The sequence below is a fragment of the Nelumbo nucifera genome, chromosome 2 (genome assembly GCF_055504915.1).
Source record: "Nelumbo nucifera cultivar China Antique chromosome 2, China Antique-T2T, whole genome shotgun sequence".
NCBI classification, from domain to species: Eukaryota; Viridiplantae; Streptophyta; class Magnoliopsida; order Proteales; family Nelumbonaceae; genus Nelumbo; species Nelumbo nucifera.
This window is the reverse complement of record NC_142650.1, coordinates 32900717-33044895: the sequence shown is the minus strand read 5'-3', so window position 1 is coordinate 33044895 and position 144179 is coordinate 32900717. Positions and strand designations below refer to the sequence as shown.

At 36.2% G+C, this 144179-nt stretch overlaps 5 protein-coding genes and 1 pseudogene across 9 annotated transcripts; 4 read left to right on the top strand and 2 right to left on the bottom strand.

The window, feature by feature from the left end:
* The first annotated feature begins 20956 nt into the window (after nucleotides 1–20956).
* Nucleotides 20957–22978, top strand: LOC104603274 (putative N-acetyltransferase HLS1-like). The gene is made up of 3 exons (XM_010267269.3): nucleotides 20957–21160; nucleotides 21253–21401; nucleotides 21727–22978. The coding sequence occupies exons 1-3, from the start codon at nucleotides 20981–20983 to the stop codon at nucleotides 22595–22597; spliced, it is 1200 nt and encodes a 399-aa protein (XP_010265571.1). The 5' UTR covers nucleotides 20957–20980; the 3' UTR covers nucleotides 22598–22978.
* Nucleotides 22979–29767: 6789 nt separating this feature from the next.
* On the bottom strand, nucleotides 29768–38079 carry PNSB1 (NDH-dependent cyclic electron flow 1). The gene is made up of 6 exons (XM_010267271.3): nucleotides 37432–38079; nucleotides 34731–34921; nucleotides 34377–34634; nucleotides 30868–30973; nucleotides 30620–30705; nucleotides 29768–30156 (listed from the first exon to the last, which is right to left on the bottom strand). Exons 1-6 carry the CDS (start codon nucleotides 38011–38013, stop codon nucleotides 29991–29993), a joined length of 1389 nt encoding a protein of 462 aa, XP_010265573.1. The 5' UTR covers nucleotides 38014–38079; the 3' UTR covers nucleotides 29768–29990.
* Nucleotides 38080–52574: 14495 nt separating this feature from the next.
* LOC104603276 (uncharacterized) lies at nucleotides 52575–75286 on the top strand. Of its 2 annotated transcripts, none has more exons than XM_088899157.1 (7): nucleotides 52575–52968; nucleotides 53086–53290; nucleotides 62048–62249; nucleotides 67381–67571; nucleotides 71172–71325; nucleotides 73848–74012; nucleotides 74615–75286. In XM_088899157.1, exons 1-7 carry the CDS (start codon nucleotides 52788–52790, stop codon nucleotides 75074–75076), a joined length of 1560 nt encoding a protein of 519 aa, XP_088755283.1. In that variant the 5' UTR covers nucleotides 52575–52787; the 3' UTR covers nucleotides 75077–75286. The 2 variants fall into 2 exon arrangements, with proteins under 2 accessions (XP_088755283.1, XP_010265574.1); XM_010267272.3 differs by having other exon boundaries at nucleotides 52652–52968; nucleotides 53185–53290.
* Nucleotides 75287–82052: 6766 nt separating this feature from the next.
* LOC104603277 (Pentatricopeptide repeat (PPR) superfamily protein) lies at nucleotides 82053–99831 on the top strand. The gene is made up of 13 exons (XM_010267273.3): nucleotides 82053–82497; nucleotides 82598–82733; nucleotides 82862–83024; nucleotides 83937–84002; nucleotides 84133–84230; nucleotides 84833–84950; nucleotides 85060–85266; nucleotides 86399–86475; nucleotides 92667–92760; nucleotides 95262–95327; nucleotides 95412–95489; nucleotides 95634–95735; nucleotides 99527–99831. The coding sequence occupies exons 1-13, from the start codon at nucleotides 82473–82475 to the stop codon at nucleotides 99620–99622; spliced, it is 1326 nt and encodes a 441-aa protein (XP_010265575.1). The 5' UTR covers nucleotides 82053–82472; the 3' UTR covers nucleotides 99623–99831.
* An 11463-nt stretch (nucleotides 99832–111294) lies between these two features.
* On the bottom strand, nucleotides 111295–135427 carry LOC104603278 (Zinc finger (CCCH-type/C3HC4-type RING finger) family protein). Of its 4 annotated transcripts, XM_088898008.1 has the most exons (6): nucleotides 135163–135422; nucleotides 134959–135037; nucleotides 134101–134198; nucleotides 133178–134001; nucleotides 130516–130627; nucleotides 111295–111434 (listed from the first exon to the last, which is right to left on the bottom strand). In XM_088898008.1, exons 3-5 carry the CDS (start codon nucleotides 134135–134137, stop codon nucleotides 130523–130525), a joined length of 966 nt encoding a protein of 321 aa, XP_088754134.1. In that variant the 5' UTR covers nucleotides 134138–134198; nucleotides 134959–135037; nucleotides 135163–135422; the 3' UTR covers nucleotides 111295–111434; nucleotides 130516–130522. The 4 variants fall into 4 exon arrangements, with proteins under 4 accessions (XP_088754134.1, XP_010265576.1, XP_019054276.1 ...); XM_010267274.3 differs by lacking the exon at nucleotides 111295–111434 and having other exon boundaries at nucleotides 130305–130627; nucleotides 135163–135427; XM_019198731.2 differs by lacking the exons at nucleotides 111295–111434; nucleotides 134959–135037 and having other exon boundaries at nucleotides 130305–130627; nucleotides 135163–135413.
* Nucleotides 135428–141383: 5956 nt separating this feature from the next.
* LOC148802077 (UDP-glycosyltransferase 71K2 pseudogene) lies at nucleotides 141384–143468 on the top strand (annotated as a pseudogene).
* The last annotated feature ends 711 nt before the right edge of the window (nucleotides 143469–144179 follow it).

Genomic DNA, 144179 nt, shown 5'->3' with positions numbered 1-144179 from the left:
TCCAAAATAGCCAACCTTTGCACTTTCTTTGGCTTCCCATTGTACTCTACCAAAACAAAGTAAAACTTGAAGCAGAAGTTAACAGAATTTGCACTCAAGCATAATTGCACCAGTGAAATGTGCATTTAGCACTGCAAATAAATGAAGACTAAAAGACTGCCACCGTCCAGGGAAGGCACGTCATCATTATTTTCACTTTGTCGATTGACAAATGTAACATAATAAAGAATTCTAGAAAAGCATTCAAGGTCCACCACCACCACCACCATTCTCTTTAAAAGGGAACACATATCATGTCATTTGCACTTTTACATATATGCACAATCGCACCAGTGCAAATAAAATTTACATTTTGTACTACAAAGAAACAGAACCTAGAAGGACTGGTGCTATTTCTCCGAGAAGACCAGTCATCATCCATTAATGTCAAAATTATGGATGGACTAACATAAGATGACAAGGATGGAGTACAAAATCAATTTGGACAGATTAGAGGGATCAACAAGACATATTGGATTGGACCTATTCACTCCAAAATATTTATTAGATTGGATTGGATTGGACCTGATCTGTCTGTAACAATGGTTGGGTTAAGTCAGATATCTGGTCCATTGATATAAGGTAAGAATATATGTGTCAATGGATCGGGTTTGGATTGAAACCAATCTAAATCAAAATGAATTTGAACAGATTGGACGGTCCAGACATTGAATTGGACCGGTCTAAATTGGCCCAAAACATTTATTTGATTGGATTGGACCTGATCCATTTATAATAGATTGGGTTGGACTAGACCAAATCCAGTTCAACTGACACCCCTAGCTACAACGAATACTCAAGAGGACAATTGTCAACTTTGGAAGTTGCATATTCTTGGTCTTATCCATCCACGTTTCGATGTCTAAAATAAAAGAATTAGTTTATTCTTGATGACTTGGAACAAGTTGTGAACCTGAAGCGTCTCCCAATGACCCAGAGTCCCAGACAATGATAATAGAACTTCTCCTAACCATGCTTTGTCTTTCCCACAAATCTCTCTCTTCCTAACCACTGTGGCACGGACCGATCACATCACACCACAGTCCATAACTGTTCCGAATTGTGAACAGATAATGTAGATTGGTTCAGTCCACACCCACAGTGGTGTTCTGTCTAGTGTGGACATCAAACATTTTGATTCCATGCATCTTACATACTATTTATGAAATGATCTATATAGTTGATCATAAACGACTAATTTTTACACTTTTAATCCAAAATAAATTGAAAAAATCATTGATAAATTAACATTAACCAATAATTATTTATTTTAACAGAATATTAGTAAAATAAAAATTATTGTTTTATTGATAAAGACATTAAAATATTAATATATAAGTAAACAAAATAACAAAGCCACTATTGTGAGACAAGCATAACATCAAAATATTAGTCCAATGAAGTGGATCGAAATGGTAGAAGAGAGTTTCCCTTGCGGTGGTGAAGAGCCTATAACGGTAAAATGATATGGGAAAGAATGAGAAGGGTGATGTACCATATCAATAAAAAAATGTCAAATAGGTGTGGACCAAGTGCATCCACAAGAAAATAGTGTTGAAGAGAATATGGGGTGTAGACAAGGCTGACCCACGATATATTGGATACCAGTCCTGTCTACACTAAATTAAATGCCATCTTCATCCCATAGAGTGGACTGAAATGGTCCATCCACAAGATAAAAACAGTTTCGAAGTCTCCTAAGTTGCAAGGTTGCTACCTATATGTTAACTGGTTTGTTCCAGCGAGATACTGATTCGAGTCCTGCACTCCCACTAGTGTAAGAGCACACATTATACAAATGTGCAAGTAAATATTAATCATATATGATATTTAGGGGGGCATTCTTTTTTTTTTTTGGGGGGGGGGGAAGGGGGGAGGGGGGAAGTTGGCCAATGGGATTTTAATTCCCATTGACCAAGACTCATGTTCTTTCTTTAGATTTGTGTGGGGACCAATGAAAGTTTATTTTCCTGAGTATCATTTACCTAGGTGGGTAAGTAACTTTCCCACTTGTAGAAAAAGTTGTCAACACTTAAATGGGACAAAAAACCCTTTTTAATAATTGATTTTTATGGCTAAAATAATTATTATCTTATTTACATGAGAAATAAAAGAGCATGGGTAAATACGCTTTCCCACATAAGTATTTTCTGGGAAACACTTAGGTAAATATATTAGCCCGAGTAAATAACTTACCAAAAAATAAACGATGCCTTAGATTTAACTTTTATAAACTATAAAGAACCCAAGATAAATATCTACCCATAAAGCACAAACTGTTCTCAGGAGGCCTGTATACTGATGTGGGAACAGTAACTTGCGGGTATTCAAGTCAGACGCATAACGTATTTATGCTTATGACTATTATATGACAAAAGGGCATTACCCGATTGATTTTTACCACTGCACCAAGCAATTATCCATTTAGTGAATAAATATGAGATAATAAGAGAAGAAGTTTTACTTGGTGTGAAGACAAATTCTTGATAAATATACAAGGATGGGATTATGTTGCAAAGTTATCACAGTATATGAGCTGAGATAGTTTGACTCTTTAGTGGGCTTGAATGACATGAATTCAATTTGAACTTGTTTGGCTGGAAGAGCTTTCTTTAGCTTAGCTGATTTAGATATTATAATATATTTTGTATATTTGGTGCATTGCATTTAATAAATACAAATAATAACATAACATAAAATTTTTATTTTTGGTTTTAAGGATTCAATGGGTTTAATATCAAAATATTAAATTAAATGAGACAATAAGAGTCCAAACATGCAAAAAAAAAAAAAAAAAAATCCGAGCTCAACCATTAGTTTACAAGCCCAATCTCAGCTCATCTTTGATGGTTAAAAGTCCTAGTAACATAGAAAGAGATGCATGTTTCCTAATGACAGTTGAGAATTCAAATCCAAATAAAAAGTAAAATAAAATAAAGGAGGAAGAAATGCATAGTGATGCTTATATAGTTCACAAACATCACAATTGAAAGCATTTTAAGATAATTTTATCCCTGCCACAAAATCCTTTTCTTGTCTAAATATGAATAAAATGCTAGACAACAATGAGGACCCACATAGTTGGCTTTGTTCTAACAAGCATCAACACTGCCATCTGGCAAGACATAGTTGGCTCCATCCCTTGGGTTAATATAAAGCCACTACTGGTTTGTTTTGGGAGTTTGAGTAGAAATGCTATTTGTTCAAATATAATGCTGATTAAGGTATATATGATACACTAAAAGTTGGGTCTATAAAAGAGATTTTTCTGGACTCCCCACCCTTTCATGTAATTAACCATTGTATACTTAATACTTGGTCTGTGGTATATTCAAGTAATGATGAAGTTGTGCATACAAGTTTCTTAATAAAGATTATTAATACCAATAATATTTTGGGCCAGGTGATATGGTGACAATGTTATTAATCTAGATTCAGTTCTTAATACAAAGAGACAGAAGTGCATAAACATATTTAGCGCTTTTTAAATGCACAATAGAAAGTTTGCATATTGACTGTAATCCCCACGAAACAATTGATCAGTATGAGAAATATTTTTATATATGTTCTTTATGATAGACACCTAAGAATCCTATCAGATCTTAGCAGCAAGCAGACAACTTTTTTTTACCACATAGAAATGAAGATGTGTATCACTGTATTATGACAACTTTTTTGTCAGGTTCTATAAAATTATCACTAGAAATCTTCTTAGAACTTAGAAAACACTTGTATGAAATAACCCTGCTAATGAGAGCAATCTATCTGGAAACAACAGAGTTTACCTCCTTTCCCATCCCAAAGTAAATATAGAACTATGGTTTAAACAAGGCAAAAATGATGGATGGAGAGGGAACAATTGAATCATCCATTACAAAATTAGGGAAAAATAAACCTTTTCAAGCGCTAGTTATCAAGACTTGTATATATAAAAAAAGGGTTTGAACTATGAGTAGTCTCTATGAAATCTCTGTTGCTTCACAGCATTGATAAATATTAATTGATAGTAGTATAAATTCTATTGAAGCTTCTGTTGCTGAACACTCATGCCCAACTGTTTGAATATTCCTAAATGATCCAAGGGATCCCATGAATTTACAATTAGTGATATTGTCAGCAATTCTTGAGTTTGGTGCAAGGCAAAGGAATAACTTCTTGTGTGAAGCCAAGGTTTTTAAAATCGAATCGGACAGGAACCCGTTATGGGTTAGATTTCTGGTTCGAATGGTCCGATTGTTTAAATTGAATGGACGGTCCGTTTTGACAAAAAATAAAAAACAATAAAAAAAAATAAAAAACAGCTAAAAACCGTTGTCCAGATTGACGGGTCGATGGTTTGACCACCTGAATCAGCGGTTCATTGACCAAATCAACGGTTTTTCGTCAAAAAGCAGTTATAGACTGAAACGGAACCGGTCAGATGACCAATTCCCGATTTTCCGGTCTGGTTTTGAAAACATTGTATGAAGCCCCCCTAACTGCTGCACTGGGGCATTGTATCCCCAATTTGGATTGGCCTAAGTTAGCATTTTATATTTTTTAGAAAATGAACTTTCAGATTGGCTTGAGTTAACATTTTACAGTACTACTTCGAATTTGGGCTTTCAGACTGGACCCTTCAAATTTTGACAAATACCCTACCAAGCTGCTCAAATTGCACTCCTAGTCACAGTGCCTTAGTGAATGGCTGGTTCTGGTCTCTGGGTCCTCTTTATTGGTATTAGAGTCTCTAGTAATACAATTAATATGCTGACGACCAAGGGCCTGATTGGGAGGGCTGAGCTAAAGATTCAACCAAACTGGTTTATCTTTTTTGAAGCATTCTAGAAAAAACTATTCAAGGAGGTTGAAGCAGACAACACTTCAAACAACTGACTGACTGCTGATTTGGGTTGTTTGGATTTTTCATCAAAGAAAAGATAATTTATGGGCTGTCTGTGTGGGGCCCACTTCAGAAAGCTAGAAGACATTGTGCTTTAATGCCCGTTTGGGAGGGCTTCCATGCACTGCCTTCAAGAATTGCAAGATAGACCCCACTTGAAAGGCCTCAACCCAGGTTTGGCGTAAAATGTAAAAACTAAAAAATTGGAAAGCCAAAAATACATATTCAGGAGCTAAAAAATCAACTGTCTGGTAAAGCTATTTTTGATAGCGTTTTCAAAGCGGCTCAATCAATGGAATCAATTAACGCTGAAGCACTTCCAAACGGGCTCTTAACCCTTTCAAACTGGTACTCACAATCAAGGTTTTTAAAACCAATTCGGAGAATGAACCGGTCAGGGGTCTGGTTCCCGGGTCAAATGGTCCAATTATTCGGTTCAAACGATTGGACCATTCTGACATAATTTAAAAAAAATAAAAAATATTCAAAACCGTTGAAACGATTCAAACGATTAATCACCCGGGTCAACGATTTACTTATCGAAATCAACAGTTTTGGAGAAAAATCTAGTTTTCAAGAAAAACTGAGAACGATTAAGATGGTCACTCAATTGAGAACCATGCTCACAATTGAGATGGTCACTCAATGCAACTCCAAAAATGGATGTATGGGATCAAATCCATGGAACTGCAGGCTCTTCGCCGGATGGTTAGTGGGCCTGCTCTGTCCCCACTTCGCTACCCCAATAATGTGTATAAGATTTGGATGCTGTGGTGTAATGGTCTGGCTCATCCTAATCCAGGTGGTCCAATATGAAATATAAGCCCATTTGATGGTACAGTTTTCTTGTACCTGCACTAAAAATTTTGCCAATGGCAACAAGATGTCGCATTTCACTGGTTCCCTCAAGTACAATTATCCAAAGCAAATAGTGCAACACCCTACCTTCACTACCATAGAATTTGCCTTCTGATTTTATAACATCCAACAAAAAAAGAAATTAATAACAACTCTAATTAGCAGCAGTGTAGTTGGGTCGTGACTTAGTTGTATGAGGGGATGTTTGCAATTTTTTCAGTTGGAGAATTACTTGGCAAAAAATAAAACAAGTGTTAAGAAGGGAAAGGGAAACGTAATTTTTTATTAACTAATCAAAGAAATTTTTTCTTCGTTTCGTTTTCAGAAGTAAGAAGAGGTGAGGATAAATGAGCTTTGGAGAATCAAGGTGGGTCTTAAACTCTTAATCTGAATGATTCTTTGGCATCAAATCAATCTTTAGATAAGTCTACTTTTCCCTTGAGTTTTTGTTTTTTGTTTTCTTCCATATCAAAGCTAAAGCTAGAATTAGGGTTTTTTTTTTTTTCGGATCTGTAAAATGATAGTTACATTACATTTTAGATTGCTATAGAGTGGACGTAGCCAACTTTAAGGCCACCGGAAACTGGTCTTCCGGCAAAGTTTTGACTAGATTTTGATTTTTAATTATAGTTGTCCAAGAGATCTTCAAAATGGTAAGTAAAAGTTGTCATTTGAATTTCTATAGCGCAAGTAATGATTTTTGGAAGTGGGTATCCTAAAATGTTTTGTAACATTTTTTACTAGGATTATATTTTAATTTGTAAATGTTGTGAGAGATTTATATTGGAATAACAATTTCTTATTTTAGGTGGCTAGAGGGAAGCTTACATGTGCTGAAATTTTGTCTCATGAACATGAACATGCAAGTTGAAAACTGAGAATTTAAGAATCTCATAAGATTAAACTAGTAAATTAGCTTAGATTTAGGTAGAGTGGTACAATAAGCAGGAATCATATGCATCATGAATTCAACAACACTGATATAGTGGAATTAGTGGTAACAATTATTTATTGGTTTATAGGCTTTTGGATACACTGTGACTCATTTTTTATGCAATTATGTGTGTATACTGTGTAGGGACGGATTTGAGCCTAATTGAGCTGAATATTTAGCTATTTGAGCATTGGCTCGTCAGAAAGTCATGAGACTAGATCTTGAGTTCAAGCTTGGTTCAACCTAGAGAGTTGAGCTCGAGTTTGACTTGACTAAAAGGCTTATAAGCTTGAACTCGGCTGTGAGTCAAGCTTCCTATAAAATTAAAAAATATATATATAAATAATTTTTTTAAATATAAAAAAATATATTATATATTATAAAAACTAGTTATTATTATACATATAAAAACTAAAATATTATACCTATAATATTTTTATCTTTTATTTATATATATATTATTTTTATATGTATATAGGCCCACGAGCCTTATGAATCAAGCTATAATAGGCTCAAGCTCAGCTCAATTAGAAAATGAACCTATATATTGGGCCATGAATTCGACTCAAAGCTGGATTTAGACAAAGCCAAATCAAACTTTTCATGAACGGAGATCAAATAGCTAGTAAAAGGCTCAATTCGTTTCCACCTGTGTGTGTGTAAGCTGAGTGGATAGTTAGGGAAACCTAGGCCCAAGTGGGGGTAGGGGAAAAATACGGGATGGTAGGAACTCGTATGTGGTGACATTTCAAAGTTGGTTTGGACAGATAACCAACCTTCACGCCAAAGCCCTTGCCTTGTTAAAGGGCGTAGAGCTAGCTCGTTAGATGGGAATTACCAAATTAGTGGTGGATACTGGAGACTAATTTTAAAGTTCTTCATGACATTATTCTCAGGAAATGCAATCATCCATCCCCCTTGGCAACTTGGTACTGGCTAGATTTGATTGAGAACCTTCAAACTTTGGTGGATCTTCATGTTGTACATGTGTACAGAGAAGCAAATCAGGTGGCAGATAGTCCGCTTGAAATTGGGAACTGGCTCTCATGAGCACCTCATTTACAATTCATTGGCTGACCTTTTACGAGGAGTTCAAATCAGCCCTCACAAGATTGCCCCCCACAACATCTTACAGTACATCCCCGCCATGTATTGGGAACATCTCCCGATGATAATACCAGTAATGATGATGTCATCATCGAGAAATGTTCCCAATACACGGCAGGAATGTGCTGTGGGACATTGTGGGGGGCTGATTTGATCTCTTCCACGAGCAACCCATTTTGTTAAATATTTTTTTCTTTTTTTTTTGCATTTCAGCTAACATTTTACTTTCTTTATAATTACAATAAAATTTTATGTGGCCACAGCTCCACTACTAGTAAACTTTGGGATTAAAAAAAGTTTATGTGTGTGTTATGTTTATTTGAATTAGGATTCAAGCATGTGAAAACTTATGATATTATGAAATTAGAATATGAATAAATTTTTTAACTATTATGGTACATTGATAATTATTTCAAAAACTTATTTGACACTTGTTATTCCTTAAAATAACCAATGGCCTTTTATTATTTGAACTTGTTATATATTTGGTTATATTATTGTTGTTGTTAAATTCATTTTGGAATCTCGCCATAGAACATGTATGTAGTCTGTTATCACTGGGGTGCAAGTGGTCATAGTATACATTTATTAATTTGCTATGTGACTCTGAGTGAATTTTAATATATCAATGTCAACCTACGACAAATGTTCCATACCTCTTAAATTTGTGAGCTATATTAAAAATGATCTTTGAATTATATGACTATTTTTGTGTAGAACATATTAATTTATTTTGAAATCTATCTTGTGAATTTTGGGAATTACATGGGTTATATAAATTATTTCAGTAAATGATACATACCAACCAAACTTATCAATTAAGGGGGTGTTCAAAAACATGGTTACGTCTGCCACATCAGAAAAAAACAATGTGGTAGATGTTTTTGTTTTCAAAAGAGAAAACCAATTATGCTGCGACCAACCCCCTAAACTGTGGGATAACTTTGGCTGTTGGGGGTCAGCAGATGCTGTTGAGATCATTTTTGGATTAGATATGTTAATCCATTCACACCCATGTCTACCTTTTTAGTAAAAAAAGGGGCAATTATTATTTTATTCCACTCTCATGGTAACGTGGCATTCCCAAGAATGTTGGTACCCAACAGTCAAAGTTTTTCCCTAAGCTGTTGGTACCTTCAGGGTATTTTTTGTTTATAACAATTTTGTTAAGACCTTTCCTTCATTTTTTTCTCTTAGTTTTTGTTGACATAGATGGTTCATTTTCCTCTCTCTCTCTCTCTCCTGTACTACGGCTGCAACTTGGGTGGGCTCAGGTTGATCATTTGTTAAAATTTGAATGGGACTTGAGATATGAAAAAACTTCAACTCAGGTGCCTGGCTTTTGATAAAATACTGATCAGCTAAACATTATGTCTTCTTTATGCAACTTTCTTTGATGGCATTTCATTGAAGAATTTCCATGAATGAGTTTCTTAATTAAAGGCTTTTCTTTTAAAGTTGAATCAAACTAACCCTTGACCCTAAATCTCATCATGTATGTTAATTGTAAGTCTCAAGTTTTAACTTGAAAGTTTTATGTTAGTATTTTTTTTTTTTCTGTTTTGAATGGGTTTGCTAGTGTGATCTTTGAATTCCTCTCCTAGAAATTAATGAATTGAAACCAATTTTATTACCTAAGTGCATCACTTCACTTAATAAACATTTGATATGGGTTTAAGTAAAACTAGACTTTATTTAAAAAACTCAGTTACACAATTAAAACTAAGGTTGTGTCTGGATAAGCTTCAGGAATTGTGCTTTCAAAGATTAAAAGCACAAAAAACTTTGATTCGGGCTTTGTATTTTGGGGGTTAAAAGTATTTTGGCTTCAGATTATAATGTTTTTAAAAGAAGTGCTTACCAAACACTAAAAATACTTTTTTGGCTCAATTTTATTTTCCACAGTCCAAACCTAAAAAACTAAACGTTTATCCAAACAGAGCCTTCTCGGGTCCACTTTATAGATCATAGGTTCCAATATTCTCCTACTTTTTTGAATGGGCAATATTCTCCTAGTTAGATGTCACGGTTTATTAGATCAACTTCAATTTTGCTTTGGAAATACAGACCGGGCTAAGGCTTAATGACCTTTTAAAAATGATTATGGAGCATACAGTCTTTGGAAAATTAAACCCCATGATTGTTTTTCTTGTTGCTGGTTTCAAAAACAAATCGAAACCATTTTATTTGAAAAGAGACTATTTTTCAAAACAAAAACAGAAAATATGTTTTTGGTTGTGTATTTGTTTATTGTTTTCAAAACTGAAACATGTTCTTGAATTCCTAATTTTAAAATATGTTTTCTTCCAGTTATTTAATATCATGTTCCGTAAATTATATAATTTCTACATTACAAAATTTGTTTTTATTTAGGACAATTATTTTGATAGTTCTAAAAACATATATTGTTTTTTTATACAAATTCAACTTGTTTTTTTTTTTAAAAAAATAAAGTTCATAACATGTTTTGTTTTGTTTTGTTTTTCTGATTTAGCAATTTAGAAAACAAATGAAAATAAAATCATTTATGTCCTAAGGGGCATCCTATATTGTAAATTGTTTTCCTTGTTGTCAGTTTCATTTGAGAATAGATTATTTCTCGAAACAAAAACATGAAAAAAACTCTCCTTCCTTCAGGTGTGTGTGTATGTGCCTTTTCAGTGTGCTATGTTCATATAATGTGTGGATTGATGTGCTTGCTTCAGTGTAATGGCCCAGTGCTGATCTAGGGCCGCGTTGAGCTTTCAAGCTATTAGATCCGGACTCCTCCTAATGTCGTTGAGTGCTGCACAAGCATCATATTTACGTGGGTGGTTATTATGGTACAGAGTTGGGCTTTGATGGAGGCCCAAATGGCATGTGATATAGGCTCCATGTTTGCTTTTCATGCCAAAGCTTTTGGTTTGGTTTCACTTTTCTTCGTCCAGAGCTAGGTGCCTACCTCAAATTCAGTTCCTTGGATCTTGGCGGGGCTTAAGTTGATCCGGGTATAGCAAAGGCTGAACCCATTTGCCCTCTTTGCCATTGGAGCGCAATTGTGTAAAAATGGTGATCATTGCTGGCTAATAAACAGAAAAGGCCCAGAACTCATTTTTTTAACTTATTACAATTAACAATTGGGATAATCAGGTCTGACCTAATAAGCTCAATTATACTTATTATTTTGTTAATAATAAGCCCAATCATACTGATTATATAACATTAATAAAATTATTTTTTTCATAATATAACATTAATAAAAATGATAGTAAAGTGGTAAATTATTTATATGTTAATAAATCAAGTGTTTTAATTAAAATTATCTTATATATTATCTATAAAGTTTGCCCTTTTAGACGTAAAATATAATAAAAATTATAAAAAGTTAGAAAACCTTTATATATTATTAACAGAAGTAATTGAGCAAGGTGCCAACCGGCTGGTTGGTATGGTCTCCTGCTGGTTGTAGCGGAGACTTGAGATTAAATTCAGCCTGCACCTGGGTTGGGGGATGGGCTACCACCCGTTATATAGCCCTCGGAGTGAAAAAAAAAAGAGGATTTAGAATAAGAAAATACCAGAACTGGCTCAATTATTAAATGGGACAAAATCCTAGAACTAGAACAGACTTAATTGGTTCAATTCTATTGGATAGACCCGACCCATTAACAACCCTAAACTTATTTTATATTAATACACACATGGGTTCAATTATGGTACCAGATATATATAATACCAGCAAAACTTGAAACCAATCAACCAAAGTGGTAACCAATATGCGTAGACAGATCAAAGGAATGTCTTTTTTACAGTTGAAGGGGCTAAATTGAAAAGCTTGCTGGCTTGTATTTTAGTGAATAAGGGGGTGTTTGGTAGTATGGCCTCTATAAGGTGTGAGGCGTTTGAATCTATAGGCCCACTGTGGTGTGGTATAGTTGAAATCACATGGTTTGTAACACACCATACTCCACAAAGGTGTTTTCCATGCACTACGGTGTTGATGTATTCTTAGCAAAATTTTAAACAAGATTTTACTGTGAAAAATAATTGCAATGTTTTGTGTTTTAAAATTCATATATGGTTTTAAACATGTCACACCCTTAGGCTATGTTTGGTTTGAAAAAAAAAGTAGGAAAAGGAAGAAAAATATAGGAAAATCTTTGCAAACCTTGGATAGGTTTTCCTATGTTTCCCTTCCTTTACGTTCAAACATAGCCTTAAAGAACACCTAATGGATATGGTGTTTTCTGTTTTAGAACATAACAATCCCTAGAATGTCAACAGTATAGAACACTCTTTAATTAAGATTATTTAAGGAAGTTGTGGATTCCTTAATGATTGAAGCTGGAGTAATTGGATAGATTATCATATACCCTTGAATTTAATTATCATATTAACCAAGACAAAGCAATAAGTTGTTCATTTTAGCAGCTTCAATCTTTTATCCAACCACGAAGGTTGAAAGCATTAATACTTTTGGTATACAAATTAAAGCTTGTTTTAAGTAAAAGTCTTGTTAGTTTTTTTGGGTGAATGACGGTTCATCCCAAGGTCAGAATTTATAGGCCCAAAAAATTATTGGTGTAGATGTCAATTCGGAATTGATATCAATTTATGGACGAGCGTTGATGCATAGTGTGAATTGTTTATATTTTAAATATTTATAACTATGCAGTGAAAATAAAAAAATCTGAATCGAAACTGTCCATACTTTTCCATAGTTTTTTAACCTTCTTCATTTGATACTTCCACAGCGGGCATGTCACATCAGTAACTAATAGTTACAATAATTAAACTCACCCAATTATTGTTATAGTATAATCAAATGATTGAGAAAAGGGGGTTATTATTAGTGTGTGGCACTAAATGCCAAAAACAAAAAAAATGTCTTGTTATAGTATCAATGACCCTGAAAACCAATAGTCCGATACACATCTATATTCTCAACCTTCCAAATGACATCTTAGTCTAAAGAATTGCTTTGAATAAGATTTTACAAGGGTTGTGGGATCCTTGATTTTTTTTATTGATTATTAAAAGACAAAACATAAGTAATTTAGTTCAACAACTTCAGCTGTTATCAAACCACGACCTCTTTAATATATGTATTCACCTCACAATATTTGGACAAATGTAGTTAGAAAAAAAAAAAAACAAAACAAAAAAGGAACGCCTATCAAAATTCTCTTTGAAGACTACACGCATGAATAATTTTTATTGCAAAGGAACGGGCTATTTGGTTGCCTGATCTTTAGATAATCTGAATCTGCTACACATTATGAATATCTTCTTATGAATGACAATATACAAGTATGAAAGATGTTGCTAATGACTTTGAGGGCATTCAGAATTCAAAGGAATTTTTTGGGCTTGGAGTGGCATATTAGTGATTTTCTTTTTGAAAGCAATTAACTTTTCTATTATATACTGCATTTCAGGTGGCAATGGGAGCTTGCCCATGGGGATTTTCTTTATGATCAAGGATATATGGGTGAAGTTCAAGTCTTGATTGTTTCTTTTTGATTTGTCAAGAGACAAGTAGGGGTGTCAATGGACCAGTTTTGGATTGAAGCTCATCCAAATCAAAATCAATTTGGACGGATTGGATGGACCAACAAGATATATTGAATTGGACCAGTCCAGACTTAATGGTCCAAAGTATTTATTGGATTGGATTGTATTAGGTCCATCCATAATGAATTTATATTGGATTGGGTTGGATTGATCTAATATCTGGTCCATTGATAGAAGATTATAGGTGTCAATAGACTATGTTTAGATTAGAATTAATCTCAATTAAAATAAATTTGAACAGATTAGACAGTCCAGACATTGAATTGTATTAATCTAAAGTGATACAAAATATTCATTGAATTGGATTGGATTGGACCTAGTCCATTTATAATGGACTCACATTGGACTGGATCGGATTGGACCAAATCCAGTCCAACCCAATTAACACCCCTATAGAAAAGCAAACCAGGCGGTTGTTCATGCTTTAGCTCGTAGAGGTCTTAGGAAGGCTGCTTATTTCTTGTTCATCTGCCCAAATTAGATTATTAATCTTGTAAACCAGGACTCTATGTATTCTTCTTGCTTGATTGGGTTTTCTTTTTTTTCTCTTTTCAGTAACAGATCATCTTTTCTAAAAAAGGATTAAGATATGGACTATAGGAAGAGGAGACATTGTAAAGTTTTGGCAAGACAGGTATATAACCAACCATTGGTTTTACAAATCCCCCTCCCCACAGAATACAAAATAATTACCTAAAAACGGAAAGATTTGGGAATATGAACATAATATATAATCAGTGGAACTTGGCCAAACTTCTATCTATGGCTACCTCTTGATGTGGTGAAGTTAATAATTAGATCAATCCACACACCAAACACAAATTAAGCAGATACATTGTGAAGGGAAAATGTGAAGGGGTGACAGTTCCATGGAAAGGTTTATATTCAAATAACTCAAACTATGAATCAGTAGAATCTCCAACCAAGTTAAAAATCGCTGCTTGGGTAGGGGATTCACATTTGTGCCCCACAAGTGCCCCACAGCACATCCCAACCGTGTATTAGAAGCATCTCCCAATTACACGGTTGGGATGTACTGTGGGGCGCAGATGTGAACTCAAGTTAAGGGTTCTTCCATTCTCCATTTACTGTTGCGTTTTGGTTGGCGATGAGCCCAATTAGCAAGGTCGAGCCACATGTGGTTCACCATTTCCGGGTAAACCCATCTTGTGTTTGTTTTGAAGGATGATAAGTTCCAGCCAATCCATCTGAACTGATAACTAACAAAATTTCTTGAGAACTTTCGCTCGACGTTCTGTTTCTCTCTTATTTGGAAATATTTGGCTCCTATCTAATTCAAAGACATGCACCCAACCAACTGTATTTTATATATATAAATTTTAGGATTTAGGGTTTAATGAAAACCAAAAGGTGATTAGTTGGACACTTTAATCCAAACATGACAAGAGGAAAATACAGCCCAAACCAAACATGCACGTAAGCAAGAAACATGTGGGATAGCTTAGCTAAGCCTAAGACACCTAAAATCCCAGTCACTGGTGCCTGCCATGAACTGGCAACTTTTCAAGAAAATGGCACCTCCAGGTTACTGGGGCTCTGGTTTTTCTATCAACCTTAGACAAAATTGACACCTAAAATCCCATTTTCTGGGCCTGCACTTGCCTCATCCCTTATTCCCTTGACTGAGAAAGACACTGGCAGCTGCCTCATGTTAGCCTAATAAGGACAATGCAACCCTATAAAACCCCTAAAACTCCTCCATGAACTCAACAAGTAATGTCTTGATCTCCATTTGAAACATATAAAGAAAAGTGGGTCCCCCTTATCTTGTTCCTTCTTTACTTCTTCCTGTTTAAGGAATCAAATCCCTATATTTTAAACTAATATTTAATCAGAATCATTTTTCAAATCAAAAACTTCTTTGATTGCTTCAGACAAAAATCAAGGAATTAAACGATTGATTATATTCAAATCTCACAGAATATTGGATGTTGATTTTGATCAGAAATAGTTTAATACAATTCTACAAATCATACATATGTGATCTTTATTAGATCACACTTTCAACTTCTTATTACATTATCATTTTTGGCCATTTAAGGTGTCAGTCTTAATCACTCTTCATCGAATCAAAAGCTTAAACCAAATTTATTTATACATGCACATGTTAAAGAATTTGCATCAAATTCGTCCAACTCTTCTTTCTTTTCTTCCACAAATGGTCCCAACATATCATTTCATTCCATTCCATCTAATCTTAATAATGAGACAAGTAACTTTAGAATCCCTTTCAAATCTACTTTTCCCCTTTTTCTACATTGGTCTACAAAGGAGATTTTTTGCTTTCTAAAAGAATATGAACTTCATTAAGGAACAGTATCAGTTTTGTGATTATCTTGATTTGATAATAATAATAATAATAATAATAATAATAATAATAATAATAATAATAATAATAATAATAATAATAATAATAATAATAATAATAACAATAATAATATTCTAAATGGCATATAATATTACGTGATATAAAATGTCACCAACTGCTATAAGAACAGATGATATAGATGCTTGTGTTATATGACAAGTTAAGCTCTCTTCATACATAAAATACCATTACCCATATTGATCTCCAACTATTTGGGGTCTTGGGAGGAGTAGACTTGATATCAAACTAGCGTTTTTTTTTTCCTTTTTTTTTCCTCAAAGTGGCTTCTCTAGACTTGAACCCATGTTTTAACCTGAGATTTTACCATTGCACAAAGCAAATGTAAGCGTTGTAGATTCTCAGACATGTGAACAATTTTCTTTTTTTTTTTCTTACACATTTATTAATTGTGTTTTGATGGTTTCAATAATGTAATGAGATTCAAGTATGCACATGTTTAGAAATGTTAGTTAAGTGAATTAACCATTAATGAATCCTTTTCTCACATTAATTGGTACATGTTTTTAAGTTGTATGTTTTCATCTTTTATTGCCTTGAGCAATATCTCTTTTCTAACTTCTTTTGACATTCTGGTACAGTAGAAGCTTGTGAGTGTGTGAAAGAGATTTTTTTTTTTTTTTTGGGGGGGGGGACAGTAAATGTATTTTTAATTATTAACTACCAAATTAATTTTTATGGACAGCTAAATATGGAATTTTCAATAATTCCATTTATATCTTATCTGTTAATCCTTGGATTTTGCATAATAATAACAATATTTTTTTTTGTAACCAATAATTACAATAATTTGAGATATGCATGCAAATACTATTCACCATTTCCATAAATAGATGCCAGTTTGTTCATTTCTAACTTGAAAACAACAACATAAGTTCAACTCAGATAACACCTAAAGAATAAAATACTCTTAAATAATTTTTTATTCAAAGAAAACAACAAAATTTTGTTCATTTATATTGTAATTACCAAGAAAAAATGTTATTACATAATTCTTGATTCAAATTAGTTTTTACATTTCTTATATGTACTTATATATACTTTTATTCAGTAGACTTATATTTTTTATATTGATGAGATCCACCTTGGAGTTCTTTCTATATGCAATTTCTTTAGGATATAAAAGATGGTTAATTTGCCTTGATTATTTTTCATATGTACATGTTTTAGGAGTTCCTTTACAATGAACACACCTTAGTTTGGTAGTTAGTAATGGGCAAATCAAATCAAATCAAACCAAACTTTAATTTGAGAACTTGATGGGACCATGATCATTGAATTTCATCAGTGTCACTGTAAATATTTTGATAGGGTTTTGGCAATGATCTCCTTGTCTGAATCATCTTTGAAGGTTACTAGGCTTGCTTTTCTGGGTGCCCACTTGCTTCAGTGGCTACATGGGGCTACTTAGTTATAAATGCATTACTAAATTTCAAATGGAAACTTTGGCATAGACCCACTTTTTACTAACCAGGCCTACCTATCTTAGGGTTATGTGCTTTTGATAAGGCTTACTCCTTTGGTTGTATTTTTAAAATTCAATTGGAAACTTTTGATTTCTCTATTTAACAAGCATTGAAAACTATGTACCTTAAGACTTAATATGAATTGCTTTTGATGAAATTAATAGGATTTAGATGCTAATAATTATGTTAAAAGCAGCTTTCTAGAAATAAATCTATCAATCTCCAATATTCTTTTGGTTTTTAAAGCTTAATTTATTTCTTAAAAGGTGTATAAGTTCTTTATTAATGTAGTCAACTAAGACAAGTTGGAGGAAACTATGTTGTAGACAAAAAATGTTGGTTACGTTACATCTGCTGTCCTTGTGATAACTGGTTGAAGCTTTTTGAATTTTTTTTTTCTTGTTTGGCATTTTTCTTTTGGTCTTGCTGCTTTCAAATGAGTCAATTATTCTGATACTGGCACCTTTTATTTCACAAACCTTTTGAATTGGTGTATTCTTTTGATTAATGTTTGTGAAGTGGAACAAGAGATTGACTGGGTCAGCATTGCATCAGTTCAAACTGGTTCAACCATGACTAGGTTAGCTAGAGCTATTAATGGGCTGGGTAGTAGACCAGGAGCAATATTAGTTCTTCTAAGTCTAAGAAAAGTTTTGAAAATCAAACAGGACATCAGGTTGGAGTAGGGGGAGTTCTTGATTTTTATGATTCAACCCATGGTTAAAGTATCAATACCTACCGCACTGTATCATATGATATGTATTGGTTTTCAGGGCCACTAATAAAGCTAATCGAGTGTATCAATACTTTGAATCATGGTTCAACTTCAGAACTTCCAAATGTTCCTTAATTTATTGAACCCGAAAGGGGTCATTCCCAAGCTTCTTATTCAATAGGATGATCTGATCTGCTATTCAATATGGATACAACTCGGGTACCCGGTCGATCTGAACATTTCCCTCAAATCGGACCTGGTCCCGAGTTTAAAATTTAACAAATGCTCAACCCAAGCTGGTCCAAAGTTGCAGTCCTACTTTTCCCTAAAATGCTTTGTGGAAGTTAAAGAATATTTAGGACCACAAAGCATCTTCTTACAGTTGAAATGCTTGTGGGAGCTCAATTTTTAGAATCAGCCTTTCAGTTCCAATCCTCAAACCAACCTCTTTAGATTCTAACTCCCAAGGGTGACAGTGGTCAATGATATCTTCAATGGCCAAAAGGCATCTCTCCCACAAAAAAGGTATGATGGGGACCTTGTATGAGTATGAGTCTCTTTAGAATGGTCCCAGATTGGCCTTGGCCCAAGCCTCCAGGATGGACCACCAGACCAGGCGACTAACCGAGCATTTCTCTTCTCATTTGCATTTTGGAGACCAAGAACAACCAATGTTTTAATTAAAACCAGGCCCCTAGGTTGACCTTGGCCAAGAACAACCCATGTTTCAATGGACAAGAAGCACCACTCCCACAAAAAGGGCTGATGGGGGCCCTGTATGTATCGCTTTACAATGGTCCCAGGTTGAACCTGGTCTAAGCCCCCAAAGATGGACCACCAGACTAGGTGACTACTGACTTCTGACTAGCCCAGCATTTCTCTTCTCATTTTCATTTTGGAGGCCAACAACAACCAATGTTTTAAAACCAGGCCCCCTGATTGGCCTTGGCCAAGAGCAACCAATGTTTCAATGGCCAAGAAGCATCTCTCCCACAAGAAGGGCTGATGGGGGCCTTGTATGAATCGCTTTACAATTGTCCCAGGTTGATCCTGGCCTAAGCCCCCAGGATGTGGACCACCAGACTAGTGACTTGCCCAGCATTTCTCTTCTCTTTTGCATTTTGGAGAAACCGGGCCCAAAGTCTTGAACTGCTTTTCCCTCTGGATCAACAGAACCTGTTAGTTATGATACAATATGATTTATAAAAATGTTCAAAATTTAAAAATATAATACAAAAAACCAACCCCAAGCAGTGGTTCTTTTCTTTGGGGGGGGGGGGGATAGAGGGTAGCCCATCCCCTTACCGATAATAGTAGGATTTGATCCCAAAAGTCTCCAATCTCCATTACAACGACCAACCAAAACCTTACCAATTGAGTTAATTGGTAATGGTTCAACCATATGAGCCAGCATATCATTGACCCGGATAACTAAGTCATTGGTCTTTTATAATACAGTTATAATATAAAAGGTTAGAGGTTGAATTAAACCTGCGTTCTTACCAATTCAGTAATCTGATGACCAGCGAAGTCAATGACGGGTTAAAAGTTATTTTGTTTACTGTACTTAAATCATTTCTTATAATTTTGTGATGCATATATGTATAAATATAAGAGAAATAGATGAATGAAATGGAGAAAGAAGAAATAGATGAACTAAAAACATTGAGATGAATGAAAACATAAACATCTATATTATATAGTAAGGATTAATTAAATTGTTAAAAAACAATTAGTGTTTTTATATTAATAAAAAGCTTTTTTTTTTCTTGTGAAAGTTCCGAGGTGAACATGAATGTGCACAAGTTGGTTGTTTAACGTCTGTTAAAGAAGAGACAATGAAAGAAAATTGGAAGATAATCCCTAAAAGTAAATGAAAAGAAACCCTAATCGAATCATATTTGCCACAACTCATAGTCTATGTGATTACTTCACCTGTCTTGGGAAGGATTCCTAACTCCTAAGGACTGCCATCTTTTCTTTTCTCCAGTGCTGATGATCACAACCGCACAAAACTTAAAATCCAACGATTGCTACTGCCCTTAGATCTCTTGAACGGGACCCATCCAGCATTACAAGTTGGATGTTTTTTCACTTGGTTTTTAGACCATCTTATCCATGAAAACTTCTATTTGTGGAGACACAAGTTGTGGTACGGGGGCATTTTTGTCTTTCTAAGGATAAGAATTTCCCAAAATAGATGCATTTCAGGAACCTAGAGTTATCTACTTTAAACCCTTTGATGTTCAAAGATATCGATGGACAAAATCTGACAGCATAAACAGGTGAGACAGCATTTTTCGGTGAGAAAAGTTTCATCTCTCCTCCCCCTGCCCGCCACGTGTCGTCACCCCATCCGTTCATTTCAAAGGAGGACATGTCTGTACAGCTTGGCTTTGCATGGTCACATCGTGACATGGGAATGGTCACGATACAGGACGAACACATGCCCATCACTGCCTTCAGACAAAACATGGTGGACCAGGGGTTGTAGATCCATCCCCAGATAAAACCCAAGATCTAAGCACGTGTTTGATAAGGTCCACCAGCAGGTGGGTCCCCCTACAATACTGATTTTGGACCAACTGATCAGCCTTCGTACATTACAATTATTAGAATCTGCAACCACCCAATCAAGCATTCTACTGTTGCATGCTTGATATCATACTACTGGATCTACTGTAATTTTAGCTGGCAAAATCATGACCACCATCACATTCCATCGTGATCAAAACCATGGATCAGCTTACATGGCTTTGGAAAACACTGTTGACAAACCGGAGGCTCCACGTCAGCACCACTCCAGTTTCTCGATATATAAAGAGAGATTGGACAGGATTTTAGAAGCTAGAGAGCAGCGAGAAGTCGAGAACTTCTTGATTGTTTTAAGAGGTTTCAGTTGAATAAATCAGATCTATCTCCATTTTCTAGACGACCCAATTGGATTTCTAGCTTAATTTCCTTCCTGTCTTCTGCCACGCGTAAATTGACTCTATAGATAGCGGAAGCATCGCTAAAGATGGAGGAGGAGAGAGTACTGGTTGCAGTGAGGGAGTATGAGGAGAAGAGAGACAGGGTGGCGGTAGAAGAGATGGAGAGGCGGTGCGAGCTGGGGCCAGGAGGCAAGCCCTCGCTCTTCACCGACGACATGGGCGACCCTATCTGCCGCATCCGCCACTCTCCGGCTTATCTCATGCTGGTAAGTAGATTTCCACTGTCGCAGCTGCTGTGATTACAAGCTTCTTTCTCATCAATGGCGCCCTCATTCTTATTCAGCTTTCTTCTGAACAGGTTGCAGAGTTTGGGAAAGCAAGAGAGATTGTTGGGGTTATAAGAGGTTGTATAAAGACTGTGACGAGAGGGAAGAAAGCCATGAGCGACTGTAGTATCTACGTGAAGGTTGCTTATATTCTTGGGCTTCGAGTATTGCCCACTCACAGGTTCTAATTTCTTCTGTTTTCCTGCTATTCGATCGATTCTCTGTGCTAGTTTGGATGATGAATCTTAGCCAATCCACCTGAGAAGAGAAACCAAACTGAGTTACTGAGATCTCTTCCGGCATTCTTTCTTCTGTTCAGACATTATTGCTTTGACCCTTCAAAGAAGTCCCACTTTTCTGGCCTTTGTTTTTATCTAGTTAGAGATCCTTATCATGAAGAAAACAATTCCTACCTACGTCATAAACAGAGCTGACGACGCAGACAAAATGCGCACGTTAGTTCACTGAACGACCATTTACTAACTTGCGCAAGTTTGCTCTCTCAGGCGGTTAGGCATCGGGACCAAGCTAGTGGAGAAGCTGGAGGAGTGGTGTAAGCAGAAGGGTGCGGAGTACGCATACATGGCCACGGACTGCACCAACGAGGCTTCCATCAACCTCTTCACTCTAAAATGCGCTTACATGATGTTCCGCACCCCTACCGTCTTGGTCCAACCGGTGCACGCGCATTACAGGCCTTTGGGATCCGGGGTAGCAGTGGTACAGCTCTCGCCACATCTCGCCGAGTTAATCTACCGCCGAGTCTTCGCCAACTCTGAGTTCTTTCCCAAGGACATAGACGTAATTTTGTCCAACAAACTCAACCTAGGCACCTTCATGGCCCTACCCAAGAAGGCTCTTGCCAAGTGGGATCCGAAGACTGGCCATCTCCCGCCGTGTTATGCTATCATGAGCGTGTGGAACACGAAAGAAGTGTTTAAGCTTCAAATGAAGGGGGTGTCCAGGCTAACGTATGCCTGCTGCGTAACGAGTCGGTTGCTGGACTCCTGGATGCCTTGGCTACGAATACCGTCCATCCCGGACGTGTTTCGGCAGTTCGGAGTGTATTTCCTGTACGGGCTGCACATGGAGGGAAAGGGTGCATCGCGGCTCATGAAGGGTCTATGCGCCTTCGCACATAACATGGGAAGGGATGACTCCGGATGTGGGGCCGTGGTTGCTGAGGTGGGACGGCGGGACCCAGTTAGAGAAGTAATCCCACATTGGAGAAGGTTTTCATGGGCGGAGGACTTGTGGTGTATAAAGAAACTAACGTCCGCGAAGCAGGATATCGATGAGGAAAATGGCGGCACGCTGGATTGGATTAGATCTCGGCCGTCCACACCAGTCGTTTTCGTTGACCCTCGTGAATTTTGACATTTCGGGCCTTGTATTGGTGCCAGCCTCACGCGATCAAAATGTCCATTGATTTTGTAGCAAATTTTGATCGTTGGATTAATTAATGTAATGAACTTGATAGATAGTCATAGACCATTTGATTTACTTAAGCTGGAGGTTATGGTGAGCCCATTCGTAAGTTTGTAGCAAATTTTGATCGTTAGATTTAACTAATGTAATGAAATTGATCTCGTGCAAGTCACCCATTAAGCTCAATTTGGAAGGAGTATAAAATACAAATATATACACCGCAAATACATATAGAATACAAATATGTACACCAAAAATATTTGTACAGTGTAACATACAAAATAATACAAAATACAAGATTTTGTATTTTGCATATTTGTATTTGTATTCCTTCCAAATGAAGCCTAACGTTTCACACTCTATATATTAGTATTTGTACTCTTTTCAAATTGAGTTAAGTTCAGTTTAGGAAGAGTATAAATACAAATATGTTGAATGTAAAATCTTGTATTTTGTATGTATTTAAGTTAAGTTTGAAAAAAAATATAAATACAAATATATACAGTGTAAAAACTAGTATTTTGTATTTTAAAATTTGTATTTGTATTTGTATGTATATCCTTTCTAAATTAATTGAGTCTTAGGCTTAGTTTGAAAAGAGTATAAAAATGTAGAGTGCAAAATCTTGTATTTTGTATTATTTTGAATGTATATACACTGTATATTTTTATATTTATACTCCTTCCAAACTAAGCCTTAGAACATCTCTCCATGAATTTAACATACATATACAGCCTAATGTGCAACTGGATGCTATGTGCGCAATGGGCTGCAAGAAGATAAGGTTTAGCTAGTGTAGATTTTGGACTTGAGCAGCTGATAAAGACCTAAGTTGTCTTTGGTACCAACACTATTTGAGACAGTGAACCAAGCATAGTTACAGCCTTACAGGATGGTTTTCTGATATCACACAATCAAAATCTAGGGTTTCTCAAATATAAAAGATTGAGGCAAGTTTATACATGATCAGAGTGACGTCAAGGTTGTGTTTGGTATACTTATTGTTTTTATTGAAATGATTGATCAATATAAATTGGTGTCGCATTACACATATGAAAAGGACTTAGTTAGAAAACTTAGGGGTGCAACTTGGGCAGGCCCAGCCCGAGCTCAAACTGGTCCAGTCCAGAATTTTACATGGGCTGAGTTTGGATTTTTGGCCCTTGGGCTGGGCTTTTTTATTTTTTTGGGCCAGGCTCAGGCTTAGCCCTTAGGTAGCCCAAACCTGAACTGAACCCCGTGCAGTACATTCATATATATTTACAAACATACATAAATATATGTATATATATTTACATAAATACATTTATATATGTATAATATTAGAATGAATTTATTGACCAAACCAAATGCTTCAAATTACAGTGCAAGGTAGATTTGGGTTGGGAAAATCAGGCTCGAAACTTAAGCCTAAGTTTTATGGTCAGGCCTGGGTTGACCATAAACCCGGCCCAATCCACCCAACTTGCACCACTAGAAAAAATATGATCATTAAAATTTATAATTGAAACGTCAAATCAGCGCGTAGGTAAATCTGTAAAAACAACAAATTGTGTTGATCATCTCAAAACATTTAAGGTAGAAACAGCAATTGCATGAAACACGAGTTACATGTAAAACCCATATCTGACATCAACATTTGCTGCTAATATTGGCTAGCGACTAACAAAAGTGTTCAATAGGCATCATTAATCTTGAACAGTATGCTGCACCCTTGACGGTTTGTTCAAAGTTGCAAGTGACAAAGAATATAAGAAAGATAATTTTAAGAAATATAACGAGATATATATTCATAAAATTCTTGGATATGATGGAATGACTAGGACAAGCATTAATACATCATACAATTTGTATAAATTTCACAAATATATCAATGACGCTAAGCTCAAGGCTAAAATCATGACTTTGAAAAATAATAATTTTAATGATCTGGTTTTCTTCTTTTTTCTTTAATTTTCTGATTGATAAGGAATGGATCGAGTATCAATCTATGTCGATCAATATTCATCGATACTTTAGTATTCCACTTACACCATATGTATTGATTATATTGTATCAATATTTTGAATTTTATTCATCTACAAGTGAATGTCACACACCTGTTAGCAGCAAATCCAAAGCCAATTAGACTCTAGTAGGTACAGATAACCCTAAAAAGGATCAAATATAGGGACTATTCTTAAATCTAGTCGGATCTTTAATAGGTATAGGCGACTTAAAAAAATAAAAGAAAATCAACCATGAATATAAACATGATTTGAATCTTTTATTGGTACAAGAAATATATATATATATATATATATATATATATATATATATATATATATATAATGACAAAGGGATCAGGACTCTAAGTTGTGATCATCGTTAATTAACAACAGCATGATTATGTGAATCTGGTCACCTGGTCATGAGCAATTGAATAGTGTGCGATTCAAATTATTTAGACCATGCACTTAGAATACTGTGCAATTCAAATTACCAAATTGTCTAATGTATGAAGCCATGTAAATGGTTACATGCATTCAAAAGGTCACCAAGTGAAGCACATGTTGGCCACTAATAATCACATTTTACTAGAGAGAGAGAGAGTCCCTTTGCCTTGTTTTGGTTCATTCATATAAATATACAATATATATAGAGAGGTTTACTTTTATCTGTTTTGGATCATTCATACAAATATACAATACAATCTAGAGAGAGAGAGAGTCCCCTTTCTTTGTTTTGGATCATTCAGTCCATAGAAGTCTACTTTTATCTGTTTTGGATCACTCATACAAATATATAATCTAGTATAAAGGCAGAAGCAGCCAAACTAACCTTATTTATTCAAACAAGCAACAACTCCCCATCTACACGGAAAATGTCTGAGACCTTTTGGGGCAATATCAAATCTGCAGAGCCAACATCAGACTTCAGAGTTCCGTCAGTGTCATGCATAGAATGTAAGATGCTTTCATGCGTTATTTTTAGAGAAAGAATTAGATGAATTTGATAGCTGTTTTATGGGATTTTGCTCCACATGAGCCATATTGTATCATTTCGTCTATACCCACATACACTAAATACTTTGTATTTTCAGCTTTTGTTGTTTTAAGAGGATAGGCGTTGCTAAGAGAAATTAGGATCTGTTCTTCACACTGACCTCACAACTATTTTCCATTGTGTATTGGAAACATCTTCACATGAATAATAAATACAAATAGAAGAGATGTTCTAAATATGCGGTCAGAATATACTGTGATGTCAGTGTAAAGAACGCTTTGTGAAGAGCAAGATCCAAACTCAGCTAAGACTGACCCCTGTAAAATTTTGAAAAAAAAAACTTAAAAAATATGGGCACTTAACCTGAAATATCAGGTGTCTTGATGCTTGGAAACTTGCACCCATAAAGTGCATATAGCCATAATTACTCAATCTCTCACTTGCATCTATGACTGGTTTGGAGCAAAACGATTGCTCACAATCAATAAAACAGCTATCAAATTCAATCAATCCACTCTCTTATTTCCAGGCTTGGAAATCTGGAAGCTGTTTAATGGACTTTTTTTTACCAAACTTTAGAGATGGTGTGTTAACATTGTGTCGTTTTTGGGATGCAATTTGGGTGAGCTCAGGTTCCCAATTTGCTAAAACTATAATTGGCCCGACCCAAAAGCTCAGGGTTGATGCAATGTAAATTCTTCAAATTAGGCACCTAAATTGCATCTTACATGTGTTTCTGCTTTATATTGTTTCTATCATTGTAGTGGTCATTCCACAATTGCATTTGAGCATAATCAAGTTTCAAATTATTGACCCGCATGATACAAAAGAAGCGTGTATTATGTGTATCAATTGGTTGATACTCTTTTTCTCTTTTTAATTAATCTTTTAAATTTGTTATTTAAAAATGGGTTTGTTGGATGGATATTAACAGTTGAACCCTTTTACCTCTCAATATTTTGCATTTCAGTAGGGCTTCGATACCAATATGATACACACAATACAATTCGATACGCATCTATACTTTAAACCTTGAGCATAATCAACAACCACACAACTCTCACACACTATTCTTACTGAATTATCAGTTCATCACTCTTAAAGAACACAAAATCCCCGAATCAACATTGTTCTTGTATTTGTCAGTTTTGTCTTGACCGTCTAACATATTATTCAAACGGATTCTAGTCTTGTATGGCTTAACCTTCTTTAGGCATAACAATGTAATCCACCAGATCTTTCATCCTTTGACTATTAGAAGAATAAGATAAATGTGATCCGATCTATATTAATGAGAATTTAACAGTTTGGAAGGAGTGCAAATATAAATATGTAGAGTGCAAAATCGTGTATTTTTGTATTATTTTGTATGCATTTATATTATACATGTTTATATTTATACTCTTTTCAAACTGAGACAAAGGCCCAAATAATGGTTCAAACCATCGATCCATATCATACTGTATTATGCGATACTTAGAAAGTTAGAATATGGCCATTACGTGAAATACTAGGAGTTGGGGAATATGGCCATTTTCAAAGCTTAATACCATTCCTAAATATTATATTTTGGAATAGATTGATACTTGGAACTCTAAGAATCGGCACATATGTACCACCCCTTTAAAATCAGGTGATACATGATTTTGCGGTATCGAATGTATCAATACTTCGAACCATGGCTATGGCTATACTTAGAAGGTTCACTTATTTTCCTTTGGTTTTTTTTTTTTTTGTGGTTATTTTGCTGCATTTGTAAGCTATTTGTGCATTGGATTATTACACTGGAATATAAATTCAAGTTAAGAGGATATATCAGTTGTTTGGTGAGGTTGAGGTTGGTACTTAAAGCATGGTGTACCTTCTGGAAAGGACATCTTCTTGGGTAACATAATTCCCTTTTGGGTACATGAAGGTTGTACTTAGTTTGATACAAAAGAAGTTTAGGAACCCTCAACTTTCTTTTTCTCTCTTCTCTTCTACAAAACCAAATATAGCCAAAGGCCAGAGGGATCCACAGTAAGTAGGAACTAGGAAGCACCATCTTCTTGCATGGTAATGCTGATGAGGCCCCAATCCTTCTATGGAACCACTCTCTTGATTTTGCCACTTCCAAAGATTCTAATGAGTATTGCTTTTTTTTTTTTGTTTTACTACTTTCTGGGTTGAGAAAATTCATGCCAAAGAGCAAACTACTCCTTGTTATCATGTACTCAATTTTTTTTCTCAGCAAAAATATTCAGTTCCAATTCCAACAGTGAAATGTTATCTTTAGGTTCACAAACCTTTATTGATGACTTGGAAGTTTGAAAACAGGTAGTATTTCAAATGGAGATTGTTTGATATGGTCTACTGTCATAATGGTTTCACCAATACATGGCTGGAATATGATGGAGTTCCCACCATGTAACCAACATATATAGTGAGGACTCCAAAATTGATTGGGTTTCACATATATGAGGTCGGGCCTATCCTAAACTGAATAAATCTTCAACCCAACCCAAACCAAGTGCACTCCTATCATTGCTCATATTTAGCAGAAATTCAAATATCCAATGGTCAAAAGAATCTCCTCATATTGATCCCTTACTGAGTCAAAGTGCTAAAAGGAAATGTTAAAGAAAAATGAGGTTTATATAAGAAATAAATATGATTAATATGTAATTATGCTTCCACATAACTAATACATATATATAGAAAAAGACCTCAGACAAGAGGGCTTCTCCTTCAAACACAAAGGCTAGCCTCCTGTTCAGAAAACATATGATAATATGTAATTACTCTTGTTCTTTTTCTTTTTCATATTAGAGTTGGTCCCATTTTTTTACATAAAGTGGGTTTTTTATTTAGTCTCCTAAATTAAATAAAAAACTAACCCAAATTTACCAAGTGGATAGTGGATCCCAACAGCCTTGGCCCAATGGTTGGGTTGCTCCATTGTGACCAGGGTTCAAATCTTGGAAACATCCTCTCTGTGCATCTCCAGGGCAGACCCCGTATTGGCAGGAGCTTCTTGTGCATTGGGCATAGTGGGTCCCAACAAAATAAGTAGGAAACTAGGAATAGTTGCACCATACCCAGTACAAGTACCAGGTGGTTAGTAACTAGTTAGATTAATAAGGTGTAAGCGCCATCATCTTCTCCTGTAGCTGAGACTTTAAACAACTCAAGGTGTCAAAAATTCAGCATTCTTTTATGAATTATGATGTAGGAAAAGAAGCTGCCAAGAGGAAGGGAAAAAAAGGCATACTTTTCTTGAGCTTCCAAGTGACTCTTACTATAGGCTAGCAATTGGACCTTCACAGATCCATGTGAATTTGATGTAATACCATATATCAAAAAGTCTACAACCATAGAAACAAAAATAAGAAATCACTGAATTAATCTCAAAACTCATGAGGCCATGAACTAGAAAACCCAACTTGTGGGCATTCACAACAATTGTTCAACTCAAATAGGACCAAAGTGGCATGCCCAAGATCTCCTCAAACAAATATGAAACATTTTCCATCAAGATTTGATGAGTCCTCAAGGCATGGTACATAATGGGAGGATATTCAAGAGCTGGATACGTTTTAACAGATTTCTTTGTTAAGAACAAAATTTCTTTGCTCTACACCCTTTTAACACGCTTAACAAATGAAAAAAAAAAATTAAAGGTTTTCCATTATTCACGTGCACTCTTAGAGAAGCTACTGTTGGTAATTCCCATAGCTCTATCGTTTAGTCAGTTCTTCTCCTTCTAATCTTCTCTAATCCTTCCATGTACTATTAAATAGAATTCAGCTAATTTAAACCTACATGAATTCCCAACTTGCTTTCACATTGAGTAGAGAATTTTTCTTCCACAAGGTCCATTCAACCAAACCCATTAAGCCTATGTTTTGGCAATTATATGGACTGTGGTGACAGTTCATTGTTTTTTCCAATGGCTGTTCCTTAAATGCTATATTTAACCCCCATGAACACCCTATTTTCCCTTTTAGTTACCCTTAGCTCTGCCCTTTTAGGACTGGTTTGACTACATCAGCTTTCTGTAACAACTTCATCCGTTTAAACCATGTATTGTTGATAGCCCATAATATGTATCAAAACCTGACCTTTAATTTCTATAGCATATTTCAGACATTTGCCTTATGGTCCCTCACAATGTTCTTAGCACTGATACTGGGTATTTTAATGGAATCATATACTAGTTTTGAACTGAGCACTTGGTAAAAATATATGCTAGAGCTATCCAGAGAAATGGATGAACAGGTTCTCCTTTTATACACCTTTGATCTTAACTCTTAAGACAAGAGTAACAAATTTCCAAATGTACACCTGAAGGAAAATGGACAACAAAGTGAAGCATCTTCTATGCCAGAACCAAGGGTGCTTCAAAGATCTGGGTTGCCTTTTTTACAGCTTCAACGTCAATGTCTATCAACTTCCCTGTCTTGGATGAGACAACCACACATTTCTTTTCTTCTGCATTGGGAACAAATAGCTTTCCCTTCTCCTCAGAAGAAAATAATGCAACACTGCAAGGCAACAGTAGTAGTATAGAAATACATAAAAATTAAGGTTCAAGTATAGAACTATAAGAGACAATTGCACATTCTCTTTTCTTCTGCATTAGGAACAAATAGTCTCCCCTTCTCAGAAAACAATGCAATACAGAAAGACAACAGTAGTAGTATAGAAATTAAGATTCGCATATAGAATTATAAGAGCGCTTGCAGTGGCACTACACTAACCATATAACTGATTTTTCTTGATGGTATTTAATGGTATGATAAGGAACACGATGTTAACCCTAGACTTTTTAATAGTGTTAATAATTTTCTAATATATGTATGGGTTGTCTGCTTTGTCAGTTACCCTAATTTCTCCTAAGGATCCAGAATCTCATATTGAAGAACATTACCTATGTATGGCTTGTCTGCTTTGTCAGTTACCCTTATTTCTCCTAAAGGTCCAGAATCTCATATCGAAGAACATTACCTGGGTTTATCTCGTGCATTAGCAAGTTGGATAGCTGCTGTGTTTGTGGCTATTACTCCAATTGAATCATTAATAAGAGCTGCCATCTGGAGCAGACAGAAGTATAGAGTAATGTAAATATCATAGTTGGACATAATTCTTCATTAATTGTTACAAAAATTATATTTATTTTAAAAGCTTCCACTTTAATTGGGGTGTGGACATGTTTCATATATTTGAAACTAGAATATGCATGAATGAAGAGATACCTGTCCAGGAGTGGTGATGAACACAATACTAGCATCTTCTCCAACAATTTCTTCCACATCCTCCCTTTCCTTCTCATGTGGAATGACAAAAATAGGCTTCACATCCCTGGTGTAAGATATTGAAGAGTGAAGACCAATCAGATACAACTTTACTCATTGGCTTTGATTAGATATATCAAATAATACAACCCAACTCAACTAAACCTTGTTCCCAACTATAATGGGGTAGGCTAGATTGATAAATCCTGTTCTGCCATTCCACTCTATTCAGTGCCAAATCCCTTGTTAAGTTTTGGCTAAACCTATCAAATAAGTGGTTGACATAAATATAAAAATAGAAAACGTTTGAAAAAGGAATGTATTTCAACATTGAACCATCATTTGAAAGCTGTCCTAAAAGCAATTAATTTTCTATTGGCCCATACTCAACATAAAACTTAGGCTCAGTTTGGAAGAAGTACAAATACAAATTTGTAGAGTGCAAAACCTTGTATTTTGTATGTATTTGCACAGTATATATTTGTATTTGTACTCCTACCAAATTGAGCCTTAAGGAACATCCTGCAGGAACTAACAGACAACTTAATATGATGCATTTAAGGCACAAAAGGATAGAGGAATGAAGAATGGAAATAAATTTGGCAGCTTCCCCAATCTCAGAATATCTGGACATTTGCTTTCTTTCTCACGATGGAATTTGGGTTGGAAACCATAGTAAAGGTTGTTGTAGAGAAACCCAAGAAAACAGATTCGAAATGGCACTCAAATGAAAATAAAATAGAGATAAAGAGAAAGCAAACACAGAGAACACACAGATTTACGTGGTTCAGCTTATAGCCTACGTCCACGGGCGAAGGAGGAACAGAAATCCACTATGTAGTAGGTAATGGAGAAGAAATACAGAGTTGTGCTCTCACAGAAAACCCTAAGCCCCAAAATACACCCAATATCTCTCAAGACTCCGCCTTCTGTATACAAGAGAGAAAACCCCCGAAAAATACATGACTCTTCGTATTCGGTTCGGACCTATAAGATGAATATGGGTCAGGTCCATACTGCCGCGGGGGCTGCGCCCCCGCACCCCCAATAGTGATTTCACAAACCACTATGAAATTTTGCCTTCAGGTTTTTCTCAAATTAATTCGGAGCAGATTCATGAAGCGGGTCGCCACAAAGAATTCAAGGCACAAACATAACAAAGGTATATCATGATGATCCTATGCACAATGACATATGTGTTCATGTAACCCTTAAGCTAGCATGATTTATCTTTCAAATGTTCATATGCGCAAGAATTTCAGCAAAAAATCATATCAACTAAGTTCCTTTTACCTTGTCCCAGCTTACATCAGCTCCCAGACTCTCTTATCTTTCAATAATAACTCTACTAAGTCCTAACTAACAGAGAGGATATCCTTGACTGCCCACCTATGACAACCAGATATCTGTGAATTCCCATTCAACCTAAAAGCTTAAGCTCTTTGGTGATGTCCCTCAATAGGTTTTTATTCTCTAACATGCCCTTCATGCGAAAGCCTATCAGGCTTGAAGCGTGAACAAGCACAGGCCTAGCCATACCTTGTGCTGAAATTTAATTAATTATAATGGGGGCGACAAGGACCGAATATTAGATCATTTGGTCAAAGAGGCCTTGATACCATCTCAAGGAAACGTTCAACCTAAAATATTAAGTTGTCAAGTGAGGTCCCTGAATAGGTTTTTGTTCTCTAACACCTTATAAGGTTAAAACTCTTAAAATATGTAAATTAGTATATTTTAAGAAGCCATACTATAAACCTGTATATTTTAGAAAATTAATTAAACATGGCAAGCTATTAGTATTTACTACTGAAAAATGACAATTAGCTTCAAAAACTTGGTAAAAAACATAATATATAAGATGTTAAATGAGATGCCTCTACCTTTATCCAAGACCAACCCTAGGAAATGGAGTCATACCTCTGTTCCTTGTAGAAATGTCTGTGTCCATAATCCATATTTGTAATACACACCCATATATGCTGGCAGAGGTGGAAAACCATAAAGCATATATGTTTTAGAACCAGAATCTGGACAGCACTAAGGTATTTGGTATAGCCTGGGAAAATCCATGGGATTCATTTTTAGAACTAATTAAGTCAAGCATGGACAAATCAAAACAGCACCAATCAAACAAATTTGAAACCCCTCTATGATGGGTCAAATTAACATTGATGGATCAGCAAACTAAGGCAGCAATTTTTTTACATTCCAATAAAAGTTTGTGTTATTCTGGGACACTAATTTCCTTTTTCAGAATACCAGATTCGCCATGTTGGAACATTACTAAATGCCACCTAAGTCTACCTCCATAGCACTTATTGGCAGGCATTTTATAGATTTTCAAGGTTATTTTGTCGTTCATGGGGAAGAGCCTAATACAAAGGCAAAAATCATGTGTGATATGGGAGAGATTCAACAAAATTGCTCTTTCCAAAATAGAAACTAAAAGCTGAATGCAACCACAATACTGCAAGAAACTTTTAGAAGAAAAAAACTAGTTAAAAGAGTGATATTTAGTTCTTACTTTCTAGAAAAATTTAGGTTATAATCGTGTCATTTTTCTTCCCAACAAAGTTTGACTTGATCTTGATGTCATCATATAGTTTTCCAGTTACCTATCCAAACAGAACAAGGATTTGTTGTTCTGATTGATTTGGAAAAGTTACAGTCATTTTATTGGAAGGAGAAATGATGCTAGTCGGTGAGGAAATTGTGCCTTAATAATTGGAATTTTAGGAAATATTTTATTTGTTGTGTTCACCAGTTCACAGAACAACCCTATCCCAAAAACAAGTCAAAGCCATGGGGTGTTGAGCCTAGTAATGTGGGAGCTGTCTCCTGGTGGCTACATATATTCTCATTGGGAGTGAACTTAGGATTAATAAGAAGAAACTCTTCTTCAGAAACTCACAGGAGGAAGCTAGATTTGTAATGCCAATAGAGATTATAGTGAAATTTGCAGGGGTCCATCCATGGATATGGGCAACCATCCAACTACATTAAATCTTCTTTTCTCTCTATGCTGTTGCTTTCTTTCTGTGGTTTTCTCTGGATTTTTTTTTTTTTTGAAAAGAGATTAAGTATTGTATTAATAACAAAAAATTACACCCCCAAACCTACACAACAAGGATCTGTGCCAAAAAAACCTCCATCTCTGGTTCTCTGGCTTGTGCTATATATCTACACTGCTTCTCTTTTCTCTTTAAGTATATTTTTCAAATGAGACCAGCAATTAGATTATCAAGTTAGAATAGCTTCTTCTAGTGTTTCAGAACTTGGAGCCTTATCAGTTTCTCTTACTACTTCCTATCTCAGATATAAACCTTGTTTCACTCCGTGCTCAGCAGAGGTCTAATGTCAACAGACCCCATATCTATCCATATCATGGTTCCTATTTCTCTTGAAGATTTTCAGGGAGAAATGTCATACAACATTTAACAGAATATTCTGTGAATACAGCATTATACCTTATGGCTTTTGCTATTTCAGCCCATATTTGGATGGGTAGCAAGCTATCAGGATCTCCCCTGGACTGCATTGAAGCCTGTGAATCAGACTGTATACCATGGATGACAATATATTTTCCTTTCTCGGCGCCTGCACTCTTGTACTTAGCCTCCACAACTTCCTTCAGCTTCCTTGAGATTGATACTTTTAGTGGAGGAATAGGCTGCCTTGGAACATTTCGCGCTGGTCTCCCTAACCAGTCAAGCATCTGACGATACCTACATTAGCAAACTCATGTCAGTCTACCTCAGATTCAATTCTGACAGAAAAGAAAATGATTCAGGAGATAAATGATAAACTTGTTTTCAACTGACATGTTGTATCCACCCTCAGACAAATTCAATCCGTCTGGTGTAAATGTCTCTGATAACAGAAGCCCTGCTCCTGCTGCATTAACATTCGGGTAGATGTAGCTTACTCTATCTCGGGCTGTCGTCATAAACAAGAATGATGCATGCCCAAGTCCAGCCAGTTTGGTTGATAACACCATGTCATAGTACCTACCCTGTCAATAAGCCCAAAGCCACCTGCATTTAGGTCTACCTCAAAGAAATAAGCCCTGTGAACTCACACACTAATTCAAGGATCTTTTCTTATCTACTTGAAAAGGACAACAGCCAATTCATGTTTAATTCAGAAAAAAGAGGAAAATCACAATTTACTAATATAGCTGTCTTTTATATGTAGAAAACAAAGAAGAAATACATGGTGGACAAAGAGCTCATGCATCCGAATGAACATAAATATGAAAAAGGAACTCGTGTAAGTGAAAAGCTCATAGAAAGAAGTGGCATTTCTATATGGCAACCTCACAGTCTAACATGAAAAGAAAAAGGTTTAAAGCCAATCAGTATTCTTTCGGAATGTTATCAAGTAGAACTGTAGAAGAACAAAAATTATCAGGAGATACCTGTTAGACAGTTTTGTATGCCCTTAGCTTCAATCCGATTTGATGTACTTTTGTTATTTAGTGGAAACAAATAAAGTGCATGTTTGATTCATGTTGATTGGTTTAATTCTGTGCAAAACCCTAAAACTGGACTTTTATAGAGATTCGTGCTAGTTTTAAATGTTCACAGCCGTTGGATAAGTCTGGGGAGATTTATCCTGCCAAGGCTGATACTAGTGTGCCACCAAGTGTTGGGATAGCCTATCTCAGCCACCAGGGTAAGACCCAAGGCACATGCAGTATGGGATTACTTGAATCCTTGAACCGGACCAGATTTCCGGTGTTGCCCTGGACCTTGGAGACAGATGGGCAAAACTGGAAAGTTACACCTGACCCCTAGACTCGATTATGACACTTCACTAGGTGTCGGATCAGGCTGTCTTTGATATGCCAATCAGTGAGATCCTTAGATGGGGATCAAAACCTGGGTATGTTGGGACAGTCTGAGAATTCATCTGAGTGGGTGATCATAGTGACAGAATCAGCCACTTTGTCGAACAAAGGGTAATGATCGGGAATGCACTCTCTCTGATGGAAACCAAACTGCCGGCAGTTGATTTCAATCGTTGGAATTTTGTTTTGCAAAATTAATATATTTATATATATATATATATATACGGTTTCAAATTGTTTGCAAATGGTTTTAATTCCCGGGATCCATGTGAGAGGAGAGTGTGGCACTGTTCCTTGCAGCCGAGGAAGAGGTCCTCTCTTGTCGGGCAGTGCTTGATCATTAAGGGCTGAGAGGTTAAGTGTAAGACCATTTAGGATAATACCTGATGGGCTAATCCTGCACCTGCCCACAGTCCCTGGGTTTTTATAAGATGGATTGGCCCAGGGACCACTTAATGTAAGTGTTGGGCCCATAGGGTCCATGTGATGGACTCAAGGGGTTCATTGAGTTTTTCAGTGAATTCGGCTGGGCCTTGTATTAAAGGCTGGGCCAAACCCATGTGGCTGGTGTGTAGATCAATGCTTGGGTCCCACGCCATACAAAGAAACCCAACTGGGCAGCAGATTGGAAAGTATTTAGACACTGAACACTTAATGGGCCAAAAGCCCATTTCGAGGTGGGCTGATATGATCACCCATCCATGGGGCGAATCTGAGATTAATGTTAGTAAAAGGATTGGGCCTTTAGCCTTATCCACTCTTGGAGACCAAATTCAAATTAGATTTGAATCTGGTAACCTCCTGATAAGATTAAGAGTAAGCTAACTTTATCTGCAGATAGGATTAAGATAATCCCCTATCCAAATACTGATTTGGATTGGGATAACTCCTCATTAGGAGGTTTCTTAATCAAGAAGAAAGGAGGAGAAACCCTAAGAGAGAGAAATCATCAGATTTCGAACCACCTTTTGAAGAGATATAGGATATCTCCTGCGATTTGAGATAGGATCTCATTCATACTCCAGAAAAGGAAGAAGAAGCAGTTCAGCCCTTTTTTTCGCTCTTGGAGTTCTCCTCCTGCCGCCGCCATCTACCCTTCCAAGATTTGATCTTTGCAAAAAAAGAAAGTCAAGAAATCTGTTCTTGACATTAGTCTTGCAACAAAGACTAAAAGGATTCAGTGTTTAGTATTTCCAGAGGATTCTTGTGAATGATCTAGTGTGTAGGACGCACCCTGCTGGTTCTGTTCCATCCACAGCTGTGTCATCTTCAGCAGGAACGGTTCTTGGTGCATTCTTTGGGCGTGAACACCAACTTTGGGAGATACTGCTTCTCCAGATCAGGTATATTCCTCCCATTTGTCTTTTGGTACAGATCTAATTTGATTATAGTTCAAGTAGGATCCTTGAATATTGTATTCTAAATTTAGGGAATATGATTCCCAGTTGGGAGAAGGTAGGAAAATTTTTGAAATTCGCCCACCCATTCCGCAACCTTTGTGGCATCCATTAGATGGATCCTACCATTCTTTCATAGAAAGAAGTGGCATTTCTATATGGCAACCTCACAGTCTAACATGAAAAGAAAAAGGCTTAAAGCTAATCAGTATTCTTTCGGAATGTTATCAAGTAGAACTGTAGAAGAACAAAAATTATCAGGAGATACCAACCAACCTTTAGAACTCCGATCATGTCAGTATACTCTGCTGGCTCAGGGAAATCATCATCCAGGTCATATGCATTCGCCCATCTCACATTCTTATTCAACTCATACGTCTGTTTCCCCCTTGGAGATGCAACCACATCTACTTGAACACCAGGATATCTGTCCTTGATCAATTGAATTGCAGGGAAGAAGAGCAAATTTTCATAAACACCACCCGATACAAAGCAGCAACACCGTCTCACATCCCCTCGCACCTTCAAACCCAATGAAGCAATTTCGACATTGAACCCAAAAGGGAACTTGAGGAAACCATATGGGTTGTTGGGATTATCGGGAGGCCTCGGATCTTCTTCCTGTTTCCCTTCAGAGAACAATGAACCATACTCCATTTCTGGGTCATCTCCGTAGTCGAAGGGATCGAGCCATGGATTCTTTTTCTTGGCATTTGTTGTAAGTAGTCTTCTACAAGACGGAGGCTTCTCTGTTGGACATAAGAAAATTGACAGATGGGCGAAGTGGGTTGATGAAATTGAATGCGGGTTTGTAAGACAAGGTGAGATGGATTTGTGTAGCAGGGATGTTGTAGCCATGGGAGCGAGTGAGTGAGTTTTGTTCCTTCACTTTTCTGGTTCTGAAGTTGTTGGGAAAAGTGGACGTTGGATTTTGAATGTGTGGAAGAGAGTTGGATAACTACTTCCACTCATTCCCGCCTCACGTTTTCCGCGTAAAAAAACAAAATTCTCTTCTGTTTGGACACAAGATCAAGTACGGTCGGACTAGAGAGCAATGCGGAAAGATTCGGCCCGACCGGACAGTCGGATCGTGAAAACCGGAATCGATGGCCTTTCCGGATCCCGGTTAAATGACGGTTTTATCCGCCCGGTTAACCGAAAAAACTGGGACCCATGAAGCATTCCAGGCTTCCAGCTATTATTCCGGCTCGAGTGTTACAACATTGCTAGAGACCTAGAGTTAATTGATGGAATGAGTTTATGAAGGGAGCTTTTTCTGTTTGGCCGGAAGTTGCTAATAAATGGGACCCGATGGACAATGTTGCAAGACTTGTATCGGACTTAAAACCGGAATACTATAACAGTCTTATTGGTTAACCGGACAGTTAGCCTGTTCAACCCGTGAAAACCATCGTTTAACAGGGACCCAGAAAACGTCACTGGGTCACCAGGTAATTGGCTCGACCATCTAGTCTGATCCAAGTGTTAAAACATTGCCGATTCAACCTAGTTTTAACATGACTTTTGATATAGAAATATTTTTAAACTTTTAAAACATTTCATGTCTATTCCAATTAAATAGAAAAGTTAAAAGATAAAAAAAAAAATGAATATTAGTCATATCGATATGTGTTGTCCAATTTCCACCTATTATTTCTGTGCATTTACTTGGTCTGTGATGATAAAATTTTGGGTTGGCAAGGGTAATAAGATGAATTTGAGTTCGAAAGTTAGTCGATACATCACACTGTATCATATATATTTGAGGATTCTGGTAACCATAACCATATATGAGGAATTTGGCTTAATGAATATTTTCAAGCATTAATACATACTCTAATGCCTTATTCTGCATTTAATTAACATGTGAAACCTTTTCTTGAGGGGAGTGTAGATGCTTTGAAAAGTTCGATATATAAAAAATATGTATTGAGCATGTTGATACTTTGAACCATGGATCATACCCAATCTACCCCTTTCAAAACCTCAGATAGTTGGGACGTAATGACCTTTTATTTGTATTTTGTTAATTGTTGTGTAGTGACAGAGAACATGTCTGTAAATGTGTCTCCTCCCTCCTCCATCTCCATTCAACATCCTAAGAATTTTTTCGTCTTGGTCACAACAAGGAAATGAGGACTTCGAATTTCATGCTCCCAAGTGAGTTTGAGTATGTGATCTGTTTTAACATTTTTCTTACTAGTAAGTGTGCATGTGTTTTGCATGTGGTAATTCTAGATTTTGATAATGATAGTAATAATATATCAAAAAATTTTTATAAATTTTATATATTTTTATATTTTCATATTTTATTATTAATTAGATGCAAATTGCAAAATCCAAATCTAATTACATAAACACCCCATCAAAAGATAATCAGATCAAATTGTGAAGTTTCAAATATCATTGACACGCCTACTTGCTTGACTAGACTTTTCTTTTTGTAGTGCTTTATCTTTTTTTTATGTATCTTTTTTCTTTTGTTCATTTATCAAAAAATATAAGATTTAAATAGAGAAAATTGAATGAGGTGAAAAGTAGTAGTTCAATTTACAATTTAAACCTTACAATTAAATAGGAACTAAATTCAAAAATGAGTATTTTAATCAAAAGAAAGTTCTACAATCTTATTCATATTTAATAGTATTGTAAATATAGAATTATAAATGTGTTCATTTTTTTTGTATTTTTTTGTATCAAATTCATACATGTGCATGAATGCTTTTTTTTTGCAAAAATTATTTTTTTTTTTTGTATTTTTACATTTTATTAATTTTTATTCTTTATTTATGACATTACAGGTTAACATATTTAACCCGGAAGTTGAACTATTTATTATTAATTTTTATATTTCATTTTTGTTCAGTTCTAAATTATGTACTTCATTTTCATTATCAATAAAAACAATTCGTGTTTATTTCACTTATTTTTTTTTTTAAATTTGATTAATAAAAATATCATAAGTGTGTCTAATTTTTTTATTTCTTTGTAATTTTCTATATCTATTTTTATTTTAAAAATTTTATTACATAACTATGACTTTGTAGGTTGACCAATTTGGTTCGGATGGTTGAATTTCTTAGCCACCACTTGGATAAAAAATGGTTTTGTTTTTGAGTAAGTTTTAAATTATATGAATTTATATTGTTAAAAATATTGACATAAATCTAATTAGTAGCATTTACTAGTGAAGAATAATTTAAAAATATAGGATTTAATAAGGAAAATTTGGATTTAATACCTTAAGTATAAGACTTAATGAGAAGGGATTAAATGAGGTGGAAAGTAATAATTGAAGTCACATTTTCAACCCTTACAATTAGAGATGTATTAAATATACAAATATAGACATTTTAGTAGCCATTAAAATTGACATTAAAGCTGTAATAAAATAACTTTTATATCCTTTTTCAAACAAATAAATAGAGAATAATTTTGGTCAAAAAAATTTTTGCATTGCATCCACACTTATATCTATCTATCTATCTATCTATCTATCTATATATACATAGAGAGAGAGGTTTGCTGAATTCCAAAATATTTTGCAAAAATTATATGGAATTTTTTTAGTGTAAATGATAAGATTTCATATATTGACAAATCAAGTGAGTTCATTTGGTAAATAGGAAAAATTGCTTTTTTGAAGTGATTTAAGCTTTTGGAGACAGCCTAGAGGCGCAACATGGGTCAAGTTGAATTGAGGATTTATTAAATAGTCAATGGCCTGAACCCTAACCCAAACCCAATATAACCGAGCTTCAAATCAAGCAACCTGATTTGCAGCCTTAATCCAAACCCAGACCAAACAAAGCTTGAGCCAGCCAAGCTTTTTGTACAGGTTGAGTTGTGATTTGGGGCTGCAGGATGGAACTAGGCCTGATAAGTAAGCCCATTTCAAGGTTGGTTGGTTGGGCTTAGTTTGAGGCCTCTTGATAGCTCCTTTTTTTTTTCTTGGCTAAATAGAGAAGTTCGGCTTCGGTCAGTGCAAGTCCATGTCGTTCAAACAGCCTCTTGCAACCTTGCATTGGGAATGGGAATATCCTATCATAAAATAAAGCAAATAAGTACGAAGATATTCCCAATACAAGACTGTTGAAACGGGCTTTGCACTGACCAAAGCGGAACTCTAACTAAAGGCCTCTTGATAGCTCAAACAAGCTCATAAACACCCCACACAAACATTTTATTGCTGGGAGACATGGACCACATGGCCTTCTTTATGATTTTTCATATTTTTTTTTCAAAAAAAAAAAGTACAGTTAAATTCAAATGTAGGATTAGATGTGTGATCTCTCTCTTATTCTTTTTATACATTTTGTTTTCGCCATTCATCTTTTTTTCTAAGATATAATCAATTACTACAGTCCACCTCTCTTTCAAACTTTTCCAATTCCTTAAACTCCTCCCCATATATCTCTTCCACTCCAAAACCATTTTTCGTTAACCTTTTCTGTCCTATACTTTCTCCCACTCTTTATTCATTTAACTTATTCTTGCCTGTGCACTCAAGGTAAAGTATCGACTGTGTACCAAAGAATTTTGAATCATCAAAATTCTCATTTTATTTGTTTGTTTTGAAAATTTAACAGTATATATCCTAAATTCATCATTAACGATTAACGATTGATACTTTTAAAATGTCGCAACTTTTAAGATAATGCATATTCGTGCCATATGATATTCACGACTACGCATGCACTCTCATTGTTAATGTTTGATACCTTTAAAATTAATGTGAAAATTCTTAAAATAATGCATATAAGTGACCCTGAAAATTGATACATATTATACGATATTCACGGGTGCATATCAATACTTTGAACCTTGTATTAACCCGTATAGATGCATAGTTTTACCTTTAGGCTGTATTTGGTTTGAAGGAAAATATAGAAAAACCTTTACAAACATTGTATGAGCTTTCCTTCCTTTCTCTACCTTTTCCTTCAAACCAAACATAACCTAGTGGAAACTAGTCATACCATTTATGCTGTGTTAAATTTGATAGAAAAAATACAAGAAACAGAAAGCATTCATCAATTGTCTACTAGCGAGGGAAGCAGCTGGTGGTGGCGGAAACTGGAAACTAAAAGAAATTGTCCATCAACAAAAAAACAATTGTCCTATAGGATGGTTCTAATTCTAAGTTTCCTACCTGGAGTGGAGCCAAAGATGTCCGAATAGCTTGATCACAATTCCTTTAGCATTCATCTCAGCAACCAAAGTTGCAGTTGTTGAGCAGAATCACAAGTCAGTACAGTGCATTAACTTCAATTTCCCTGCTTGAATCTTCATACAGGAGCTCTCTGCTAATGCAGCTAACCCTAAAAAAAGCCTTAATTCCTTTGGAGCATCCATCGTCCTGTGTGATGATCTGAGATTAGTAGGATTCTTTCAGACTCAACTGCCCAGGATCACCTTATTGGCCTCCTGCCAGAAGCCATTAATTGTGAACTTGTGATTCTTTGCTCTTGTAAGTTCCAAACTACTTTGCAGAGAATTAGTTTTGGTATGAATAAATTCATAGTGGACTACTCTTTTATGTAAAGTGAAGACACCGGTTTAAGTCTCGAGTCCGGCCACTTCATGCTAAACATGCTGAGGTTAAGAGTAGGGGTGTCAATCGTCCGGTTTTGGATTGGACCCCATCCAAATCAAAATCAAATTTGATAGATTGGAATCATTGGATGGACCAATAAGACATATTGAAATGGACCAGTCCAGACTTAATGGTCCAAAGTATTTATTGGATTGTATTAGACCTGGTCCATCCATAATGGATTTACACTGAATTGGGTTGGATTGAACTATTATCTGGTCCATTGATGGAAGATAATAATACAGGCGTCAATGGACCAGGCTTGGGTTGGAACCAATTTGAACATATTGGACGGTGTAGACATTGAATTGGACTGCTTCAAAATGGTCCAAATTATCCATCAAAGTATATTGGACCTGGTCCATCTGTAATGGACTCATGTTGGATTGGACCAAATCTGGTCCAATTGACACCCTTAATTAAGGCATGTTTCATGTCTTAGATTGTGTTTAAGAAATTAAGAGGGCTTTAGCTTTGATTGAGCTGTGTTGATTAAGGCACTTCGAAGAAGTTCTTCAAACTAGCTCTGAAAAGTAACTAGTTGGACCAATATCTACCCTAACTTCTTGGGTTTTTCAGAATCCAAATCACTTGCCAACAAAACATGTTCCAACCCTCTACCAAAATGATTTCACACTGCATATCTCATACATGGCAGATCCCACTTTTATGACGAGTCTCAGTCTCATGGTAAGAGTGTGGTGTTAGATCAAATTGGTAGAGGGTTAGGGTTGGAACGTATTTTCTTGGCAGAAAATTCCAATTTGATTTTCACCGCTATAGCTTCTAGGCTTTCTGTATAGGGCGCACCTTGCAATGCTAGAGCACTTCTTGAAAACCTCCAAGGGCTTCAGCTTTGATTAAGCTTCTTTGAAAAAGCTACCAAAACTAGCTTTACTAGAATGTTGTGTTTGGGCTGAATAAAAGCATATTGTGGCTTTCTGGGTTTTTGACCAAGAATAGCTTCAAAACTTCCCATGTGGGGTCCACCCTACAAAGCCATAAACCGTGGTATGAAAGCTCATTAAGCTTTAATTTTTATGGAGTTGCTTTGAATGAGCTACCAAAAAAGAACTTGGAATAACTACTTAACTGACTGAATGATAATCAATTTTGGGTTTCAGGAAGATCTTACCTTGAAAAGCCAAAAAAACACCATTGAAAAGGCAATTTAGGTGATGTTTAGAACAAATGCCGTCTCCTTAGAGGTATTTTTGAGAAAATGATGATGCATTGGCATGCTATTTTTCTCAGAAAATACTTTTTTTTTTTTTCTATTTGCATGGTGCCATTGCTACTGCTGCCACATAGGCGCTTTTCAGTGCCTAATTAATCAGCATACTATTGTTAACAACGGTAAAAAAAAAATGAAATAACACCAAAAATGATGTTTTATTCAGATTATACCTTTCCTGATTTCCAAGTCGTGGCCTAGGATAAAGTTTTCAAAAAAATACATAATCAAACATCAGGCAATATCTGAAAGGGATTTCAGACATGACGCTGATGTGGCATCATTTTTTAAAAAAATGATATCGATTCCAAACACCTACCCAGTAACCTTAATGGGAGCCAAAGCAAAGAGCACGGTAGGACATATTCCAGCTTTATTTGCTCTGATTCAAGGGGTGTTTAAGCTCATAGTTGTGTTTGTGTTTCTACAAATGGTTCAAGATGGAGATTTGTGCACCTGGTACTAGTTTTTTAACTAACAAATAATACATGGTTTGCTGATGCAAATATGACATAGTAGTTATATGATGTATCTCGTACGCCTACATGGTTTTCAAAATTGGACCGGACCAGATGGTTGGACCAGAAAAATCGGTAACCGGTCAGCTCCCTGGGTCTGATTTTTAAGATAAAAAACGTTGAAAAGGTCAAAAAAATGCTGACTCGGGGGGTCGGACCGCTAAACTGTTCGACCCTGACAGCGGTTTGCAAGTTAGTTTTTTCTATTTTTAATGTTTTAAATAAAAAAACAAAAAAATAAAATTCCTATTATATCCCAACTCGGTTTGAATCCCTTATTCCCTTTAGCTTTAGGGTTAGAATTCTAACCCTTCCCGAGTTCCATCCTCAGTCCTCTCAACCCTCACACCCTACCAACCGACCACTTGCGGCAGCCATCATCTCCGACAATTGACGGTGACACACACCAACGGCAACCGACAAGCTTTCAGCGGCAAAAAGTCACCCTCACCAGCACTTGCAGCGGTGTCCGACAGCAAAAAGATTCACTAGCACTTGCAGCGGTGGACGGCAAGCTTGCAGCGGCACTCGGTACTCGGCATTGGGCATTGGCGAGCAAACCCACTATCAACTTTTTGGATTTTTTCTGTATTTTATTATTTTTTATTTTTTTCATATGTTGTTCTTTTTCCTGTATTTTTTGTATTTTATTTAAATTTTTATGATATTTTTTATTATATATAAATATTTTTTATTTTTATTTATTTATGATATCACGGGTCAAACTGTTCAACCCAGACGGTTGAACAGCCGAACTGGAAAACGGTGCCTAGAACGGTTCCGCTTCCAGGTCGGTTTTAAAAACCATGCGCCCACATAATTCCACCATTAATGTTCATATAAATGATGATGGGAAAATCTATGATATGGAAAAAGTATCTTTTCCATATCATATCGGATGAGATGGACCAATCACCTTCGACTTTCTGTTTCGATGAATACTGGGTATCGCAGGTAACCGGTTTCAACAACAATTAAAATCACATTTGAAAAAAAGAAATTCATTTCAAATAATAAAGACGTTAACGTCTTTCCATTCGTTCTTCCTCCTCGGATGAATCTCTCCCACAGTCGTCTCTTTCTCTCTCTTACCATCACCGGCGAGGACGGAACCAGCGGCGGCATCTAACCACCGGTAAATCTCATTCTCCTCTTTCTCTGTCTTTCTCTCCTTCTCTCTCTGTATTCGATATCATATTTGATTTTCTTTATGTTCTCCATGGACAACACCAACCGGCAACGGCAAACACATTTCTAGGCGTTATCTCATTCGCTAGACACTGTTATTAGATCCCTCTTCTCTACATTTGTGTATATGTTGGAGTGGGAATGACGAGTCTTGTTCTCTTGTAGGTGACTTGCGGGTCATATTGACATACCATAATAAGTGTTGGAGTGACAGAACTTGCAGCAGGGATCTACACAACGAGGTATTGGTGGAATTAATGAAAAAGAAACTTGGGATACATGTATATTTGTAGGTTGATTCTTGATTCTTAGGGTTGCTTTTTGGCAGCTTGGAAATGAATTCCATTGCTCGTTTAATGTCAATTTCATGCAGTTGTCAAACTTCAATTCATACTTTGTTAATGTGTAGTAAGTTTACAGAATAGAAATTCATTAGTACCTATACCCTTCAGGATGAAACTTGTCATGATCAAATACTGAACAATTTTAAGTGCCCATTTATTCAGCTAAAAATGTTTGAACCTGATATCAAAGGGCAAAACTTCTTAAGAATGAATTAGCCATTGATCTTTAGGCCAAAAAACGTATTGTAAATTTTTTTCAGAGAAAATTTGTTCCCTTGAAGTTCGACCAGAAGAGGGAACTCGAAGGAGAAGTTCGACCAAAAGAGGGAGCTCGAAGAAGTTGACCAAAAGAGGGAACTCGAAGGATATAAGAATGGGTAACGGAAGATTAGAGATTAACGGATAGGTTAAAGTGTTAAATTTTAATTAACATATAAAAAATAGGTTAGAGATTACTAGTTACTTACATAACTCAGGTAATTGTTGTATACGAGGCAGTAGCAGAGGTTTTAGATATGATATGGTTTTCCATAGCATAGTCGAACCCAGTGATGATTATGCAATTACAAATAAATAGTTAAAGTACATATACACATATATTAATCGAACAATTTAACTTGCATTCTCTACTTCAAGAAAAGGATATGGTTCTTTAACTATACCACCCTTTTGAGAACCACAAACCGAATACTCCGGATCTGTTATTCATAAATTGTTCCCACATTTATACCTATAAAGTATCACCACCATGTATTAGGAACATTTCCTCATGAATGATAAGAGAGATATTTCCAATGTGCAGCTGTATTGTCCCGTGGGTAGGGATGCGAGAACAACTGGTGGATAGCAAATCCAAACCCCAAAATGAACACTGCCTCAATGATTCAATAGGGTCAAAAATTTTATTTCCTTGCCATAAAATCAATATTTTGAAAATTAAATTGGATATCAATTTGGAAAGCTGGCCAAGTGGCACATTTGGCAGTTCAACTAGGAAGCTCACCTGGTGAAATGAATCAAAACCATAGAAACCCACGATCCAGTTGGCCATCCAGTTCATTGGTTTGAGTCATTTGACCACTCGGTTCAACCAGAGATTGATCATTACATAAAAGAGGTGATGCAAGTAGGGTTGTCAATAGATTTCGAAAGACCGCCTTTAACATCTGATTGGATGCAGATTTAACTGAATCCTATCTCATTAAAAATTACTACTACTAATATTATTATTATTACTAGCAGGGACCCGTGCGATGCACGGGAAAAATCTAAAAGATTTAATAATTTTATTTTCCATTTAATGATGATTTATAAAAAATAATAATTGTTAATTGAATATGAATAAATATTTTTTAATAAATTTAGTTTTATTAATAATTTGTAGTAATTTTAATAAATTTTATTCTTTTTATTATTTTTAAATGAAATTTTGATTACTTTTAAAATAAATAAAAATAATTATAAAAGCTAACATTTTTTATTAATTCTACTAATAATTAACAAGTATATAAAAATGACAATGGGGTGGATTCAAGGCAGGGCACCCCATCCCTGCCCCGTCCCCAGTGTCAAGCGGGTTCAGGGCAAGGTAACCACTCCTCAATGTCAAGTGAGTTCAGGGGCAAAGCACCCCACTCCTCATCAAGGATGGTGAATCCTCGAATTTCCCTGCCTCATCCCCAATATTGGGCAGGTTCAAGTAAAGGAGTAAATTGAGTCGTGCTGAGTCGGCACAACACAAGATGAGGCGTCCCAAGCCGTGCCTCCCTCCTCTAGGATAATTTGGGGGGTCAGTTCGGCATGACCCACGGCTTGAGACCACACGGGCCCATGCCATGCCGTGGGTCGGGCTGGTCCATTGGCCAGGCCTTGGGCCCATGCCGCACACTCAAGGCAAGGCACCCACTCCCCATCCAAGGTTTTTAAAATTGGACCGGATAGGGAATCATTCTGGGGTTGAATGGTCTGCTTGTCAAACGGATGACCCGCTCAGACAAAAAAAAGTTAGAAAAACAAAAAGGGCCAAAAACGGTTGTTCGGGTTGACGGTTCAACCGCCCAGGTCAGCGGTTCGCTAGCCAAATAAACGATTTTTGGACAAAAAGAGGTTTTGAGGAGAAATGGTGTTCGGATCCCAATTTTTCGATCTAACCATCTGGTTTGATCTAGTTTTGAAAACACTATCCCCGTCAACCCAATATTCAATTTGATAATAGAAATGATCAAAAGGATATTGAGTATCAACCACATGGTAAATTTCTAAAAGTACACTAAATTGTCTTTAATATTCAAAAATGTAATTTATGAAAATTTTGGAAAATTTATTATACTTGTGTAATTTTGAAAGTTTAATCAAATTTATTTAAATTTTTATTAAATAAATTATTTTATTTTTAAATGGTTTACTTACAGAATTATACTAATTTATCTTATAATTTCTAATATAAACTAATCAGTAATTTCCTTTTTCCAATATTATACTAATTTATCTTAATAATTTGTGTAATTATTTGTTCAAATTATAGTTTTCCATTTCCCATAGTCATTTATCTTTAATAACTTTCAATAATTTGCAATAAAAATTACATACTTTTTCAATGATTTTCCAAAATCTATCAAATGTAATAAAATTTCCAAAATATTCTAATAATTTTTAATAATTATTCAATGCATTTTAAATAAACTTTCAAATACTTTATATCTTTTAATTTTAAAAATGTTATTTTATGAAAATATAGTTTTATGACAATTTTTGAAATATTTATTACATTTGTGTAACTATGGGGATTTATTGATTTTTTTTTAAAATTGTTATTAAATATATATTTTTATTTGGTAGTTTACTAACAAAATTATACTAATTTATCTTTTATTTTTCAATATAAATTAATTAATAGTTTCGTTTTCTAACATTATAATATTTTGTTCCCCCATTTGTATTTGGTTATTAATTATAATAATAACAATAACTAAAATTTTATACTTTTTTATAATTGTTAAATATAATTCTCAATTTTATAGAAATTAATTAAAGAGTTTTCAATTTCTATAAAATGTTGTTAATGAGTTAATTAATAACAATATTTATTAATTTATTAATCGTATTTATTAACTTTTGATAATAACACTATTTAATACTCATTGAATATGGATGGGATCAAATATTAACCGTATTTAACTATTTATTAATTAATATGAATATTTTAAATGAGGGAGTGTGGATATAGATTGGGGGGATGCATTTTAGGAATTCATTAGGGAGTGGGGCACCATGATACTTTCCTATTGGTTTAAATGAGATATCTTAGGAGAGATATTATAGGAATACTTTTAGGTAGTTGGGTGACGTGGCTTAATGGGAGTGGTGGGAAGGGGAGAGGAGAGAAAGTCAAAGAGAATGCAGGGGGTAATGGAGAAGGAGAGGCATGGCGACGGGACCCGTGCTTTTTTAAGCGAAAGTTAAATATATTAATATTTTAGTCGGTTTTCTAGTATTTTAGATCGGATTTGGTTTAATAAATATATTAATATTTTATATTTTAAATTTAATTTTGTAATACGGGGAAGTAGGAAAATTTCCATATTTGTTAGTCTAAAATATTTTATATCATAGATTTAATTTTTGTAATTTATTTTTTTACAATATCATTGTAATTTATGAAATTTAAAGTTAATTTTTTTAAGTTTAAATCTTTTGAACAAACAAACTAAATCGAAAATAGACCCAAATTGATACAACCCGAGTTGGTGGGTTTCCGCTATTGGTCAATCAGTTTCGAGTGACAAACTATGGACTTGATCTGATCGATTTGGTTGGCAAAACAGCCTGCAATTGAACCAAACCAATCATTGAACACTCCTAATTTCAACTAAATTTATGGTATAATCTCTAATAAATAACAATAGTTTAATCTCTAATAATTATTGAAAAATTATAACAAACGTACACAATCATTGAAAATAAGTTTATAAATGAAAATATAATAGATATATAATAAAAATACAATAATTACAAAAATATAATAAATACTGAAAATATACTAAATAAGTCAATAAATAGTGTAATATAAAATAATAGTTTAATCTCTAATAAGTATTAATCTATAAATTATAAAATTTATAATTACTAAAAATAAATTTATAACAAAAATACAATAAATAGGATAAATTAAATTTCAAAAGTTAAATAATAGTTTTTTAATCTCCAATAATTATTGATAATTTTTTATTAAATAACAAAATAAAAATACATTTAAAAATAATTATTGAAAGCATATTTATTAAAAGCAATAAATAATTACTAAAAATAAAATAAATATTAACTATAGTAAATATATAATGAATATACACTATTATTGTAATATTGTTACTAATAAATATATTTTCATTGATAGTTATTTTCTATAATTATTAATTGATATAAGTGAAATTAATTATTTACAATATTATTTACTTATTTAAATAATATTGTTATTTAAGTTCTTAAAATATTAATTATTTATTGAATTTAAGAATCCATAAAATTATAATTGTACTATTATTACATAATATGAATATTATGAATTCATAATTCTATTCTAATTATGAATATTATGAATTCTATTATAATATGAATATAATTAATTTTGTAAAATATTAAATTATTATCCATAATTCGTTATTATGAATTCTATTAAAATATTAAATTTATGTTATTTTAACTATTTAAAATTTTGTCATGTTAAATATTTTTTTATTTAAATATTTAAATAATATGTAAAATATTTAAAAAAATAATTTTTTGAATTTTATTTATTTTAATGTTATTACGTATTATTAAATATTTTGTTATATTATTTAGCTATTTTTAATATTTTTTATTTAAGATTTGTAGTTATTGAAATATTTAAATAATGTTTTTTAATGTTAAATTCTTATTATTTGAAAAAAAAATTTAAATTGAATTATTCGTAAAATTATAATTTTTATTGTTATTACATAATTTTATGATGAATTTTGTAAAAAATATTGAATTATTAATAATATGAATATTATTAAATCTATTAATTTTTTGTGTTTTGAATAAATATTTTAAATTTAGTATATAATTTCATTATAACATTTAAGTAGTTCTGAATTTTTTTAATTGAAACTTTCTTTAGATAGATATAGATAAAAAGTGGGGGAGAGGATAAATAGGAATTAGAGATAGTTTAAGATAGAATCTCTCTACTAAATTAGAGATAATTTAAGAGATAAATAGGAGTTAGAGATAATTAAGGAGATAAATAGGAATTAGAGACAATTTAGGAGGAAGTGGTGCAAAGTGGTGCCACTTGGCTAAACATTAGAAAAGCTTTATGGTTGTTAGAAATAGTTAGGTATATGTGATTTCCTTATTGATTTAATGGGTAATTATGTAGAATTAAAAAAATTAAAATTAAAAAAAACAGAAAATTAGGAAGGGGTTTTCTGCAAGGAGAGCTATGCTGACATGGCAGGACCACTTTTAATATATATATATAGATTATTATTATTATTATTATTATTATTATTATTATTATGTATATATAATTATAATAAGTTTATGACTAATAAAATTAATATTTATATTTATTTATTTCATATGTATAAGTTAAAAATAATTAGTTTTATCAAAAACATATTTTAAGAGAGGATAGGGAAGGGATTTAATCAATCACCCCACTTGATTGGTTATCACCAAGGTTCAAAGTATTGATACAATACGAGTTTCGGCCATATCGTAACGACACTTAGAAATGGCCGAAACTCTATTTTTTTTTTCAAATTTTGTTTTTTTTTGGAAGCTTTTAGCCTGCTTTTTATTATTAAAAAAAATTGGGGTCTGAAACAGGCATATCATTTTCAAAAGATACGATATGATACACCCGATCATATCAATACTTTAAACCATGGTTATCACTTTTATGATATCACTTGATTGGTTACAAGTTTTTTTAATATTATGTCTTTTCGATATCACGGTTAAACCCTTTTGTCAATTTAAGCACAATAAAATTGATGTAAAATAAATTGGAACTTGAAATATCTGATTTCGAATTAACTTTAGATCCAAATATTTAATAATCGAATCAAATGCGGATGTAGCTATCTAATATGATTATAACCCTAGATGCAAGTAAGGTTCTTCCCTCTGGGTGTACGCCCAATACTAGGAAAGTAGGAAGTAGGAAACACTAACGAAGGTGGACGAGTTTCCCTGGCATTTGCCCCTCCATCTTAGTAGTTTTATTTGTGGCCCCGAGTATCCCCTTCGCAAATCGCAATGCAAGATACCGCCACAGGCCGAGATGGATGGGCTGTGGAAAGGAAGCTTCGCATTGCAATCCAAATTGGATTACGGGGCCCATAATGGGGCCCATGTAACGCACTTGTGGGCCGTGGCTCTCCTGAGTTCTGTCCTGGAATCGGGCTCTTGGGTGAGTTACCTCGACTCGTCTACGCAACGCCTCAGCCCGAGCTGGAGCGGGTCAAGACAGGCCCCCCGTGCCTATAAAAGCTCCCTCTGTTTCAGACCACGCGCGATCCTTACATGTTCGACGGTCCATTTGACTTTCGAATTTCGAAATCTTTCGTTTCTTCACTCCACACGTTACTGTTTCGACTCTAGGCTTCATCCATCTCCATCTCTCAATTCAAGTCTCAAGCAAGCTTGCAGAGACGCAGAGAGAGAGAGAGGGAGGGAGAGAGAGAGAGAGAGAGAGAGAGAGAGAGAGAGAGAGAGAGAGAGAGATGAAGATTACAGTGCCAACCACGATCGTTTCTTTGCTTCTTCTCGTATCCAATCTCTGCTTCGTCTCATTTGCTCGACCGCTCCACTCTGTTCCTGCTTCTCAGTGCAAAGCATGGCTCGTCCAGTCAATCCCCACAGACATGCCTGACCTCCCTCGCATCAATGGTGTTCTCTCCACCGGTAATGAACCTTCATCAATATCAAGCTAATTTGTCTTTGCTCTTCTTTTCTTTCTTTATTTCCCATCTGATTAGCTAATTTCATTTTCGCCGGTACCTCACTGAAAAACGTTATTAGCTGATGTTTTCCGGTGGTTGGCCGGAAATTCTACTAAGGGACTAAACATAATCGCACAATATTGGCAATTCTTAGCGCATCCTGATGATCCTTGGTCAGGAGATTTTGGCTACTCTAAGTCCCGTATGAAGCGCTTTGGAGCCAACGAGGGTTTCACCGTTTATAGCGCTATCGAAAGTGCAGCTGACCGTAACGTCAGCATCAGGTATAATTACGAGTTTATTGGATAATTGTGTTATTGTTACCATTGTTTTTTTTAACTTCTTTATTGGTATTGCATCTGATTTATATGGTTTTAAATATTGATATGAGACTTTTCTTTTATAGAACATGACACTTGCTAATTCTCTGTGTTTCTTCTCATTCATACTTTCATTTCTATTAGTTTTGTTAGTTGCTGTTTAATTATGGTTAGAAAGACGAATTGACATCATGGAGAATCTGCATACAGAAATCTTCAATCCGCTGATGATACAATAGTATTAGAGTCGGGTGAAAATGCCAGAATATTAAGTTTCACATAATTATGAATTACTGGGTCTAAAGTATTACATGACTCTCCTAAATGGCGGACGTGTCTGTGTCGGGAACATGTCGGAGTCCAACACTCAATGGATTCTTGAGTATACTTCTAAGTAACATTTCCTTTTTATCTCCTAGCTTATTTGATATAAATGAATAGCTAATGTAAAAGATGAATGTCCATGTTTCCCCATATTGCCAAGTCAAACTTTTAGACATGCATAAGATTCTGACTCCTATGTCCATGCAAAACGGGTCTAATTGAGGAGGCATATTACACTCTTCTTGAAGATAGTCAAAGCTTCCCAATCTGTGCAAGGGATTTATGGCAGCACAGTTCCTGAGATTCACCTAAGCTTGGAAACAACCTGTATTAGATCTCCCTTTACAGACTCCAATTCCAACTTGGAAAGTAACCAGAAACAACTCTTAGTTTCTTTACAAAAGACAAACCCGGATGTAATGCATAGGGACACTTGAATATGAACTCTTACTCCTAATTCCTAAACCAACTGGAAATACTCATTTTTAATTCTATTCTACTAAAACTAAACAAACTAGAGGAAAATCTTAGGTAGACCTGAAAACTAGAAACCTTCTAATCCTGTTACATCACTTAAAAGTCTATTACCAAAATGACCCTAACTTTTTGCAAACATTAGATTCATAAGATCTTCTGACTGGATAGATAATTGAAAAACCTATTTAATGACACCGAAATCAAGTCAAGTAGAGTCAAGTATTGCTCAACTTAAACTTTGGATGCAAGAAAAATGATGTGGTTACAAACTTAGCTTTTCAAAATTCTAAGAACTCTGGTAAATGTAGAAAAGACTCATGTCAACCAAAGTTAAGAGCACCCAAATATTACAAATGATAAATTAGAAAAGAGGATGATGAGAGAGAAAGCAAAGTTAGAGCATAACAAGTTATCATATCAAGAAGAAATTAAATAGAGACAACAACCAAGATGCACTTGGTTGAAGGAGGGGGCGGGATACTAATACAAAGTCTTTTCATAAAATGGCCAATGCAAGGAGGAGAGAAAACCTTATCGCAAGGGTGGAGATAGAAGGTGAAGTAAATGAGGATGAAGGTCAAATGAAGGATTGCATCACTAAATGTTATTCAGATTTGTATAAGGAAGGTTGGACCCACACACCTGGTTTGGATGGTTTGCATTTTGAGGGTATCTTGGAGGATTAGGCTAAGGAAGTGGAAAAAGTGTTTATTGAAGAAGTTTTGTAGCCAATTAGTTTGGAAGGGGGCAAGGTGTCTGCTCCTCATGGGTTCACAATGGCTTTCCACAAAAATTGTTGGGACATAAGGGGGATGTATTGAAGTTGGAGGGGGAGCACAAAAGGTGAAAATGGTGAGGAGGGGATTACAACTGATGTTTTGGACGAGTTATAGGTTCATTTTGAAGCTAGTGAATGGCATCACATTGAGGGCGAGAATAGGGTAGGGAATGAAGTGGTTGATATCAGTAGAAGTTAAGAAGGTACAAAGAGTTTGGAGGGGAAAAAAGAAAAAGTAGGGAATGTATTGAGAAAAGATGAAAATTTTGAAAGGGAAAGCTCAAAAGAGAGCCAAGAAAAAGATGGGCTTTTGGAAGGAAAGGGAAGATGTGAAGGTATTGAAGGTAGTGTGGTTAATGGAGTTACAACTTGTAAAAGAGAAAGTAGAAAACAAAACCAATCAGTGAAGATTTGAAGATTGAAAATAAAGAGGAGGAAGATATGGACTTAAGGGAAGACAAAATTTTGATGGATGAAATTCATGAAGTTGGTAGGGTTGTTGACTTGGAAATGGTGGTCAATACAGTGGTAGAGGTGAGTCAAAATTTGGTCTTATCCTTCATTGGGGCAGAGGAATTTTCCAGGAAAGTCTTTAAGGAGTTGAAGGAAAAGTCTGGTGGGTTTTTTGAGGGTAGAGAAAAGGACAAATTGTTTAGACACTTCATTGATAAATATGGTTGAAGAAGATAAAGGTAAATCACTAATAGATGTTAGGGTTATGCTGAAGGAGGACGATAAGGTGGTAGCAGAGCAAGTGTTTGGGAAGAATGTGGTTTTAGAGTTGGAAAGGATCACTGATATTCACAAGGATACAAAGAACTGTACAACTCTTCCTAATGTTGTATGAAGGTTTAAACACCAAAAAATAATTGGACTATCCTGGTTTCAAAAGTTTTTGCTAGACAAAAGGGAGGATTATTTGGGGTTGGACTCAACAAAAGGGCAAAGAAGACAAAGAGTTTTGAAGAAAAGTAAAGGGGCTCTTTTTTCAACCAACAAAGGTTTGGAGTGATTGGGAAAATCTAATTGCAACTATGAAGGGGGGGGTTTCTTTGGGGGGATTTTCTAAGTTTGATTTTTTGGGATGGAAAGTTGTGTTGGTTTTAGGTTTTTAGGTTTGGTGATGTAGGGGGGTAAATTCGAGTCTCAGTTCAAATTCTTTTTGGATTTGTTGTGGAAGTTTAGAAGTTTTTGCGTTGGGCTATGGTTTTTGGTCCAAGGGAATTTGGTGAAGAAAAAGGGTGTTTGTTTTGATTTTCTTGGTGGGCGATGTCTTATCACATATTTGTACTTCTCCTCTTTTTTAATAGTTTTTCTTTTTTATTTATTTTCAAAAAAAAAAGTTATAGAGGAATTCCATGACAAAGGAGCTCCGGAAAGAAGTCTATACCATACTTTCACCATGAAGGCTGCGTTTGAATGCAGTGTAAATACCAGACCAGAGGAGTTCTGCACTCATTGGTTTAAAAGAGTGGTGATTATCGATGTAAAGATTTACATTGTTTTTATGAGAGATAAATTTCCCTCGATTAGCGATGTAAAACTCGACCTGCGAGGAGTTTTACATCGATTTTCAGTGGTCATTTACATTTCATCCAAATGGCTACAAAACGGATCAATGGATCGAAGTGTAAAACTCCTCCGGTCCGGTATTTACACCGCAAACAAACGCAGCTGAAGGCTCCAAAAAAGAAGGGAGCAGTAAAATTGACTGATTTTAGGCCAATCAGTCTTGTGGGGAGCTTGAAGAAAATAATTGCTAAATATTGGCTAAGAGGATGAGGAAGGTTATGGAATCTTTAATTTATGAGACCTAAGGAGCCTTTATAATGGGCAGACTGGTTACAGATGGAGTGCTGGTGGCAAATGAAATTATAGACTCAAGGAGACAAAGTGGGGCCACAGGTTTGCTATGCAAAGTTAAGATGGAAGGGGCCTGTGATAATGCAAGTTGGAAGTTCTTGGATTATATGTTAAGAAGAAAAAAATTTGGAACAAGGTGGAGAAATTGGATCAATGTGTGTATAACAACACCTACATTTTTGGTAGTGTTGAATGGAAGTTCTAGCGAAAAGTTTAAAAGTTCTAGGGGCAGTAGAAAGGTGAACCCTTGTCACCCCTTCTCTTCATTTGCATAGCTGAGGCACTTAGTAGAATGGTGAAAAGAGCTTACTCAGGGGGTCTCATTGAAGGTTTTAAGGTGGGAGATGGTGAGGTAGAGGCAACTCTTTTGCAGTTTGCTAATGATACTCTTCTATTTTGTGACACCTAACAAGATCAGCTGTGGAACATTAAGGCTGTCCTAAGATGTTTTGAAGTGGTTACAAGATGTCATATAAATATTAAAAAAAGTGAATTAAAGGCACTAGGTGAGGTGGCTGAGTCAGATGACTATATTGATGATGGGGACTCAATAGGGCTTTCAATGGGTCAGGTCTAGTTCAGGACAGTCTGTATATACCAGTCCCGTCCCGATTATTAATCAAAACAAAATCATAGAAATAGAACCATCCCGATTAATAATCGGGATAATCAAGTCTAACCCAACTAGACCTGATTATACTGATAGCAATAATTACTTAAATAAAGAACAACCTAAAAATTTGTTTTTGATAATATAATTTTATAATTTTCTCATTTTACTCTTCAAAAAAAACTAATATTAATAAATATGATAGTAAAATAATAAATTATTTATAAATTAATAAATCAAGTGTTTTAAATCAAAATTATCTTATATATGACCTCTCAAAAATTTATATTTTTACACATAAAAGACAATAAAAAAACAAGAAACTAGGAAACCTTTATTTATTATTAAGGTCTGAGTTGGTTCAGAACAAGCAAGAACCAGAACCAACCCAATTAATAATTGGGACAAAACCACAGAACCAGAACCGCTATAATTGGTTCAGTTGGTCCAGGTCTGTCGGGTAGAACCAGCCCATTTACATCCCTAGGATGCAAGGTGGGTAAACTCCCCATAAAATATTTGGGAATGCCATTAGGGGCTAAATGTAGTTCTAAATCTATATGAGAACCAATATTGGAGAGGATGGACAAGAAGTCAGCACCATGGAAAGTGAAATATTTGTCTAAAGGGGGGAAGATTACACTCATTAAGAGTGTGTTGTCATCCCTTCCATTGTGTCCTTTCTTTATTCCCAATCCCAGCAAGGATGGCTGCTAGATGTGGGATGTTTTGTGGAGAACTTGGAAGGATGAAGCTAAGTGCTACTTGGTTAGTTGGAAGAAGTTTGCATGGGTAAGAAACAAGGTGGAGTAGGGATTAGAAGAATGAAGGTGATCAGGTGAACACTTCTTTATTAGGAATTTGGCTTTGGAGGTTTAGGGGGTGTTTTGTAGTGTGGATGAGAAACCACACCCTGTGGCAGGGACCTATCCACACCACACCATAGTCCACATCTGTTCTGAACTGTGGACTGGACCAGTCCACACCCACAGTGGCATTTTGTAGTAGTGTGGACCAGTACACTCCACACTTTTTGATTCCATGCATCTCATATACATTTTATGAATGATCTACACAGTTAATCATAAATATCTAATTTTTTCATTTTATATGATAAATATGTTGAAAAATGCATCAATGAATTAATATTAACCAATAAATATTATTTTTTATAAAAACAATAGTAAAATAATTAAAAATTTAAAAATATATTTTAAATATTTAAAAATATTATTTTATTAATAAAAACATTAAAAATTAAAAAAATAAAAATTAAGTAAAATAATTAATATTTTACTGACAAAAATATTAAAATGTGATACAAGCAATAGGGTTTCAGCCTTTCAAGAAGAGTGTGAAGCAGGGGATCAAAAATAGACTGTGGACGGGCCCTAACCACGAGTTTTTGCCGTGGATGAGAAATTGGGGTGTGGACGGGACCGGCCCACGATATAGTGTGGACCGGTCCCGTCCACAGCCAGCCGAACAGGTGTTCATCCTGTGGACTGGACCGAAACGGTCCCGTCCACGAGATGAACACGATGCCAAACACCGCCTTAATGACCAACCAAACAGTCTATGAGGTAGGGTAGTTGATATAGGACGGGGTAGGGGTTCCAAGGATTGAAATATTGATATGATACACCCCATTGGGCGTATCATATCCATATTGGTGCATCCAGATATGCATGGATACACTGATACGGCAGTGTTTTAAAATATTATATTTAAAAGCTTGGAGGATTATTTCACAACCCCCTAGTGATTCTAAAATAAAAAAAGGAGAGTATTGATCATATTGATATGCATGATGCCCAACTTTGGGTGTCATGCATATTGGTATTTTGATCCTTGAGGGATCCTACTAATTTAGGATCTAGTGGTGGGATTTGTGGGGTGAATGAAGGGTGTAAGTGATTAAGATGAAGAATATGGATGGAGAAGCAACTCAAGCAAGTAGAATGCTTGCTGTTGGGTAAACAACAATGAGATAGGTCACTTGGAAGAAGAAACAGGTGAAAGAGAGGGGAAAAAAGAGAAATTTATGGTAACAACCAGAATTCACTAAACCAAACTTTATTTCTTCAAATCACTCTTCTCTTCTTGCAATTAGAATGTCTCTTTTTATAGACTCAATACATGAGCTCGGATGACCCTTTACAAACTCCAAATTGGACTAGGAAACCAACCCAAAGCAACTTCCAATTGTTTTAGGACTAAGACAAATCCATATGTAACCCATTATGACACTTAAATAAGGACTCCAACTCCTAAACAACTCTAATAACTCATTTTTTATCCCACTACAACTGGCTTACTTTAAATACATCAGAGATTACTAAAAATGGTAATTACAAGAATTGCTATAAATAGTAACCCCAACTCCCAAGATTTACCATAAATGGGAATTTTGAAACAGAAATAAAAATCTAAAAACAGAACCCTATTCTTAGATACCCAAAAATTTTGGCATAGGAATTGGAAAGTTGGGTGGGTAATCCAGGTCTATCAGGTATTGGTGGTGTAATTAAGGATGAAAAAGGAGTTATACTCTCATTGTACTCAGGTCCAATTGGGCAAGGTGATGTACTCAGATCAGAATTTTGGCAGCAGTTTATGGGGTGGAGAAAGAAAAAGAATTGGGTATTGAAAGGCTGATTATTGAAGGGGACTCGAGAACAATTGTGAGCTGGCTGAAAAAGGGAGAAGGTAATTTGGAATTTAAGGAATGATTATAGAAGGTTCAAAGGGCTATCTAAAGAAATGATGATTCAGGTCAGTTGGGTGAGAAGATCTGCAAACCATTTGGCGGATGGGCTGGCTAAGCAAGGGGTTCAGAGACAGTCTATGTATTGGGCTCACTTGTAATTTTCTGGGCTTAATATGTACTCTTGAGTCTGTTATATCTTTCCACAACTTCTTGTTGTACCTTTTTATCTAAATTTAATGAATCCTTTTCTGTGTTTCTGATAAAAAAAGTTGGTTTGTTTCCCCATGAATTCTTTTCCTTGCTTCTGCATCTGCATCAGTAGAGGTGGCTAAGTATGCGAATAGCAATAGAGGTTGGGAAGTAGGTGCAAGGAGCTTCTTCACATGGATGCTCAGTGTGGAGAGGGAGTCAAAAAGCCCATCAGCAATTCATGAAGGGTATAAGATATGAAGTGGGGAATGGAGGAAGGGTCCTTTTACGGAAGGATGTCTAGTGTGATAGAAGGCCCCTCATGAAAATTTACTGAAATTTGGAATAAAAGTTTGAATAGAGATAACTTGGCAAGGAGGGGTATACAAGTAGAAGATTTAGGGTGGTATGCAACAGAAATAGAGAAACAATCAACCATTTATTGATCAACTGTGATTTCTCTTACAGATATTTGGATAAAAATGGTGAATATGTTTGCAGCAGTTGAAATGTGCTTTCTGGAGGACGTACAATCTTTTCTTGGAGGGTGGGATTTGAAAGATTTAAGTAAGAATGGAAGAGTAGCATGGAGTGTCATACCTGCGACAGTGTTTGGGTGGTGTGGGATGAAAGAAATGATAGAATATTTAAAGGAAAGAAAGGCTTAGTTTAAGAGGTGATAAAGAGGAATATGGAATGCTATTTTTGTGATTGGCAAATCATAAATTATTTAAAGGAAGAAACCATAGCTCTTATTTTTGGAAAATCTTTTTGTACAATCATAAAGAATTGAAAATGGTGGATTGATGTACATGGATGGTTTATATCCTCAATGTACAGGGGTTCTTTTTGTATTTTTTGGAACATCTAATACAATACAATACTCCGCAGTTTCATAAAAAAATATAAATGATGTGGAAATGGAAGAAACTGGTTTGTTTCTTCATGGATTCTTTCCTTTTTCCAGAGTCTGCATCTCAAGTTCATGACTTATTAGGTCCTAAGTTCTCTTTCTGGGAAAGATGAGAACTATGATAGCTAGATTCCTATACAGAGTGTTGTATTGTGCTGGATGCTTTGATTTTTAGTATAAATTTCTTCTCTGATACCATATCTGTCTGTATCCTTTCTGTATTTGGGTAAAATGACATGATTTCAACCTTATGCCAAAGAATCTTTGTGGACCTCACAAGACATCCCTTCCTAAAGTTTCTAGGCATCCTAAACCACATTGTTAAACTTACCAGGATCTACTAAATAAATTAAATTCAAGAATTTCTTCAAATCTGAAAACTATGGAAGTTTGCAGAAATGCCCTCCAATGCCTGAAAATCTGTAATTCAATGACTTCTTGACTACTGATCCTATTTTTACCCAAAGGTCACCAATCTCTTAGTTAGAACCTCTTAGAGATTGCCTAGGTCAGTTGGACCTCTAGGAGCCTTGTGGGCCTCACACATTAGAAGCCTGATTTCCCCTCAACATTGCCTGAAATATAGGAACTAATAAGGGCTTTTTCTCTTCATTCTCTTCTTCACCTGCTTAATTTACAACATTGTATTTTAGTCCCTTTTTTGAATAATGACAATGATTTGGATAACTATGGTTATATGGATTATTGGTCCATGCACCCTCCTCATGCTTGTCAACTCCATTATAGCAGTACCCCATGTTCTATCATCTAAAGGACGTTGGCTTCTTTGTGCAATTCCTTTCTGGATTATGTAACTAAACTCATGTGTCTTTGTCCTGGAATTGGATTTGTTATAGGATTTTACAGCACTCTGGAGTCTATCCTGACTATACCAATGAATCATCTAATCTCGCTTCAGGGAGGCCAAATGTGGAAGCTGTGACATTGCTGCTTGATAAATGGTGGGGATCTGGCATTGTCCATGCAAAAGTTTGGATATCAGATCATAAAGATGTCTATATTGGCTCTGCTAACAATGACTGGAAATCTCTCACTCAGGTATTCACTTATACATTCAATAGAAAAATAATCTTCTATATTTGTTAAAGAAGGTATGATCTTTCTATTGGCTATACTTGTATATTGTTATCCTTTTTTTCAGAAATATAGTTTGATTCTTGCTTTACATTTTTCATAAAAATATGAAAACAAATAAAGTGTGCAATATAGAATTTTACCAAAAAAATATTGATTATTTGTTGTTGGGTGAAAGACTAAAATTAATGAATATTCTGTTAAGATAATTTCACTGATTGTCTATGTTATAGTTGCAGAGTTTGTTATTTAAACCAATCAAATATGGTTAACCAAGTAGCTACTTGAGATACGCCAGGAATGTGATACAATACTGCCAATAAATATGCTAGGCCATACTGCCATGGACAGTAGTCACGGTACAACATTATCCAGTGCCTCAGTTTTACATTAAATATTTATTGTTGCGCCAAAGTGATGGAAAATGTCTTTCTTACTAATGGTATAATATGTTTCCGACTTACTGGACTAATATCAATAGAATCCTATATACTAGTTAATCTAGCTTTCACCACTTAAATTTTTATTTCAAGGCAAATTTGAGTTACTAAGACTATGATATGAGGTACACACATTCATATTTCATTCAGATCCACTTTCGTATACTGTTACCAACTTCTAGAGCCAATCCCACTTGATATTCCTAGTGCTGATTCCAAATTTCCAGCAACATGCATTTTTCCACTTAAGCTTCTATCCAGGGATCTCATGGTCCCAAAGCTAGTGCTTTGTCAAAATCCAGTTGCCCTGGCACCTCAATTACTGAGGAAATACAATTACTGAGGAAATACAAGTCCCAAAGCTAATGGATTTTTATTTTATTTCTGTTGTCTTGTGTAGATGCTGATAGGTAAATGATTTTCTTGCCACATTTAAATTACAACAAGAGAACAGTTTGGATCTGGACACTCTTGGTGCAAGGTTTGCAATTTTGATTTTGAGGGAAATTTCAGTCTTGAAAATTGAGAAATTTCATAGAACGTTTGTGAAGAAATTTTAGAATGGTATAAAGTTTTTAAGTTTGATGGAAGCATCATGGACTATGGAACCTTGAAGTAAAAATGAGGAAAGATTACATAGACATGGTTAATACTAACAAACTAACAAAAAAATACTCTCAAAAAAGATCAAGGAATAAAAGTGCTCATTATGGTAATGTATGATGGATAGACATGCAAAATAATATTCACACAAATGTGCTTAGGGTCAAATTTCTCTCAATTCCATGAACATTTAAAATTTCAGTTTCTAAATCTCTTTTTTTTTTTTTTTTATATTTCCCTTATTATGAACATATGGAATCTTTTGGCAGAGTATTGCAAGTATTTGTCTAAATTTTATAGTTACAAGAATTTCATTGATAAATGTTCTGGGAACCCTTAAAATGGGAAACTTCTGGAAAGTATCAACTGTTTTTAGGGAGTTTGTAAACTCTGACTTGGTTTATGGTCATTCAAATTCTCTGATTCTTTGGTTGATTCCTGCAAGTATGCTTAATAGCCACTTGCTACATCTAGTGGTTCTATATATCAAAAGATGGGAATACTGCTTCATGACATTTCTTTGGTTGGACTTATTAGCATTTTATTTCATTAATAGCCAAAAAATCTTTACAGAATATACCAAAAGAAAGGGGGAGGTTGATTAACAAAAAAGAGATCCCTACTCCCAAGAGAGTTCTACAGTGGCATAACACTGCCATACGACATATATAGGGAATCTACCCTGCTACAGACATAAAGTAGATGTCAAGTAGTGAACAGAATTCTGGTTGTGAACCAGAAGATAAATTAGTATTTTCATTGGTGAATTCATGGAAACTAGGAATTCTTTTGGTGAGAAGGGTAACTAACAAAGTGGAATTTTACAACATCAACCAGTGTTAAAAGGCACTGGAGGCTTATGCCTGGAGGTGCACCTGAAGTTGAGGCACTGAGAAAATGTGGAGAGGTGTACAGAGGAGGGACACACATGAAGCACCACATCTAGCCTGGAGGCTTATGCCTCATATGCTCTTACCTTTTAAGCCAATTTTTTATAATAGAATATTATAAATAAAAGTAGGGAGCTGTTTCATCATGTTTCCCATTACATATTAACATAATATTGGTGAGGATTTCCCTCCAAACTTGTTTATTATAATATTGATTTCTTTTTGAAAAAGGTAAACTGGTTAAGTATAATTCATTAAATAAAAATAGGTCCTCTGTACAATGAAATACTGTACATGTATAATCCATTAGGGATCCCCTAAAAAGTTCACCTTCAAAAAAGAAGAGAAGGTATCATCTTTAAATACATTATGTATAGACAACCAGCTTCTAATTTCTTCAACTACCATTATACCATATTTATCACCCCTCCAGTTAGAAGAAGTGATTTGGTACACATTGAAGGGGCTAGAAGAGCTTGGGGTAGACCAAAAAGGACACAGGTAGTAGTAAGAAATGATTTAAGCACTAATAATTTAACAGTGGATATGGCTATAAATAGAACAAATTGATGAAACAGGGTTCATGTAGCTGACCCCATATAGTTGGGATAAGGCATGGATGATGATGATGACCATATTTATCACCCCTGCTTCTGGTGTTGACTTCTGTTCAAAAATTCTATTGTTTCTTTTATTCCAAATGGCTCACATAATAGCTAGGGGGATAACTGGACAACAAAGTTTCCCTTTTTTAGACATATCCGGGAGACTTCATTCTTGTAAAGTGCTTTAACTGAAAATGGGAAACACCATTGCAGATTGAGTGCCCTGATAAAATGAAGCCAAACAATAGTACTAACCCTGCAATGCAAGAACAGATGGCTAACTGATTCTTCCTCAGCATTACAAAGCACACACAAGCTGTCTTGAACATTGAACCCCTTCCTTACTAACATTTCTTTAGTCAAACACTTCTCCAAAGTTGCTATCCATGTGAAGAATTTCACTTTTGAAGGGATAGAAGTTTCCCAAACAGCCAAACTAGGGCATTGATCCCTTAGCTCCAACTCAGCCTTTATAGAAGAATTTAACTGAAAATTCCCCCGAGGACATCCACTTCCAGCATCTTGAATCTTGAAAATTCAGATTTGAGTCCTAATTTTGTAGTAGAGCTAAGAGGTAAGCCGCCAAATCAAGTTCCCCATCATTGAAGTGCCTTTTGTAGTAGCTCTAACCCAGACCATTTTGTTTTCAGCAACATTAAACAAGGTTGGAAACCTGTCCTTTATGCCAATTCACCACACCAAGGGTCCATCCAGAACCATAACTTCCTTCTATCTCCCAGTTTGATCTTTAAACCTTCATTGAAACTGCTAAAAGCTCTAGAAATACCTTCCCACACCCCACACCCTTAGGATAATTGAGAATTTTCTGCATCCCAGGCTCCCAGCCATTACTGCTTATTCCATACTTCTCAGCTATGACCTTCCTCCAAACATTTTTGGGTTCTGTAGAGAACCTCCAAAACCATCTTCCCAAAAGTGCCTTGTTAAAGAGATTTTCCTTCCTGATTCCTAAGCCTCCATGTGATAGTGGTTTACAAACCTGATCCCAGTTCATGAAATGATATTTGGTCGAGTCTTTCCAACCATTCCAAATAGGTCTCATTTTCCATTCAATCTGTGAGGGGATCGAGTACATGGACATATAATAAGCTGGAATGCTTGCCAACACATTTTTTATTAAAGTCACCTTAACTCCTTTAGAAAGATACCAAGCCTTCCAAGCAGCCAGCTTCAAGTCTATCCTCTCTAGAATTGGGTTCCAAATTTCTTTTGATGTACACTTAGTCCCTAATGGCAAACCCAAGTATTTTGAAGGCAAACATCCTACTTTGCAACCCAAAATATCAGCCAACTCATGCACATTTGCAATCTCCCCAACTGCCATGCATATTTATAATCAAATACTATAAATAGAAGTGTGGGCACCATTGCTTTGACTTCTTTCAATGCTTTACATTCATTTCAATATGATGCGATAGACTTGGTTCTATCAATAATATGCAATTTATGTGAATTGTTAATTCTAAAATTTTAATTTGCAGCTTTGGAAGTGATATGTTGATAGCCAGTGATACTTATATAATTAAGGACAATGATACTTCATATTGGTGATATTTCAATTTTGTATTTAAATGTGATGGATTTATTATTATAAATTGCAAATGTGTATTTTCTAACTTTCCTATTTTGGGATATTTACAGTATTTGTTTATTATCTATTTCTTTGGTTTTAATTATTTATAGATTAAAAAGTCCATCCTCAAGAGGATTATGCCATTTTGGTTTATGCCTCATGCCTTAGGATAGTGGAATGTCTTGTGTCACACCTCTGCATTTTAAAATATTGGTATCAATTGGAAATATATTAGTTTAGGTCTATGCCACAATTTCCTTAGGCACCATCTAATTCATGTCAAGGCTGTGTGAAAATGCTGCTTCCTTATGCTAAAGTAAAAAGCACTTGAGCTGCCATCAAAGACCATCTTTGATATCATGCATGGTTCTAGTGTTTTACATTCAAACTATATGTATTTAAGTTTCTCTTTGATTATAGCCTCCACTAAAGTGTCAAACATTCATGAAATGAATTGGAGGTGGGACACTATCATACTCTTGAGAAAAGTTTTGAAACGTGGAGGTATGATGTCAGGGGTTCCACTACCTGGAATCATGATGTATAGTTTAGAATGCAAGAGGCATAAGCCTCCTTAGCACAAGGGAGGTATAAGCCTCCTCAAGGGGAGGAGGTCGGAGGTCTAGAGGAGGAGTTCTCCTTCTTTTCTTTCCTTCTTTTCTTTCTTTCTTTCTTGAGGCATGCATTAGCTGCATGAAACATACTAGAGGTGTATGCCTCATGCAAAAGGTGTTTGATATCTATGCTGAAGCATGTGTTCCTCCAACATACACCTCAGGGTGCTTTGAGTGTACCTTGCCTGGTGGTGCAGCTCCAGGCATATGCCTCGAATGCCTTTAAAATATTACTCTAGAGTAAGCTTTACACGTATGATCCATTGTCTATTATTCTTAGTTAGAAATGAAATTCATTTACTAATTAATATGCAGTATTTTACTAGCCAATGCTTTTTATTATATGTAGGTTAAAGAACTTGGAATTTATCTCGCTGATTGTCCAAAAATAGCAAAGAAGGTGGATGTCTTTTTTAACAACCTATGGGCTCTAGCTTCTCTTAATTCATCTTACACAAAAACAGTTTTGGATCAACAATGGCAGACTCAAAGAAATGTTCCTTGTTGGTCACATTTTCTCCAAGTTGAAGAGAGGTGCAGGTATGCAGTAGGAGAGTTGATTTTCAGCACATAGCAAACACTAATTAACATTTGAGTACTAAACTCTTGATCAAACAAATTCAACTGAACAAACTGAACTCAGCTGAACAAAGCCTTATATGAACTATATGGGGTTGGATACATGAATCTTGTTTCAGCATTCCACTCTATCAAGGACCATATGCTTTGTCATTCCATTCTATCAGGGGTTATAGCTTCTATCAAATAGTGACTCTCAAATCATATCACTGTTGTTCCTATCTATCAAGGATCATATGTTCTGGAAAATGGGACCTCATAAATCATTTCTCAGTGCCACTCCACTCTATCAAGGATCATATCATTTGTGTAATGGTGACCCTCAAATCATTTCTTCACTACCTTAACCAGTGTTTTAAAAGGTGTGGGAGGTGTACGCCTGTAGGCATGCCTCCTGGTGAGGCACCCCCAAAATGTCCTGAGGCGTATGCCAGAGGCACTGGCACCTGAGATGCAAGAGCCGTATGCCTCATACTTTTTTTCACGAGGCGTATGCCTCATGCACCTCATGCACACCTCGCTTCACGCGTTTGCATTTTAAAACATTGACCCTAACTTATGTTCTTTTTTTCTAGAAGCATCAGTTTGCATTAGTTCATTGTTTCTCATTGGTACAGTACGTGTCCTATGCACATTTAATCCATTTTAGTCCATTTCCTCTCCACTTTATCACCTATTTGTGTTACTCCTAGAGTCTCAAGAATGAGTTGATAATGCAAGCTACTATCTGATTAATTTGGTCATAGAAAGATAATGCAAGTTACTATCTAATTGATTTGGTCATATCCATCCACTAAATGGTGCTAAGTTTTCTGCAAACCTCTATGTCTCCCTTGTTGAATGATAAAATTTTTGGTTGCATTGCTTGGTGCAATGGTGAAATCTTGGGATGAGCTGATGACAAGCATGAGAACACGGATTCAAATCTGAGAACAGCAACTTTGGGCAAAAAAAAATGCCAAAGTTTAAATCTGTATTCTGTCCACCCCCAGTAAACTCTCCCAAGACCCTGGAGAGCCAGGATCAACATTGGTTATGACCCTCTATTAAAGAAAGAAAAGTAATTGGTGTCGGGCAGTCATCTTGTCTATACAGCGAGCCTTGGGTGCAGCCTAGGAGATAGGAGTCTAAAAGTGTCTAGGTGTCACCTTGATCACTGTTAGTGGAAAATTTTTTAGTTTAATTTCTCACATAACATAATTCACCCAATTAAACTAATAACTGGGTTTTTCTTTTATGTTTGGGTTAGTCCCATTCAGGAAATCATGTAGATGTTCCCTTAATTACATCTCTGCTAGGGGTAGAGAAAACCTTTTGATTTTGATTTAAAAGTACAAATGAATAGACTAAACTAAGTAGCATTTTTCTACAGAATTTTCCTTTGAAAATCCTGGTATATATTCCCTCTTTGTTTGAGAGAAAACTAGCAAATATAAATAAACAATCTTTTTATACATAACAAGTAAATATGTATTATAAATAGTCATATTTTATCAATAAGGCTACAAATGGCCTTTAAATTGTGGTTATGTGCATTATCATGCTGTGAGGAACCATAATTAGCCAAGTTTCATGAATAAGGCTGTAGATGATTGTCTCGCTCACATAAAGTAATGGTTTTTAGGGTTAAAATGAAGTAAGGAACCATAATTAGCCAAGTTTTATAGACAAGGCTATAGATGGTTATCTCCTTACATGTATTTCAATATGAAGCAAGGAAGAAAAGAAAAAAAAGGGAAGAAAGAAAGGAGTGAGAGGAATAGAAAGAATATGGTCTTCCATCTCATGTGGGAAGCACAAAGGAGTATCATTTTGAAGGGGTGTAGGAAGAAAACAAGATTCCCTACCTTCCTCTTCCTTTTTTTTTTATTCTCTCCACACCAATCTTCTTCTCTTTTCTCTTTCCACTTGTTTCTTAGTGCTAGAAATCCTGCAAATAAATTAGTATTAGCCAATAAAATGGCATTAGCCCCTTCTTGTAGGAGAGGGGTTTATATAGAGGAGGGAGATGGTTAAGTGTCACCCCACTTAAAATGGGTTGAGGGAAAAGAAAACTCTTCCTTCCTAAGGTGACAAGTGTCCCCCCACTTAAAGTCGTTAGAGGAGGGAAAATAACTCTCTCCCCTAGGGTGATATGTGTCCCCCCACTTAAAGTGGGTTAAGGAGGGAGAAGAAAACTCTTCCTTCTTGAGGTGACAACCCCCACTTAAAGTGGTTGGAGAAGGGAAAACAACTCTCTCCCCTAGGGTGACATGTGTCCCCCCACTTAAAGTGGTTAGAGGAGGGAACAAAAGCCCTCTTGTTAGAATAGGACAAGTGGCATCCCCTTATAAATAAGTGGGACATCTCACAAGAAAATTAATTAATATAGATTTAATTCTTTTAGGGTCTGCTGTCCCATTAAATGGGCTCTACTGCAGACCCATTAAATGCTTATTGCATTACAAATAAGACCCAATTAACTTAGGGTCTGTTCACTAAATTGGACTGCAGTCTCCTTTCTTTCCTAAATTATTTCAGCCCATCCATGGGACTGACTAGGCTTAAAAAGTCAGGTTGGAAAGAAAGCCCCTTTTTCTTTTCTTTTCTTTTTTTTTTTTTCTTTAAGCTGTGATTGGAAGTAGCTTAATAACATGCTCCCAGTCCAGCAAAATTAAGGACTTAACAGTCACCATGTCACTCTAGTTTTTTTTTTTTTTTTCTGACATAAAAGGTGATTCAAAACCCAATATCAACAATCAGAAGCTAGGCATCCCCAAACTTCCACAGCTCTAAATACCTCTTAAGAACTAAACAAAAATTAGAAATCCTCAAGTTTTTGGAATAGGGCCCTTCTATCCTTATCACCAAAACCTTCCCTATTGGTAATTATCCTGGATTCATAACTAATCTTGCACTCAAGATTCTTGATCTCCGTGGTCTTCATGAATCCCTGATTTTTGGATGTCCCATGCCTTTTCAAAAGACAATTCAGAGTTTCTCTTATTCCTTCTGAAGAGCTCCTTATTTTCAGTTTCATGGCCATTGAATGACAGACCAGTGGACTTTCTATGGAATCCATCAATATCCCTTTAGATAATAAATTCTCCATGTTGAAATCTGATGCGGCACAAGAATCAAACAGCATGAGAAGAATGCAAGTCCTTTCTCTTCCAATCATAAGTTTTTTTAACACTTTTACGGAGTTGTGGACAAATTATTATCATTACCATAAAGTTATCTCTGTTCTCCTCACTTGTCATAAAACTTTCTAAACTTGTGAAAATTGAAGAGAAAAGCAGAGAACTGAAGAGAAAGAAAATAGAATAAATGGTGAAGAGAAAAACCAGATCTTTAGTTGCAGATTAAGTTACCAAACTACTCCTTTAGTAACTTATATAAATGGGCAAAAAATAAGCTACTGCCACACTCACTCACATTACATGACTTCTAACATTACTAATTTGTAATTACCATTTCTCTTTCCAATTTTTAACCATATCCTCAAGTAGAATTGTTTCAGTTACGAATAATACTGAAATTTGATAGACATTGACAATAAGGATTTCTTTTTGTTGGCAGGCCACCTATTCCTGATCACCAGGTTATTTCCCATGTAACAGGTTATCCACCATTGTATGACCCTTTTATGTTTCAATTACCACTGGAGACTCCTGGATGTACTAACACAACATCACAGCTTCATGCTAGTTATCTTTCTTTTGCTCCACCAGAGGTAACTTGCTAAACTCTTCTACCATTCTGCTTGCTAAGATGATTTTGAGCTTTCAAAATGCAAATTATGAACTGAATTTCACAGATCAAGCATTATGGTTATTCAATTGACGCATCATATGTGTAATCCTTTAAATGGTTGAACCCTGTTGCCTATTCAACAAACCTCACATCCTGGCAAAAGGATAGAATGGAGACATAAAATTAGCTTCAAGGCTGTCTTGTATCATTAAAAACATTCCATTTCACCTTGATTTACATTGATACCTGGACAGCTGGACCTGGTGTCCTCCATAGTCCATTACTATGGGGGACAAAGTAAACTAGAGAGCATGTCTTAGTAAAAAGGGCATTCTCTATTCATGGTGGTGACTGTACATCAATTTTAGCCTGGGGATTTGCATTATTAGTGATGGCAGATAGGTAGGAAAACTACCTAACATGAGGAGGGAGTAAAATAATTAGTAGGGAGGATGGTAATATTCTAGGGTGAAATTGGATGGTTTTAATTATTGGTGATGCAAGGTTTAGGTCAGGATGTATGAGGGGGAGTATGAAGGTTAGGGCTGATAAAATAGTTTCCTTTTCATAGTTTTCAAGGTGCCAAGGTGAGGCTAGGCAACAGGGGGGCACCTGGTCGCCTAGGCGATGGATTTTTTTTATGTAGAAAACATAGATCCTAGGGTAGTTCCCTAGGTACCATAACCATATTTCCTTTATAATTATTCATAACTTTCATAAGAAAAGTATAGAGTTCATGTTAAAGTATAGAAAACCAACATATTCATGAGAAGAAAAAGAAGGAAAAGAAAATTAAAAAAACATAGGGGCTGAACCCTTATTTTAGTAGTTGTAGTAGTAGTTTAATAAAAAGAAATTAGTATAACACACAAAATGAATATTTTAGTTTAATAGTGCCTATTTTATAATTATAATGTCAAAACATAAAGAATAAAAATGTATTTTATAATGCATAGTACAAAACTGCTTGGTGGTTGGGCGAGGCGAGCCTCAAAGGGTGCCACGTTGCCTAGGCGTCACCTTGACAACTATGTTCATTTTATATAAATTAAAATATTAAATATGCATGAATAATAATAACCAGCACTAGATTCAAGAATAGAAATTTAGAAATTTGGGGCATATAAATTGCAAGAAGATTTATGAGCAAATAGAGATAGACAGAGAATAGTAGAAGACAATAAGGAAGAATGTAGTGTAACATTAGCTTTCCTTGGGTTTCTCCTCAATTCCGTAGAATTGGAATAACTAGCAATTCCACTCATTTGGAACCATGCTAAAATGCAGAATTGAAAGGCTAAAAGTTTGCATTTTGCTGAGTCCCTCTTTAATTCAACCCAAACTGCTCAATCCAGAGATCACTGAATTGGCAACTTCAGTTTCATCCTGATCCAAGGACACCCTAACAGAATATGCAAGGGAAAACAGAGAAGATGTCTGATGCATAGATAACTCTGATATCTCTAATACCAATTAAGATAGAATCTAGTTTTGCATGGACATAGATGTCGGAGTGGGAATCCAATGAATGTCCAAGAGTCTGACTTGGCAAGATGAGAAAACATGGACCCAAGGACATGTCTATGGAAAAGTATATTCTATTAAAATAGTTCATATAATTTTGAATTCTAACATTATATACGTGCAGAAGAATATTACTTTTCTAAGTAGTGTTTGATATGAAAAATTGCATTCATCTTGTACATTAACTATTCATTTATGTCAAATAACATAAAAAAGGAATTGGTATGTAGATATTTCCTCAAGAACACACAGTGTCATATTCCAATGTGTCTGACATGGACACATCATCCATTTAGGAGAGAGTCCATGCAACACCGGTGGGATCACTTGCTTTCATACCAAATTGATAAAGGATCTCCCACTCAGATACCAATTTATGTAGAACTAGAATGACCTAAGGATGCTTCTAGGAGGGCAATAATGAGCTAGGGAGGGTTTTGACATGATTTTAGGACTGAAGGTAGATATCGGTAAGGTCAATAAAGGTAAATAATTTGCTCTATTCATGACTATGTTGTCTGAGTACGGCCATAATTTGTCTAGCTCATATCTGAATTGGATGATGTTGAGATTGTAACATTGAATATCAGCCTCTTTGTGTCCTGCATCAATCAGCACTTTAAGATAAGTGTATCATAAAAAATGCTCTCACCAACTCAATATTTAGTTGATGACATTAATGAAATGCCCTCTCAAGAAAGAAGAGCTTATCTAGAAAGATAAGTGAATAAATAAATACAACCAGGGAGAGGGGACATTAGCTGAGTGTCAATCATTAATCTTATTCACTTTTGCCCACTTTACTGGGGCTTACTGGTTACTGCAAGATGTTCTCTAAGCCCCTTGAAAATTTGAAATAAAGTTTTGGCCTCCACTTTACCCTTACAAGTTCCCAAGAGTTCTTATGACTTTTCTTCTGGTCATTTTCTTTTAGTATTTCTTTTAATGTAATTTATTTTTCAAACATGTCTTTTTCAGCTGTCATTTAAGAAGTACCAGACAGATGAACAGGGATGGGTTGATACAATAAAATCAGTTGGTTCTGGGGCCACCGTTAGAATCAGTACTATGGACTGGCTTGGTCAATCTCAATACATGAATCAGACAGTCTATTGGTCATCCCTTTCATCTGCAATCTCAGAGGTAACATGTTCAAGTTTAAAAATTGAATGGTGGTTCTGGAATGGTATTTGAAGAGACAGCATATCCATAATTTCATATATCATTTTGAAATCGAAATGGCGGCATTGTTGTCTTTCCTTATAGGATTTGTACCATATATCAAATCTGGGATGTGCTTAGCACACCCTTGAAATATTTTCTTGCTTTTTAGGCTCAATTTGGAAAGAGTACAAATACAAATATGTACAGTACAAATACATACAAAATATAAGGTTTTGCACTCTACATATTTGTATTTGTACTCCTTCCAAATTGAGCCTTACTAAATCTAAAGTTGTTTTCTTGAGAATTTATTGCTGAATTTGATGCAAACCTGATGTGGACAGTGGACAATGAATATTTGGAATCAATCTGCCTTTAACTAGTTTTTATGTTGGAACCTAAGAAAAATATCTTGCAAGACAAATCTGAACTTTCTTAGGATCCTTGGTTTAACAAATTTGTCATATTCATTTTGATTACTTGTTGCAACTAACTACCCCTTGCACTTTCCATTTGCTGAGAATGTGAGACCTCTTGTATGTATCAAGTTAGTATTCCCTAATGGATGATCTGATTACCAGGTTGTCTTCTCCAAGGGTGCAACAGTCAAGATATTAGTAGCCTACTGGGCACATTTTATCAAAAACACAGATCTTTATTTGAAGTCCCTCCTTTACTCCAACGTACTCTGTGCATCATCCCAGTATAATGAATGTACTGGTAAAGTTGAGATCAAGTATTATAAGGTGCCAGGTTTCAACTTCACTGGGCCATACAGAGAAAACGGAAAGAAAACAGGGAACGTTTACCCTGGATACACAAGGGTGAACCATGGGAAGTATGCGGTTAGCGATATGCGTGCACACATTGGAACCAGTAATCTTGTCTGGGATTACTTCTATACAACAGCAGGTATCAGCTTTGGGACATACAATCCTGCCATTGTTTTACAGCTTCAAGCAATATTTGATGCAGATTGGAATTCACCTTATGCCACTCCAGTTGAAGAATTGGCGAGTGCTCCAATTTCTTCCAGTAGATGAGTACTAATGGAATCAATGTCAGCAGGAAAAGCATTGATAGCATAATTTGCTGGAAACGTGTTTTCAGTTGGGTTTGAAGGTGGAAGCAGCAATTAAGCATTAATGAGCAGATTTCATATGCTTTAAGTTTGTTTTGTTCTTAAGTTAAAACTCATTAGTGTGAATATGCATTAAAGAGAAATAAAATTATTTTGATTTATAATTGCATCCATGACAGGCATGACTAACATATTTTCTTTTATAAAGAGAGGCTACTCCAATAAGAAACCAATATCATGATGTAAATGACTATTGTTGATATTTCTTCGGCTGGCATGCATCAAATGGCATGAAATGGCAGAATGAGAATCTGATGCAAACGCACCTAAAGCTTTGTGAGTCTGCCATGCTTCTCTTGATGTGGATCTTGGGCGTAGCGTACCACGAGGGGCTGTTTGGACCATCCAAATGTTGTCCAACATGTTACATGCAGCCCACGCATTGGGCTTTCAGGCTAATGTGAGTATGAAAACGCAAACTTACTTACCATTAGCTTGTGAGGTCTCCAGCTGGTAGTAGTAAAGACCTTGGATCCATTCCCCCCTTCACCAGGATTTAGGGGTTGAGATTTTCCCCAAGGCAATTTTATGAGATGTAATACACAAGGATTAACTGATTAAGTATCGGGTGTGTGTAGCCATATAGGGTACACTGCCTTATGGTCTGTTCTCTCAAAAAGGAAAGAAAAAAAAAAGAATTGTCAGTGCACCCAAGTCAGTTTGGATACATCGATACATCATTTTTTTAAAACATTTTAAACAACTCAACCCTCTATCTAAACCTCCAATGATTATAAAATGAAAAAAAAAGTAAAAATTTTAATAAGTGAATATTGGTCATATTGATATGCACATATGTTATTCCTTGGTGGTGCATGAATACAGTGCAAAACTAAGATACATAAATATGTTAAGAAAACACACATAAATCTTAAAATACATAATGCAAATTTTAAGGCTCAAATAGATATGGATACATTATAAAACGTATGAAACACATACTCAAATTATGTAAATCAGTGTGTGCTTAGATTGGACCAAGGTTCAAAGTATCGACACTAGCCGATACGTTGGTAGGTGTATTGGCCTGTGTTGGTGCTTTTTTTTAGTTTTACTTGTTTTTTTAATTTTTTTTTTTTGAAATCAGTTCAGAGGGGTCAATTTAAGGCCCGGTTACTCTTTGAACCAGTGGCTGACCCGATACAACTCCTGTAGGGGTGTATTGGGAAGCCACCGGCATGATACGTATCGGCCAATACGTATCGATACTTTGAACTTTGGATTGGACACCAAAAGATTTATCACTGTAACTTCGGTTGTTATCCTGGTTCATAATATGGGAGAGAATGAGGAGGATGCTGCCATAGAATTAGAGCATGTGAATAGAATATTAGAATATCATCCAGTTTAAGGAAAATTTTATAAAACGGGTTTAGGGCCATTAATGTGGTTTAAGAAACAACATATAAAAAATAACGGTGGAAGAAATGCAAACACGAAGATGAATGAGTGTGAAAGCTAAGAAGGATAGAATTAAAAAAGAACTTAAAAGGAATATAGTGATAACTCCGATGGGTGATAAAATGAAGGAATCATATTAACATAGTTCAGTCATGTGAAAAAGGATAACTTTAGATGGTCGGAAGAGTTAGGAGAAAACTAAGGACATGGATTGTAGTGGTGAGAGATGATATAGGGGATCATAATTTAGCAATGGATGTGACATTAAAGAGAACAAAATTTATGTTGCTAGAAAAGTTGATGAATGGTTGGAAAAGTGGTGGCATCAAGATTGTAGTGGACAGTTATTCAAAGAGATTGAAGTGGATAGTCGTTCACATGATTGGTTGAAGGTAATTTAGGCTCTCTAGGGTTTTTATCAAACATAGCTTATAAGTTGTTCATTAGACCCCACATTTTTTTTTGATAGATCGGAAGATGCTACACAAGATGAGGGTAGCAAGTCCCCAAACATCACAAAAATAGATAAAATTTAGAGGCCACGGCAAACAATTCGAACTAACTCAATCACCAAATATAGCATTACAAGCCAGCCAATTAGCAGCTTGGTTAGCTTCACGATATACATGACGAGATGTGATACCTGAATTTAAGCAAGAACAAACTTGATGACACTCCTCAATGATATTCTTTAATCTCCAAGGCAGATCAACAGTGACATCGAACTTTAAGTAGCCTTCGAGGATGATATGAGAGTTGTTAAAGTTGATGGCGATGTTGAGAGCTTCCCATGCAGGCCAAGCTTCAGCTAGATTAATTGTAAAGAAACCAATACTATGGGCTTTAAGGTCAAGGACTCTACCAAGGTGGTCCCTAGCAATATACGCAATGGAGCACCATCCCTCAACATTATAGGAGGCATCAAAGTTAATCTTGATAGATCCAATCCTTGGATTAGACCAAACAATAGGATTCCAAGCTTTATGAGTTTTCATTAGTCATCACTTTCAAAACTAGATTAAATCTCCAAAAAATATTGGAGTGCGTTGTCAAGGAGAATAGGAGGGTGGATCTATTATTAAAAAAAATTTCTTATTCCTATTTTTCCAAATAAACCAACAAAAACAACACATTTTTCTTTCGCAAGGGGGTCTCGGTTTAAGCTATTTGCTCCGGATATCTAACTCCACCAGTCCATGACCAAAGAATCTTTTGATGGCTTAGGAAGGTTAGGCTCCAAAGTTAATTAACCATATTTTCTTAGCGTAATCATAGTTTATAAATGTATGATTAATTGGCAACAATCCCCATCAATATTAAAGTCTTTGATAATCGGATTTGTTTTTTGTGAGCCCACTTCGAAAAGCTAGAGAAACCACTTCTCTTCAGCCCTCCCAAATAGGCACAATGGCTTCTCCAATGCAAGATCAACCAAAGCTTAAGAGCTTGTTTGGGAGGGCTTCAACATTGAAAGAAGCTACCAAAATTAGCTTTATTAAACAATCTATTTCTAGCTCAATGTGAGTATTTTGTTTTTGTTTTTTTTTGGGTAAATGACAAAGACCCCCCTGTACTATGGGGTCTGTGACAAAGACCCCCCCTGTACTTTGTTTTGCAACAAAGACCCTCCTGTATTATGACCATGAGACAAAAACCCCCCTTGACGGTTAAGTCAGATGATGGAATGAGTTAAATTACCAAAATACCCCATTAAACTTTTTTTTATTTTCTTTTTTTGCCCATTTTCTCTTAAAACCTTTCTCCCCTGCAACACTTGCGGAGCCGGTGCCGGCATCATGTCTCGACCTGAAGACCCCATTGCCGCTGCTAATCCTTCCTTTGCCATCCACGAGTCCTGAAATAGTGGTAGCCACCAACCTGATCTCAAGGTCTTGCTTTCTCCACCACTTGGCAAGGGTAGATTCATCCAAAAACATATCCTTTAACTGCTTATTTTCTTCTACAAGTGAAATTAATTTCTCTAATTCCACCACCATGGGTTTCACTTCTTGAGGAGGTTCTCCTCTAGCAGTAGCAAGGCAAAGCTCCTCTACCTTGGCCCAGATACAGGACTCAGAATAGTCTCTTGCTACCTTCTTATCGGCATGCTCAAGCCATCTCTATGTGTACCTATAACGCTTTGGCCTAGCCCGTTTCATGTACACAGTAATGGAAAGAGAGATCTCTTGAGATTCTATGTCGTGGAATTGAAAGGAATAAGAGCAAGGCATCCCAGGAGGGTTTGGGATGGAGAAGGACTGCAGGCACACAGATTTTACATCTGAGTGGGGGTTGGGTTGTAGTAGTTGTAGGGTCCCTTTGCCCTTTGGATTCAATAGTCATCAAAAATCAAACTTCTCTAGGATCGACGAAGAGTCCTCTTGTAGTTGTGGTTGGGGTTTTTGTCCATCCCATTACAGTATGTTGATCTTCCTTTCTCAACGCTTTTATGCACCACAAGTCTTCAGAGCAGGATAATAATTTCCAATGTGGGATTTCTTCAAGTCTTACTGTGTCGCAACTCGCAATCCCCTACCTCCGTTACAGTTACTCTACAATCCTTACATTTAGTAGCCATGTTATGTACAAACCGGCATAATGCACTAACCAATTCGTCGGACCTCCAACCCTCTCCATGCATGCCATACATGAAATAGAAGCCAAAGAGGTGGAAGACATCCGGCGGGGTCGGTATCCTCAGGCAGCGGAAGATTTGATCCATCATTCTCGAGCTCTTCGAATAGATATGGCAAGAAAGAGGTGCTTTTCCTACCCTTAGCTTGAATATGCCTCTGTTGTTTCATACACTAGGGATGGAAATCGAGTATCGTAAGGTCGGAGAAGATGAACAATGTTTTTCTTGTCTAGTTATTACAAGGGTAGTATGAGGATTAAAAAATATTATAACGGCATTTTTGGATGGAAGGCTAACGGAAGGAGGTCTTTGTCTCACAGTTATAGTATAGGGGGTCTTTGTCACAGACCCCATATTACAGGGGGGTCTTTGTCATAGACCCCATAGTACAGGTGGGTCTTTGTAATTTACTTTTGGCCTTCCAGGTATTTGTAGGCCTCCCAAATGGACACTCAATCCTCCTAAACAAGCCCTTATGGAAAAAACAGCTTACGGACTTTGGCGAAAGGCCATCCCCAACAGGAACGGAGCCAAGGTGGTAGAACCATAGAGGGGAGCCATGCCCCCCATGCCTTAACAGTCCATTTGGTTGCTGAGAAGTGGATGGGATGGGAAGAATATTTAGGGAATATTCTAGTTTTCATGCATTTGTTTTGAGGAAAACATTGGGATGGAACAAGAAAGGTATGAGACACGGGTTCTCAAAATTCTTTATGCATTAAGAAGGGAAAGTGAGAAAACTTTGTTGAGAGCGGCAACTCCAAGCATCGCCTTCCTCTCATGCCGTCCAACAGTCTTCTCGCCGGCACCATCTTCGGCAACTTCTTTCGAAGGTAATCTCGGATTTGTAGTCCTCTCGCAATTTTCTTTCACTTTTATACCATTTTTATCTCCTTTCATTGAGTGAGAACCTTTCACAAAATTGTAGGAAGGAATGGCTGATGGGGATGATATATGGAGAGAATTAGGGAACACATTTGGATATATATGTTAAATTGGATTGTAGTAGTTTTTAAGTCAACCTATTTGAACTTGTCGTAGGAACCTCTTATAGTAGCATGGATAAGAACATGAATGGATTATTAGCTTTTTGTCTTCTTTTTATGTTTGAACATCATGTTAGTATTGATGGTTTAACTACATGTTACTGATGATGGTAGTTTTGTTTCTTACATGTGTATTACTACTATATTTTTCATGATGACTTGCATTGTTAATGAATCCTAGATATGTTTAGATACAAGTGTGATTATGCTTGATACTTTTTTAGTATGTTTTTTATACAAGCATGCAATTGGTTTTGGCATGAAGAACATACTCACCTCGATATGTTTTGGATTGTTAGTCAACCATAGAAGAACATCGTGACCTTGCACCTTACCTTCTACTACTGAAAGTGATCAACCTGATAGTACATCAGCTAAGTATGATGAAGAGAGCAGATTCGGCTCTGACTTTGATGAGAGTGATATTGATGTCTATTATAAGATGCCATCATACTTGCAGTGATGGGTGTGCGTAAGTATTATGTGAAATGGCACATGCACAAGATACCTTATAGGATGGTTCACAATGCATCTATAATGCTTTACATTGATTTATTTAGAATGGAGAGACGTTTTCTTAAAGTTCAGTTTGGAAGGGAGTGTAGAGTGTAAAACCTTATATTTTGTATGTATTATGTATTTACGCTGTACATACTTGCATTTGTGCTCTTTCCAAACTGAGCCTAAATATCTATCAAGAGCTAAGAGGAAGATGACTCCTGTGATATTGCTAATCAACTTCAGCATTCGGGAGAGACTATGTTTGCCATTTTAACCGAGTGTTGAAAGCTGTAGCTGAGTTGGCCAAGTATCACATAGGGCCACCTAAGTCAGATCTGCTCCAACCCCAAGTTTAACCCTTTCTTCAAAGTATCCATGAAGTTAGCTCCTTGGTTATTTTTTCTATTATTTATCAAAACCATATATGCAAGGTGTAGGTGTATTTATTCAAACCATTTTGTGTCAAAATGCTGAACTGCATTGGTGCAATAGATGGAACCTATATAAATGCAAGCAAATCCTATAGTGTGGTAGGAATTCTACCACCATACAAATTGTATAATACGTGCATTCTTGTTTAACATGAAATTTACATTTGTATATAAGCAAATCCTTTAGAATTTTTCTTGATGTTGTTCAAGACCCATCTATTGCTTTCCCTCGACCACTTGTAGGTATGACTTGTTGTATTGTGTTTTGAACCAACACTATTTTATGTTTTCGATCTCATGAGCAAGTCATCAAATCATGTAGGTAAGTACTATGTTGTGGATTCGGGTTAAAAAAACTTAAAACATAAAATGACAAAAACCATTTTTCGGGTCAAACTTATTGATGGTTCAACCACTTGGATCAGTGGGTTATTGATCAAATCAATAGTTTTTTGACAAAAAACAATTCAAGGGTGTACCCTTCGAACCGGATCCGTTGTCTGGGCCAAACGGACAGTGACTACCAACTGTTGCGTTTAAATACAAAAAAAAAAAAGGGCAGTGGCCCATAGCTGATTTGGGCCCCTGAGTTTTTAATCTAACATTAGCTTATATAATATTCACGTGGAGCCCACCTCTAAGAGTCATAAGCTGCTGCCGCGCTTCTATCTCACAAAAGCGGCCCTACACAGAATGGTAACAAAATTTTGGATAGCCTAAATTGGCTGTCAGTACAGTCATGAATTTTTGGGCTGTCCCCTTGAGCCTCCTTAGATAATCTTTTCGGAGCAAAAGCAGCTGAACCCTTACCGCCGCGGCTGTGGGGCGGGAGATTCACATGCACCCTAAAGCAGCTGAACCCTCAGCTTATTGAATTTTAAACTCAACCCTCCCAAACGGGTTAACCTGTACTGCAGATATTCCCGATGTATGGCCGGATTCCAGGAGATCCGGGCTCATCAAACGGGCTTAACGGGCCCGTGAAAGATAGAGTTGCATAAATAAACTCCTTTTGATTTCTGATCTCTATTTTAGTAGGGCCCAGCCAAAAGAATTCAACGGTTCAGATCAATTGACTGTGGGTCTTCTTGCAGCCATGACTAGTGCACCCGGCGGCACAACCATGCTCCTACTTGCTTTCAGAACTCTAAACCCTTCAATACAAGACACAGGGTTTTGTTTTTGTGTCTCTAAAACCGAAATGAAGGATCACTGATCAACTGAAGCTTGAAGACCCTCTCTTGCCCATCTTCTCTTCCTGCTTCGTTTCTCTTTTCTTCGGTCATGAAGTTCATACAAGCCATTTCTGGTATTTCTCTATCAACCCATCTCGTTTCCATTCGAGGCAGAACTTGCCATTCAGTTCCAGCTTTCATGTTTTTGATCTCTTCATGCTAATCTCTCCTCAGGGCACCGCCGAGCGTTGGTACGAGTTCTGGGTCTCCGCCCCTTCGCTACTACGACTGAAGAATATGCCAAGAGAAATTACGCCAACAATGTTTCAGAGTATAATACCGTTGTGGGTTCTCTCACTGCTCAGCGAAGGTCACGCGCATTCACTTGCTCTTATTTGCTCCTATTCTCTTCTTCTTCTTCTTCTTCTTCAACCTCTTTGTTCCTGCCTTTCTGGGTTTTAAACATTTCTATTCGATCTTCATGTTGTTTTGGTTTAGGCATTACTTGCTCAGAGATGTCTATGACGACATGATGCTCGATGGAATCCAACCCACAAGAGATACATTCCATTCTCTGATTGTCGGGACAATGAAGGGAGCTCGCTTGCAAGATGCTTTCTTTTTCAGAGACGAGATGAAGGCGATGGGTCTGTTGCCCGATGTAAGTATTAATCTTCAATTGATATTGTATTAACAATCAATTCAGATGTGCTATAGTATGCAGAGTAATCATATTTCCCAATTGTTTTCTGGTAAATTGAATTGGTGACAGTTTGGAGCTTAAATTTAAGTATCCCTAAAAAATTAGTGTTTGAAGTATTATCTACAGCCTTTGATTTGTATCTCGGCACCAACTATCTGTAAGAGGTGGTCATTCTCTTTGTTGACAAAATTTGTATAGATTGAGCATGGGTGGGGCAAGGGCAACTGGCCTTGAACCTGTAGAACTCGTCATGTATAACTGAAGCGTGGGTTGGACTATCCAGAATTTTTACTTGCTAGAAACATGTAAGGTTCTTCACGATGCTGGTCCTGTCTATCCGTGTAATTTCAATCATAACATGAAGACTATTAGCCAATTCTGGTCCTGGCTATCAATGATTATGGGAGAGGTGGACTGGATACAGACCTGACCTCTGCTGTTTTTTGAACAAAGTGGTCACTCTCAGACTCAAGTCCTCATCCTGAGATTTTACCTTAACACACAATTTTAGTCATAAGTGTGTAGCTAAAATTGTAAATCCTCAGGAGCAGGTGGCTTTTGGTAAAAGTTTGATTCTTGCAGAAGGGTGGTCAATTAAGTCAAACTCATAGATAACACCTGGGAAGTAAGCATGTGGGAGTAAGATATGCCTCATTTTTCTCTTTTTAGACCAGTGAAAGTGTTAAATCCTGATTGTAACTACTATCCTTTACGTTTGTGATGATAAATTTAATCCTTTCTGAAATTCCTCATGAACTTTTTTCTAAAGTTATTGATGCTTTTCTGTTCCACTTTGAGTATTTCTTTGTATCTAAACTTTATGTGTTTTTCAGTACATGACCACAATGACGGTTAGTATTTATGTTGTAGGTTGCTTTGTACAATTTCTTGATTTCAACCTGTGGAAAATGCAAGAATTCTGACCCTGCAATCCATGTGAGTGTACTTTAGGTTTTATTCATATGCCATTTTATTTTACCTCTTTTTTTACTGTTTAATGCTTGAAATCCCAAATATTTTTGAGTATTTTGGTGTTTTTAATTTGTTTTTAAACTCTGTGTTGAAGATTTTGGAAGAGATGAAGAAAAATGAGGTGAAACCAAATGGGCAAACATACATTTGTCTACTCAATGCGTGTGCAGCAGCTGGCCGACTAGATCAAGTGTATGCTATTTTTTCATGGCTAAACACACTCTTTTGATTGTGGATGTCAGATTTGGTGACTCACTAACTACATAGTACATTGTCACCAATCAAATAAAAAAACTACATAGTACATGACTCCTAGTGGATATTGACCCATGAAATGCACTAATTCCCAACCTACCCACCATCCACTGCCCAGGTGACTTGTGTAGTCTTCAGATAAAGAATTGTTACCTCTAAATCACCAAAATTTATTTGATAAATATCATAGATTGACCAAGGTAGCATCTTTAAAGCTTCATATGATGTAGTCTTTTACTTTTACAGTTATATTGGTCATACTTGGAAGCAAAATAAGTTCTATCCTTGTTCTTAGTTTCACTGATAGTGAAGTGCCATGAAGAAGAATTCAGGGTGTATCACCTTATTCCAACTAATGGACCTAAAAAAGGAGGCTGGTTTTCCTATTTTTCTGTTGTTATGTCAAGCTGAAAGTTTTGATTAATATATTCATTTGAATGCCCTTATGAACTAGTTGGTTCTTGTAACTAGGTGATGATTTGTCAACCATCAGATTGTACTAACGCCCTTACCAACTAGTTGGTTCTTTCAATTTCCAGGTATGCAATTGTCCGTGATATGACTGCAGCTGGTCTTGGTTTGAACAAGTTTTGCTATGCCGGATTAATAGCTGCACATAGGAACAAGACACCTATAACAGATGATACACCTAAAAAGGTACTTTGGCATTTATTGTTAGTTGTCCTACTTAATGTGTCTTACATTCAATTGTTAGAAGTATTTGTTCTGTCTAACATTTTTTTTTTTTTTTGCCTTCATGCAAAAGATAATTGAGCTTGTTGAGCAGTCGAAAGGCTGGTCATCAGTTGAAGCTTCAAGTGATATTGCAGAAAATGTGATGATGGGAGTTTCTGAAGAAGAGCTTTATAACACCTCAACTGCTGAATATGTTCACAGGCGTGGATTCCTTAATAGGCAATTGACGGTTTATCATGTTGCATTTCATGCTTGTGCAGAACTTAAGAGTACAGAGGTATTGATTTGCACAATGATATTTTTAATCTTTAACCTAGGCTCATATGGAATTTTGACATACAAAAAAACCATTCATCTACGTTTGATTGTTTATTCCTGTTCTGGTAGTGTCACAGTAATCTTCTGGTTTCATGTATAGACAGATGCACTTATTTGTATAGATGATGAGATGATGTGAAATCCTGTATTATTTTCATATAATTTTGTACATGAAAACATTACTGACCTTAAAGTGTAACAACTTCAAATGGGAGCGCTACCTTTGTTCAGTAGGTAAAATAGTGTATAATATAGTTAATAACTTCTGCCACCATTTTGGGTATTTAATGAGAAAGTTGTTGTTCTGAGCCTGCTCTATGGTTTGTGAAGTGAAGCTGAAAGAATGCTTGGCTTTCCACTGGTTATGGTCATTTTGTATGGTTCATGCAAACTCACCATTATTGAGTAATTTAGGGATTTCTATGCATATCAAGAGGTTTTCTTTTATGAATTTCATAGTATCAATTATATGTACAGAAACTCTTTCTACAAAACCATTTTGTATGCACTTTTTTGATACTTAATACAATTATACTTTACTTTAAAAAGTTTCAAAGTGTCAATAATGATATGTAAACATTGACAAAAATGATGTTTGGGCAACCTTTGTACATTCATAGCACCCAAGCTCCCTCATTGTTATGGTACAATTCTCTCATGTGTACTTAATAGACGGATAATTGAGAAAAGAAACAAAAAAAGACAAAAGTGTTACATCTATTCTGGTTGCAAGTGCTCATTCACACAATATGCTTTGGTGCAACACATCTATACAATACAAAGCCGATACCTGCCTTGGTTTCTGTGCAAGCCACAAAAAGTTAATTCATACAAGTTGTTTGTTTTTACCCTTCAATCTTACACAAGCGCATAACATGTGAACACTAGTGCAATGAAAGAAAAGAACAAAATAGAAGTTTTTAATGAAATGGCATCCTGAAATAAATGGGGAAAATTCTTTTGTTGAAATTTGATGTTTCATGGCTATGATTGTTGAATACTTAGGAATATTTCTTGTTATATCAAATAAGTCTCTTTTTTCCTGTGGTGTTTCTATCCACACTAACTTTAACCTTTGTTCATAATTGTAGGCATTGGAAACACTTTTAGAGATGCTTAAGAAGGATAATAAAACTCCAGATGTCTTCATTGTGATACAAACTATGAGGTAATTGATTTAGTTACAGATTTCATAGTATTCAATAAATTATATGCATGGAATTGTATTGGATGAGTGTAAAATCCTTGTAATTTTAGGTCTTTCTGTTGTATTGTTGCGACCATGGTTTTCCTTGCTTTATTTATCTATTTTTGGACTTGATGCTGAAGAGTTTTCTTCTATGATTTGATATTGAAGAATGAAGATATCATGAGTTTTTTTTTTTTTTTTTTCTTTTGATCAATAACTGTGAAATGTATTAATTAAGATTAAGAAATTTACAAAGCAAGGGGGCTAAACAATCTTAGCTCCCTAGAACAATCATTGAACACCAAAATACAATTACAATACGGCCCAAAATATAGAGTTTCTGTTCACCCCTTGCCTAGCTAGACCATCTGCCAGTGAGTTTGCACTTCTCTTTATCCATTTGTACTGAATTTCAATATCTTTAGTCAGTCACTTAAATTTTCTCTTTTCATTGCTGTAATTCCATATCCTAGAGTTATCCTCTTTTAACCAGTTCACCACAACTTCAGAGTCTCCTTATATGATCAGATTACTAAATTGCATCTCCTTGATTCTTTGTACCCCTTCAAGAGCTGCAAGTATCTCACCCCTCAAGGAATCTCCTTCCCCTATTGGTCCAGAAAACATAGCTAACAGACTCCCATGTTCATCTCTTATTGCTCCCCCTATTCCGGATGGCCCTGGATTATCTGCTGCCATCAAAATTCAGTTTAATAAAGCCATGAGGTGGAGGAATCCAATAAGAGTTTGATGCCTTCTTAGCTGAAGCTAATTCTGCAATCTCTTTCCAGTTTTTTAGCATCTCATCTACTGAGAATTCTGCAAACAATGCCAAAGTTTTCAGCCAATGTATCACCCTAATATGGATGATCTCTAATATTATTTCCAAGCTTCTCTCCTTTTCTGAGAAGATCCATGAGTTTCTCTCCTCCCAAACAGTCCAACAAACTGCAACCCTCATACATCTCCACATAATCTTGGCCCTTTTTGTTGGCCAACTCGGCATGGAACTGAATAAACTTTGCACATTCAAGGGGGTGGTCCACCTTCACCCAAACAAAGAAGTACACCATTCCTAAATGACTTTAGTAAACCGACAGGCAATTAGTAAATGGTATTTACACTCACCATCAGCTTTACAGAGAGCACACCAGTGAGGACACAAACAACTATTGGGTCTTTTTCTTTGAAGTAGATATCACGAGTTATTCTGTCATAAACCATTGTTGTAGGGGTGGCAATTCCTGACCCAATCCATGTAACTCCCCACCCCCACCCCATTCATTACTTGGCCAACTGGCCAAATCCGCCTATTTAGGGAGTGTTCTGTATTGTGGATGAGAAATTGCATGGTGTGGATTAATCCACTGGACCCCCCTTTGGTGTTGTTGAAACCACACCACACTTTTGTAAGCATCCTGTACCGTGGTGTGGATGGGGATGCCTTGTCAGCAAAAAAATCTTGGTCACTTATGGCAAAACTTTATAAGAATGTTTGGATATATTGTGTTGTGGACTGACCCACAATATTTACATGTGGATGAGAAATTGCAAGATAGTGTGGACCGATCACTGTATTACTGTGGATTGGTCCATGTTACTGTGGGTTGAATCATCCACTAGATAGACCTAATGAGTTGTGTTGTGGGTACTTATTCAACCTAGAAATAGAACCACTTCCCTATCCTAGTGGTGGGTCAATGGTTAAACTGTTTGGGTCAAATGAGCTAACCGGGGATGCCACAATTAAATAACAAAAATACAAAAATAAACAAATAAAAAATACAGAAAATTTGGTCAACCCACCATAGTCATTCTACATCATTTGGTATTGGAGCCGTCATCCTACATTAGCAGGTAGTTTTGAGTAATGCATTGGCTTTCTTATTTATCAAAAGAAAAAAAAATGCATTGGCTTTCTTGTGTCATGTAGGACGAATAGATAAGATCCCAAATAAACCTTCTAGACTTCATCATCATCTAAGCCTTGTCCTAGCTATATGAGGCATGAATCCTGTTTAGCCATTCCATTCTGTTCAATGCCACATTCATCATTAAATTATGAGCGTGTAAATCATTTCTTACTACATCCATCCAAGTCCTTTTTACTTTCTTCCCCTAGCTCTTCTATACTCTTCAGCTGTAACAGATCACTTCTAACAGGTGTGGTCAATAAACCTTCTAGACTACTAGTTTGGAATTGCTGTGAGTTCGTGGTATGAAAACCTTAGTTTTGGAAGATGTGAAACATGATCAGGAGTTTCTCTCATCTTTTACTGTGTTTACTGCTACCTGGTGCTACTGTTCTTACAAACCGATTTCAGTTACATTATAGCCCCGATTTCAGCAACATTGTTTGCAGCTCTATGCGTCCAAACCACTCTTATTTCTCTAGCCAATTGCTTTGCTTATCTCAAGGTATGTTGATGTTGCCATGTGCATTGAGTATTATAATTTTAGAGTCTCCTTGAACCACTATATTTACCAGGTTTAACCTCTTGCAGATCTTTAAACCTTGTAGTACAGCTTGCAATTCAAATTTGAATCTGATTCATTTAGGCTATGGTTTGAAAGAAAAGGTAAGGAAGGGAAAGGTAGGGAAACCTATACAAGATTTGTAAAGGTTTCCTTATCTTTCCCTTCCTTTCCCTACTTTTTCCTTCAAACCAAACACAGCCTTAATGATGATTGGAATTTGATCTGTTTATAACTAGATAGAATACAGATCCATTCCTTTCTAATCCAGTATGACCCAATATGCTTATATCTACAATTCTACATGAAAAATTATATTGCATCTTTTAGTAATGTTGATTTGAATGTTGTCTGTTTATTAAAGACTTCAAGTCTCATAGAAGTTATTCTCAATTTTTATTCATGCAATACATTATCAGCCATTTTTAGTTCATTGAAATGCCTTAATGCCCATAAAAATGTATTAGTAATATATAAAATTTTGATCATTTTTAGCTTAATTTGTTAATGAAATTTAATATCTGAAATCAATCCGACTTAAATTCCAGATCCATTTCTAAATCCCATGGATAAGATTTGATTGGATCATTGAAATCTGGATATTAATTAATCATATTTGGATCTAGGTATATGGCTTCTGACTACAAACTGTACATCTTTTGCCATAGAAAATGAATACTTAACATTTTATCAGAAATATTTTGATCAATGTTCAGAGAACCGGACCAGACAGAACTGGAGAAGGGGGAGGTTCATGGGTCAAAGGTTCAACCGGGGTCGAACCATGATGACATGGCATTACATATATATATATACTATAGGTCATATAAATACTATATATAATATATTTTACAACTTTTAATATACCTAAGATGGTGTATGGATGGCAAGTTCATTAATTTTTAAAGCAAATGACTAGGGTTCAAGTCTCTTAATTTACATTTTCTTTAAAATACATGCATAATAAAATAATATGTACAATAAAGAGTCATTAATTTAAACAAGTTAATAGGTGGACTAATGGTAATTAAGTAATGAATGAAAGTAAGAGGTCATGGGTTCAAATCTTATTAAACGCATTTTAAATTTTCAATTGGTGAAGGATAGGAGGTGCTCATGGTTTATTTTTGGAACTAAACTGGTATCATCGGTTTTTGGAAAACCAGTAACCGAAACCGAATTGAAGCCGATCGGTTAACTGGTTTGGTTTTTTTATATTTACACTATATTATAAAAAATATATAATGATATAATAAAAAATCAAATATATATAATATTATATTTTAAATAATAAATAATATATTATATATTATAAATATATATATTATAGAATGCATATTTATTAATTTATAATATATAGAAAATATAAAATATATATAAAAAACATATAATATACATAAATATACCTAAAATATATATAAAATCATTATTTTTTGTGTGAGAATTAAGAATTTAAGACCCATACATGGACTTGTTTGGGCTTGCCTTGAGGGGCATGGCACAAAGTCGACTCGTAGAATCAAGAATGTAATATGCTTTACATCACATTAGCTACTTGAAGTAATGCAATTGAGGAAAAAAAAAGATCGTGGCCTTTGCATGCTTTAAAATGTTTTATATGTTTGATTTTATTTTAAATTTTCATTTGAATATGCTTTACATGTTATGTTTATGTATTTTAATTTTAGAAAATAGGTTTTTTAAACCATTAATTTTAAAATTTAAGTTTATATTCCTTATTAATATTATGTTTACTATTTTTTATTTTTGCATTTTTTGAATTTTCTGACTTTTAAATTTTTTTTTAGCATTTTTTTGTATTTTTGCACCTTGCTTCAAAAAGGCGCGCACCTCGCCTTGCGTCTCTCACCTCGGGTGCAAATTGGCCCTTGTGCCTTTTTGTGCCTTGTGCTTTTAAAACACTGATTGAGACCAGTTCACCGGTTTTCTGGTTAAACTGGTTGGTCAGCCGGTTTTGACCGGTTTTTTAATGAAAGCGGTTATTGGGGTAAGACCGAACTGGCCAAGCTCCTCGGTCACGGTTCAACCAGTCTGACCATCTGGTCCGGTCCGGTTTTCTAAACACTGATTTTGATCCAGGTATATCCAATTTGATTCAATCTGTTTGCAGCCCTAAGAAAGGTTAAAAGTAATTCTGTTTAATCTAATCCATTTAGATCTAGGTATTGATTCATAGTTCCTTCTCTTTTGACTCAAAACCATAATATGAATTTTCAATTTGTTATTTTGTTTATTTATAACAAACCATAGTCCCTTATCCTTGATTCCATTTGATCTGCCCTCTTTACCTTGCACTAGATGTTCTTTTATCAATCTATTAGGCTGTATTTGATTGCAGTGCAAATTTATTTGCACTAGTACAAATGCATGGGAGTGCAAATGTAAAAAATGCAAATTCTTGTTTAATTTTGTTTTGGATTTTACTTTATTCTGCTTTATGCCTTAATTTACTTCATTTGCCCTGCAATCAAAGAAAGTAAGCTAAAATTTGAAACAAAAATAGGTCAGAATTTACACTCAAATCATTTGCACTGTCATGATTTTGCATCAGTGCAAATTTATTTGCATTGCAACCAAACACAGCCTTAGCAGTAGTTCAGCCCTGTTCAATCTGTTGTTATATTTCCTATATAATTTTTATCAAAGCCATACTGAACTTTCAGAATTCAAGCACATAATCAGTAGAAATAGTGAGAAAACAGAAATTGCAAGATGGTTGTTTGGGTAGTCAGTAGTCTGAACTATTAAACTTAGCATTTACAATTATGTAAAATTTCTGGGGTTGTCTGAACTACCCCTACGAAGAGGTTAAACAGAAGTAGGTTGGTATATGTTAACCTGTAACATAGCCTATCCTAATATGGCATACAATTAGGCTTTAGCTAAACTTTTTTGAGACTTCAATATTTTGGGGCAACTTTTTCTAATGTTACATTCATATCAATCAAGGTTCAAAGTATTGACACTTTAATACGATTAAGTTGTGTATTGAGAGTTTGGAACCATTGAAACTCTCACCTCTATATATTGTTTTGTTTTGAAAATTTTAATACACATACTGTGGACTGTTTATTCATAATTGAAACATTGTAAAAGTCGAAAGTCTTGAGATAATGCTTATCATTGACCCTTAAAATCTATACGTATTGTATGGTATGCACCAATAATTATCAATACATTGAACCTTGATATCAATGACAATGCTTCAGTTGGGACTTGGGAGAATTGTTTTTTGAGCACATGTTATTTTCAATAGTTATACTCACTGCTCATTCTACTCTTCACTTCTGCAGTCAAAGAAACTGGTCATATTCTATCTAGATTTGTTGCTTTATCATAATCCCATGGTGTCATGACAACTTTGATAGTTTATATTAGCAAGTTGCTGTTGTGGTCAAGACATGTAAGATGGCCATTCATTTGTCCGCCTTGGTGGTGTGCTGAGCATTGCAAGAATCTGAAGCCGATGTTCTGTAAATTTATCTTTAACAATATTACTAGACTGCATTTTGTGCCGGCCTTTCCTTGCTACCAGCTATAGTTCTCTTGTCGGTTTTACTGTTTGTAACATTATTTTCTGGCTTCCCTGGTTTTTCTTTCTTGGTGTGTAAATTTGGTGATCTGGATGTTGGAACTAGCTGGCTTTTTCTACTGGTTAATTACCATTCAAACAGGTGCTATCTTCATTCTGGGGACATTGACCGTGGGGTGAAGACTTTTGATGATTACCTAAGTTCAGGAAAGCCACCTGCAGTGGAATTATTTGCTGTAAGTTGTGATAATTTCAAATTGAAGCTAGTGCTTCTTTCTTGGCCTGTGAATTTGTTGGTTTGGGTTCAATTGGACTTATCACGTCTGGCACAAGAAGCCCTGATTATAACCTATAATTTAGACCAATGTGATAATCCTCCTGTACATATATACATTATGCAGGTAATAAGCTTGCTTATTTTATTTTATTGTGTAACATACAGATGTTCTTGTTAAAAATCATTAACTAACCTACCGATTTCATCTTTACATTACATGTTATGTTTACATAACTAAAGATAAACCAGAAGACTTCCAAATCTGGTTGACAGTTACATTTGACAAGACCAAGGCATCTTTGTCTTACATACATAGACACACATATTTCCATTCAGTTTGGGTCCTTATTGGGCTGAATTTAGATAGACCTGGGACCTGTCCCAGGCCAACTAAAATGTGAATATGAGGTCTATCAACATTCCCTTTGGTAGGCCTACTTGGTTAGTTGGTTCAGAAGGTTTACAGGCCATTCTGCTTAATACAGTCCTAGATGCTCCAGTTATTCTGTTCATCTTTCTGATTTCACAGATCTGAACAGGGAAGATCTTGGTGAGAATATGTGTTCTTGATGCAGAAGCAAATCCAAATCTTTAAAGTTTTAAACTTTGAAACAATTATCAAAAAAAAAAAAGTTTTAAACTTTGAAACGTATTTCTGTATTGTCATAAAGATTGGTCTGATTGTAGTGTTAATGATGCTGATGAAAGGCACTTCACCCGAAATCAATGTTTTGGCCTCTCCTGTTTATGCAATGACTAGTCGGTTCCTAGGCGCTGACCAGACTAGTTGATAAAAAAAAAGATATGTTCTAAATTTAAGATATTGATACAATCTCATAATTAAGTTAATATAGACTAAATTTATGCAAGAAAAGAATGGAATTGAACTGTAGTTTTCAAGGCGCCAAGGCGAGGCTAGGCGACCATGGGGCGCCCAGGTGCCTAGCCCTCGCCTAGGCAATGGAAATTAAAAATAAGAAGCCGATGGATTTCTACCCCTTCTGAACTAATTTTTTTGGTTTTATGTACTCTGCACTTACTTTTGTGCTTGTGTTTCTTGCAGTGTTGCTTGATGAGAACAATTACTAAAATAAAAGAAGAAAATGAAGAAAAGTAAGGGGCGGAGCCCCTGTTCTAGACCCAGAAGAGAAGGTGAAAATATTAAAATAAAAGAAAAAATATGAAGAATAAATCAAGGGGCTCTGTTCCTGTTTCAGACACCAATGATGAGAACAAAAAAAGGGCTGAAAAATGCAAGAAGCTAAGATCAAAAGAAGGGTGCGGAGACCCTGTTCTAGGAAAAGCTGGTGAAAAAACAACTAAAATAAAAGAAGAATATGAAGAATTTCAGACACCAATAATGAGGGAAAAAGAGCTGAAAACACACAAGAAATTTAAGAACAAAAGAAGGGGGTGGAGCCCCTGTTTTAGTCCAATAATATGATTCAAGCCAGGAAAGAAGAATGGTTTTAGTCCATCAAAAAGGAAGAGGAGAACAATAGGGCGTAACCACTGTTTTAAACCAGTGGAAAAAGAGAACAAAACGAAGGAGAAAACTGATTAACTCACCTTGACTTAGAGGATTGTGTCGGAACGATGGAGGGCTGTTGTTCTCTCCTCTTCCTCATTCAATTCTTTTGTCAAAGTGAAACCCTTGAGATTATTTTGTTTTTACTTTCCTCGTAACAAAAACATGATAACATACAACATGTCCTATTATAAAAACTAAAACCAACCAATAAAATATTATATATTTTATATTTATTTTTATTTAATAAATATTGTATACTATATACGTGTTTCAGTCCCCTCAGCATGTGCCTAACACATTTTTTCTTGGCGTTTGGGCAAGGCACTCCTTGAAAAGCGCCTAGTCGCCTAGGCGTCACCTTGACAACTATGAATTGAACATTTATGAAATTTCATTTTTTGTGGCAGCTCCATACCAACATACCATTAGTTGGAACCTGGAAGATAACTTGAAACTTGAAAGAACTCCACTTCCTTCTTTTATTTTATGCGTTTTTCTATTCTATATACCATCATCTTATCATATTTCATTTTTTGTCAATTACTGAAACTTTCATTAATTAAAGAAATAAGAGGAATACAATACGCTTGGAAATATAATAGCTTATCTCCAAGATCAAGAATTACAAATGAGCCCAAAAAAATTGATATCTCCCAACCCCTTGATTTGCCAAAGCATCAGCCATGCTGTCAGCCGTCCTTTGGACCCAATGGATTCTCAGCTTTTGCACACGTAATTCCCTTGCTTTGCCAACCCTTTCCACAACTGCCAATACTTCAACCTCAAAAATCTAATTTAAAACAACAGCATGAACATAACAAAATGCAAGCATATATGACTTGCATTTTAACTATTTTTTCACCTTATTTATGGCTTATCACAATACAAGTCAAAAGATAAATGCTAATCTTGAATTTGCCTGGCTGTAGACACTAGTGGATGGAGCCATGGTTGGATATACTCCAAGAGGGATGCAACTTGCACAGGACACTCTGGTATAATTGATTCTTTTGATAGTTGGTCTAGATAGGTTGCTTGATATTAGGACAATTTTCATATTGCCATATTTTGTCATACAGGAAAAAATGAACTCCAGAGGCTTTTTCTTGAACACAAAGATAGGAAATGAACTACTCCTTGCAGCCTCAGGAGAAAAGGTGGGACAAATGATTTTTCTTTATTTACTGGATATCCTTTATAAAGCCATATTATTACCATATTTTCCTTTCTTTTCCTGTCAATAAATGTAATGGATTGCCTTTGTTCAATTATATGATTAAGGTTTTAATAATTTTGTGCAGACGGGTGGATATACTACAGCCAATTACATTTGGGACTTGATGCAAACTCGAAAAATCAATGTCTCTCTTCCTGCTGTTGAAGCCTATTACAATGGTTTAAAGGCAAGCATCCTTCTCATTTCAGCTAACCAGGATCTAATGCTTTGTCAAAAGGATATGTTTCAATAATGTGCCTGCTTTGTGTAAGGATTTTTTAAGTTCTCTCAAGTTGGTTACTGGTCACTTAAAAATTAGAAATATAAAAAAGTCTTGTTGAATATAAAAAAGAAAGAACAAATGAATGTTTTCTGAATTGATAAAAATGTTGATGTTTAGTAAATAGTGCCCAAATCCATGAACAGAAAAAACCAAGTTTTCTTCTATTCATCTCTAGGCTCCTTACCATTGCCTAAGGAGCAAGAAAATAACCAAAAAGAAAAAAAAAAGAAAAATCTCATTTGCACTCTAGGGAAAAAAAAAAACAGCACTGGATTCCTCAATTGAAGATCCCAATTTGAATTCCCAAATGTGCAACTTGTATGTAGAAATGAAAAGAACAGTAACGTATAAGAAAAGCTTAAATAGACCAGTAAAGTATGAAATTAAACTAGACTCCCCAGTTTGCAGTTTAACTACAAGTTCTTTGAGCACCTTAGTGATATTATCTGCCACACCGAACAACTAGTGACTGAAGCAAATAATGGCTTAGTGTTACTGGTTATGGTCATTACACTTTTCTCTGAGCCAATGTCTCGACCACATAAACAACTCCTGATTGCAAAGAAGAAGCAAACAGTAACATGAATTCTATTGAAGAAATGCCTTCCATGGCCTTCCACATACCAGCATGAGTGCAAGCCTCATAGAATACCTATTTACTGGGGGACCAATACATCCATTATTCCATGCGAGGCCAAGGCTGCCAGATCCAATCTGGTTGAGGAGATTGTAGGGCTGGCTGTCAATGGGTCAGGTCTGGTTTGGGACAGCCTGTAGCAATCCCAAACCAATTATTTAATCGGAATAATTGGGTCTGACCTGATTAGACCTGATTATACTAACATATATATTTTTTTTTTGTAAATAACTAAATACAATTTAAAACTTGATTTTTGATAATATAACCTTAATAAAACTGACAGTAAAATAGTAAATTATCTATATTCTAATAAATCCAACTATTTTAACCAAAATTATCTAATGTCTCATATATTAGACATAAAATATAATAAAAATTACGAGAAAAACTAGAAAACCTTTATATATTATTAACAAAATAGTCGGTTTGGGTCTGAGTTGATTCAGAACAAACAAGAACTAGAACCACCCCAATTATTAGTCTGGATAAAATGACTTAACCAGATTGGTTCAGTTCGGTTCGGTTTGGTCAAGTAGAACGACCCATTGACAGCCCTAGGAGATTGTAGTCATCGAGGAGCTTTGCAATGGTGATTTTCTTGGAATGATCTGAACCGTCTTTTCAACCACAGCTCTGGTAAAGTTAAGGTTCCATGTTCAGACCCATGACTGAGCTTAGAGACAAGTAGAGGTTGGATTTGATCCAAATCTTGGTGTATTTCCTAGGGTTTTGGCTCACAGAAGAAGATGACTTGGTGTGAGAAGGGATAATCATCCACTTCCGCATTGTTTCCACCCTCACCCTTCCCCTCTCCTTCCCTTGATGCATCTTCATCTCTAAAATTCATCTCATTCTCTCCAATCCCAATAGATGTTCATTGGAAAAAATACTAGCCAAACCCTTACTTTTATTCCCTCTTACCCTCATGTGATGATAAGGAGCATAGGAACAATGATTAAAAGAAACAATTCTTGAGAAAGACAATGAGAAAGAAAGAAGCAACTTTCGAGAAAGACAACGAGAAAGAAAGGAGCAACTTTCTCCAAAAATGTTTTTTTTTTTCATTTGGTCATTATTTTCTGAGCATTACTGATTTTGTCAATTCAGCAAATTTTTCTTTTGTGCAAAAGTTTCTCGAAAATATTAATCTTTGTAGATATATGTTAATAGTTTTGAAATTCTAAAATGTTATGCTTTTCTAAAAAATTATATCACTGTTAAGTGTTAAAATTATGCTCTTAAAGTAATTAAATCATTTCAAGTTAGTCTCTTCTTCACTTAGAATAAATTTGAAGGTTAAAAAAATTATTATATTACTATACATATCATATTACAAGGAAAAAACTTGTTGATATTTTAGGTTGTAAGTATTATTTTATAAATATTTTATTTAATGTAAAAGTTTTTATTCGTGTAGGAATACAATTCTTATGGTGTTATACAATTTCTCCTGATATAAGGTTTTAAAGATATTAAGCATCAACTATATTTAATTAACTTATTTATAGTTATAAATATTTCAATGTAGAAAATAAGAAAGAAAGAATCGTCAGAATCATCTATAATGGTAAACTTGAAAACAAATTCATTTAAAGAGGAAAAATCATATTAAAACAAACTATCTCTATGATATTTATGTACATTTAATTATATAAACTTCTTGGAACCATATGAATTAATTTAAAGTACAGTAGATGGAATATGTGGAGATACATTCTAGTAATAATTTATGTTAGTACCCATAGAAATGAAAATTTTTCATGGAACTATATCGATTTTTAAACAATTGTGTCTCTCTTTTTATGTATACATGTATTAAAAAGAATTGATATATTCTCTTTTGCACCAAAAAAGGTAATGACATGGGAGAATGCACAGTGCTTTGTAAAAAATAAAAAGGAAACAAGAAAGCATGCATGCTCATCTGGTCCAAATCTGTTTTTATATACAAAAATACCTGTTCCACATCTGATGTAGCAGCCATATGCAATTGAGCTTAATTCTTTAAGATTCCAATGGATTTGGACATGCAAATTGAAAATATTGTCTCTAATATCTTGTTAAGAAAGTGATCCACTTTCTATGGTCCATTACCAATCCTTCCACATTATTTTATTGCACTTTTAGTCTCTCCCTCTCTGGACAAGAATGGAAGACATAGTCTCAATGTAATCTAATCCTTATTAGAAGATTTGTTACCTCTGCTAGATTCTGTGTCCATAATGAGGCCAGTTTCCCTCCCTGGAAACCCTGGAGGGCCTGGAACTCTGTGGTAGGAGGCCAATGGAGGATTGAATACTCCAGAAGATTTTTTTTTTCCAAGTCAATGGGGGAGTGTTGCATGACCATAATGATCTAAGGATGACTCTAGGAGGGTACTGATGGCTGATGGGGTAAGAAGGGTTTAGGAATAATTTTAGGACTAAAGGAAAGTGTTATTTATTTATTTTTGTAAGAAAGGAAAGGGTTGAGAGGGCCTAAAAAAGGTTTTGCATTAAATTGTTTTTTGTTTGGGTTAAATTGTTGATTTGATTAGTACAAATTCTCTGTGGAAGGACGGAATGGAAATATAGAAAATTCAAAACCAAAGTTAGGAATGGAATTTTTTCAATGCAAAATTCAACAGATATCTAGAATTAGAATGATGGATGGTATATGACAGTTTAATTTGAAAATTTGTTTTTGTGTAGAAACATTTTGTTTTCTCTTGCTACAGATTGATGTACAGTACCTATAAAAATGTACAGGTCCATATTTGTTCTCTTATTTTCTGATACTAATTGAATACTTCAACTTCTCAAAAAAAGAAAAAAATAAGGCATTAGAATCAAGGTGATGCTTTCCTTTCTTTCTCAAAAAAAGAAAAAAACAGGTCCATATTTGTTTTCTCTTAGCCTCTTAGGCCAGAATGGTGATGCTTTCCTTTCTTTCTATAACTCTATATGCAAGGTGTGTGGAATCAAGTCATTGAGTATAGGCATCGCACTTGCACAACTTACATATCTTGTTCCATGTTTTGCCCCTAGGTCCTAACTTCTTGACTACTAATTTTCAGGATCGTGAGATACCTCCAGATGATCCAAGACTCTTATTGGTCTCTCGGACGTATGAAAACTTGCGTGCTAGATTTGGACCTGCAAGGTTTTCTTAGTTGGAAGATAAATATGATGTTCCCGTTCACCCATTAACTTGCTTGATGCCTACATAGTTCTTCATTCTACATTACTGCAGTAATTTACCCTAGTTTTTCTTTTTATTTTATTCTCCCCCACTTGTGTTGTCACATTAGATATGTTTCTTCAGTTGGGCTAATGAATACCAGATTTAATAAAAAATAATTCAGAGGCAGTTATACGTATACATTCACTAGTATTCGCAAAGGAATTATAGCTAACTTGTCATGAATGTTCACAATAATGAACTCATTTAGAAAGCTAACAGAAGGTGCAATGTAGTAAACCACTTGGATTGTTTCCCTGACAATGGACTGGTCACCTTGGAGTTTGAATAAATACTGTAACTTCTGATTGGAGGCTTAACACTACTTATAATGATAAATACCTACTATAGGTCTCTGTTTTCATGGACTGGTCACCTTGTTGAACTTTCCAAGGTTAAGTCTAACAGATAAAACATAAAAGACAACTCCCTACCATGGCAGTACGTTTGTTTATAAATAAGTACGTTCACCCACCAAGGCAACTCCCCTCGAAGTACTAGTAGACGTTTCCATGAAGCTTTGTCCTTAACAACATATCCATGAGCATCAAATTCAAATGAGAGCGTAGTACATAATTGCCCAGTGGAGAGTAAGTTCTTAGTAATAAAAGGAACATATAATATATATTGTTGAGCTTAAAAGAGGCAGTAGTAGAATGTAGATAGGAAGAACTAATGTTTTTAATTGATAAACAAGTACCTTTGCCCTGAAGGGATGGGTGATCTATCATATGGATGATATATATTGTTGGGCGAAATTTCAAAAATTTCTTTACTTTTATTGGGGAATCCTATTCCTAATTTAGAAAACTACATTTTCAAGGTTTGTTCTTGTAACTAAATCGGACCAAATCTGAAACCAAATAAATAGAGAGATATAGAGAGTATCAAATCCTTCATCCACTAAAGATGACACAGCTTAGGATGAGGCAGGATCAGCAGGTAGTCATTCACCAAGAACTAGTGATTCTTCAGCAAGAATCGAATGGGACAGTGGGCGCAACTACTAAATTGTTTCTTCAGGCAAAAAACAATATTAAGATCGAATGTTGATCCAATTCAAGAACTGGAGATCGAACAAGGTAGGGCGGCAAGAGCAGGAAGAAAAAGAGCAGAAGGCAAGAACAGTCTAACTGTGTTGTCTTCTCTCTGTATTCAGTGAATATGTATTGATAATTCACTCAACTCTCTTATTTATAGTCTTAAAGAGACAATTTCCTAATCTCATTAGGAGTTTCTTAATCCAAATCTTTATTTGGATCTGAACTCTTTAAGTGATAAGGATAATCCCTTATCTTATCTGCAGATAAAGATCAGCCTTCCTAATCATATTAGGAGTTTCTTAATCCAAATCTTTATTTGGATCTGGACTCTTTAATGCCGGCTAGCTTGACTCTCTTTGTATGGCGTGGGACCCTATCATTGATCTATACATTAGTCACATATAGCCTCTGTTACAAGGCCTAATTGAATTCACTACTGAATATAGTGAATCCCTGAGTCCATCACCATAGGCTCTTAATGGGCCCAATATTTACACTAAATGGTCCTTGGGTCCAGCCATCTTATGAAGGCCCAAGAACTGTGGACAGATGCAAGATTAGCCCATCAGGCATAGCGTTCAAGTAGTCTTACACTTAACATCTCAGCCCATAATGATCAAACATTGCCCGACAAGAGAGGACCTCTCCCTCGGCTGCAAGGTGCAGTGTTGCACTCTCTACTCACATGGATCCCGGGAATTAAAACATTCTACAAACATTTTAAAACCATAATATATATATTTTGCAAAATAAATTTCAACGATAGAAATCAATTGCCAATAGTTTCAGTTTCTATCAGAGAGAGTGCATCCCCGATCATTCACTTTGTCCGACAAAAGGGTTGATCTTGTCACTATGATCACCCACTAGATGAATTCTCGGACTATCCCAACATACACAGGTTTTGACCCCTCTAAGGATCTCATTGATTAGTATATCAAAGACAACCCAATCTGACACCTAGTGCAGCATCATAATCGAGTATAGGGGTCAGGTGTAACATTCTAGTTTTGCCCATCTGTCTCCAAGGTCCAAGGCAATACTGGAATTTGGTCCGGTTCAAGATTTCAAGAAAACCCACACTGCATGTACCTCAGGTCTCACCCTAGTAGTTAAGACAAGCCACCTCAATCAACTTGGCAGTACATCAATGTCAGACTTGACAGGATAAATCTCCCCAGATCTATCTAACGGCTATGAAGATTCTAAACTAATACAGGTTTCATATGTGTCCAGTTTAAGAGTATTACACAGAAACATACCACAATATCATGAATCAAATATGTATTTTATTCATTTACAATAAATGTTATAATGTACATCATGCTGATTGAAGCTAAGGGCATATACCGTCTAACATGCCCACTAGAATTTGGGTACAAATGGGGTCATAAAAGGAGGCACCACTGGATGTTATCATGGCAATGGGGTTGGAGTTGAGAGATCCAGAGCTAACTTGACACTGCAGATTGAAGTGATTGTGATAGGATAGAGCTCCATGCTTGACCTGATTTGGTGTAGATTTGGAAAACATTGAGGTTGCATTGGATTTGAAGTTGTTAGAGGCACCACTACTTCTACCACATCTTCGTCCACCAGTGCCACGACCCCTATCGGGATTGATTGGTGATTCGTTCACCTGAAGTTTTGATTAAAGTTTTTAGTAGCCGAAGTCAACGGATTGGGAGATATCATCTCCCAAAGGTTTCTGTCTTTCAAGTCTCAACTCATGATTTAGGAGACCGTGAACTTTTCTGGGGAGACAGCATCACCTCGTGGTAACAGATATTTCTAGAACCTCATAGTTGGGTCCGAGACCCCCAAAGGTGTAGAGGATCTGATCTTGAAGTGAAAAAAGACTACCAATTGCTGTGAGCAAGTTTGCTTCAGACCTGATTTCAGAAGACATTCAAACATGGTGGAATATCCTTTTCTGAAGATGAATGAGTTTGGAGGGGATTTTACATCACCTTTGCTAAAGAAGGTGCAGCATATAGTATCGTTCCACACGTTTGTTGGACAGTGTATGCCCTTGGGTATAATAGTGTTTGTAACTGACTATTATTGTGAACAAAAATGCATTTGTTTCATGTGTCATGTGGTATGCTTCTTTTAATTGAAATGTTATATTACATTTTAGGATCATGTTTAAGATACCATATACGGTATGTAGTCTAAATGTTCTTAACCAGTTAGCTAAACTTAGGTGGTATAATCATAATAAGGTTGACATTCACACACTACCTAAGTGATGTAGTAGACTATCTCATCTGTTAGGGCTGTGACCCAAGTGTGGGGATAGGTGTTAGACTGAAATATTGAATTGGACCAAGTTTCAGATTATTCCTAGGTGGAATAGTTGAATCATTGGTTGTGATCCTTTACTTGATAATTGTACACGATCAGATATCTAGACAAGTAATCATTGTGATAAGATCTGGGAGTTTTAGGTGATAGGATCAAACACAGCCATGTTCTCAAGGAATCGAGTAATTCAATATCAAAGGATAAACCATCTTCAGCTGGATTGAATCGCTAGAGAGGGGATTGTTGGGAGTAAAACACCACAACTGTTTTTGTACTTGTGAAGACCTTTCGATCAGGTAAAGTTCTCCCATTCGATTTTGCTATTCTCTTATCCGATTCTTGAGTTCTTGAACCCCAGTTTTGAAAAAAATTTGAACAATTTCATCCCATGAGAGTGTCTTAACTTTCACATGACAGGCATGGTAAGCCACAACTTGGACGAGAACACTTTCGATTTTGGCGAGGAATGATGGTAACCATCCTAGCAGCAATTGGTCTTGGGAGATCCATTTATAAGCACATTCAAAATTGGATTCCATTTTTGGATTTTCCTTGGTGAAGCTGCAGCTTTTGGGATTCTTCTATGCAACTTAATAAGTGGCTACCTTTCAGCAGTGGGTAAAATTGGGCACGCCATAACAGGTAGCTGTGGTCATTAAGTTTTATAGTGATGAGACTTGCAAGATTTCCCAGAGTGATAGTTGACGAGTTGGAGGATGATGGAGAAGAAAGAGCAAGTTTGGTTAGAGTGGTGAGGTGCGGTACAAGGACGTAGGTTTCTAATACCAAAAAAGGACACAAGAAAATGGATATGGAAAGCTGAATTCATTGGTGTTTATTTGTAATACCTTCTCATGAGCCTGATGAGCCCACCTAAATCATAGGGAGATTTAGGTGGGTTCTGAAGTCTAATATATCTAAATCAGTTTTGTTATTGAATATCAGAATTAAACTTTCTTGCCCAATTTTCTGGCCAGGATTTGGGCTTTATATAAAGGCCAGGCTTGTGCTCAAGATCTAGACCCAATGGTTGGGCTAGGCTCAGGCTTGAATCTAGACCCAATGGTTGGCCAGGATTCTACGTCACCTTGCTCCATTACCCCGACCCTGCATTCTCTTTGACTCTTCTCTCTTATCCCCCTTTCCACCACTCCCAATTTGCCATCTTAGCAACCTCTCTTTTCATTCCTCTCTTCCCATTGGGCGCTCTCTCTCTCTCTCTCTCTCTCTCTCTCTCTCTCTCTCTCCACAACTCACATCTCTCACTTTCTATAATAACCTAACTTATCTTCTTAATTAGCTCAATATATGTTTTATCCTCTCTTTCACTTTTATTTCTAATTCCCCTCTATTATCCAATTTCCCATAAAAATAGGGCCATAATTTATTAAGATTTGGTTTCCAAATCAAACAATATATATATATATATATAGACCTGATTTCAAGCAAATTAAGTAGAGGAGAATAAGAGGAATTCGGTGTTTCCTATATATTTAATGGCATCTTCCATTATTGTTAAATAATTCATTCTTAAATAATAATCTATTGTTAAATAATCCATTAGTTATGAAAATTACTAAAATTTTCTGGAAAATATTCTACCAAAAGTTATGAATTAATTATTTCAGAAATAATCTATTACTTAACAAATATCAAATAATTTAATAGTCTACCAAAAATTAATAAACAATCCATTATTTAACCCTTTTTGGTTATTAATAAATGTTCAAAATTTCAATGTTTAGCATAATTTACATTAATCGTTGTAATTTAATAAATTTTTATAATAATAATTTATTGATAAAAGGTATTACTAATTAGCATAATTTACGAATTTCTATAAAATCAATAATTATATTTAACAATTATCAAATAATTTAGGGAAACTCTTTAACTAATAATCCATAATTATGTTTTAAATAAGTAATTAAAAAATTAAGAAATTAATCTATGAAGAAAATATTCTCCAAAACTATTTAAATAATAATCCATTATTATTATTATTATTATTATTATTATTATTATTATTATTATTATTCAACTAAATAATTATTAAAAATTTAGGAAATTAATCTATCAGAAATTGTTTCATAATTATTTAAATAACAATCCATTATTATTATTTCAATAAATAATTATTAGATAATTTAGTAAAATTATTAAGTCTATCCACACCAATCTAGACCACTTGGTTTACTTTTAATTAAAATTAATGCAATTTACCATAATTACATTAATTTACTATAATTACATTTACTTTGATTAATAGTAAATAATTTAGGCTTAAACAGTAAATAACTTACATTAATTTATTGTTATTATAAATAATTAATTTACTATACATTACTACTAATCAATAGCACTTTCAATAATATCATAATATATTGTAACTTATTGTTATTTTATTTACTATTAGTTAATTTGTTATAGAAAATTATTAGAATTGTAGGGATTGCAATTTTCCCTATAAAACTGAGGCCTTACCCTGCAATGCCCCTAACGGGGCAAGTTTTTTTCAAAACTTAAATGGGGACAGGGAAAATATTTTTGTCCCAAATTAGGAATAATGTTTGCATATAATTCCCCAAACCTGATGGTAAATTAATAAAATATCTATAGATTTAATATTAATTTTTAAAATATCTCTAAGTTTTCCTTGTATTCTTATAATCCTAGAATCCTATAATTTCATTTATAATATACCCCCAAATTGTCATAGTCTAATTCCTAAAATACCCCAAAATTCCCATAATCCTATTTGTAAAATATCCATAAATTAGATTATTTTAGGTGGTTGCATCAAGGTAGGGAAAATTTGGGGATTCTCCATCCCCGATGGGAAATGGGTGCCTTGCCCCGATCCCGTCCCACCCTGCCACTGGGGTCGGAAAAATAATAAAGGATTGGCTAGGTTTTAATCAAAGATGATTCCAAATTCCAAATAAACCTCAGGGATTTTTTGTGCATTTTAATTTCAATTGTTTTTTTAATTAAATGTTGGTGTAATAGGTGGAGTCTTTTCCCTAACATAATATACACAAAATTTACCAAAAAAAAAAAGCATATGGCAAAAGAAAGAAGATTGTGGTAGTTTTTTCTCTTCTGCTTATCAGAAAAAGAAAGTGGCAGAATTACTTTTGTATTTTAGCCCTAGAAGCTATAAACTCAGTTTGTTTGCAGTGTAAGTTTTATTTGTATGAAATGCAAATTATAATTTTTTTCTTATTTTTGCTTTGGTTTTCTTTTTTTAATTTTTTCTAATTTATTTATAATAAGCAAAGTAGGAAGTAAAATGAATTGATCCCCAACTTATATGAAAGAGAATGGAAGTAGGTCAACAGGGTTAATTTGTTTGGTAGTGACTAGTTTTCGAGAATAAACATCATCATCGGCTCCAACTAAGTAAACCCATGCAAACGCATGGGCTTGAATAGAAAATTGGTTCACTTTGGGTCCGTAAATTTGGGTTTTAGTATCAGTTTGGGTCCTAGGTTCCATGTTTAAAGTTGAATTGGCTCTTAACCTGGTCTAAACACATTTAATTTATACTCCCGCTTTATTAAGAGGTCAATGGGGATGTGAACATTTAGCACTTTAAACCTGATAACCCCATTATAAAGAATAGTTTATTCTGGGCATGGAAACATTTTTGGTAAGTTATTTAGTCGGGTAAATACAATCACTTAGATAAGTGTTTCCCAGGAAAGAATTAATTGGGTAACTGCATTTACTTATGTTCTTTTATTTCTCATGCAAATAAGATAATGACCATTTTAGCCATAAAAATCCATTATTACAAGGGACATTTTTATCCCATTCAAGTATTGGTAACTTGGGCGAAAGTTATTTATCCACCTAAGAGGTAAGTGATACCCAAGAAAATAAACTTTCTTTGATCCCCACATAAATATAAAAAAGAACCTGAAATTCTTGATCAATGATAATGTCCTCTAAAAGGAAAAAAGGGATTTAATGGGAGAGGAAAAATGTTTCCATGCCCAGAATAAACTCTTTTTTATAATGGGATGCAAAATGTGGTCTGACCATATCAAATTATATTAACTGTGGTGTGTCTGTATCAAATTAAATCACCGTGTGTGGTGTGTCCCAGATCATTTCTGCAATGTCTTTGGGTCTAATCTACCGTAATAGATAGCTGGGTAATTAGATAAATCTCACGTCTTGCAAGTTGCAAACACCCATGATAACGATAAAGCTGAAGTTGCATTCATGATACATGGATAATAAAGTAAGGTGGATAAAGAATATCTTATCATATTAAGGGTAAAATAATTAAAGAAATTGGACAAAAGCTACTGATGAGGCCCATCCGCAGAGTCCAATCCCGAGCTGTCACGTGCCCCTAAATGGAACACTCAAGGAACTCGCTGATGACCCGACTGGCCTATCCAACTGACTTGACCAATTGGCTTGTCTGGACACCTCTAATGTGCCTAGATCCTAGTAAAGACTGCCTGTTTGGCATGTCTTTTTACGTGGTTTTTTGGCTATTTATAAGTTGGGAAAATCAATTTTCGGTCTATTTTCATTTGGCTCGTGGAAGATTTAGTCATCAAAAGATGGTGTGCTGAATAGACATGAGAAACCTATTTTGGACTGATTTCGGGAAACTTCAAATGAAGATTCCTGCATCTTTCGCATTTTAATCTCGTACAGAAAAACGTGCATCTGCCAAACTGTCTTCAGACTATCTAGATCTTATGTCAAAAATTCAATTCGTCTTTTAACTGTCAAAACTATAAAAAGATCTTCTCAAAAAGATATGCAAAACGGGCCTTTCATCGAGAAGCTCAGGCCAGGCAGTCATCTCTTAAAAAGATTATACTCATAAATAAAATGGGCAAAGCACTTCCTCTAAAACTAGGTCAGGCACCCTGGAAAAAGGTATGCCGTATGCGCATATAGCTCTCTTCTTGCCCTCGGCTTATCCTCTTGTTTTGATCGCCGGTCTAGCTTTCTCCAATAACCTTTCTCTCTCTCTCTCTTTTGCAAGTGCCTTTTGAAATAATTCGGCTCTCCCTGTCTCAGTTTGTTCGGTTTCTAACTCCTCATTTCTCTTATCCTTTGCCCAGATTCAAACTTCAAGAACTATAATAGCACTTCTGCCTTTAATAAATATTCTATTAATCCAAGAAGATGGATTAATTAAATTTTATATACAATTTTTCACAAATATTCATTTTTCTCGTATTTATAAGAAAATAAAATTAACAATGGGAAAGAAAAAAATAGAATCTGATAAAATTAACAATCTCAACCAGCCTCTCACAATTTCTTACTTGACCCATATTTGTTATAACTATTATTATAATACTTTCTGTGGGAAGATTCTGATGAGAAGTTATTAATAAAGTAATAACTTGGGTAAAGCTTTTCTATGCTACGTGTTTGCCCAAGACAAAAAACCATCTGTGTATGAGCATGAAAGAGATTGTTCTTTATATGAAGAGTTAGAGAGACAATGTCTCAGAGATGGTCGAAAAGCTGATGAAAAGAAGCATTCTCATCTGGGCAATATCGAGGGAAGTGACCGAGTTTACAAAATAGAAGTTCATAAATCAGGGAAAAAGGTTGGTAGGAAAAGCCGAGCTGGTGCTTATGGTTCTGATTCTGAGGAAAATAAGAAGCACAGATCCAAATACATGGAAAGGAGAAAGCATAAGAGAGTGGATAGAAATTTCCTGAAAACTGGAAAAATGAGGATTTCCTGAGCTATTCTGTTGATGTGCAACTTTGTGCAGACGTTGCTGCTAGATTTTCTGGTAATATTTGCCATCCCTTAGATGGGAATTTGATTTAATATTTTTGTAGGAGTTCTTAACTGGGTGGATATGAAACCATCTTGTTGTTTATCACAATGGCTTCTTAAAGCCTTCAGTGGCATTAATTTATATGTCATGTTATATGGATTTATGTACTGTTGCTGGTAAACCAATAATGACCCATTTAACATGGTCAATTATATAAAATAAAATCTTATTGCGTGAATGTAGAACAATAAAACCTAAAGGTCTTGGCACTTTGTTTAAGATGAAGTTTATACTAAATTGGCTTTGTGGTTGATTGATAGATGAGTATACTGTCAAGTAGATGACTTGGTTGAGCAGGGCCTTGTGCAGAACCACTAACATCAATTTAGGTGAAGTATCATACATGTTTCTCTGGACTTCTAAAAGGAGAGACTCCAAACTCTATTGGCTAAAACTCTGTGTCTAAATACTTGATCTCTTTTAGCCTCTTTATGGTGGCAACATGAGAGCTGTTCTGCGGACTTTGTTTTTAAAATTCATCAAGGTGATATACGTACGCACCCGACTCATATTGTCTTGATGTTGATGTCAGCTGTCAAGTGTCTCTGGATGTTGTCACCATGTATGTATACACTAAAATATTATGTAGAAACTTAAGCACTTTTGCTATTTATCTGCATTTTTCGACTTGATAATATTGGCATTTTCCATGAATCATTTATGCCGGTTAGTGATTGCTGGGATTTTGGTAAGCATGATCTTCTGGTGATTGATGGACTTGGCATTTTTGTTATGGAAGGAAAATGAAGCAAGTATATTAATGTTACTTTCCTTCAGTCTTCTTGATAGGGAGAAGTTTTATGGTCTGACCAGTATTGTCAGACCTGGACCAGATTGGACAGTTGAACCAGTGAGAAATTGAGCCTTCTGATTCCTGAATTTGGGTGGTTTTGAGTCCTTTGACAGGCTAACAATTACAATATTGGTCAACCTGGTAAACCAGTGATTTTGTGAGCTTTCTGGTCTTTATGTCTGCTTCATTATACCCTGAACTGTTTTTTTGGGTAGAGAGATGCCTTTGGCTTTATTTTATTTTCCAACTATAAATGGAATTTTGGTTTTGTGCTCTAATTGAACTCAAATTTAATTTCAACCATGGTAGTCTATGGGGTTTAACCTTGATGGGATAAAGATGGAATTTATTTTGATTTGATGCTAAGTTATTGTTTCCCGATCTTCCCCATCCAATGCAAAGATTGCTTATTGATGGGGTATTGCTTCCTTGGTGAAACTAATTTTGAAGTACGCACGTTTTGCAATTTTGGTTTTTATGGAATGGAGGGGTTTTTATTCATTAGAAGCAATTAAAGGGAGATACTGGTTTGCTATTATTTTGGACTGGTTGGCATCAGCAAACATTATAATTGAGGTTCTGGTTTTTAGAGTCCCTCACTGTCTGGTCGGTATTAGCAAAGTTTATCTCTTCTTCAAGGGCTATGAAGAGTCGGTGCCAAATTATAATGTGTATCCCAGGTGGCGGTGCTTAGCTTTTATCTCTGTTGCAAATATTACTTGTAGAGATCAAGTCTTCCACATAAGGAGTAGATAATTCAGTATCAAAACATTTTTTGTTTTATGGGTTCCTTGTGTCATTGTATGTAAATTTCATTTGAATTTTTAACCGCTAAAGACTACTTTTTTATGAGTGATCTTTTCTCCAACTTGGAATTCTTTTGGAATTCTCTCCAAGTGATTTGACTTAAGTTTGTGTCCAGTTGACACCAGGGGGAACTGTAACAGGGAGGCAAGAATTTCAAATATCACTGATTCAGCTCCATACGAAGGATCCTAAGGTAGTTTGGCTGGATTGGAGTTTCAAATATAGCTGACTAATTAATCTTGATTTGTAGGATTGTAAGGAATTTCCGAGCTCTTTATTAATTATTTGTAGCCATTTGAATGGTTTAGCTTTCGTTTGGAGTCCAACCAAACCAAATACATCTTTCACAAATTTTAAGCATTTACTCGAATAGGCAATCTAAATTAAATGAAAAAATAAATTGAAACTCAACAAACAAAAAGCCTCAGAGAAATAAAAACTGAAACATAAGAGCATGGGATTCCATCAAACAAAAAGAAGAATAATCATGTGGTATTCGATAAATGCAAATGTCGAAATCAACATTTGTTCCACAAGCTCATTCTGGGCTCATTAATATCTTTGCAGTCTGCATCGACGTCAATAGAGTCCCACCATCTAAAGGAACAATTCTTTTTTTTTTTAAACATCAACCTTTTGTAAAGATGACAATGTATTTACAAGAATTCCCTGCTCAGGGATGTCGAAACATAGATCCATCTTATTACAAGCAAAAAAAGGTAAAAATATGGTGAGTTATACCATTGTCTATCCTACCGACAAGTAAGATTTTATATACATCAAAAACAGAAATGATGTTATTCATCTTTGCTTGGCAAGAAAAAAAAAAGAAATCATGTTCTTCACAATCTTAAGTATCTTTTCAGCCCAATGGCATTCCAATTGCGGCTGGTTCATCTATTTCATAACAACTCCATGGCTCCTATAACTGCCCACCATTCAGCTTCAATGTTGCTTCTTGCCCTGCATTGGTATTGTGAAGCAAATATAACCTTGTCACTTTGAAATGGCTCATTGGACCCGTCCACATCTAAAAATTGTTAAGCAATTTGCATTATATATATATATAAGCAATTGTATATATCAAAATTCATATAAAATTAAAATTTTAAGTTTCTTTTTTAATTTTTTAAGTAAGTAGGCAAAAATAGCTTTGATCCAGTCTCTGGCCCGGCTTGGGCCAAGGCTTGACTCACGGGCTAGCCCAGCCCACGGCACAGCACAAGCCAGCACGGGCTTGGGCCGTGGGCCATGCTGGGCCAACCCACAAACTTTTCACTGGGAAGGGCAGCATGGTCCGTGATGGCCCGCGGGCCAGCACAACACAACTCGTACTTTGTGCAAACTGCCAGTGGGCCTTATCGTGTCGGACCAGCATGACCCACTTTACACCTCTAGCTGTAAAGGCCCACTCTAGGACCACCAGAATTTTTTGTCAATGCTCATGGATGGATGCCCCAACTCTCCTCTCCATCCCGGTTTAGCAATGGATCGAATTAATTCAGGCCGTGGGCACAAATTTGGACCAGTCTGGCACAACAGCACACGGGTCGTGTGGGCTGTGCTGGACCTGGGGTTCCAGTATAATAATTTGGTAGCCTAACGTTATGTTTTTTAATAACACTGTCCACTTTGTGGTCCACCTAATCTTATATTAACCTTTTGATGTAGTCTTGCAAATGTTGATCCAATTGATGTTGCCAAAAGTATCACATGATTGAACCCTGAAACCATATTAGACAGACAAGTTTTGTCATCCTGAATTGGCCAATAATTAATAACCATCTATGCTTTTTGTTTTTTTTTTTTAATTGTAAAAAAAGTGTTTATACATTTTACATGTTGCATGGTCTTATTGTTGTGCCATTTCTAACTTTATTGGTATTTTAAAATTTAAGGGCTCTCTCTTATATTCTTTAACAAGTACGAATAAATTGAGTTATTTATCGCAAAGAATGAGGTAGCACACAATTAGTGTAAATTGCTAAAGTTCAATTTTTAATTGAAAATTATATTAACTTTTTCCTTCATTTTTAATCTCCCGATTATTCAATAAAGAATTATTCAAAATTGTTTCCTTGCCTTCCGCCCTTTCTGCTAGTATTTGTTAAAACTATTATTATAATACTTTGTGTAGGAAGACTCTGATAAGAAGTTATTAATAAAGTAATAACTTGGGTAAAGCTTTTCTATGTGTTTGTTAGAAAGCACAAAGGCTAATAAAGCTTCTCTTCGATTTGTGAGCACCCACGATTGCCACATATCAATAAATTTTGTTTCAGGAGCACCCTAAGCCTTTGCCATTGTAGCAGTTGGAGTATATAGCACTTAGAAGAAACGAAAAAATAAAAATAGAAAAAAGGATGTATGCCTAGGCAACCTTGTTTTAATATATAAATATAAATTTGAGATTTAATGGGATGACGGAATATGTTACAAACAGACTGTTAGAGAGAGAGAGAGATCTTATTGGTAAAAGCAATAATGGTCTTTATTAGAAACAATTAAGACTTAAAATGGTTTTATTTGAGTGTGGATGGATTTTGTTAGTGAAAGATTGGAGAGTTTTCTTTTTATTTTGACTTCTTATATTTTTTATGATTTAATTTAAAAACAACTAATCACATGTGTGATAAATAAGAGGAGGAGATCTGTAGGAGCTCTGAGGCTAGAGTAGCCCTCCTCTCACCTACTATATAGATAGTAGGGGTGGATAGGAATCAAGCTTTTCATGAACTATTCAAGCTTGACTCACGAAAAGGTTGATTTAGATTGGTTTAAACCGAGCTTCAAACTAAGCTCGAGCCCAATAAATAGACTCGTTTGCTATTTGAACTGAGTTCAAGCCTAATGAAGCTAAGCTCATGAGGTTCACAAGCCTAATCGAGCTTATATATACTGTACATAATATTTTTAATTTTTTATATGTATAGTAACAAAATATTTTTTCTAAGTATAATTTTTAATTTTTTACATGTATAATTCTTATTTTTTATATGAAGCTTGGCTCACTATTGAGCTGGAGTCAAACTGAGCTTGAACATATGAGCTTTTGAGTCGATCTGAATTCAAGTTCATGTCTCTAGCTCGAATTGTGTTTGAACTGATGTTTTTCTACCGAGTCAAACTTGAAAAGACAAATATTCAGCTTGGCTTGGCTCGAATCGAGTTCCAGCTCGGCTCGGCTTGGCTTGGCTCGAATCGAGTTCCAGCTCGGCTCGGCTTGGCTTGTATCCACCCCTACCAGATAGACAAACAGACCGGTAGATAGATGGAAAAAAAGATAGAAACAATTGTACAAAAGGAAGAATCCTAACGTCATAGGACTCTATCACTCCACACATGACACACCTAATACCTTTCTCCCCCATTCTATCACATTACAACAAAACAAAAAATGATTCTAAACCCTACCTCAAAACCCTTCCGTTGTTTTCTTTGACGAATTCACCAATGGTGCGTAGGGGTGGCAATTGGGCGGGGTGGGTTCAGTTCGGTTTAGGTTGAGCTTTAACCCAACCCATCTAACCCATCAACCCATTAATGACCCAGTAAGATGGAATTAAATATGGGTTGGGTTCAACCCAAACCCACCTTTACCCAACCCAACCCATTTAGATAAAATAATAAAAATTACACAAAAATAGTAGAAATTGTAGGAAATAAAATAGAAATTAAACGAAAACAAAAAAAATGCATAAAATTAATAGAAATTATATAAAAAATATTAAAAAAACAAAAAATTGCAACTTTCATTTTATCCTTTCTATACATGTGAAAAAGTAGTGTTACTGTAAAAATTACAATAGTAAAATTGGATAATACAAACTATTTTGGATTGTCCCAACTTGTTAGGAAGTAGAAGCAAGACATGTGATAGAAATGCCATATCAGTTTGCAACTGGTTCTTACTGTGAAAAAACAGAAATTTCATTTTCTACATATTTCTTTTTAGGCAAGTGGTTCCGACCCACCCTACAGCATCCAATGTTTGTGATAGTAAACCCCGAAATTTAAACACAGAAAACATTAGTCACTGAATCACTGGATTTAAACACAGCCTATTTCTCTGTGGAGTAAATAGGCTAACCCCCCCCCCCCCACACACACACACACCCCTCCCCACCCCCACCCATTCTCATGCCAATGCTGGATGAATCAGATGATCATGACCATCATCAATCAATTACATGGGGCTTATCTAAATCTAATGGCACTGATCATTGCTCCAGGTTCATATTTGTAGGGGCAGTGCTCATAAATAGTCTCCATGTGGATTTGCCTTAACCAACCATATATGCATGAAACAAGAGAAAGATTAAGAATTTTTGTGCATGAGATTCTGTACCATAGGCTTAAGGATTCTTCAACATATCTTCAAAAATCCCATAGGCATTTATGTATGTGAATTTCATGCTATCTAGATTGTTATTGAAATCATCAAAACCCAGGAGTTGATCTGCAGTCCATGAGTGTGATTAATTATTTGCATTTACCTGCTATCTGAACACAGAACACTAAGTTTTAGTATCTCTCAAGCTGAGTGCAGAAGCAGGATTTGGCTTAGGATACAAAACTGCAGACCGGGCCTTGATCAAAGGGATACTAGACATGCATAAGGTTCCAAAAGCTCAGGAGTTGCGGTGCACAGTGCATCCATTTAAGTTATAGCCAATTCAAATTCCGATCCAACCCAAAGGGTGAGCTTTGTGCCACTAGGACCATGGTTTACACATAGCCACAACCGTGGTTTACAAAAATTGTCACACGAAGATTGCAACGCCAATAATTGATCAAGAGAGAGACAAAGACCGACCAAGAGAGATTGTAAATGCCAACAAATTGCAACTCCATTCCCAAATAGAACAAGCTACATACCCATATAGAAAACTGTGTAGTAAGATGATGCATGATACAACTCTAACACCCAAAAAAAAACTAGATCTAGCTAAATTCATTTGCTGCTACATTCTACTCCCTGAGATTCTATTTTAAGAGTGTTGGAGAGAGCAAAATCCCAATTCATTCAAGAATTGCAACAACCCTCATAGAGCACTTCCAAGCCCTTTTACCTAACAACAGATTTGGAATGGATCCCGAAATCTGTAAGAACCCAGAACAGTTTATACCAAAACCGTTCATGATAGGTCTATTTTTCCAAGGGTTAATATTTTGAATTTAATGCAAGTTGCAGTAGAAGTCCAAGTTTCAATCGATTAGGTAATCTGGATTCACCACGCATGTTGTAGAGTAGCAGACAAGGTTAAAGACAGAGAGAGTTTGAGTACATGAAGTACCTGAGATGGCAGTCTGAATCGCCGTAATCTCTTCTAAACCCTAGGAGTCTGTTCTTCCCTCTCTTCGTTCTCCGGCAGCCTGAATGCCGCATTGATTAAACCCTAGAGTTTGTTCTTCCCTCTTCGTTCTCCAACAGCCTAATCACCTAAACCTTGAGTTCGTTCTTTCCTCTTCCCATTCTCCACTTCTCCGTATTGACCATTGATCTCTGCTCCTTTGTCTCCATGATGGATTCGATGGTTAACCATTATCCAAACCACCCAATCCGTTAAAGTCCAAGTTTATTGGGTTAACCAACCCGCAACAACCCAGAACTAAATAAATGGGTTCAACCTATTAACAATTGGGTGGGTTGGACGGATTCAGTGGGTTGGGTCAAAAATTGCCACCCTAGTGGGGTGCAACCACATCTCAAACCTGATCCCTCCATAAAGCTGAATCATGAAGAAGCAATAAGCCCAGTCATTGATCAAAGTGTCCTGTGTGTAATGTGCTTAACCAGCAGCTGACTGGCCTGATTCATTCACATTGAACACTCATAGTTTCCTCAATGAGGGCACTCATTGACTCACCACTCGAAACCTCAGCATCTAATTTCAATCGTTGAGTAGTCTTCTTAACAGATTAAACATTAAGGTCCCCTTCAGGTAAGTGCAATTACCTGAGTAAGTTTTCTTGGGAAACACCTACTCAGGTAAGTGCATTACCTATATTCTTTTATTTCTCAGGTAAATATTGCAATGACCATTCTAGCCATAGAAATCTATTATTAAAAGGGGCTTTTTTGTCCCATTCAAGTGTTGGCAACTTTTTCCCTATGTGGGAAAGTTATTTACCCACCTAGGAGATGGGTATTACTTTTCTGGGTAAATGATTCCTAAGAAAATAAACTGTCCCTGATCCCCACATAAAGCTGAAAAAAGAACATAAAATTTTTGGTCAATGGGAACCAAAATCCCATTGACCAACTTTCCCCCCTCTCCAAATCCAAAAAAAGAGCGCCCCCTAAAGGTTGATTTCTGATAATATAATATTAAAAAATGGCAGCAAAATGGTAAATTATGTATATGCTAATAAATCAAGTATGTTTAACCAAAATTATATGTTATATATAAAAATTATGACTTTAGGCATAAAATATAATAAAGATTGCAGGAACAACTAAAAAACCTTTATATATTATTAATAAAACAATTGGTTCGGAACAAATAAGAAACAGAACCAGCCCAATTATTAATCGGGACAAAGTGACAAACAGAATTGATATAATCAGTTCAGTTTGATTGAGTAGAACAAGAACTGACCCATTGACAGCCTAGGAGATTGTAGTCCTCAAGGATCTTTGCACTGGTGATTTTCTTGGACCGTGGTCTGAACCATCTTCTCATCAATCCTCCGGCAAAGTTATGGATTCCATGTTCAGACCCATGGTTGAGCTTAGAGGCAAATAGAGGTCGGAATTGAACCAAATTTTAATGAATTCCCTAGGATTTTGGCTCAAGGAAGAAGATGACTTGGTGGGAGAAAGGATCAACCATCAACTTCTGCATGGTTTCCACCCACACCCTTCCCCTCTCCTTCCCTTGATGCGTCGTCTCTACAATTCATCTCATTCTCTCCAATCTCAATAGAACTTTTTATTAATTTCCTTTTTCAACAAAAAATGGACATTGGGAAAATGTATAAGCGTAGACATGATACAGTCAGCAACTGTTATGCACATGATACCTTTTTTATGGTTGCATATCTTCCAGAAAAAACAACTTTGTTTCTTGGGCTGCGTTTGTTTAAATAAGTGAAATCATAAACATGGTAGTAAATAAGTGATTTTTATCAAAATTCATGGGTGGATTTTGATTGGTCAAAACTCTTTTCATATCATATCTTTCCCGCATCATAGATTTATCCTTAAAAAATATAAGGAAAAAAAATCCAGAAAAGAGTCCCTACTGAAAACGGGATAAACACATTAGAGAGACGAAACTATTGATCTACAACATGAAACAGGATCTGCAACAAAACTCACATGAAACAGGATCTGCAATAGGAAACGGAATTTGCAAGAACGGAAGCCTTAAAACAGGAAACGAATTCTGCAAGAAATAAAACCCAAACGGGATTTGCAACAAAACTCAGATTATTTCACTCTGGCTGTTGCAGATAAATTACAAAATTATCTAAACGAGATACAAGACGTGAGTACAAAGGAGCCCAGAGAGCACAAACTTTCGATCCAAGAAGGTGACAGAGATGATGAGGAGCAAGGAAGCACAAAGCAGTGTCCTTTGCGGAGAAGCTTTTGCTAGTTTGATATGGGTGAAAAGGGTTTTGATGGAGGCAGAGAAGAATACCTGGGTGAGGAGAATGGTGGTAACAGCTAATAAGGAAGTGAAGGATTGGAGAAAAGTGTTGGATACAGTGGTGTGCAACGTAGGGACTCAATCCAATGTTGCGTGCCTTTTCTGAAAGGAAGGCGATCCTTGACGTAGGTGATGAGAAGTGGGATCTCACTACGTTGGATTCTGAAGAGGGTCTGCTCCAGCTCCAGAATTGGAAGCCACTCTGTAATGAAATGGAACTCAACCCTGGAAGTTTCATACTCAAGTTGTTAGGTCTTCCGTTTCATCTATGGAACGTGTCGAACCTGGAGAAAATAGTGAAGTTGTTGGGAGGAGCCATGGAGGAGTTTAACTTTCAGGATTTATATGCTGCTGAGGTTAAAATTGCAGGGGTGAAACCGGAGTTGCTGCCCAGATCAGTTGATGTGTTAGCTGATGGATACTGGTATCGTGTTTAGCTGATTTCGGAAGTGGAAGCGACTCTTTGGGGAAGAAGAACAAAGGTTGAAGATGCTGAGGTGGCAGACTGGTATACATGTGGTATGCAACCGGTGGTGAGAGTTACTGGCGAGCAAGGAGATTAATTTGGGGAAGCTGTAAAGTCGGCCAAGGAAAACCAAGGCACAAGTAAGCTAATTAAAGGAAAAAATTCAAAAAACTTTGAATTATTAGGAGCAAAAGAGGGTCAGGTTTCCTATGCTGATGTGGCCAAGAGGGGGAGTGGGTCGAGTAATTATATTATGAGAACCGCCTGCTCTGAACCAACCAGGGGTAGATGCGGTTTAACCAGTGGTGTGAAGACCGACCCACGTGATGTTTTAAGTGATCACGTGGGTCAGAGGAAGCAACTCGCGGGTATAGACAGCAGTTTCTGTCTATCTTCTTCTCCAACGAAGATAGTTCGGGTTGGACAGTCACGAAGGACTAAACAGGGTTCAAGGGGTTTCCTGCAATGGGTTCCTCGCACAGACGTGGCTTCGGACTTTGATGGTCACTCTTATTCAGACCGCCCAAACCCTAGGTCTGCAAGAGCAAATGTGGCGGAGAGGGACTCAGTGGATGAAGGTTGGGTATCTTGCAGTTTGGAGGAGGTTGAAGGGGAAGATGACTCTAAAATTTCCTCCAGTCTTGGTAGTGTAGCGGAAAGGGAGTTGCAGGTGGAAGAGATTGTAGCCAATCTAGACCTGGAACGATTTTTTACAGAAGAGTAGAAAACAACATTATTGATGGTGTAACGACTCAACCTGATAGAGAAGAGGAGGCTGACGCAACTGAGCACAGACAAATCTTTGGGGGTGGAAACCTTTGCTCTCAACCAGAAGAACCATTGCCAAACCAGATTCCAAGGCAGGCTATATTTAAGGAAGTTTCTGATGCTTCCCAGCAAAGAAGTATGTCAGTAAGAGGTAAACAACAGGGTGTGGGAAGTATTACTTGTGTTATACAAGAGAAAGGAAAGCTGTCCATTCAGAACCAAGCCGATGAAATAGATAACATTCACACTCCAAAACAGGGATTAACAGACATTGTTACCAGTCACTGCAGTTCCCCCCAGAACCAGCAAAACCCAGGTATCTGTGCCAATTCGATTTTTGTTACTAATGACTGCTCTCTGTCTGTTGTGCCAGATTCCCTTCCCATTCCAGAGGTCGGTGCCCGTATTGGAGAAGAAGGAAGAAAATAGTGGTAGAAGTGGAGATGACATTGAAAAAGGTGAAAGGGAGGAGGCGGCAATGGAGAGAAATATAAGAATCTGGGAAATGTTAAAGAGACTACTGGATGAATTTGAGGAAAATAACTTACAGAAGGAGATGGCAGATGGGCTAGGTGTAGAAAATGAGAACAAGGGTGTAGGAATTGGTGAGGGAATAAGTAGGAAAGGAAGTCCCAATAAGTTAAGTGTGAGGGAGAGGAATAGTGAGGATTCCGTGGCAGATTTTGTGAGGAACCTGGGGTGTAGCTTGAAAAACCCAAATGATCTGAAGATTTTCTTGCAAAAGGAGGAAGGTAAGGTGAGGAAGAGGAAATTGAGTGAGGCCGAAAGACTGATAAGGGATGCTGGGGGGACAAGCTTTTGGGTGTCAAAGGGGAAAGAAGGAAGGGGGTTAAGTGATGACCTATTGGGTTTGGGGGAGGAAAACAAGAGAGCGGAATGAAAATTGTCAGTTGGAATGTTAGAGGGTTGGGAAGTGCTAGGAAAAGAGCAGTAATTAAAGAGGTGATTAAAAAGATAAACCCAGATATAGTTATGTTACAGGAGTCTAAGAGAGCAGAATTTGATAATAGATAGGCTAGGGGTATTTGGAGAGCTAGGGGGATCAGTTGGGTTATTGCTCCTTCTTGGGGGTCTGCAGGGGGTACAATTACACTTTGGAAGAATGAGGTCTGCATAGGATTGGAAGAGTTGATAGGCCAATTTTCAATATCTTTGAAGTTTAGGCAGGTGGCGGATGGATTTGAGTGGGTTTTAACAAATGTTTACGGGCCTAATGATTATAGAGAGAGGAGGGTTCTGTGGGAAGAATTGAGGGATATAAGGGGTTTGTGGGAAGGACCTTGGTGTATAGGAGGTGATTTTAATGTAGTCAGGTTTTTAGAAGAAACAAATAATCCTAGGCAGAGGGTGAATACAAGCATGAGGAAGTTTAACCAGTTTGTGGAGGTGTTTGAACTTAAAGAGATTCCTATGGTGCATAGTAACTTCACATGGTCCAATCTACAAGTTAATCCCATTTGTTCTAGGCTTGATAGATTTCTTTTCTCAGTAGATTGGGAGGAACATTGGGGTAATTTGACCTCGAGGACACTTCTTAGGGTAACCTCAGATCATTGGCCTATTATGATTGGAGAGGAAGAATTGGGAAATACAAGGCCTGCCCCGTTCAGATTTGAAAATATGTGGTTACACCACCCAAGTTTCATTAATAAAATCAAGGAGTGGTGGTTAGAAAGTGACCCCTCAATAGAATGGTATGGGATGAGGTTCCATAGGAAGTTACAATTTTTGAAGGGCAAAATTAAGGAATGGAATAAGCTTGAATTTGGGAGGCTAGACGAAAGGAAGCAAGTTGTGATTGCACAACTAGAAGATCTGGATGTGAAGGAAGGGAGGGGTTGTATTACACAGGAGGACAAAGAACAAAGGTGGAAATTGTGAAAACAATTGGAGGATGAATTGCTCAAGGAGGAAATTAGTTGGAAGCAAAAGTCAAGGTGTAAATTGTTGAAGGAGGGGGATAGGAATACCAAATTTTTTCATGCTATGGCAAGTGGGAGAAGAAAAAATCTCATTTCAAGCTTGGAAGTAGAGGGGACAATCATTTCTAATCATGGTGAGATTGCTAGGGCCTTTGCAAACCATTTTAAATCTATCTATAGGAAGCCTTTAAGTAATAGGGTGTGGATTGAGGCGATGGAGTGGCCAAATCTAAGTGGAAGGGATAGGGAGTGGTTGGAGAGAAAGTTTGAAATGGAGGAAGTCAAAGAGGCAATATTCTCTATGGATATATCAAAAGCACCAGGCCTAGATGGTTTTACAATGGCACTTTATCAAGAATGTTGGGAGATCTTGAAAGAGCTAATGATGGTCTTTGATGAGTTTCACAAAAGAGGAGAGATCAATCTGAGGTTGAATTCTACTTTCATTGCTTTGGTTCCCAAGAAGAGAGAAGCAACACACCCAAGGGACTATAGACCAATCAGTTTAGTTAATAGCTTGTATAAGATCATTGTGAAGGTCTTGTCTATTAGAATTAGACAGGTACTCACTATCATTGTGTCAAATAACCAAGGAGCTTTTGTGAGAGGTAGGCAAATAACTGATCAAATACTTATAGCAAATGAGAGTGTGGAGGACTTCAAGAAATCAAAGAAAAAGGGTGTGGTTTGTAAGTTAGATTTGGAAAAAGCCTATGACTTGGTAGATTGGTCCTTTTTGCTGGAGGTGATGATCAATTTTGGGTTCGGGGATAAATGGTGCAGGTGGGTGCTAGGGTGTATTGGACTTGCCATTACTCTATTTTGGTGAATGGAACAATGATGGACTTCTTCCCGGCATTGAGGGGAATAAGACAAGGAGACCCCCTTTCTCCTTTCTTGTTCACCTTGGTTGTTGAAGTCTTGGGGAGATTGATCTCTAGGGCAGACTCTAGGAGCTTAATCAAAGGGTGGAGGGTAGGCAGGGAGAACATACCACTCACACTAGCAATTCGCAAATGATACGATTCTTTTCTGTGAGGGAGGGAACATGACTTGGATTAGGAATTTGAAACACACTATACAACTTTTTGAGCAAATGTCAAATCTAAAAGTTAACTTTGATAAAAGTTGTGTGGTGGGTGTGAATATGGGGGAAAGTGAGATCTTTGCATGTGCAAACATTTTGGAATGTGAAGTGTCTGATTGGCCTCTAACTTACCTCGGTCTTCCTCTTGGAGATAATCCTCAAAAAGGAAGTTTTTGGACTCCGGTTGTGGAGATGTTTGAAAAGACACTTGCATCTTGGAAGAAGAATTATTTGTCTCTAAGAGGAAGAATAACCCTAATTAGGGCTACCTTAGCTAACCTACCCATTTATTACCTTTCAGTTTTTAAGGTGCCTGCAGGGGTGACTGACAAGTTGGAAAAGTTTATGAGAGATTTCTTGTGGGAGCCTGGGGAGGAGAAAAATGATCATAGGGTTAGGTGGGAGGTGGTGTGTAGAAGTAAGTAGGAAGGAGACTTAGGGATTGGGAATATTAGGAAGAGGAACTTGGCTCTACTAGGGAAATGGCTATGGAGATTCTCATTGGAAAAGGAGAAGTTGTGGGCTAAGATAATTGGCAGTATTCACGGGCTTGCAAAGAATGGATGGGACTCTGGGATTATGGCTATGGCAACAAGAGCATCACCATGGATATCAATACATGCTATTTTGCCTTTATTCTCTCCTTGGATCAGGTATGATTTGCACTTGGGTAACTCAATTAAGTTTTGGGAACATGTGTGGATTGGGGATCATCCGTTGAAAGACCAATTTCTAGCCCTTTTTGCAAACTCCACCCTCAAAAATGAACCAATTGCCACTTTCCTTGTTCCCTCAAATTCAAATTCTGGGTTTGGGTGGAACTTGGGATTGAGAAGAGCCCTCGGGGACACAGAACTGAATTGTACCTCTAATCTCCTGTCCATTCTTGATGGGGTCTTCTTGGAGCCAACAAAAACAGATAGTAGGATTTGGACCTTGTCTCCTTCTGGATCCTTTACTTGTGCCTCCTTTAAAGCCCTATTGCATCTGGAAAGTCCTATTGGCTTGTCATTCCCTGTCAAGGATGTGTGGTATCGACCTATACCTCCGAGGGTTGGGAGTTTCTGTTGGGAAGCTTTTCTGGAAAAAATTAACACAAGTGACTTACTTCAAAGAAAAAGACCCAATAGTTGTTTATCTCCACACTGGTGTATTCTCTGTAGAGTTGCTGGTGAGTCCAGTTACCACTTACTAATATCCTGTGTTTTGGTAAAAAAATATTTGGGAATGGTTTGCTTCTTTGTTTGGGTGCAGGTGGACTCCCCTAACAAATGTGCAAAGCTTGTTTACCTCTTCCTCTGTTAACTGCCCAACAAAAAGATCAAGGATCATGTGGAGGTGTGTGAGAGTTGTTGTTTGCTGGACAATATGGGAATAAAGGAATTCAAGGATTTCTCATAAAAGGAGAGAGGGTTGGAAAATATGTTGGAAGTGATCCATATAAGGGCAATACACTGGTTGAAGACAATGAATGAGTTCACAGATTTTTCAACAGATGATATGTTAAGGAAATGGAAAGAAATTGCAAGTTCAGTCTCGGCTAAGAAGACCCTGAATGCTACATGGAATCCTCCTCCTCCTGGATTTATCAAATTGAATTTTGATGGTAGTAGCATGGGGAATCCAGGGCCTTCGGGTATTGGGGGGTGTTTACGATATGAGAATGGTAATATAATAGCTATGTTCTCTAGCTCAATTGGAGTGGGGGATTCGTTGAAGGCTGAGGTGTTGGCAGCCTTGGAAGGGGTACAAAGGGCTAAAGAACTAAAGGTCAAGAAGTTGATTGTAGAGGGAGATTCTATGGTAGTAGTGAACTGGTTGAAAGAAGACAATTCTAAGCTTTGGAGTTACAGTAATGAGAAGAGAAAATTCAAATGGTTGTCCAAGAATATGGAAGTTCAGTGTAATTGGGTTAAGAGAAGTGCAAACTCGGTTGCTGATGGTTTGGCTAGGCAAGGAGTGAATAGGATTTTTGGGTTTTGGGCTCAGTTGTAATTGTTTTGTTCTATTTCAGCTTGGGATTTATCCTTTCCCTGGGGAGTTAAGATTCTTTAGCTCCCCTTTTTTTGTAACCTTATTTTATTTAATCAAATCTGTTGTTATTGATAAAAATAAATAAATGCAAAAGATTCACCTTTAACAGAAGGATCACCTTTGGTAGTAGTGATGTCAATAGTCTGCTCCTCTGTTACTTGATAGGCACGAGGTTGTCTTCTTTGAGCACCCTTGGGTTGTCGAATAGGGCAATTTGGAATGATATGACCATGTTATTTGTAGTAGGTATAGACATTATTCTTGTAATGAACAACAATATGGCCAAATCCCTTACACTAATAACATTGAGTCTTTGATGCAGTATAGTAGAAGGCCAATAAGTTCTATGCATGTTGGGACCACTCCAAGACATGTAAGAAGCTGGGATGATGTTATTGATCCAACCGAGTAATCAATTACCAAGTTAGCGCCAGCACGGAATTTTTATCTTAGTTCGAATTTACCAAGTTAGTGTTAGCGCGGAACTTCTTAGTTCGAATTTACCAAGTTAGCACCAGCACAAAACTTCTTAGTTTGTAATTACCAAGTTAACGTTAGATCGTGATTTCCGAATTTTTGTTCAATTATGACTTTCTTTTTGAGGAGTTTTAGTAGAACTCTATTAAGGAGTATTATCATAGATTAGGAAACTTTCTTGTAGGAGCCTTATGGGTGTAAGTCTATTTAAAGAGTATATAGGGAAAAGTGATGACAGTTTTTTATTGATTTTCTCTTAATTATTCAATGAAGAATTCTTTTTCCTGTTTATTTCGACTTTTGCTCTTTCCTTTGAAGCTTCTCTGAATGTGGTTTGTTTCCATACTGTGCCAGTCTTAAAGAAGTCCTCGGTAGTAGATTTCTTGCTTTCATGTACTATAAATGAGGTCCCAACCCCAAACTCCATCAAGACTAGTTGTAGTAAGAAGTCAAGTCTCCTCCCTAACAAATTCTCCCACACATAATCTAAATTTGGAAGAGTACCTTTTCACAAAAAATTAGAACGAATTATCACACATATTCTAGTCTAAGTCTCATCAAAAACCAACTCACCTTTCTCTTTTCAAAGTGCTTCTAAAGGTGCATGACAAATTCAAATGAATCAGAAGGGCCAATATGGACTAGCTCATACTCAGCCTACAAATAAGAAACCTTGCATAGTACTTGTTAGAGTTGCTTGTGTTAGGTTATTTTTTGTTGTTATTCTAGGGTGTTGTCTTTTCCTGTTGGAATGTCTTTTCCTGTCAAAGAAGTATGGTGTCGACCTATTCCTCCAAAGGTTGGGTGCTTCTATTGGGAAGCCTTTCTGGAAAGAGTTAATAAAGGGGATCTACTTCAAAGAAAAAGACCCAATAGTTGCTTGTCTCCTCACTGGTGTGTTCTTTGTAAATCCGATGGTGGACTCCCCCTTCAGATGTGCAAAGCTTATTTACTTCCATGCCTAACAGGTTAACCAAAAGGGCCAAGATCATGTGGACATGTGGTAGGGCTGCAATGTGTTGGACTGTTTGGGAGGAGAGAAATTTAAGGGTATTTTCTGACGATGAGAGTAGCCTGGAAGTAATTCGGGAAACTATCCACATTAGGGTGATTCACTAGTTAAAAACTTTGGAGCTGTTTACAGTGTTCTCAGTTGATGAGATGGCCAGAAAGTGGAAGGATATTGCGGAGTTAGGCTCAATCAGGAGGACCTCAAATTCCTACTGGACACCTCCACCTCAGGGATTTACCAAACTGAATTTTGATGGCAGCAGCATGGGTAATCCAGGGCCCTCTGGAGTTGGGGGAGTAATAAGGGATGAAAATGGGAACCTGCTAGCTATGTATTCTGGTCCAATTGGGGTGGGTGATTCTCTGAGGGCTGAGATCCTAGGAGCTCTTGAAGGGATTCAAAAGGCCAAGGAATTGAACTGTAAAAAACTGATCATAGAAGGTGACTCTGAAATTGTAGTAAATTAGCTAAAAGAGGACAGTTCTACACTCTGGAAATACAGCAACGAAAAGAGGAGATTCAAGTGGATCACCAAGGATATTGAAATCCATTGTACATGGATAGTGAGAAGTGCTAATGCACTGGCAAATGGTCTAGCTAGGCAAGGGGTGAACAGAAACTCAATGTTTTGGGCTATCTTGTAATTGTTTCATGAATTCGGGTTTATAGGGTATATGGGGGTTAAGATTTTTTAGCTCCTTACCTTGTAATTTAGCTTTTCCTTATTATTAATAAAATTCACTGTTACTGATAAAAAAAAATTCTAGGGTGTTGTCAGCATGTTTTCAGCTTTTATTTATTGTTTTGTTATTAGAGTGTGCCACCAAGGGTATAGATGTAATTTTCCCTTATTTTTAATCTTTTTAATATAAATAGAACAATGAGCATCGCTAGCCCAAATTTTTGGCTCCTAAATTTCCTTCTTCTCTTCTCCTTCTCTTCTTTCTTCTCTAGAAGAAAACATGGTATCAAAGCCAAGTTTTGGGCAATAGGAGTTATGTTTCCTCTTTGCATCTCACCTTCTCACCCAGATCATATTTTTTCTTGGGTTGTTGAGAAGAAGGAAATTTGGGAGACAAAAATCTAGGCTAGAGGCACCCACTATTCTATTTATAATAAAAAGATTAAAAATAAAGGAAAATCACATTTATACCCCTAGCGGCACACTCTAATAACAAAACAATAAATAAAAGTTGAAAGCATTCTGACAGCACCCTAGAATAACAATAAAAAATAACCTAATAGCACAAGCAACTCTAACAACACTCCCCTTCAAGATGGGCTGAATTTGTCTATCACGCCCAACTTGTCACATAACTTATTGTGCCGCAAGTATGGAAGTCCTTTTGTGAGAACATCAGCTAGCAGCTCCTTGGAGTTGACATAAGGAGTACAAATTTCACCTTTTTCCAATTTCTCTCTTATGAAGTGCTTGTCCACTTCAATATGCTTTGTTCTGTCGTGTAGGACAGGATTTCTAGCAATATTTATGGCTACCTTATTGTCACAATAGAGAGACATAAGGATGTTAACAATGAATCCAAGCTCCCCTAGAAAGTTCTTCAACAAAAGTAATTCAGCCACCCCATGTGTCATAGCTATGTACTCAACTTTGGCACTAGACCTTGCAACCACATTCTGTTTCTTACTTCTCCATATCACTAGGTTTCCACCCATAAATGTTCAGTACCCACTTGTAGATTTCCTATCATCCACAACACCTGCCCCTCATCAATTATTGTTCCCTCGGTCTCCTTTGTCTTTGTCCCTATGCGAGTGTTTGGTTGTTGTGGCTTTGTCCATGATTTGTCTCCTTCTCATGGTAAGTTGGACCCTCGATCTATCCATGCATCTTCCTTGGGTATCCCTCCTCTCAAAAGGGTTACCGATGTTTCGATCCCATTGGTCGTAAGTATTTTCTCTCTATGGATGTTTCCTTTTTTTTTTTTTGAGTTTGGACCATTCTAACATGCTTCTCCTTAGGGGGAGAGTGGTATGGAGGAGAAGCAGGTCTGTCAAGTTGTTTCTCTTCCATTTATTCCGGATTCTGATCCTTTCTGTGTCTTTCTACATAAGCGCCATAGAGAACAACAATGTTTGAAAGATGTAGAGCTACCAGATACTGAGCAACTGATACCATCAAACTCCTAAGAGGTAAGTCCAAATGAGCCAAGCACCCTTGTTCCTATTGATTCCCATGTTCCTATTTTGTTTGTGGATGACCTTGACCTCCCAATTGCTCAAAGAAAGGGAGTTGGGTCATGTACTATCGAACCCCATTACCCACTATGTATCCTATGACCACATTTCTCCCTCTTACCGTGCTTCCCTACCTGCCGTTGATAGTATTCTCATACCAAAAAATGTGGCAAAGGCTCTAACTTACCCTAAATGGACAAATGCTATGAAGGAGGAGATCAATGCCCTTCATAAAATCACATTTGGGAGTTGGTAGATCTTCCAAAGGGAAAGATCTAGTGGGGCATAAGTGTGTGTTTACGATGAAATACTAGGTTGATTGGACAGTGAAGAGGTACAAAGCAAGGCTGATTGGACAGTTGCAGCTTCTTCATCTTCAAAAAAGAAAATGTTTAGAACCTAGGACCCACCTGAGAAGGGCTTCTTGAAACTCAACTTTGATGGTAGTAGCTTTGGAAATCTGGGTCCATCTGGAATAGGAGGGGTTATAAGGAATGAAAATGGAGTAGTATTGGGCTTTTTTTAAGGGCCTATTGGGGTAGGGGACTCAACGACAGCGAGTTAAAGGCAGTACTGTATGGGATACAAAAAGCTGGGGAATTAGGGGTGAGGAAGCTGATAGTTGAAGGGAATTCAAAAGTAATCCTGAGATGGCTAAACCAAAATGAAAAGATTCCCTAGTGCTTCAGGAATGAAGTCAAAAGCTTAGGAGAATTGCACAGGATATGCAGCTAGTTTTCCATTGGACCCCAAGGTCAGCCAACAGTTTGGCTGATCAATTAGCCAAGTAAGGGGTTAACAGAGCAGTGCTTAACTCCACACGCAGAAGATGGGAGTCATGGGACTGGCTTGAGGGGAGAAAATGGAGGAATCGTAGAGAAAGGAAGGGCAAGGGGAAGATGGTGTATAATCATTGTGGTGGGTCTGCAAGACTTGGGGTGGGACCCATTAAAGGTGAAGGCATTTTTTTGTGGTGTATTGTAGTCTGCCTGTGACTCTCATTTTCATTTTCTTTAATTTCTAAATTTTCAACCCTTCTGGTATATAAAAGGAGAAAAAAAGATACCCTTTTCAATCTCAATTCTGGGGGTTCAGAGTCAAGACTACCAGCTCTTTCCTCCCTTCTTCGTTGAACCAGGGCATTTCTTTGGATTTGATCATGGTGAGATTTTAGGGCTTTAACTATTGAAACCGATGGCTTAGGGGTTATCTTTTGTTTCTCTTTTTTTTGACAGTGGCTGGGTATCGTGGAATCGGGTTTCTCGGACTGGTAAAGAGGGGATTACTGTTGTTTCTTATGTGTTCTGGTTGGTTATTTTAGAGAACTGAATCATAAGAGGGGAGAGGGGAATTGAGTTTTGTGCATGTAAGAATTGAATCTTCCTCTTTATCCCCATATTGTGGAGTTGAGTTTGAACGTCAAGTTCATCTATTACTGGTCTTCTTTTTTTTTTTTGATAAATGAGAGTAGTTTTATTAGTTCAAAAAATAGCAGTACATTCAGCCTATTACTGGTCTTGTTTTGTGCTAGAAGAACCTGGGTTTCTGCTACATTCCTTGTTCACTAATCATGTCTAAGTGGTGGTAAATTAGCCTAAGGTTCAAACTTTCTTCTCTGCATTAGGTATTTCGTTCTATAGATAATTGAGAATCAAAAGGAGGGAGATTTTATTCTTTTGTTCAAGGGGAATGGTGTAGTTGCCCATGAAGAATTTCCTTGTTCGATTTGCAAAAGTTGAGCAGTTGGGCTACTTTGCTGGGTTCTAAAACATTGATTTTGGAGTAATAGTCATTGGTGGGGGACAATGGAAGAGGAGAGCATTCCTGTGGGGCATACTGGTGTTTTGCATTTGGTAAATGAAACAAATCCTAAAGATCTCCAATGTACAGAAATGGAAACCGATGGTAATGGGGTTGGAACTCCCAAAGATGAAGGCGTGTTGTTCTCATGCGAATATTTTAATTGCAACCAATCCTGTACTACATGTATTTTGTCAAACCTCTCCCCTCCCCCAAGAGAATAAAAACAAAATAAATCAAACTAGCAATTTCCTATCGCTCAAATGGTTAGTGGTGCTAAATCACCTAAAAGAGATCTCATGATCAACAATTATCAATACATAAATAAATTAACTTCATTTGTTACCTATCAATAAAACCAAATAAAATTACTCTGTTACCAATCAAAATAAAATCTCATGCTTGAGCTCCAAAAACAGCATTAACAGGTTTCCAACATTAAGACAAGGTTAGACAACTTATGTTTGCCACAAAAGCTTGTAGGTCAAAAAAACAAACAGAGAAAAATTCAATGGTACACTTTCTCATTGTGTACAGATGTACAGTAAGAGTAAAGGATATATCAAGAAAATTACAAATGCCAAAGAGAAGGGAACTGACAGATTCATTATTTTCCACCACTCTCCATCTTTTTCCGGATCTCATGTGCAGTATTGAAGATCCCAAGTGTAGGCTCGTTGCACACAAAGCACTTCTTATTCTTTGAATGATGCTGTAGATCAAAAGAAATGGATATCAGATTTTTGAACTAAAAGAGAGGATGCAAATAAGCTCACATTTTCACAAACCAATATTAACATCATAGATGAACAAGAAAAGTTTTGCAAGAAATAGGTGTTTGTAAGTATCCCTCTCTTCTCATTTATTTACCTAGTTAGACTGCATTTGGTAAGAGGGCAAACACTGAAGCAAAGCAAATTTGTCCTCTAGTTCAGTCAGGAATTTAGTAAGAATACCTTTTTTATACTGAAAATGACAGTAAATTTGTTTTTTTCTAATATGTTTCAGAATCCAGGTTTGTATCCATCACAACCAAACACATTTGACAAAAATATAAAATTTCATTAAAAAATGGAAAAAAAAGCCAACTTTGCATTTTCCTGAACCATATATGTATGCATTTGCACTCTTACCAAACACAGCCTTGGAAGTAAAAATTAAAAAATAAACAATCAATTGATCATAATTCATTTAAATCCTAATGTCGGTATATATCCTACAATATTGCCATCATTGGGATCTTGGGGATGGGTAGCTGGGAGAAGCTATGGATGTCCCTCAACAGAATCATGACAGTAATGTGTAAATCGCATTTGAGAGGATGATGTAAGAAGAGTGCTATCATGTTCTATTTGTCGAGTTCATAAAGGACACCTCGTCCCAAAATATGAAAAGAAAAAAAAAAGAGTGAAGGAGACAAGGTTTGCAATATGATTGAGGTTGTTTTTCCCTTCAAGTACTGAAAATCTTTTATCAGTACTTGAAGGAAGGAAAATCGTTTCAAGGACGGGAAGAGGAGATTCTTAGGGCCTTTAAAGCCATTGCTGAAGAGAAACGGAGCAACAAAGAGGACTGTGGTAGAGGCCAGAAAAGAAAAGGAAAAGAGGTGGGTTTGGCTAATAGCCAGATTTGACAAAAGTGGTAAAAAGAGGATCATAAGTGGTCCTAGAAAGCTTCTCGACGACGTTCCATCTTCTGTGATCAGCGTTACTGGCCTCCTCTCTCTGGTCAGTAAGGAATCTGAATGTCTGATGGAAACGTGTCTCCCCAGAGTTCGCAGGAACAAGCTGCAATTCTGGAAGCCCAGTTTTGCTGCTTCCAGAGGTTGTGGCCTCGGCTGAGTCAGTGAGGATGGAAGGGGGAGAGGAAAAGGATTGGGAAAGGAGCGTTGGTAATGGTGTTGGGTTGGAAGTTGGGGCGAGGTGGAGGGTAAAGAAATTCCCTGTTATGATGAGCTCAGTGGAGGACAGGTTGAAGAAGATCAGCATTATGAGGAGGTTGAGGTCGGAAAGTTGGCTGTTGCATTGGGTCAAAGAAGTAACCTTGAAGAGAAGGGGGATCAGACTAATGGGATAATTAATAAGAAAATGCACAACTCAAGATCTCACAATATTGTTCATGTGACAAAAATCTTTTCAAGATCTCACAATATTGGGCAGGTGCAGGACCTACAAAAAATTTCAAATGGGTGTACAGAAGAAAAAGATGGAGAGGTAACAAGTCTACCCTCCCTGACCATAGGGGGGTGAATATGCCAGCCCAGTCACCGGCTACCTCAATGTTGAAGGAACATCAGGAAGACAAGAGGAATGGCGACAATTCTGACCCTACTGTGGTGTGGCTGCAGCAGAATTTGGATGTAATTGAAAAAGATTCCAGAGGCATGACTCTACAGAATATAGTTGATAGAGAAGTCACGATTGGAAAAAGATTGGGCCTGTTTTTTTCTGGGGCGGTGAGGAATTTGCTAGGAAAGTGTTCGAGGAATTTGAAAGAAGAAGAAAGGAAGAGAAAGAGACAAACAAAACTATCTCGCAAAGGAAAGGGGCATGGGACAAGGATTTTTCAGCCCAAGAAGATATGCTCACAGATGAAATTGATGCGGGGTTCAGGAAAGGGAGATTTGTTTTGTTTAGTGTCGGGCTTGTGACTCTTGTTTTTGGGGTTGTTTGGGTCTGCGTTTTCGTTTTTCTTTTGGGTGTTTGGACATGTTTCATGGATGCAAGTTACATTTGTATTGGGTCTTATTGGGTCTCTTGAGTGGGTTTTCAGGCTATTGGTGATTTCTTATCACCTTCTGCTGTACTTTTTATCCTTAAAAAAATCTTTTATCAGCAATCCTTTTACCATGTAAGTTGTTTCTCTCATTCCATTAAGGATGTCACTTACCACCAATCCATCCCTCCTCCCTCCAAGAGAAAAAATCAAGAAAGAAAGAAAGAAATTTAGCTTGCCATCTTCAATCAGGATTCATGTAGCCACCCAATATAATTGGGACAATGCTTAGTTGAGTTGAGTTGAGCACTAAGCGTGATTCCTATAGTTGGGACAGGATTCGATCTTTTTTTTGAAGAAGAAGAAGAAGAAGAAGAAGAAGAAAGGTAAAGTATATTGGGTTGTGATAACAACTATTGCTTAGGTTGATAATTTAATTACTTAAGCTACATGTTGCCTAATGGGAACAACCAAGATAAACTAACAATCAAAACCATGGAATGACTTAACAAAAAAGTCATAAGGAAACATGGAGAATGGCACTTGCCTTCAAAGCACAATGCTCACAGAAATAATGTTTGCATTTGGTAACCACAGGATCTACAAATGGCTGTCTACAAATGAAACACGCAAATGGCAATGAATCATCCTCATCCTCCTCACTCCTATCCCCTCCTGCATCCTCATCTTCACCATCTCCTCCCAGAGCCAAATTTCTCTTCCTTACCTTCTCTGCTTCTTCCCATTCTCTCTCCAACTGCCATCCAGACTTATAATCCCCTCTATCATGCATAAACTTGCATGCATCTCCAAATCCACAATAGCCAGTTTCCTTGTAATCCTTGCAGATATCTGGCTGGTAGTCAAATCTTGCTGACACCCTAATATGAGCAGATGCCCTAAGAGGGCCATGGGCACCGCCAGCTTTCTCAGAAGCAACTGTTTGCTCTCTTCTGAACCCAGCCTTGTAATCAGTATACCCATGAATCCCTTTATATACTTTCTCATCTCCACTTTTAGCCTTCCCCTTCAAAGCTTCTTCTGCTTGCTTAAGAGCTCTCTCTCGGATTGCACGGGCATCTTTTGAGAAATCAGTTTCAGTTTCCAACGTAGCAGTTGCCCTGCTATCATGCTGAACCTGAATTTCTTTTGAAGACTCAAAATGGAAAACCGGGTTATCTTCTTTGCTTGATTCTCCATGTGCATGCCATGTGGATGATCCAGTCGAGAAGTGGAGCTTGTTATCAGGCTTTGTGACCTTCTTTGGTTTATTGATCACTGAGGAAGTATCTTCCTGGTCTTCATCATCTTCTTCAATTGTTCGCTTTCTGATGTTCTTATTCTTTGATGGCTTCCTGAAGAAATTGCATACTGGAGAAGGCAACAAAAACCCATCATCAGCTACATGGAAAGAGTGAGAAAATTACAAACCATTAAAAAAACAAAAGTTTTTACAGAGAAGGACCTTACCTGGTTCAGATTGTTGAGGTTCACCAGAATCCGCCATTAATGAAGATGAATCAGAGGTTGGAACTTTTACTACAAGTAGTAGTGGTTAATTTACTTTCCTACACCAAACAAAATGCTTTTGATTGTTATTGCTGGTAAAAAAATTGAATTCCACACTGTTGCCAATTTGCGGTCCAGATGAAATTGTCTATAATTATAAATGCCAAAATGAAATTGAAAAACACAAAAATAAAACAAATAATGCAGCCAGGAAACAAATAAATCAAGATAAGAAACACTGCATGAAATAAAAATTCATGGATCTCCTTTATCTAATATAGTTCAGTTTTCTTCAACTCCTGGTTGCCCAGGCCTATATGATCAATCTTTAAATCTTAACTTTTCTGGATAACATGACTATGAAGCCAAATATATTCCCCTTTTTAGCTTTTAATTGTCATGCACAACAAGGGGAACATAACCCTATTATTCTTTTTTCCTCACCATTTATTTAAATAATCTGAAAATATATGTATAATCATACGCAATAAAATTCATCAAATAGGAAGACTACAATAAAAGATTAGGATTGTGTTGAAATGGATTTATTCTATTATTTTTGACAATACAAATTTGTATTGAAGTCTAATCAATTATAACACCGTATGGTATCCAATGGGTTTGGAAGAGATCGAAAACATAGATACCAGATATGGTAGTTCCTAGTAAAGCACTCTAGCTAGTTACATATGTATGCTATTAATGCTAGTTGCTTTGATCAAAGAAACTATCGCAAAGTGAAGTGTAAACTCAAACGATCGTTATTCTGTTTGCATACAAAAAGGCATGAGAAAGAGACAGACAGACAGGCAAACTCACCGGACATGGAGCTCGTCACTCGACAGTGATAGAAATCGAAGAGTATGATTTCACTGTTCAATGGGACCAAGAGAAAAATCTTGAAGGCAGAAACAAAAGCATGGTACGATTAGAGACATGCGAAGCAACTAGGAGAGGGATTACCAGGAGAAGAGAATATCAGAGAGAGAGCGAGGGGGGAGAGAGAGAGAGAACAGAACATACCTTAGTCGATTGGTGAGAAAAGACGGTAGGGCTGCAAATGCATGAAATCGAATCGGATATAGACCGATCCAAATTCGATTCAATAACGAACTAAAAGTCCGTTTGGTTGGCTGCAATAGGTGCCTCGAATCGGAATTACTGAATTAGATGGCCCATTCCGATTACAGGAATAAAATTCTGATTTTCGTTCTCGGCGGAATGGGGATTCTCCCGCATCGGGAAATGGCCATTCTAGGAACACTTCCGGGAATGAGATTTCCATTCCACTGTGTCAAGAAATAAAGAATTCATAACAAAAAATCCTCAAATCTTAATATTAATAAAATAATAAAATATTATTAAATTAACAATAACAAATAAAGATATTAATTATTAAATATAATAATTAAATAATAATAATAATATAATATTAATAAACAATTCATGAAATAACAATAAACATTAATAATTGAATAATAAAATATTATGAAAGTAATAATAATAAGATAATACAAAATAAGAATATATTAATAATTAAATAGTATTATAATAAAATATTAATAAATTCAAAATAAAAAGTAAAGATGTTATTTATTAAATGATAATCATAATAATAATAATAATTAAGTGCAAATAAATATTAATATAATATAATTAAAGTAATAATAAAATATTGACATGTTAATTATTAAATAATAATAATATAATTTTAAAATAATAGAACATTAGTAAAATAATTATAAAATATAATAATAATAATGATAAAATATTATTATTATTATTATTATTAATAAAACAATCTATTAATAAAATATTCATAAATTAATGATAAATACTAAGATATTAATTATTAAATACCAATAAAATAATAATCACAAATTATTCATAAAATATTAATAAGTAATAATAAAATAAGAAGTAGACTAATAAAACAATGAAAATTTTCATTTGATTCTAATTCCAACTCCAAATGAACCAAGCAATGGAATTTGATTCCAATTTCCATCTAAACCAAATAAGCATCAGGAATATCGGAATATGTGATTCCAATTCCAACCATACGCTCAAACCAAACAGGCCCTAAAAATCCTTGTAGCTTGTTGGCAAAAGGGAGATTCTCCTCGCTCAAGGACGCTATGGCATCTATGTCATATGAAAAGACTACAGATATTTAGGATGAGTTCATGCTTCTTCAGGTTTCAGCTCAAGGAATTCAATAACAATGCTAATGACCATTGATAATTCATCTTCAAGGAAACATTAATGTCAATGATATTAGTTTTTAAGAAAATCAATGAATTCGCTCACCTGTCAACAAAACACGTTCCAACCCTCTACTAATATGATTTTATATTGCATATCTCATACATAGCGGGTCTCACTTTTATAATAGGTCACTGGATTCCAATCTCAAAATGAGATATGCAGTATTAGATCAAATTAGTAGAAGGTTGAAATGCATTTTATTGACAGAAAATCTCAATTCGAAATCGATACCTACAACAATTAGAAGAAAAAAAAAATCAGCTTGAGCGAGTATATATTCGCTGCTTGGAAATAAGTTGAAGGCTACAGACGCAACACGCGGAGACTATGCCTGAGTTTATGAGGCTATTCATGGCTTTGATTGAAGTGAAGAAGCGCAAGATCATGTAAGCTCATTTTCAGGACTTTACATCAGGAGGATGCTTCAGCTCTTAATGCTATCCAACAAAAACGACTTTCTTTTTGGGGTGAATGAAGCAACACTACAAACTATGCACTCCAATAGGGTTAAGGCCTCGGATTCCAATTACGGCTGCAAACAGTATTCGATTATCTGGTTTTGAATTCAAATTCAATCCTATTAAGCCTCATCTGAATTAAATTCATTTATAATTGGATCAAATATGGATCTACCCCTATTTATACTTAAAATGTATATTATATATATTATTGAAGTTGGTCTTAATATTGTATTTTGTTAAATTGTCATATGTTCAAGTTTTGTACAAGTAATTTTCAAATCATTTTGTTCATAAAATATATTATTAAAGTCATTTTTAGTTCATCTTATTAATAATATTTAATATCCAATTATAATCCGAAGAACCCTCTAGATATTCGACTGATATGATCCGATTCAGATTCGATTGTTAATAAATCAATTTCGGACATATCTATATTCGATTTGATCTGATCTATTTGCAGTCCTAATTCCAATTCTCAAATGTTGACCGTGAATAAGCAGCCGAGTGACAGAGCAAAAAAATGGGATCCCAATAAATTACACGGCTCTTGACAACATGTCTTCCACCTGATGTCATGTATTGATGCCTTTTCTGATTATCTTCCCATCGCTGTATACTGTTGGGAATGTTGGTAAACATTTTCTGATTTCCTTTGTCAATTTTTTTGGTTGATAATTTAATGAATTTTTGGCTATGGGTATCGAGAGGTCAAAGCCTCTCCACAATTTTTTCTTTTTTTAAAGATTCACTTTTATTAATCCCAAAATTTACTCTTAATGGAGGGGCGTTACTGTTAAAATTTAGGGATTTTTGGATTGTAATTCTTTTCAGAAATCTTTTTTGCAGCCCCCTCCTAGTCTATTAGTAATCCTCCTATAAACCACATCTTGCCCGTAAATTTGGTATCAAATTTTTAAGGGTGAACTGAACAATAAAAACCCCTAAATTTCATTAATGATGTAAAAAGAACAATGTCAGTCCTATGGGGGAGAGTAGACTTGTTCATGGGCCAGGTGGCCCGATGGGCCAGCCTGGCCCCTAGACGGGCTTGAACATGTTTATAGGCCCGCGGGCTTAAACTCGAGCCAAAAAGCCCGGCCCGCAATAAATTCGAGCCGAGCTTGGGTTTTGTCAAAATAGCCCGGCCTGGCCCAACCTAAAATTAGACTTAAAATGAGTTATGTGATTATGTCCATTTGAATAATTTTTTTTATTTAAGAATGTAAAACTGTATTTTAAAACATAAAAGAAAAGGAAAAAAAAACCATCTTGTAAGCCCATTGTTCATTTAAATATGAAAAAAAAAAACATCTTAATTTTTAATTCTAATTTGAATAGGGAAAATTATAATTTTTTTATTAGGTCGGGCTTCGGGCTTTTTATCAGGGCCAGGCTCGAGTCCAAGTTATAAGCTCGCTGGTCGGGCCAGCCTCGGACTCGGGCCTAGTGTATTTCCATTAATGATGAGTAAAAGCCCGACTCGAGCCCGGTCCATAAACAGGTCTAAGGGAGAGGGGGCTCCTTTGAATGAAGTCTTTTAGCTTTTGAAGGCCAATCACAAAATATTGTATGTTCACTACTAGTGGTGATTTGATTCGGTTACAAAAATAGAGAAGAATAAATCCAAGATCAGAAAACATCATTAAATTGAGGTGTCAAAGACGATGGAAATTAAGAAATAAAATTTTTAGGTGGAACACTAAGTAGCAAAAATGTAAAATAGTGGCATATTTTAAAATATTGAATAATAGTTAAAGGTAAAAGAGTGGCATATTCTAAAACTTTAAGTAGGTTTTTAAATTTCAGGAGTCTTTAAGAATTTATCAGATAGTTCAGGAGTATTTTAAGTAATTAACCTTTTTTATTTGTGTGCACAAGAAAAAAGTAATGGGAGTGGAGATAATCCTCATTACTTTACTTTTTTTCAATTTTTAAAAGCTAGTGTGAGGCACATGATAAACACATGTTCATGCAAGTAAAGGTAAAGATGCAATTTAACACTATCAAATTTAACTAATAAAGGATTTTATTTATTGTTTTCTTATAAATCTTTTAACTACTCCAAAGTTTTTGGAATGACTAAAATTTCCCTTACCATTTGCAAAATGGCTTAAGTTGTGTTTGGTTTGAAAGAAAAGGTGGGGGAAGGATGAAAAAGGTAGGGAAAAGGAAGGAACATATATGTCTATCTACCATTTCTGTATTCCTAGGGTTTCTGACAATTGACATCATTACTAAATATTAACAAAAATATTGAAATATCTTTTTTATCTTTCATTATTCTTCAAATTTTCAAATACATGCCATGCCTTTTCTAACCACTAGACTATGAGTTGGGACTAGAGTTGTTCACGGGCTGGGCCAGGTCAGACTTTCACTCTTAATTAACAAATTTTTTTAAGGCCCGAACCCAAGCCCGGCCCAACCATCGGGCCTACAACTTGGGCCCAAGCCCAGCCCTCATAAAAATCCTGAAGCCCAAGCCTGGGCCCGAGCTCAGTCTAAAGTTCATGCCGCTGATATTGCTAAAGCAGCTGAACAAAGAGAAAGAGAGAGAGAGAGAGAGAGAGAGAGAGAAAGAGAGATTATAAAGAAAAAAATAAAAATTATATATTAAATTATTAATATATATGCATATTATAATAAATATTATATATTTCATATTATATAAGTTAGTCGGACTGGGTTGGGCTCAGGCCACAAATCCCGAGCGCAGCCCGAAACACAACCGGGCTTGGTGTTTTGGGCCCACGGGCCTAACTACATGTTCAAGTCCAACCGGGGTGCAAGCTGGGCCATTGGGCTACCCGGCCCATGAATAGGTCTAATTGGGACCCATGTGATCCATGAATCATCCGCATGTGATACCACACTTTTTTTTTCTCTTCTGATATCCTTCGAATTCGGAATTTATCTTCCAAAAACCCTAGTGTAGGAATTAGCTCTCTTATCAGGACAAATAGGCCTTTTTCCGGTTCTCTTGTTCTGGCAGGGTGTGCCTTTCTCAATTGCTCAATCCTCTCTCTTGCAAATAGAAACAGAGCCCCAAGCTCTTGAATCCAAAACAAGCCTTTTAGATCGTATGTGCTTAGTATTTGACCAAATAGATGCCATTGAGAATGAGATAAGCAACAAAGAGGAGACTTTGCAAAGGAATCTCGCATCAAGAGAAGTGAAAGAAATCCGAAGTGGAGACTTCGAGGTTAAGGGACTCAAGTGTTGTTGAATCGAACCAAGCTTCAGAAATGAAGTGGAGGTCAATAAAAAGATAATATGTTCAATAAAGAAATTGAATCCATTCATCCTTGGCCTGAAAGGATTGAATTCATGGAGCAATTGGTTCAACAGAATTATTTTGATGAGGAAGGCTTTAAGTCTTGGGTAAATCTCTTAAACTATCCTTACTGTTTAGCTATTGTCTTGCGGTACTTTTAAGTTTTCTAACAATTGTCTAAATCCTCCTCTGTTGTTATTCGATCGTCGGTCTCATTTGCATGTGATATCACGTGATTGATAATTTTGTCCATAATTCCTAAACTACCCTTTTACGATAGTCGTGGTGTCATCGCTCTTCTCCTCCAAAATCGTCGCTCTTCTCTAGAACTGCAGAGGTCAGCACCCCTCTCGTTCTCTTTGAAACCACTGCAACCACCACTTTCTCTTACACTCTTCTCAAGAATCACTGCTCTCCTTTTCTTCTCAAGGAATGCACACTCAGATCATCACCATGGCACCAGCAAGGCCAAAACTGTAGATCTCTCAGAACCGCCGCTCTTCTCCGGCGCTTTTCTTCGAAATTGATGCTCTTCTCCAAAACTGCAGAGGTAGGCTCCCCTCTCGTTCTCTTCAGAACCGCTGCAACCACCACTCTTCTCTGGCGCTCTTCTCAGGATGGCCTCCTAACTGACGACAGGGCAAATGTGGACTAGCGAAGCCTCTACTGTGATAGAAGAGAAGAAACCTATTGTTTTCGATGACTCTCGCCATTTGTTCTTATGGTTGTGGTCGTGGTGTTCCGAGTTGGTTGTGCCCAGTAGACTCCCATTTGGGAGCGATCGAAAACAAGGAGAAAAGCTTTTTCAAATGTTAGATCTAGCTGAGATCCAACAGTCAAACAGTCTACCTGGTTAAACTCCCATTTACTGAATCACAACAACCAATCTACCTGGTTAAAGGTTGTTGGAAAATGGGGTCACCGAAACTTTGGAGGAGAAGTTCTGAGGCACGTTTGAAGACACTGTCTTTAGAACATTACTTGCCCCCACTCAGTTTCACTGAGTTTGTTGTTGGGTTACAGGCAAATATGTTCTTAGGATACAACAGACCCTTGGGCGAGAATCTACAACCAGCAAAGTTGAAGAGTTTTCAAAGAAACCTTCTGTGAAACTGTAGCAGACCAGAGAGAGAGAGAGAGAGAGAGAGAGTGAGTGAATTTCGAAAGTACATGTTTTAGAAGTCTGATTCATGCTCCTTAAATAGTTTATGAAGAGGTATGAAGAAAATGTAGGTGTTGGTTCAGAAAAGACACCTTGAACAATCATAATGTTTAAAAGGTAGTTAACAATTAATGACTGTTAACTTTGAATTGTGCCTCTTGATCACACCTGATCGAATCGTGACTGTCAGCATCTCACCAAAACCAAAGCCGTCCTTCGCGAGCCACGCGAGTGCACGCCTCTCACACATACTCGCATGCACGGTATCAAACCTCCAGACTCTCCTCTACCATTTTCTAAGGAGTGTAAATCAATTCCTATTAAAATACTGAAAACAAAACTTATTATTTTCCAATCTCGGACAAATTTAAAATTGGGTTTTATAAGAAAAAAATAATTTTTCCAAACAAGTGTGCAAGTACAATTTCTCATGTAATTGACCAATCAAACCCATTGGCAAAGGTTGTCGTGATTCCTTCTTATGTTTGTGGAAGATAAAAAGGTATAAGGAGCTGCGACTACAACGGATTGAAAAACAAGAAGAGAGAGAAGCGATGGAGAAAATGGAGGTCGTGTTCGTTCCGGTATATGGAGTTTGGTCACCTGTTCTCGACGGTTGAGCTCGCAAAGCGACTTATCCATCAAGATGATTGCCTCTCCATCACCGTCCTGTGTATGAAGCCACCATTTTTTTCCGGTGTTGACCCTTACGTTGAATCCCTTGCTGCCTCCAACCCTAGCATCCATTTCATTGGTCTGCCTCATGTGGATCCCCCGTCGTCAGAAGTTTATAATGGTCCAGAAGGGTTCATATCTCTCTTCGTTGAAAGTTACAAACCACACGTTAGGCACGCTCTCACCCACCTTATGTCACCCGGTTCTGGTGCTGACACGGTTCGAGTCGCTGGGATGGTGATTGATCTCTTCTGCACCTCCATGATCGATGTAGCAAATGAGTTCGGAATCCCTTCGTACTTGTTCTTCATTTCTACTGCAGGGCTGCTCAGTCTTATGCTCCACTTCCAACACTCAATACTCAGATTCCCACTGGCACCGAATTAAAGGACGCGGAGACTGAGTTAAAATTCCCAACCTTTGTCAACCCAGTTCCTCCGTTCTCCTTGCCTAAGCCCTTGTGGAACAGGAAGGAAGATGGCTATACATAGTTGGTCTATCACAGTCGCAGGTTCAAGGAGGCGAAGGGCATCATAATTAACACATTTGCAGAGTTTGAATCCCATGCCGTTAACTCGCTGTCTGATGGTCAAACACCAGCGATCTACTCGATTGGGCCGTTGCTTCAACTCGAGGGTCTGTCGCACTCGTTATCCGACCGCACCCACACCCACACCCACACCCAATACAGCGAGATCATGAAATGGCTCGACTACCAGCCTCCGTCGTCGGTGGTGCTCCTATGCTTTGGCAGCATAGGCGACTTTGATGAAGCCCAGGTAAAAGAGATAGCCATTGGCCTCGAGCAAAGTGGGAGAAGATGCAGACGAGAAGGCCAGGAAAGGTTTTACAGCAACGGCAAACCTGAGTGAGAGTTAACAGAAGGGTAAAAACGTAAATTCAATTTTTTATCCCAATTTAACGACAATAAAAATTGTCAAAAAACTTAAAGATGTGGCAAAATAATAACTAACAATAGGGATACCACGTGTCATTACTGTTATAGTTTAAGAGATTTTATAAGGTTTTGCCTTACCACATGCAGTGATTAATAAGTTGGTCCCATGGTTTCTTCCCTACTGTGTTTCTCGATGGTTGGAGATGGAAGACACAAAAAAAAAGCAGTGGGGTGGACTTAAAAACAATAATTTTCTACCAAAAACTCAAATAAAAACAAAATTTCTTAAACTATCCCTAAGTTTTAGGAAATGGACTAAAACTTTCCCCCCTATTTGCAAAATCTCTTAAAATACCCTTCTGTAATTGACATTGTCATGCATGATCAAGAGTCGTAAAGAAGTTAAAAACCATTAATGGCCTCTAGGCATCAAGATAGGTGTTGATGATCCCCATATTGCAGTTTTGGTATCAAAGTAAAACCTGCATGCAAGGCACTACTATGCAGGGCAAGTGCTATATTGAAAATGAACTGTTATAATGGGAGACGATAGGTTTTCTTCATTAGGATGTTGTCATAAAGTGTTAGGGATAACAAAAATTAACATTTGATGGAGAAAGGCAAAATATGTAGAAAAAGTGCAAGACAGAGTCACAGAAGATAAGTATACAAGTTAAAATATGGTTAGATTGTTAGAATTCTCTCTCCACGAACTTCTATCAGGAATTACATGGATACCTACAATAATATATTATTAAATTAAACATATAATACAATTTAAAGTGAGAAAAGGTTAAGTTACAAATGAACTTCAAATCTGACTACATCCTTAAGACATAAAAGTGAGCTAACTTTTACATCTTTAAGACATGGCCATCCTCTCAAAAAAGTGAGCTAATTTCAATTATGAATCTCCGATGAGATCTTGAAACTCACCATCTTCATATTGATTACTTTTATCATTCTCCTCTTTGTCATCGCAGCCTTTATCATCATGGTCATCATCATCACCACGTTGTTCCTTATCCCCAGGGGCATTTAACCCTGGTGACGACCTATACAAATTCCTTTTTTAATTACATATAAAGTTTTGGCATTCATAGTATCAAATGATTTTCACCAAAAGTAAGCAGAAAGAATGTGAGGAGGCCAGAAGCATCCAACATATAAAGAACCCAACCATCCAACCTGTGCCCTGTGGACTTTGTACTAAATTTGACCAAACAGGTGATGCAACCAACTGCATATGATCATGCTGATTTTAGCATTACATATTGGTATAGAGGGAAACTATTATTG

Excerpts from the sequence above, each read along its gene's own strand:
- LOC104603274 (XM_010267269.3), top strand. The coding sequence starts at position 20,981 with ATGGAGGAGGAGAGAGTACTGGTTGCAGTGAGGGAGTATGAGGAGAAG. Across the intron at positions 21,161-21,252 it reads CTCCGGCTTATCTCATGCTG|GTTGCAGAGTTTGGGAAAGC; the intron begins GTAAGTAGATTT and ends TCTTCTGAACAG. Across the intron at positions 21,402-21,726 it reads CGAGTATTGCCCACTCACAG|GCGGTTAGGCATCGGGACCA; the intron begins GTTCTAATTTCT and ends TTGCTCTCTCAG.
- PNSB1 (XM_010267271.3), bottom strand. The coding sequence starts at position 38,013 with ATGGCTACAACATCCCTGCTACACAAATCCATCTCACCTTGTCTTACA. Across the intron at positions 34,635-34,730 it reads TCTGAGGGTGGATACAACAT|GTATCGTCAGATGCTTGACT; the intron begins GTCAGTTGAAAA and ends TTGCTAATGTAG. Across the intron at positions 30,706-30,867 it reads TCATCACCACTCCTGGACAG|ATGGCAGCTCTTATTAATGA; the intron begins GTATCTCTTCAT and ends TGTCTGCTCCAG.
- LOC104603276 (XM_088899157.1), top strand. The coding sequence starts at position 52,788 with ATGAAGATTACAGTGCCAACCACGATCGTTTCTTTGCTTCTTCTCGTA. Across the intron at positions 62,250-67,380 it reads ACTGGAAATCTCTCACTCAG|GTTAAAGAACTTGGAATTTA; the intron begins GTATTCACTTAT and ends TATTATATGTAG. Across the intron at positions 67,572-71,171 it reads CAAGTTGAAGAGAGGTGCAG|GCCACCTATTCCTGATCACC; the intron begins GTATGCAGTAGG and ends TTTTGTTGGCAG.
- LOC104603277 (XM_010267273.3), top strand. The coding sequence starts at position 82,473 with ATGAAGTTCATACAAGCCATTTCTG. Across the intron at positions 82,498-82,597 it reads GTTCATACAAGCCATTTCTG|GGCACCGCCGAGCGTTGGTA; the intron begins GTATTTCTCTAT and ends ATCTCTCCTCAG. Across the intron at positions 95,736-99,526 it reads CCTATTACAATGGTTTAAAG|GATCGTGAGATACCTCCAGA; the intron begins GCAAGCATCCTT and ends ACTAATTTTCAG.
- LOC104603278 (XM_010267274.3), bottom strand. The coding sequence starts at position 134,137 with ATGGCGGATTCTGGTGAACCTCAACAATCTGAACCAG. Across the intron at positions 134,002-134,100 it reads ACCTCAACAATCTGAACCAG|TATGCAATTTCTTCAGGAAG; the intron begins GTAAGGTCCTTC and ends TGCCTTCTCCAG. Across the intron at positions 130,628-133,177 it reads GTGAGCATTGTGCTTTGAAG|CATCATTCAAAGAATAAGAA; the intron begins GCAAGTGCCATT and ends TTTGATCTACAG.